The sequence below is a fragment of the Salarias fasciatus genome, chromosome 4 (assembly GCF_902148845.1).
Source record: "Salarias fasciatus chromosome 4, fSalaFa1.1, whole genome shotgun sequence".
NCBI lineage: Eukaryota > Metazoa > Chordata > Actinopteri > Blenniiformes > Blenniidae > Salarias > Salarias fasciatus.
This window is the reverse complement of record NC_043748.1, coordinates 1552944-1697122: the sequence shown is the minus strand read 5'-3', so window position 1 is coordinate 1697122 and position 144179 is coordinate 1552944. Positions and strand designations below refer to the sequence as shown.

Sequence of the window (144179 nt, the reverse complement as noted above, 5' to 3'; positions counted from 1 at the left end):
ATCATGGATTTTGCTCAACTCTGAAAGGTTGAGGGATGACTACGACCTTGAAAGAACAGTTCTTTTTTTGTTTTTTTTAACGATTTCTCCAGGTATGTAGTCATTTTGAACATAATGTCTGACAGGAAACAGACCCTAATGACCCATATTGGTATTTTTTATTGACGTTTCCCAAAGTGAATCAAAAAAGGGTGTAAAGATTTGCAAAGGCCTATTGTCTAAAAAGTCCCACAGTTCAGGAATTATTAAGAAATAATGGGAGCAGGAGGATCTACTAATTTTTAATAAGAGGACTGATGTGACATTAGCATATTTTAGAATATTCTGATTTTTGATAACTGCTGATTGAAAAAAAACTTCTCTTCCAAGGCATTGGTCACTTCCTGACCCGTGCAGAAGAAGCACAATTGCATGTTGCCTGAAAGTCAGCCCTCTATTATAATGCTCTGACGAAAAGAAAAACAAAAAAGTACCAAAATAAAAGCACCGCAACGATGTGAACCATGACTGAGCAAAACATGGAGGCATGATGTCGGCTGTGAAGATAAGATGGTGTTTTCCGCCTCTCGGGAAGAGTCGGTTTTTCCAACAAGACGTTGGATCCTGTGTCGGTGCCTTCGATCTTAAGAGGCTCACATTCCTCACAGTCACACCTTCAACATTTATGACATGATTTTCCATTGTTCAGTCAACGGGGAACAATCGAAGCTGATTCATGCTGATGCCAAGAAACTATTAACTCAATGTAAAATCAACAGAGCTTTGAGGAAACGTTAAGATGTGATGCATGGAGGAGGCCGTCATTCCGTGGAAACAGCTTCATCCAGCTCGGGGGTTTTGGTGACAGGAAGGCAGAAAGTTCTCTATTTGAATAGAAATACGGAAGCTCTTCAATTCCCCTCATAGACAATTAAAGAAACGTGACAAACGCTAAAGGTTAAAACCATTATCATATGTGAGAGATTTCAATCTTCAGATATCTGGATAAACAGTTTTGGTGAGAAACATTTGATTTTTCAAAGACGTCTTGTTGAAATAAGAACAACTTAAACGGCAGGAAAAGAGACAGGAAGTTAAATATATTTGCAGACGAGCGTCTCTGAACAAACAGAAGGAGACGTGAAGTGGACGGAGGTGCAGACAGCAGAGGACTTCGCCGCAGTCAGCTGACAGAAGGAAAATCAATCTAGAAATCACATGATTTAAATCTGCAAATGGCCTTTTAAACTCATAATTCAACATCTGAGAGATCTCCACTGGACTACTACGATTCATCATTTGCTTTTTTTCAGGCATTTGAACTTTCTGAAAATGTTGCTACAAGGCGAAACCTGGAGGACGGTGTCATGTAACTCCTATTTTAAAAACAGTTCCAAGAGTTCCACAAACTCCTGTTTTCATTAAAGAGCCGCTGAAAGAACCTGAGGTCGTCTGGACGGAGGGTGAAAACAAACAGGAAGCTCTTCTTTGGATTATAAAAATATATATTTTTATGATATGGTTTCTGTTCCGACCTGATGAGTGTGAAGCTTTTTAAATGAACCGTCTGTCATGACGGGTTTGATTATTAACTTTAATTCTGTGTGTGATTAAATTTGGCACATAAAGTGCCTTCCTGCCACACTTTCTATAGTCGTTTGTTAGTAAATGTTTGATTTTGTTAAATTATTGATTTTAATCATGCACTCTGCAACACAAGAAAGAAAAAGTTCAAGTTTAAAGTTTACTTTGTCACCATTTTACCAGCTTAACCCACTCTAGACGACACTGGGCTGATTGTGACCCTTGAAAAAACTGACTCCTGTGAAGCAAAACAAAAGGCTCAAGAGTTCTGACATGTGGTCACATGAAGGTTCTAAATATTATTTTAGACAATGTATTTATTTTTGAATATTAAGATAAAATTATAACGAGACAGTCTGTGTGGTAAACCTTTACAATATAGATGGTTGATTTTTTTTTAAAATGTAATTGAATTAAAGAACTTTTCCATTGAGTTCTCACAGACTCCCCTGAGTGTCACTGTGTAACATGAAGACATTTTTATGTCCTTTATCTGATTTATTCATCCAGAACCTGATAAGTGTGTTCTGCCATCTGTACAAACAAAATAACCATGATTCCTTTATTGTGTGTTTGACCTGTGATGACCTGAAGCTGAGAACAGAAGGGCCTGGGAAGAGAAACAGCTCCACCTGGCGGCGGAGACTCAAACTGCTTCGCTACGCCGCAGACTGATGAGATTCCAAACACATTTTCCTGGTAACAGTTTTTATTGTTTTCTCCCTAATCAGTCTTTTTTTTTTTTTTCCATAATCCTTGGACAAAACCAGCCTCGCGAGACGAGTCACGAGCATCAAGAACATAAAAATAGAAAATAGAAGCTACAAATTTTGGTGGCAATAAAAAAAAAAAAAGAGAAGTAACGGGGGGATTATAGTAAAAACAATTAAAATCATACAGGGGTCATAATTAGGTGTGATGTAGTGTTTTGTACATGGATTTTTGTAAACAATAGGCAGAATGAAACAATATGGCAGATAAAGAAGTGGAGGAACCGAAGAGGGTGAACACTGCTTTTTTTCTTTTCTTAAAAAAAACATGACATCTTGACACACAGGAGCATTTCTGCTGCACACGGTTCGTCCCTGGTTCGCTGCGATATGAGGTATATATATCCAGGCTCCCCCCCCCTCGGTGAGGCGGGGCCCCCGTCGTTCGGCGTGGCAGCGTACCTCCACGCCGAGCCGGGCGATTGCTTCCGAAGAGAGAGAAAGAGGCCTCGGGCGCGTTTTAAAGGGCAGAGTGACGATGCTACTGGAAGACAGCGCGCGGGGAAAAAAATACAACTAAAGCACTGACTAGACAATATTCTGCAACCTGAAAAACCTCCTGAGGAGTAGGCACCCAATTTTTCCTTTTTTTTGTTATTTAAATTAAAAGGGGACAATTATTTTTCAATCTAAAAAGGTATACACATGATCCGGGCAGCTCCGGGTGAAGAAAGACTTCATAACTAACACGTTTTTCCTCAATAAGAAAGTAAAACAAGCTGCTAAGTCAGACTAAGAAACTAGGGGTCTGAATTACACTTACATTATCCCGATTAAATACTTCTTTTCTTCTTAATAAAGCCCCCCCCCCCCCCCCCCCCCCCCCCCCCCGCTCAAGCTAAACCCTCCCCGATAAGTAAAGAGAAAACATGAAGGAAAGCCCACAACCCCCCCCCCCCCCACCCCCCCCACCCCCCACGTCTCACACACGCCTGTCAGAACGAGGCCAGCCCACTCCCCCGATGCTTCGGCGGACGCCATCCGGCCGGTACGGAGGAGGAATTAAATTAAATTTAAAAAAAGAAAAAAAAAAAAACAACACAGCGGCTCAAAAGTGCTGATTGGATTCTTTTTAAAGGAATCGGAGGAAGAGGAGGAGGAGGAGGAAGGCTCTCTGCGGCCGTCCCAACAAATGAGCGTCCCTGAAGAAGCTCAAATTCCTCTTCCTCCTCCTCCTCTTCCTCCTCCACCGGCAGAGTGATTTAAACTGTTATCCTACACAATATATATTCTTATAAATATATATAGATATTTAGATATATATATGGCCCTTGTTGAAGCAAACATGAGTTTCACATTGACATGAAAAGTACCATAATCTCTATATAGCCAAGTAGAAAGTGTTCTCAGTGTTCAAGTGAGCTGGCAGCAGTCCGTTTCCGTCACACTCATTCAACAAGTAAGAAATAATTAAAAAAAAAAAAAAAAAAAAAAAAAAAAATTATTTGACGTCTCAAACGTTCACCTCGCTTCACCTCACAAGCTGCACCGTGTCCAATTCTATTCCTGAGTAATACTTTAAAACCTTGTAACAGACATAACGGTTATTTTCCTTTTAGTTTGCTTTTTTTTTTTTTAATTCTGGGCTATTCCCTGCCATCGCGCTTATTTTGTACTAAAAAAAAAAAAAAAAAAAAAAAACCCTCCCAACATGAGTAAAGTTGATTGCTTAAAACACTTCAGCTCATCAGAAGGGAAAAAGCCTTAAAAATGACTTTCAGCTCAATGAACCGTGAAGAAACAGTGAATTACATATTTAAGTTAAAAAAAAAAAATAAAAATAAAACAGTTGCATCTGCAGGAGAGCCTCGCGGCGAGAGGAGTGGGCACAAAGACAGAGCATCGGCATCGTCATCCAAATATAGATGTCACTTAATTAAAAAAATAACAACAATAATAATATTAATTATAATAAAATAGGAGCTACAAAAGATTCAAAGTGAGCGGCGGAGCGTTCCCCGCCGTCCAGGCTCTCATCTGTAGCTTTGGCTTGTTGGAGTTTTGGAGCCTGTGTTCACAGACTCGCTGACATCAGATAACAAACTAGTATACCCTGAGAATTCAGACACCGGCGTCCGTATCCTGTGGTCCAGCTCGCCGCCGGACTCGCCGCCGTACGGCAGGCCCCGGCCGTCCGACTTGAACTGCGAGCCGAAGGCCTGGGCAAAGTTTTCGATCTGGTAGGAGGGCTTGGAGGAGTCCAGGGGGGTCAGGTCCTGCACGGGGGCCAGCGTGTAGACCGCCGGCGGGCCGGGCTTGCAGGGCGGCGGCTCCTTCTGGCCGCTCAGGTCGCACGGGCTGATCTGGTAGGAGGAGGGCGGCGTGGAGGAGTGCTTCTCCAGCTGCTCGGCCAGCTCCTGCGACGGCGTGAGCTGCTGGTGTGCGGAGGCGTCCAGGCCGCTCAGGTGGAAGCCGTGCTGCGGCGAGGAGCCCGTCAGCATGGCGAAGTGGGACTTTGGCACGGAGGAGGGCAGCGAGGGCGAGGCGGCGGCGGCGGCCGGCTGGCCGAAGCCGCACTCCAGCGGGGAGGCGGAGTACGCGCCCTTGTCGGCGTACAGGGAGGCGCTGTAGGGGCCCGGGGCGGCGGGGAAGCCGGCGCCGTGGGTGGTGCGCTCCAGCGTCTGCAGCAGGAAGCGCGAGTACTCGTGCATCATGCCGGTCTTGTCGCCGGACGGGCTGGCGGCGCCGGCCGGCGCGGCGTGCAGCTCCACCTGCTGCTCGCTCAGGTCGAAGTGGCCGTCGGGCTTCTGGGCGTAGTGGTCCAGCAGGCTCTGCAGCACCTCGTCCGGGATCCCCGACCGGTCCAGGCTCAGGGGGGCGTCGCTGTCCAGCACGCCGGCGATGTCGCACCGGATGACGGACGGCTGCGCCGACAGGTGGACGCCCCCGTCGTACTCGCCGCCGCCCGCCGCCTGCAGGTAGCGCCGCTTCTTCACGAACTGCATGGCGTCGTCGTAGTTGCTGCCGCCGTGTCCCGGCTTGGCGCCGTGGCCCTGCATGAGCCCGAGGCCGTCCATGGCCCCGCCCTGCTCCGGCGCGCCCTGCTTGGCCGCCTTGTCCAGACTCTTGCGGTTGGCCTTCTTGAAGGCCATCTTGGGGGCGCGGCCGTGGTGGCCCTGCTGCATGCTGGGCCCCAGCTCGCCGGAGGACGACGCCACGTGGTTCCCCGCCGAGTAGCCGTGGACGCCGAAGCCTTCCGGCGCGCCCCTCGCCGCGCCGCCGTCCCCCTTCCTCCTCCTGCGCTCCCCCCCCTCGCCGGAGGCTTTGGAGCGGCCCCTCTTCCTCGCCGTGCCGCCGGCGGTTCCCTGAGTGACCCCATAGCTGCCGTGGCCCAGGTCTACGCAGCCCAGCTCCAGCAGCCCGGGCTCCAGCTCCTTCTTTATGGCTTCTCCACAGGTTCGCTTGTGCTTCAGCAGTCGGTCTGTTCTAGAAAAATACTGGAGCGCAGAGACGGGGCATGTTGGTTTTCCAGAATAAAGATTTCTTTCAGATCTGGAGGGGAAGGAGGAGGATTTCCACGAACCTGTTGGCAGGTCTCACACCTGTAGGGCTTCTCTCCGCTGTGCGTCCGCTTGTGCCTCTCCATGTGGTACTTCTGAATGAACCGCATGTTGCACTGGTCGCAGCTGAACGGCTTCTCTCCTGCAGCACAGACACAGGCGGTCAGTCCGGCCCCGCCCCCTCCTCAGAGGACGGCCGGGCTGCAGGCCTTCCGCCACTCACCGCTGTGGATCTTCTCGTGCCGCTGGAGGAGGTATTTCTGGATGAAGCTCATGTTGCACTGGCTGCACCTGAACGGTCTTTCACCTGGTGGTCAACAACGAGAGTCAAGTCAAGTCCGGATCGATCAATTCCTAAAAAGGAAAGGCCGCTCTCAAAAACCCAGGCTGCACTGCCGACAGCGGTTTGTTCTCTGAGCGCAGCGGCCACCTGTGTGAATGAGGACGTGTCTGCGGAGGTGATAGGAGCTCCTGAAGGAGGCGCTGCAGTGCTCGCAGATGTGGGGCTTGTTTCCCGGGGAGAGGCTGCCGCCGTCGGCATCCAGCATCATCGACTGCTGCAGGAAGAGAGAGAAAGAAACACGATTTATTACAGTCAAACATCTAATGGACCACAGATATTTTCAAAAAATATATGCATTTTACAAGGAAACTGTGTGGTTAGTACCAAAAATGTACTATGTAGAACGTTTTTAAGGATTAGCTGATTCACTAGGTCTTTAATAACATCCTGTGTGACGGCGTGCTGGAAGGCATCGCATGCAGAACATCAAATGATGTGAACGCAGCAAATACACGAAAAGCAAAAGAGAGTCAAAAACTCGGCAGGTCTAGAAACTCTGCAGCGTTTTATTGGATTTGTGAGTTATTTCCTGAAGGGTTTGTTCGTTTTAACCCATTCAGTCTGAACTGAAGGGGGAAAAAAAAGCTTCAGAAAGGCTAAATATGTTCACATTTTCTCCAAAATACCGGTACACACAAAACACACACTGTCTTGTTGTCTCCTTCAGGATTATAAATATTCAAAAAAAATAAATTGTAAAAATGAATGAGTCGCTGGATCAAATTACGTCCAATGCTGACCCTGGACTTTATGAGCCAAATGACAACAAAACGACAACAAAAGAGAAAAGCAGTGAAACTTTTATACATCTTTAACTGACGAAGGAACTGAAACTTGGATACATTTTAGATTTATTACAGACAAAAGAAATGTTTGATGTTTTGTAGCTAATTGTATCACATAAGAGAAATGATTGAAGCTTGAACATTACGAGCCTGTAAATATGTAACAAAAACAATGTCATCATCTTACTGTACTGTTCGGACGTGACCTTAACCTCACTCTCTGCTTCAAACGGGCTTTGCTGAGGTTGGTTTTAATAAACTGACATTTCAAAAGAGAAATCATTTTTTAGGATTATCACATGAATTCCCTCCCTCTCTCTGATCGGAACACAGATCTATCTCAGTAAGAGACAAACCTTTGCTTCGCTCCTCTTCTTTCTTGGTTTACCCTCCTGTCCGTCACCGTTTGACCTCCGACCTTTCCTCCCAGTGGGCTCCTTTCCTAACTGACTCGGCAGCTGTGGGGATGACAAAGGGGAGAGGCGGAGGGCCGTGAGAGCGGACCGCCGTCAGGAAATCACTTGATTGAAGGTTAAGGGCCTGAGCTAACAAAAAAACTGAACAAAAACCAAAAAAAAAAAAAAAAAAAACTAGCAAGCAAACAAGCTGCTATTTGTTGTGCGCTGCAAACAAACAAAACACGCCGACGGTTGGAGAGTCATTGTGCGGGACGTCGCTGGAGTGGGCGGAGTGACAAAGCGCAACATTTATGGCCCCTTAATGGATTGGAGGCCTGTAATTCACTGCCGGTCCAAAGAAACGCACGAACCAAACCGCGCGGCGCATATCTTCAAGCCAACATCCACAGCGATTACTCTTCCGCGCGGCATTCAAGAGGAGGGTATTAATTCAGGAAAAACGGGCTCCTAATTCCCTCTTTCTTCTCTCTGTTTGCCGTCCCAGCCTGCAGCTTCGCTCTCGGTTTGCCCCTCGCTGCCATATGGAGGCGGACGGGGCAAGTGTGGCTGCACCTGCTGCAAGCTTTGGGGTGAAAAACAGCCGGTGTGGTCAGTTTTTATGAGAGCAGTTTAAAAAAAAACCAACACTGCAATCAGTAGGAAAAGCTGAGAAATGAAACTTGGCACTAAAAAAAAAAAAACCCCAGCTTTAATTCATAAATTAAGAGAGAAATCCATGCAAATGTATTCCAATCAGCAATCAGATTATGTTTCTGAGAAAAGGCGAGATAATAATCAGATTAACCTGCGAAGCGTGCGATCGCTGGTGGATTTTCTCTCATTTACATAAACATGTTGTCGAGGTGAAAACGGCTGAATGAAGCAAATAAGAGCGAGACGAAAAGCAGCATTTCAAAGTTGCGATTTTAAAAGAGTCCAGATGTGTTTAATAGAAACGTTGTCTGCAAATTTCTTTTTGTTTCTTACCGCCGCGGCGCTTCGCCTCCGCGGGACAATAATTGATTCTGTTTTTGCAGCGCGCAGGCCTGATGACCCCAGATGACTGGCCATTGTTCAGGGGAGTGTGGATGTGTATATTTCTATTTGAATGAGCACAAAAGACGTCTGAAATGAAGTGCGAGGCCAAACAAGACAGCTGTGTCCTCGCCAAGACGCTCGCATTCACTCTGAGCCTGCGTGACACCACCCCTGCTTTGCATCTCAGTAGATTTATGCCTCCATAACTACTTTCACACAAACTCCTCGCCCCCCTCCACCCTCCCCGGCTGAACCTCACAGAGGGACTGTTTGGGGACAGAGGATCTGAAATGCATCAGAGTTGAGCTGATCGATATTTGAAACAATGATAGAAAAAACTTGTCAAATAAGAAAAAATAAATAAAATAAAATCACACTGACATTAAATGCATCTGAATCGCAGATGAAGCATGAAGCAGAAAAAAATTAAACCTGACAGCAAACTGTGAGTTTCATCTATTGAAGCAGTGTCAAACACGAGGTCCACGGACCAAAAATCGGCCTGCAAGAAGATCCAATCCGGCCCACCAAATCACTGAGGAAAATATAAACATTTCAAATAAAACTGATTTTTTTTTTTTTTTTCAAATAAATTTCTTAAGTGCGGCAGACACAACACAACACTGAGACCTGAAATGAGCGAACGCTGATGCTGCAATGAAAGCTAGCAGCTAGCATTAGCCTGAGCCATGCTGTCAGGAGTTTGGAAAAACACGCAGAATGCAACAGCTTCACAGGCTTCTTTGTTTACACATTTTGCTGTAGTCTGCACCTGAAGGCGTCACTAAAAGGGGAGATTGTCGTCATTCTCCAACAGAGACATTTTCATCAAGCATCCATGTATAAATTTAAAGGTTATTACGGCTCGACTTCACCGGTCCAGCCCGCTCTAGATGATTCTGCGGTGTGTGTGGGCCCTGAACTAAAACGTGTTTGACAGCCATACCATGGATAATTAAAAAAGCATTCCTTCTTTTCATCGTCTAAGGTGGCGTTTAAAAAGAAATGAAACTGGTGGGACTCTTCAAACCTGAGATGGTGAGAAAAACAACTTAAAAACTCGGTAAAATAAACTCTTTTCTCAAAAAATACTTTTTTTCTCTACTGGTTGTTTACTTGTTTCCTCATTTTGTATTTTAAAGCTTAGCGCTGCTCAAATGTGAGAATGATTCTCTGATTTTGAAAACACTGATGAGGTGATTGTTTTACGAAAACACTTTCCAGAGCGCAGCGTATCAGGAACACGATGCTCTCCGTCTCCACAGAAACAGTTTTCTGAAACGTGTAGCACTGGAAAAGCTCGCTACAGTCAGAGTAAATAGTTTTTCTGCACAGTTTAAACTTTAAGAGCACTTTGCTAATAATGATGAGACACTTTTCCTTCACACAGCGGATATATATAAAAAGAGTTTAACATCCTTGATGTCAACATTCAAGCTTCTTTATTTTTTTAGTTAAGGAGTTATATAAAGAACCATTTCATCTTGAGTGAGCCGTAAATGTGTGCCATAATAAAGGTGACATTTAAATTTTAAAGCTTTTGTTGTTTCTGTGGCACAGTCTACCTGATTTAAATGTCAATAATTTTCACAAAAAACAATTACTACTGAAGATGACTACAATCGCAACATGAAATCTTCTGAGGCGATATACAGCAAGATGTTTATCAAAACACATTATGCATGTTTTTACAAACTCGCCCTGACAGCATGGCTTTGAGGCTAACGCTAGCTTCAGCCTAATGAGACAGCTAGCTTTAAAGGTGCATTAAGGAGTTTTTCAACTTTAAAAATACTTATTTTCCACCATAAATATGTTACACATTTTTAATGATGTGTACAATGTGCCCTGATATTCATTGTAAGCACCTCTAACAGCACTAAACTGTCACTTGAAAGTTGCAGTGCCGGTCCGGCACCAGAATTTTTTTGGGGAGAATTTGAAAGGAATGACGTAATGCACGCTCCGGCTGGCCTGATTTAGTTCGGTTTCGTTTTGTCCGCCATTACTCCGCCAGATGCTTAGTGAGCAACAACTGAGCAGGATCTTCCAGAAAGTAAGAACAGACTGGCTTCTAGCACTGCCACAGCTCCAGCACAGACTCCACCAGGTAAAAGAAACTTAAATCTTACTCAAGCGCTACTAAAAAAGCGAGGAAGGAGTTCCACTCTTCCGTGCACTCAAGCCACAGGCACAAGTTTTTCACTAAGATGCATTACGCCCAAGGCCTGCAGGGGCCGCTGTTTGGCATAAAACGTGCAAACTCCTTAATGCACCTTTAACGGCAGCATCACCGGTGTTTTGTTTTGCTCCTCTTAAGAAATGTGTTCAAAAATTAATTACTACTCTAAAATGTTTACATCTTCCTCTGTGATTTGGCCAGTGGAATTGGAGTTTCTTGCGGGCCGGTTTCGGTCCAGTGGCCTTATGTTTGATACCTCACAGTTCCGTTCCATTCTCTGAATGCGTTGCAAAAAACACCAATGACTGACCTGTCATTCAAACTACAGCATCATCACTGTTTTAGCGTGATTTTCAAAGCGTTGCCGTCTGAACGTGAAACTTCTGGAAATGGAAAAACTACGTTTCCTGAGTGTTTCTGTCCTGTAAACAGGGCCTGGGTTATTCAACAAAGCTGCTTCAGTAAATATCTAATGTTACTGTTAAATTAAATGAACAAGACCACAGAAGCATGATAAAAACTGTGGAGGCGCATCACTATTAATTCTATAATCTATGATGTTAAAAAACTCTCTCGGCACCGTCCTGAAGGGGAATATGACTAATTATCCACATGCAGGTGGCAGCTGAGGCGCTCATTCATCACAGCGCTGGTTAACGGCCCCTCGGCGGTACTCACGCTGCCCATGTTGAGGTCGTGCACCAGCAGGTTCTGGCTGTTACCCACGGTCACCTCCAGCAGCTCGGCGCCCTTCCCGAGACCCCCGCCGTACAGCGGCATGCGATAGTCGTGCTCCGACAGCTTCTCCTGCTTGATGCCCGCCGTGTGAATGTAGTCTCCCACCGGCGCGCAGCCCAGGCCGCCCCCGCCGCCGTGAGCGCCCATGCTGCAGTCGGGCGAGTCGCGCTCCTTCTTCAGGACCATCTCCTGCGGCGGGAGGTCCTGCATGACGGAGTGGGCGGCCAGCCGGGTGAAGCTGGTCACCGGCGGCAGGTGGCTGAACATGATCATGCCCGAGCCGAAGTTGGCGTCCACGCCGCCGTTGGAGCGCAGGAATTCATTCCCGAGTTTGTCTTGGATGAGGCTCATGGTGAAGGGTGGGGTGGGGGAGCTACGGCGTGGCAATCAGTGTCATCCTGCAGGGAAGAGACGGGAAAGCGGATGAGTCAAACCGTAATAATGCAGCACAACAACAACAACACGACCTAAACAAGCACGATTACTGACAATCCATCTGTGAGGACAGACGCGAATAACAGTCCACAGACACCGGCGACGGAGCCAGTTAAGCTGGGTCTTCAGGAATCAGTGTCACGGCCTCTGATCTCACGACCAGGCGCTTAGCGGGATTAAACCGGCGGTTTGTGGGTCAACAAAAGGCTACAGTCTGGAACAATGACGAGCAGAAAGGCGCTGCGCGTACAGCGCGCTAAAGGCTCCCTGCTTGATTACGGCGTGTGTGTGTTTTGGTATGTCGCAGAGCAGGGAGGTCACGGCAACTGCCGCTCCGCACAGACACAACACCAGAGGAGGAATGACAGGATTGGAGCTGTGCGTTAATCTCTTTGATGGGCCTGTCTGGCCCGGTCATCCTATTTGCATGAGCTTATCTGCCAATGAGAGTGCACATAGGCTGCGTTAGAAAGACCGCTGATGTAATTACGGCATGAGCGGCATAAACAAACCCGGTCCTGGAATGGCTGGGAATTACTTCCTCAGACACAAGGTCCCTGAGGAATAATGGAAAGACAAACTCAAAGTCTCCATAAGTGAAGGCTCCAGGTTAGACACGTCCCACTAATGAAGCCTTGACTCTATCCTCTGATTCATCTGATTAGGTTTTACTGTAAGTGTATGACTCAGGATTTAACCGAAAATCAGGATCACTCGCCCCATGCGGTCACGATGAGGTCGAACTGCGTCTGGAAAGGCAGTTTCATCAGAAAAGTATGAATGAATGAACGCAGAAACCTACATGTTTTCATTATCTCAAAGGAGGGCTGCCGATAAATGATGTTCTTACTCCTTTTTTTTAAATCTTGAATGTGTTAGGATCTCTAAAGCTGCCACCAGTCCACTGCAGAGCCTACACACAGACACACACACACGCTGGGTAGTAATCTAAGAAAGTCACACACACTCATGGCTATAGTTATCAATCAACACACCATAGGCTGAAAAAAAACAAATATGCTCAGGGAGGACATGTAAACTCTTAAGCTTAAAAGGCTAAACAGAGGGAAATTATCCTAATTCGTGGTTGCATCCTGGAATGTTCACATGTGCAGCACTGAAAACTGGAGATTCATTCAAACTGTCTGCTTGAAGGCGTCCAGAGAAACCTGCTCTGCAGCTGAACCGGCTGCATGATTGACGTGAATCGGTCATAAATCGCGATGATCCGCTGTGCTGATCATTGTTGCCTCTTGTATTAATAATGAGTGCCCTGAGGCTGCAGCCTCCGAGCAGCAGTAATCACCACACACATCAAACTCTGGGAGGAAAAAAACACACACACACAACACAAGTTCCACCTAAACCTGAAGCGTGCGTGTGTGTTTTTACCAGAAACTGCCACCACGCTGGTTGGAGATTAGCCACGGAGCTAACCATCTGGCTGAGCCCTGCTCCGCTCTCCTCTCCGGGCCCTTCGTCTTCTTCTTTTGTGATGCGGGATCAGCCAATAATTAATAATGGCCACGCAATAACAGCGGCGGCGGCGGCGGCGGTTCTGCCTCTCCAGCACCCAAAAACAACCAACCCGCACACCAAGTGCCTCTTTCCTACTAGTCTGAGTCCCTCATGAAGCGACTGGACACACTTACTTCACTGCATCACATGAGGAAAAAGTTGATATTAAACATTCTGAATGAAGAGTCACACATCGCCACACAGACGCTTCACGACAAAAAGAAGAAAAAAAAACCCTCCTGGCTGAGGGGTATTTAACCGAGAAGCGAAGCGGGATGAAGTTAGAATTCTTCCGCTTCATTTAAAACTCCGGGAGTTGCTGGTTTAATTTCTGGCGGACAGTAAAGTGATGGAGACTCGGACGTGACCCAAAGCAGAACGGCCCGCAGGAACTCCGGGGAACAATGATGCTGCTAGCCGCGGCGGCTAGCCTAGCAGCTAGCGGGAGCGCGGCGCCGCGCGGCGCTCGCGCTTTGTTGTCTGACTGTCCCGTGAGGAGTTCAAACTCCCGGTACCGAGCGACCCGCCGCCGCCCCCCCTCCGCGCCCTCCCCTCCCGGACCCGGCCCGGGACGACCGTCTTACCGGGGCGGGACCATGACCCGCGGCTTCGCCTGGCGTGCTTCACCCTCCGCGGAGCGTTTCAGACATCTAGAGCCGAAACATCGTTCTCCCGCAGCGGCTGCGTTCTTCCATCTTGCCTCGGCGCAGAGCATTCTGGGTCCCGCAGGCGGACGCGTCCTGCACGGCGGGACTCGAACAGGGGGACGGCGGGCCGTGCAGTCACACTGCACGAGAGAGAGAGAGAGAGAGAGAGAGAGAGAGAGAGAGAGAGAGAGAGAGAGAGAGAGAGAGAGAGAGAGAGAGATTGGGACCCAGAAAATTCACACAAAATTTACAAAACATCAGAAAACAACATATTTTCATGCGACCTATTTATGCATATTTTAAAATATTGAAAATGAGATTTGACTGATGAGTCAAGATTAGAAGTTAAAAGATGATTGGGAGTTTTTCAGTTTGAATCAAAATCTTTAATATTAGCTTTAATATAGCTATTCACCCATCATATAGGAAAATGATAAATTTTACATTTACAAAGCAAGGTAATTGAAATGTAGCAGTGGCATAAACAGAAGAATCAATAAAATAAACAAAAAAACCGAAGTAAAGGCAATAAATAAATCAAATGTATTAAGTGAGTGTGTCAGCAGTCCTCAGGCATTCAGGAAGTTTATTTTGCAGGTGAGGAGAAGAGTGCAAAAAAGAATATGGAAAAGGTCAATATAAGCTTTAAAGCATGTGTGAAAGTGACTCCAATTTGCAAAACAAGGGGGGAAAAAAGTCCAAGAATGACACTTGAGATGTTTGAAGGGAAATATTTTTTTTTCAGAGTTAATTAAATTTATTGCCAAAAGAATGTGGAAATAGAAATATAAAACCTACTGTGTTCAAGAATGGCTTGATATACTCAACATGGAAGTTGTAAAACAAATACTACCCATGATAATCTGACAAAAAAAAATGATGAAATCAGATCTTAAGTTAATTATTTAGAAGCTTTTAACCGCACAATGAAATCACATAGAAAATCTTAGAAAATAAACTTACACATAAAGTAAATTGGACTCAGTTAAAACATTTTAAAAATGACATACGAATGCAAAACTGCAGTAAAAGATCTGTTTCTTCATTCTTAGTTCTGTCATCAAGACCTACAAATAAAAAAAAATGTTTTTTTTTTATTTTTTTCTGGCCAGATACACAACAACACTAAAGATTCATGTTCTTCATATTCAAAGCAATTTCTCAGTCATGCTATCCTGCTTTGGAGGAACACGTTCTGGTTCCACAAACATTTTCCAGGTTAGACGATACAGACGAACTTTACCTCTGAGTTTATCATCATTATTACCTCTGTACTTCCTTCCTACACTCTGTTTACAGCGCTTCCTGATCTTTGTCTCTAAAACTGCAGAGTTGAGCTAAAATTATCTCTGGAGCCAAACAGGATTTCAGAAAATGAGGGGTTTTCTCAATTGTTTAAATTAAATCAACTTTTTTTTTTAGCTCACTCGTTGATATATTTGGAAATGGAAAACTTCCACATTTAAAGCCTACATTTTTTCTTTCTTTTTTTTTTTAGAAAACACAGCAAAATGTTGTATGTATGTTGTAAATATCTGAAGAAAGTGTGAAGATGACTTGTAGTTGATTAAAAAAAGTCTGTTAAAAGTCTCAAATTGTCATTGGATATCATCCAAAAAAGATTTTACAGTCTAACTTAATCAGACACTTTCCCTATTAAATCCAATTTAAATACTATGAATATGAAATATGCAAATTTTCATTTTTGAAAAGCACTTTTTGTAGTTTTTCCTATTACGTTGTAAATACTGGAGTTGTCTTTTTTTTTGCAGTTTATTTTTATGAGATTCTGGATACAACCACTAAGAACGTTTGATATATAACATACAATATTACATGATTATCATTAGCATTTCAATAATCTTAGTTTTGATCTCTTTGCACCATGCAGCCACTGTCATGAATAACTTCATTTCAGATGAATGACTTTTATTAGCTTGCCATATTCTGTTATATCTTATCACGTCGCATCATATCTCATCATATCTCTTCTTACTGTGTCTTATCAACTTGTAATCATATGTTATCTCCCCCATAAAGAATTAATCTATACAAACTGGAGGGGTGTTTTTTTTAAACTATGTTCTGGCTTTAAACAGCTAATTTAGTTTTTCTTCTTAAATAATTCTATTTCTACCATCTTAGGAACCTTTTTTTTCATTTCTGAAGTCTCAGTTGAAATTAGAAAGCCTCAGGTTGAACAAAGTGAACAAAGCCGAGGAAAATTCAAAGATCTGAGGCTGATTGTTCTCTGGATAGCAGAGCGAGTCTCAGAGAAGCCTTTTAGAAGCAGGACTCTCAGATCTGCTCCGTGAATGGCTGTGTATACATCTGAAAGCCAATCGGAGTCAGCCACACACACACACACACACACACACACACACACACACACTTCTAATTGGCTTCACTAATGAACCAATTAATTCAGAAAACAGAAGCATAATTGAATCGAGGGCTGTGGGGTAATGCAAAAAGAAGAAGAAAAGGTCAGCGAATGCATTTTTCATGTCCCTGCTCCCTTCATACGTCGGCGATGACGAGCCTCACGACTGACAGTAATATGTTCCTCTTTTCTCGGAGGGTTTAAATATGCATGACGGACCCAGCCTTTCTGAAAATCGCTAATTCCAATTTGAGGATATGGATTAACATCATACCCTGTAATTAAATTAATTACTAATTAACTAATCCAGTGACTGGATCATGTCAATTAGTAGGAGGCTCAATCATGAAGGTGGAAGCTAATTAAGTCTGAGCTGACTTCATTAAAAATGAGGAAGATCTCAACTTTGCAGGCTGGAAATGTCATTAATCACAAAAGGAAACAGTTTTTTTTTTTTTTTTTTTTGGCTTATATTTATATTTAAGTAACAAAATCGACCAATTTCTCGAATGTGACCAATAAATTGAACGACTTTTCTCCTTCAAAGTAACTAAAACTTCTGGATCTCAATTTAGTTACAACAAACTTTACCTGAATAAACTGTAAATAAGATGTGAAATTAATTCAAAGCTGCAAATAACAGAGACTTGATCTGCTTTGTCAATACAATATTTTCTTAGGATTTGCTGCACACCTGTTTTATACGAGTTAAAACAACACTAATGCAAAATAAACAGAAAATATACACTTGTTCATGGAGCAAACGAAAAGTTCTATCATATGAACATCACTGTCATGTTTACTCTCATGTGGTGTCGATTATTTCTAAATATTCTACTAGGATTTACTGCAGCAATTACTAAATCTGTTTCAGAGCATCACTGAGGATTCATGGCCACTTTTTTTCTTCTTAAATTTCCTAGTTGAGCCTTACAGGACTTGAAATGAGTTAGCAGCTGGATATCAGAATATGCAGACAGCGTCAGAGTGAGTTCCAGGGAAACATCTTCTGAGTGAAAGAAGAGAGAGAACCTGCTGTGACTGCGGATTCTGTCATTTTGCCATTTGAATGTCATGCTTTGACTCCTTCGAGGTCGCCCTGAGCTGACGGCTCGACTTTCCACCGGCCGAGTGTCTGGGACGCCGAGGTCAGAGACAGCGGGGCTCCTCGGCCCAGAGAGGACACGGCGAGGGCGTCCGCGGCCTGCATGCAGACCGCCGCCGTGACGGCGGGTCAAACCGTCCCAACATCCCCACCGGGTGCAGTTTTGGTGTATCATGTGACACAGACGGTTATAAATCCTAACAGCTCATTAATAATTCACTGGGTGCTGTCTTTGTTCCCTCCCCCCTCTGTGGCCATCACACACAGTATTTATAGAGGACTGGGTGAAAATGTGGACGGCCATCGTTTTCTAAAAACCTAACCTACAAACCTTTGTACGCCATTGTGTTCAGGATTCAGGTAAAGGACCTGACAAAGTCAGGAAAACACAAATCACAGCAGAATCCAGATGTGAATGTCAGAATTGTTCCTACATATCTGATGATGAAGGCCAAGCAAACGGCGCCCGCTGGAAAGGTGAGGTTTGCTGATTTCCTTGTTCCTGAGAGAAACCCTGACGCCTCGGCGTAACAGATGGCCGTCCGGGCCGTCTGCACTCTAATCCTCAGTCGTCAGGAAGGATCACAGCCACATGTGACTCCACTCCGTTGACGGTTATTAGAAAACCGAGCAGAGGGAGACGTATCAATAGCTGGTGTTTTGCCTGCTACTCCGTCATTTGCGTCTAAGAGTTGCTAAACACTTCATTATGCCTAATATCATAGCACAGAATTTACCAAAATAAACAAATAAGACATAAAATTTCAATTACTATGCTGTTGTGGTGTAGTTCTCATAATAAAGACACGTTTCTGCTTCTGTGACCCATAAAAAAACCTTCTTCTGCTGCGTTTGTGTATCTGCAATGCAAATTTCTCTTGGCCTTTCAAACATCAGATAATTACAGTGCAAATACCACACGGCGGTGTGTTGTCACTTGAAATATCAGTTCTGTCTCCCTCAAAGACAGAAGGCTTAAATAACCCGCCGGGCTGTGCAGTGACTGCATGAATTGTCCTTTATTACACGAAATGTTTTCAGGATGACCTGGAAATGACCCCGGGAACTGGAAGACTCTCACCCTGCGCCTCGTCTCACACGCCTCACCTTCAAGACTGACCTGAGGAAAGATCACTGATGAGGCTGCTCCACTGTTAGGATCTTTAGATTTTCTGCTGGAACTCTTAAAACTATTAGAATTTCAACCAAAGGGTATTTTTGAAGGCGATGTAAAATGTGTCTATGTGCGATAATTGGTCTCAAACTCTCATTTCCATGAGCCACATCTGGATTTCAAACACAAAATAAAATATTTGCAAATAGCAGCAGAAGAGGAAGAAAAACGGATGATGTAATGGACTGATTTAAGATATTTCACATTGAATCAAAGAGCGTAAGAAGAAACACTTGTGATGAGGGGCAATGCTGCAAGGGTGTCTTTGTACCTGAGCAAAAAATTAATTATTCATCAGTTTAACAATAATAGCCCCTCCATGCAGAGAGGGCCTCGTGTGGGAAGATTAAAATGAAAGGGATCCAAGGGCGACCCGTCACCCTTTTAACGGCCGTCCTTGGAGAGGACTGCATGGTCCAGGAAATCCTCCAGTGGAGTGGCCGGGCAGCGTGGAAATCAATAGAAGAGCTCTGGGGGTGGAGAGAGCGGAAGCGCCCATCTGAAGTCAAGTTTGGAGAGGAGAAGCTAAACAGAGAGAAGGGCCGAGGAGGGCAAGTGATAAAAACTGTTTCGGCTGAAGAAAAAAGAAATCAAAGAGTAGGAATAAAACGTGATAGATTTCTGCTTCTGTGGTTTTGTTGTTGCAAACAGTCAGCTCTATTGTTCATTCCACAAATGCATCTTATAAAGTCTGGCATTTCATGTCATTTTCTTTCTTTTTTACAAGAAAAACTAATAGTAAAAACTTAAAAATGAAGCAAATTGAATGCAGATTTTTATTTAGGTTGTAGGACTCGATCCACCAATTTCACCTTTTTTTATTTTGCAGGATTAAAGTGTGAGCTGATACACTCGTTTGAACACAGTTTTGTTGATCACCCATAAGCTGGATGGAAACTGAAGCGACAGAAAACCCATGTGAGCACTGGGGAGAACATGCAAACTCCATACAGAAAATCCCCGGAGTCCTGCCTCCACCTGGGGATGTGATGGGTGTGAAAACTTGATACACCAAATTACATATTAAACACATGAAACATCTCATTTCTAATTAGTTCTTGTTGCTGTTACAGTGTATGTGGCATCATTGGTTTGTTCAAAAATTGCTGTATAAAAAAAAAAAAAAAAGACTTATTGATAGTTCTGTATCAGTAAGTCTACCCTACCCAATGTGGTGGGATTTTATAGTGACAGTTACCTCAGTTTTATCACCTTCAGCAGTCTGGAACAGGACTTTAAAAGTCCAGAAGGCCACCTGCTGCATTACCACTAGAACAGGGGTTTACAACCTGCAGCTCTGCAGCCAAATGCTGCTCTTCAGTTCTCCTGTATCTTAGTACTTCTTAAAATTATATGCCAAACAATTTCCATTCTATGATTAAATATTTATTAATGTTATTTGCATACCTGAATTACTGCATTTACCAACTAGCTCCCCTGGCTAAAATGGTAAAAAAAAGGAATTAACTGCTAAAATTGTTGATTAAAAATCCCATAATCTCCTAAAAAATGTAAGAAAAAAAAAAACCTAACTAAACTAAAAATAAAGCCAAATTGCAGGAAGAAATGTATTCAAATGCTTGAAATGGTCCAGAATGGAAAAAAAAAAAAAAAACTGGTCAAACAATAAAACTGGAGAGTTAAAAATGCTCAAAATTACTCCAAAAGTTAAAACAGCAAACATTTTGTTAAATTGTAGTCATGAATTCTAATAAACTTATGCATAGCAAAACTACATGAATAACTTCATAAGCTGTGTGATCTTTTATGATTAAACATGTTTTGTGGCTGCAGAAGAACCTTAATTTGATCTAAACTGATCGAGACGGCTCATTTGAAGGAAGAGGTCTTCCAGACCACATGTGCTGTCCATCCAGTAGATGGCGCAGTCGAACCTGAAAGAATAAAGTCTCTCCAGCTTCATCACTTTGCATCCAATTCTGATCATCATGCAGGATCAGAGCGACGCGCGGACGATGGAAATATCTGAGGTGGATGGAAATAAATGAACCCACTGATTTACGCGTGTATCAATTAATCAATTAAGTCATTGCTAATTGACCGGAGGAACTGCGCACAAACGAAGAGAAATTGCCCACCTCTCTCTCTCTCTCTCTCTCGCTTTCCGTCTTATGTCGCTCTCTCCTCCTCTTTTCCCTCCCTCTTCTCGCATCCCTTGCGCCTCTCTCTCTCTCTCTCTCTCTTTTTTTTACACACACACACACGCACACACACTCCCACTCCCCTCTCCATCCTCCACAGCCCACCAGGAGCTGAATGGCAGGCAGCTCCTCGGTGCGCATCACGCCAGTCAGTCACAGTGAGTGGAGGGAGGCTGAGCGGAGCGCACAGCCACACCGAGCCATCCTCTGATGCCATGCGAGAGAACTGGAGGAAGAGTGGATTTCTTTTTTATATTAAATAATAAGAACTGTATTTTAAGTCATATATATTTTTTCAAATACATATTTTTTCATCCCTTGAAAGGATTTACTTTGCGCGCTAAAGTGGCCATGGCGCATTTTACGCACTGCCGGTAGCCAGCCTCGGAGGGTCAAACAAGCACAAAACATGGATTAAACTGCTCCGACGTCGTCCGGTAACTCCCGCAGAGCCGACATGGCGGCACTCCGTAGAAAATTTGGCGAAGACTATCAGGTGGTGAACACCAACCGGGCCACCACGTTCTCCGCTCCGGTGAAGAAGAAGCGGCAGCGCTTCGTGGAGAAGAACGGCCGCTGCAACGTGCAGCACGGAAACCTGGGCGGAGAGACCAGCCGGTACCTCTCCGACCTCTTCACCACTTTGGTGGACCTGAAGTGGCGCTGGAACCTGCTCATCTTCATCCTGACCTACACCATCGCGTGGCTGGTCATGGCATCGATGTGGTGGATCATCGCTTACATCCGGGGGGATTTAAACCACGGACACGACTCTTCCTACACCCCGTGCGTGGCCAATGTTTACAACTTCCCCTCGGCTTTTCTCTTCTTCATAGAGACCGAGGCCACCATCGGGTACGGCTACAGGTACATCACGGAGAAATGCCCCGAGGGCATCATCCTCTTCCTGTTCCAGTCGCTGCTGGGCTCCATCGTGGACGCGTTCCTCATCGGCTGCATGTTCATCAAGATGTCCCAGCCGAAGAAACGCGCGGAGACGCTCATGTTCAGCCAGGACGCGGTGATTTCTCAGCGCGACGGCAAACTGTGCCTCATGTTCCGGGTGGGAAACCTGCGCAACAGCCACATGGTGTCCGCGCAGATCAGGTGCAAGCTCATAAAGGTAAGTCTGGGGCTGGAGAGGCTCTGAGCACTGAAACCACGAGGAGTCCGGGTTTAATCACTGCCTTTCATCAATTTACCAGCTGATTCCAACTTCCTGCTGGTGCCTGGGAGTTGCATCAACCCTGTTACATCTCAGCAGTGTGTCACTTTTTCTTTGAAGTGTGAAATATGGGCCAATGCAAATTGCAGAAGCTTAAGGAAAGTATTAAAAAAAAGCACAAAAAAAAAGTCCCTCCACAATGACTGCACTTTTGACTGACAGTTTCAGAATCTTAAACCTCTTTACTTTCATCCGAGCTCAGGAAGAAAAGCAACTTTTTATATAGAAAGTTTGATCCATCCGTCCATCTTTCTCCAAATCAGCAGGATGCTGAAGCTGATGATAAACCACCAGACAGGCAGACAGCAACAGACACACAACCTTTTCTTTTAACTGCAAACATTGAAACTACATTTTAACTGCATTTTATTTAACTTTGTTAAACAAAACAGTATTAACCTGCAGCCTGCTGCATCAAACCACTGGCAGTGAGACTGAAGGCGGCTCCACACCTGTCTGCCTCCAGCATCTGCTCCACCTCGGCTGCTGACACCTGGACACACAGGTGTGTGTGTGTGTGTGTGTGTGTCAGAGAGAGAGCTTTCAGCAGAGAGAGATTCCATTCAGAGGGGGAGGTTGGGTGAATCAGTGGAGAGAGGGGAGCTCCAGACGCACAACTACAGATCACTGGAGTCCGTGAAAGAGCACTTGTGGGAGAGCACGGGAACATAAAAGAGATTTATGGAGATCGTAAAGAAATGCATTATATTCTTTCTTGCTTCAGGGTCTGCGCTTTTGGGTTTTATATTCACAGAGGTTTGAAATGTGTCACCAAAGATTGCAGAGTTTGATTATGGCTGAGAAAAAAAAACAAAAAAACAAAAAGCAAATAATGTACCTATAGCCACAGGTGATGCAGTTGTGAGAGGAATACTGAAGGTGGCTGCTTGGTTCTGTATTGATGGAGAGCTCAGCAGGTTTTTCTGTGTGTGTGTGTGTGTGTGTGTGTGTGTGTGTGTGTGTGTGTGTGTGTGTGGGAAATATGGCTAATGAACTTAACTCTAAAAACAAGCAGCAATGCAGAAAATCGCCACAAACAGCAGCAAGGTCGACCGGCTCCCCCTTTTAATTATCATAATAGACCTCCTTTCAGCCACATCCATGTTCAGTGTGCAAAATGGGCCATAAAGAAGACAAACAGCATTAGCGAGGTGCTTGGAGCTTGTTTATGTCTGCGTTCTCCCCTGCACAGCGGCGGTCAGCTTAATGATGCATGCAGGCAGAGAGGGAGGAAGACTCAGCTCCTCCACGGCCCCACGGGCAGGGAGCACCATCACGCACGTGCACGGCGGGCGGCCCTCCATGCCCATTCCGCCCTGTCCCACATGAGTGTCGCACCTGCAGCTCATTTTCACTTGAGGTGTGCAGGAGCTGAGAGGAAGCAGGGGAGGAAAGAACCAGGATCTGTGCTCCTTTTAAATAAAGCAGCATTGAAACGCAGATGAGGATTGACGCGGATAATTCAAGCTTAGGGAATTTTTTTCCATATATTAAGAGCCACGGTTATTTTACCTTTCCTTTGGGAGTGCAGGGAATACAGTGAGTATAAATTTCAAGGCCTTTCTGCCAACCCCATATCATTTTTACACTCTCCTCTCTGTGAAATACAATAAATACAGCAACCGCTGTGTGCTCCTTCAGAGTCCTCTCTCTCTCTCTCTCTCTCTCTCTCTCTCTCTCTCTCTCTCTCTCGCTCTAGGGCTTTGTGGTCTAACCTTATTCTCTCGCTTCAAAGACTCACTGAGACAGAACACTTACAGCAGCTCTGCCGGAGCAGAAAATACAACAAAAAAAAAAAAAAAAATCTGAAACCAGGTGAGTCACTGCACAGACAAAGGCCTTGTTTAGGATGTGCATACCTTTTGGATATTACGCTGCATATGCACTGGTATAAGAAGAGGGGAAGAGATGTGGAGGAGCCACGTTTGAAGCCGGATGCTGGCAGTGTGCTGCAGTCCCTGCGTGGAAATGTTGGAGGTGCTGTTGAGCTGCAGGCCTCGCTCCGGCGCTGGCCCGTCACAGAAATGCTCACACTTCACAGGAGCCTTTCCTACAGAAGCAGCGCGACATGAGGCAGAGGAAGCTTCAAAACTGACTTATTCAGCAAGCTGCGTGTGAAACAAATGAAACTCAGTTTACTAGAAATCTGATCTAAACTGTGAGAAAATGAAACTGCTGGTGAGTTTGTTGCTGTTTCAGTCCATCGGTCCATTTTCCATATGGGTCAAGACACTGAGCAGGAAGTTATCAGTTCTACACATCTACACTGATGCAGGCTCAGGGAGAACATGCAAACTATAGCAAGCATGGGATTGCTTTAAAAAGAAATCAGTTGTGCACGTATTAAGGCAAAAGCTGTGTGTGTTTATTAAAAAGTCTAATTTAAGAGCATTTTGTTTCACTTTCCTCTGAGTACTGTCTTAAGATGTTTTTCACCTGTTGCCCTGGAAGTGGGTACCTTTTGTCAGTCAAATCAATCATAAATAATTTGAACACAACTGAACACAAGTTAGACACACGCAGCCCAAAACACTTTGAGCCACCAACTCCTAAAAATCAGAATCAGAAAAAAATAAAATAAAAAAGCAGTTTGAACACAGAGTGTTATTAAAATTAGTGAGAATGATTATTACTTTAAAATCAGAATGTTCCTCCCAGCTGTTTAGTTTCTCTAAAAATACTGACAATATGTAGAAAGTCTGATCGTTTTGAAGGCTTTGAAGATTTCACCTTCACCACCGGAGGATGAAATCATGAGCGAGCATGTCGAAGACAAGGACGGTGCGGGAGAAAGTTCTACAATCACATCTGTATTTTCTAGTGTAATCAGAATATTTGCATTTGACAGGTCCAAATGCTGTCAAAGTGATTCCCTCCCTAAATCACTTGGAAAATCAATATATTGATTGCTTAAAATTGGCTCCTGGATCACACCGATTGATTGATCTCCTCCGATTTGAACATCTGAAGACATTGTTTAGACATCTACACATTGTTTGATGGGTTTCTTTGACCTTTCACCTTTGACTCACACCCACGGATAAACAGAACAGAAACAGTTTCTGTCTCAGTTAAAGTCAAAGCTGCTCCCCAGAGAAACAACCTTCCACAGAAAGTTTATAACCATTAGTGTGTTAATGAGTGACATTTAACTGTGAGAAGCTCTGAGAAACAGATGCTTCTTCATCCCGTCGTCTTCACCTGAACTCCTGGTTTTCACAGTCATGCTTTAAAGCTGTGGTTCCTCCAGGAGAGAAGCACTCTGGGAACTCGGGGTTGTTTCATGAAGTCTGCCAGCTAAAACAATCCCAGCAACACACTCGGGATCTGCAGGAGGCCGCAGACAAATCTGTTAAATTGTGTGTCCTGTGCTGCGACATGAGATGGAATTCATCTTCAGCAATGCCCAGAAAACCCGAGAGGGATTTTTTTTTTTTTCCTGCTCGTTGAAGCCGTCGGCACTCACCATGCTGAATCAGACAGGAACCTGCTGTTCGGGGTCAAGGGAGACGACTTCTCACTTTTCCATCAAGCTTCGCTGGGAATGAGATGAAAAAAGAAAAGCTCTCCATGTACTTCTGCAATACTCTGTGCTGCCATGTGAGATGGCTGTGGTGAGGTTAATCAGCGTCTTTACCGTGAGGATCTGTGAGTGTGTGTGTGTGTGTGTGTGTGTGTGTGCAAAACGTCAACAAGCAGTCAATCATGTAGCAAAGTACGTTCATTAAGAATAAACTGACACGGGAGTTGTTAGATGCCTGAATTATGCAATTAATTTTTTCCATTTTCTTGGCAAAAATGTTAAATATGTGATTAATTTGAGGTAGTGGAACTTCCAGCATTGTGGGTCACGCTCAATAAAGTTGCAGCCACTTGTTGATGTTGTTATATCTGGATGGGATGCTGCCGCGCCGGAGCTGTGCTGTGATGGCAGGAGGCAGCAGGAAGACGGTTATAAAGACGGAGCTGTCGTCCAGCGTCTCTGCAGAAGCAGCCGCGACGCAGCCTGGCGCAGAGCGTCCCCGTGGAGCATCAGAAATATGACTGCGGTGTAAGTGCGAGGGTGAGAATTGATCTGAAGTGATGGGAAGTGGAGAGAGGGCTGTAATAACAGAATGGTGATGAGATTCCGTTTTCTTCCCCCCCTAATATTTTCATTGTTCGAGCAATGCCTTGCATCTCGGAGATACACCAGGAAGAGCAATCCTCTTAGCTGTGTATTTCCCCAGAGGATTGCACGGTAGGCTATAAAGTCACAGGGGCTGGAATTGATTTCCATTTTTTTCTAATAAGAAGAGATTCAATTATACTACCTCACTGTTGGGAGACAGTGGAAAACCTTGAAGCACTGCAGTCATTGATCAGCCAGACCCAGAGCCAGGAAGCCTTCAGATCCCAGACTTCTCGGACTCTTCTCTGTCCAATACCCAAATAAATCAGTCTCTCAGTTTGCACAGAGATGGTTTCCATGTGTAGGTGTGCATTCTCAAAAATACACCAGTGCTCTACTCTCGAGCTTCGGTTTCTCACTAAAGCTTTTTCTTCCATGTGCGTTATCTCTGAACGCGCACGTCCAGAAATACAGCATTATTTATCCTGAATAAGCACCGGCAACAATAATGCATGAGGCTTGCAACAGTGTTTTTCCACACAAGTTGGAAAAAAAAAAAAAAAAAAAAAAACCTGGAGGAAGCACAGTCACTACAAAACACAGCTTTGGCCAAGAACATTGCGGAACCATTTCTGGTCACTTCTGCCAAAATCCTACAGCGTCACGGGGGGAAGTAAAACGCTTTCCAAGGATGACAGTGGAACTAGAGGACGAAGTACACAAGAAACATTAGCGGATTTAATCTTTCGAGCAGCATCTAATGCAATCTGATTTGTTATGTTGGTGGAGCCGAAGCTTCCGCAGTGACTGGATCTGGCAGATCTTCTCTTTCTGACACATTTGTGTCGCTGTGGGCGAGAGAGTGCATGGTTTTATCCCTCTGCAATGGGCTTATGGGGAAGTGTAGTGAACACACGGCGGTGGTCCGGGACCAGCCGTCCATTCATCCGTCCCTGCAGTTTGCATGCCAGGCCAAGAGTTGGCACTGTTGGTTGTTTTTGTAATGAAACCAGTCACACATGCTCAGAGAGCAAAACTCCATAAACATGGGAAATGGCGAGTGCAGGGATTTCTGTGGACAGATGAAACAGTTGGATTTTCTATTACTGTCCATCTCGTAAATGGTGCCTGGATCGAGGAGCTTGAGACATTTTCCGTGTTCGGTTTTGTTGATTTTGTTATGAAGACCATTACCAAAGCTCAGTAGCTTCCGTAACACAATCCTTTAATCTGTCATTTTTGTGTTGTTTTTTGGCGTCTTTATATGTGTTTTCATCCGTGAAGATGGAGACTCTCGCACTCTGAGCAAGCATTTTTAGCTCTGTCCGCTCTGGGAGCCGGTTGAAAAAATACAGTTCCTGCCTGTTGACAATGCTGGCTTTATATGGACTGAATACCAATTAAAATAAAAGCTGTTTCCCTGTGGACAGAGCCGAACAGTCATTCTTTCTATTCAGTGTCCTCCCGGGAGTTCTGCACTTGAGTTTCTTGTACAATACAATAGTCCTGGCCAGAACCAAGACGTGTTATTATTGTTCTCTAAACCTCAAGAAAATGAAAGCAGTTCTCGGTTCTTTGAGAGTATCTATCCAATTTAAGGCTGGAACCAGCGGGTGCAGACAAAGAGCAAGAAGATATAATGTTACCAGCAACATCTAATGCTGCCTGATTTGTTCTGTTGGTGGAGGGAGAGCGTCCACAGTGACCGTATCTGCTGGTCTTCAGTTTCACTTCATCCTATAATGATGCTGCTGCACCGTAGATAAGTAAAGTTGTAGTTCGAGTGGAGGAGCGCTGCAGACCAGGGTAAGCAAGGAGTTAATCCATCCACCTTCTTACTTTCCAAATCGGGTCACGGTGGCACAAAGGAGAGCAGAATAACATAAATATCTCGGTGCTACAATCTCTCCAAGGCTTCCTCGGCTATGCTGAGGCTCTTGTTCCGGCCACAGATACCTGGTGAACATTTAATGAAGGCTGAGGATGCCGTCTCTGCTTGGCTCCAACTCTGCTCCCCAGGAACTAGCAGAAGGGTTTGTTCTGTTCTTTAACTTATGGCTTCAGGAAATCTGTATTGGCTTTTCGGTTTATGAAAGAGGAATAAACATGGAAACACAACAGACTAATAACAAGAAAGAGTTTTTCTAAAGCTGAACATTTTTCTTCTTGTCAGATTTGTTGGTATTAAGACATTGTCACCAAATTACGATGCTGAGAATCACATACTTTCTGCACTACTTTTATAATCAAACAAGTATTTATCTTAGCATGCAGCTGACAGAAGTGAAAAAAGATTCAAAAGTGCTTTTACAGCCTTGAACACAACCATAAGTCAAAAGTGCAGTCGTGAGTCGGTTGGTCTGACCGCTCTGAAGCCATGATTTGATTGCACCAGTTCATCTCACTCAGGTGCAATATCAGCCCACCTCTGCTTTCAGAATCTAGTGAGTAGGCCGAGAGGGTATCTGGCAGCGTTGGACTGGCTTGTCAGTCGATCTGATTGCCTCCCGGCTCCTTCAAACACCCCCCCCCCCTCCACTGCGCTGATTGATGGGGGTCTGGCCGAGCGGAGTTGAGTAGGAAGATCAGGCCACTTTAGGTCCAATCAATGTTCTTTATCACCTGTCTTCACCCATGAGCATCATTCACACTGCTGAAATGTTCCTTTTGTGAGGGCGGGGGGGGGGGGGGGCGGACACACCCTGTTGCCCTCCTGATGATAATGAGCAGCTGGAGATCGAATCGGCCGGCGAGCAATCAGACGGGATGGGTGGAATTTTCAAATCATAACGTGTTGTCGAGGACGGCGCCGTTTTGGTAACAACAATGTAGAAAAATGAATTAAGCGATTCTGTCCCTGTCTGCTTATGTCAGAGTTCGGGGAGAAAATCCATTTGATGGAACTGTGTGTCAGATTTCAGGAAGGAAAAAAAACAAAACAAAACCAGCAGAAAAGCTGAGCTATCTCTGTATCTTTGGGAAAGAGCGCCAGCGGGCGCCGTGTAAGGAGCTTTGCTTGTCACCGGTGGTATACAGTCATCCATCTTCTTAATCTTAAGCGACAAAGACAGAAAGTGAAAAGTAGAATTTCCCTAAGCTAGCATGAAGATAACCCTCATGGAGTAACGATGCCAAACTGCATTCGGTGGCCCGTGAGCACCTGACAAGTGAACAATGCCCCGCCGACATGAAAGTGGCTGCGCGACACGAAGCCGGAGGAGCTCCGCATTGATATTCACAGCGGATAGAAATAGAAGGCTGGGTTTTCTGGCAATGCAAAGCCTGTTTACTCACACTTCATTCACACATCGCGTTTGGGAGGGAGAAACTAGCAGGCAATATCACGGGGAGGTCAGGATGAAGTCAGGCTCCGACTAGCAGCTGCAGCACAGGGGGAGGCCTGGACGGCCCGTTCCACGGCCTGCCTGCGCCGAAAAATGATTTATGAATGAAACTCAGCGAGTTTGCACTGTTCACATACAAAAAATATATTTCTGGTTGTGACGATGTCTGGCGGGGCTCTGACGGGTCAAATATGGGTGGAAGAGTGTGTGATTGTACGTTCAAAAAGCAAGAGAGCACATCTGCTCAGTGTTACAACCGCTTTAATTCTTGTTCCAAACAGAAAAGTCTCATCAGTGTCCGGTTTATCGCCGGTCAATGACACGGTTTGGGCCACGTTGAAAAGCCCAGAGTGGAAAACCGTCTTTGTGAGAGTGATGTGTTGATTATTTTAGGATTTACAACGAGAACAAAAGATCTCGAAATGGCTAAAAAAAAAAAAAAAACCTCTTAAAGAGAAGCGAGTGAGACGGTTGGAGATCGCTCCGACGCGGTGTGTGCGGGAGGAAGAGAGTGTGTTTGCATGTGTAGGTGGTTGGTTGAAGCATGACACATCCAAATAATCGGTTGGAGGTAAAAAAAAAAAGACATGCACCAAGAGAAAGAGAGATATAGAAAATAATATTTGGTATCACTTTTTCAAGCAGAGAGCAGCTTTTTGAATCAATGTTATTAAAATTGCAAAAAGAACAAAATATAAATCAGCAGCATGACATTTCAGTGCAGGATGTGACAAAATCACTCAACATGCAACAAAATCAGCGTTTGAGACTAAACAACATGGCTAATTGGGGAAAATGTGAAGAGAAAAGCTGAACAGATTGATCATACAAAATAAGACAGGAAAGGAGAAAACACATCCAGGACCTCGACGCCGGGGCCTCCAACGTCATCTGGGCAATTAAATGCTTCCGCACCAGTTAACACTCTGTGGGCAAGACCTGTCCAAACACGGCTGCCTCAAACGTCCGCTGCCGGATCTTCTAGAAATCAATGTGAAGCGCTGAGTCTGCAGCCACGGCAAACAAGACGCCGGCAGATTATCAGGAGGGACGAGACGGTGAGAGGAAAGCCTCTCCGCACCTCTACAGGAAAAATGGATTTATTTTACCGAATCATGGTACAACAGAGAAGGGGAAACGCAGGACCAGGACTCTGTGTTATGACCTCGGTTTGTTTTCTGCTGAACCTCAGTTTGGGTTTCACACTCTACAGTAGCTTAAGCAGGACCGCTTTCTCCACACTCCACTCCAAATCTCTTCACAAGCCAGACAGGCCTGACAGCGCAGCGTTAAACTTGTCTGTCATCTATAATTCACTTGGTTTTGATCTGTTTATTCTCGTCGTTGTTTTTGAGACCGATGAGGATCGGTCCCTCCACAATCAAAACTCCATTCTTGGTTTGATTTTAAGACATGTGAAACGAAAGCTTTAAAGCAATTAATAATGTTGATTGTTATTTTGTGTTTTTGAAAGCCTTCAGTGTAATTCACCAGCAAGTTTGAGCTCCTTTCATCAGATGTTCCGAAAGTGACATTTCTTCACCAGCTAATTTCGTTAAAGTCATAATCCTGAATAAACACATTCAAATGATTACAAGACGGTTTCAAAATTATCGCTAAGTTAACTAAAAAGAGCAGTGAGACCCCATTTACTCAGAGTTTTCATGTGAAATTGAGAAACTTTCATTGTGTTTTGAGAATCTGCTCACATGACAACGTTGCTCAGACCTACTGAAAACTCAACTTTTAAAAATCACTCCCAAGGTGGAGCTTTTTGGAAATCTCCATGTAAGCAGCTACTATTCCTCAAAGCTCATTAGAAAGGGATGTTTTCACAGTCCTCGGTGTCTTTTGCACAGTTTGGGAACAAATGGAGGCTACAGACTGGTCCTAAGCTCCCATAACAAACCATTGTAATGAGTGTTTTAACTGCTATTTAATGGAGCTCCACGAACTTAATTAGGTAGAAGATAATATTTAAACACTTCTAGGAATTCATATTTATGCAGATATTTATTTACTGTGCCTTCTTAATGGAATATGGTGTTCATTTTATGTAAGCATAATAAAGTTTCTTGGGATTTGTTCCCAGTCACATCTCACTGATATCCTCCAGCCCTGAGAGGATGAGAGGGAACCAGGTGGTGTAATGGTTTGGGTTGGATGTTTGTGTCTCTCATATCAATAACAGGCGACTCTTAATGCTTGCTTATATGTCTGAAGTCTCTTGCCTTGATGAAAAACCGAAATATTTATATGACAAGATAAGATCTGACTCCCTGTAAATCCTAGAAGCAAATTATTTCAGACAAAAGGAGAAGGAGAAAGATCCACACGGGTCTAATCCTCTCTCTTCTGTCCGTCGCAGTCCCGTCAGACTCCAGAGGGCGAGTTCCTGCCTCTGGACCAGTGCGAGCTGGACGTGGGCTTCGGCACGGGCGCGGACCAGCTCTTCCTCGTGTCCCCGCTGACCATCTGCCATGAAATCAATCCCAAGAGCCCCTTCTTCGACCTGTCCCAGCGCTCCCTGATGAACGAGCAGTTCGAGATCGTGGTTATCCTGGAGGGCATCGTGGAGACCACCGGTGAGGAATTTATTTGTCTTTGTGCCTTTTTCTCCGATTCCTCTTCCCCCGACTCACTTTGCACACACCCAATCTAAATGTAAATTCTTCTATTAATATTGGCACACATGGCATTCCGAGTTTAATAGACACTTATAATCTCTCCCCGGTAAAATCTCATTTCCTCACTTGCCTGGTTTAGCATTTTTGAAGAAGGTGCCGGCCGGAAAAAGTGAGCATGAGAACAGTACATGACAAAAACACACTGATTGAATTATGAGGGATATTATATTACTGCAGAATCGGTTTACACCCACTCTATGCATAATAAAAGCCTGTGGTCATAGATGCGTGTGTCACTTTGATGAATGACCCGGGGTTTGAGCAGAAGTTCCGCTCCATTTTTCAAACGGTAGCGGACAGCAGACGTAATTCTTTGCCTGTGAAGAGCCACCGCTGTAAACTCCAGGTAGCCACGCTGCAGCGCTCCCAGCAACAATACGGCTCTCTCTGGTGTATATTTACCAGAAAGTCCCTGAAAGTCCAATACAAATAAATCCATATCCCTCATTTCTTTGCTCTGCCTCCATTCATCCACCACAGCGCTAACTCTGGAGAAACCAAAGCGATGAATAGGCTTAAAGCACCACAGAGGGATCAGCGGAGAGGCAGAGACGGCAGGCAGGCATCATGGTCTGTGCTCTGGTGATAATGCCATTAAATCAGGCTGCAGCCAGAAGTTTAGTGTTGCGCCTCTGTGGCACCGAGCAGAGGAGGGGAAACCCTCCCAGTGTCACCTTCAATAGCCCGACGTATCCTGTCATCCTCGCGCTGACACACAGCCCATTTACACAAACGCATTAGCGGTGATCCCTGCACATCCAGCTGCAGCTGACACAGCTGCTCAGCTTGTTGATTCTCTCTCCAGCTAATCCCAGTTCTGATCCAACGAGACCTGACTTGCTTTCTCGTCTTTGCCACAGTGGGACCGAGCTGCATGCAAACAGCAGGATATAGTCAGCATGTTGACGTTTCTCTATTGAGAGACAATCATACAGAAAGTTCAGCTCAAATCAGGTTTTAACGTATTCGAAGTCCAAAGCAAGCAGAGTTGAACACCCCGAAGGCAGTCCATCAAACAAAGGTGTCAGATCAGGTAAATCCAAGCCCCGGGGGAGGGGCAGAGGAGGAGGCCGGTCCAAGGCTTGAAACAAGATTGTGCACAAGAAAATTGACCCGACAAACCACTATCAACATTAAAACCACGATGGAGACACTAGAATTCTGTCACACCTCCCATATCAAGTTTAGACAGGTTGATAACTTCACAAATAATTACTTCTCTCTTATCATCTTATCTCAATCTGACATTTATGTCAATTTGCCGAGCATCTGATGTTACCTTTCATTCAAACACTGTCTTGTCTGGACTAAAAGTCACATCTATCAAGTGTTATGAGAAGGAAAACAGACAATATTTGCACTGTGGTTTTATACCCAGATGTAACTGCAGCTGCTATTCTAGAACATTCTGTGAGTTTGATCCTCTTTTGGCAGCATTTTCTTCTTCATTCCAGTAATAGTTTCTCGGTTTTTCTCCAATCCCTCACAAGTTTCTCAAATCCTTTCTGCTGCTATGTTTCCATTTTCTGCTACATATGTACATTTTTATTTTTACTTTAAAATCTGCTGTCTTGCCTTTTCTTTTTAATGGAATTTCACTTGTGTTGTCAGGAAAATACAGTCACAAGCTTCAGAGCTTTGATCACAGGATTCTGTTACATCTCATGAGCCCAGCTGTTCGGTTTTTGTGTATTTTGATATATAAATCCAGTGGTATGATCATCCATTAAAACTAAATCAAAGGTGTGATTTATATTCTGGAAAATATAGTAATGAATTTTTTCCTCCACTTTTATGCTTTCTTAGCTGATAATGTTCTTTTTTTGGGGGGGAAATTTCCAAAGAAAAATTGATCAAATTAAATATATAAACATAATCTTACATTGATATTTGTGGGCAGACAAGTGATGTATTATATATTGCTCAGGCAAAGACCACTTTGGTTAGATCTATACTTAATTTCTAACCAGCTATAAAGTATTCAGTAAATATTCAACTGCACAAGTATTACATACTCCTTAAAATGTACCCATTCAGTTTGACAAAATGAATCCATCTCTGGGTTGCATACTTTCACCGATATGCAGATGACACACACTTCTCTGTGAGTGTGTTTGTCTTGAAATTCTTGTCAAGCAGCAGTCTTTGGATTCAAACTGAGCCTAACATAAAGAACAGATCATCATAATGCACTCTGAAAACAGATCCACTGAAGGCTGCTGCCAGATGTTTTACATAAACTCTTCTTCAGGGACGCCCCGTTTGCTGTCTGCCAAGTGTTGCATAGTCACGCTGAGGGATTTTGTTTTTTTTATGCAAGATGCGGTACACATTAAGCAGCTGGTTGAATACCCATGTGATGCCTCCTGAATGATAAAACTGAACTGGCATGCCTGTCAGGCACTGAAGCCACAAACTCCGACTGCGCTTGTGTTGCTGTTGTCTTACGCATCTCCAGTCAGCAGAATACCGTCATTCCTCTGGTGGGAGGGAAGAACAGCAGATTAATCTTCATCATAATTAAAGCCAAGCCTCCGGGCCAACTGGGAATATAAAAATGACCTTTTCTGCAATGTAGGACTGTTGAAGATTTTTCATGGATAAAGATGAGCAGTGAGCTCTGAATAACATCAGGCTGTGACATAACACTGCACAGAGGGACAGGACCACACTCCTACTCTTCAGCTAACTGCGGTGTTTAACACAACAGCTCAGGTTAAAGCAGAGACACCGAATCAGGAAAAAATAGAGGATTTATCGATCTCAGAATGTTTCTAACAAGCGTCCAAATATCACAGATAAATATCAGATGTAGAATTGTGAATACAGTTGTGTTAAACAAGCGGACCTCCAGTCATCACCAAGAAAGGAAAATATTTCAATCACCATGAAATAACAAAAGATCATCTTCCAGATGACTAGAGAGTTACAAGGGTTCGCCACCAACACAATGGGTCACAACAGAGAAACGTGAAGCCAGGACCCTTTGTGCCGGCCATCGATATGTCGATGCTGGAGCTCGGTGATTGTACAGGCAATTATCACAATCAACACAAAGGACAAGCGTCTCTCACCTTTCACCTACGCTAAGGGCAGAAAACTGCTCTGATTCCACCTCAAACCAACTTGCTGCTGCTCAGATCAGCAGTTCTCTTTAAAAATCGACACGGCTTATTGACAGTTTTCCTCACAAGAGAACAATCCACTTGAACATGATTCAGAGACTATTATAAACCCTAACCAGACTTGGACAAGTATACAACCTTTCTTTTGAAGACCTTGGAGAGTTGTTCAGATCTTGGCAATATGACAAAGAGACACTTAAACAGTCATAAGGAGAGTCGATTCTAAATGTCAGAGGTTTAAATAAGAAAGGCTCCAGCTGTCACTTTCTTATCTGGTTCCAATCTTTAACAGGATGCTTTGACCATGTAGGATTATCGGGCTTCTGTTCCAAATCGTTTAAAACACATGAATGAGATTCTGCTTATAGATGAACTTCTAACATGCTCTGTGACATACAACTTCTGAAAATGTCTGCATTGCTCACAGTTGTGTTTGTTTTTCAACACAGAAAGAGCTGAAAATCAACTCATCGTTTAGTAGTGGAGAGACATTTCCTCAGCTGGCTCTCCATCACTTCTAACTGCTGACTTTATTTTAAGATATTTGTTATTTTTATTTTTAGCTTGCTAAACATTCTGAGTTACTTGTTATTGTGCTCCATTATTTTTGAGGACTTCTTCCACCAGTTGTCCAACCATCAGTTTGTGCTTGTGGCAGTTTAGCACTGCATCCAGTCACTGTGGTTAATTTACTGGTGTTAAATGGATTTTTCAACTCCTCTTAATAGTTTTTCAGATCATGATTTACAGTCTGTCTTACATTTGTCATTCACATTAATAATAAAGAATCTCCAAACCTCTGGCATCAGTCGTTCTCTCTTGTCCACTTGACACTGGTATCGGTGCATCATTAGACATTTTATGGCTGTACCTTTGTTGTGACAATATAAAGAGCTCCATGGAGGAACTGTGACTGTTTTCATGAACCAGGAAATACATTAACCTCATGTTGGCTCGGTGCCATTTTCAAATTTCAGATGTGACTAAATTAAATTGGGCGACGCTGCAGGAAGTAGCATGAAGAGAAGAGATAATGGGAAGGAAGGCTGCCCTTTCACATCCCTCCTTATCTGCCAATAATTGTTTTTCTTGGATCACTGTGCAATGGCGGTTATTAACATTATTGCCGCTCTCTTGCAGGTATGACATGCCAGGCGCGGACGTCGTACACCGAGGACGAGGTTTTATGGGGCCATCGTTTCCTGCCGGTGATGTCTCTGGAGGAAGGTTTCTTCAGGGTGGACTACTCTCAGTTCCACAGCACATTCGAGGTACCGACGCCTCCGTACAGCGTCAAGGAGCACGAGGAGAAGAACTCGCTGCCCTCGCCGCTGTCCACCCCCACGCCTGCACTGACTGAAAGCCGCGGCTCCCGGCGAGACCGGGTGTTTTCCGTGGACTGCATCAACACTTCGGAGGAGAGGGGCCGCCAGGGGGTGACCGGGGGCCGCCTGCCCAGCAAGCTGCAGAGGATGAGCTCGTCCGGGAAGGAGGACCTGCAGAGGAAGGTGCTCCTGCTGAGCTCCCAGCACTCGGAGAAGGCGTGCAGCACCGGGGACCTCCCCCTGAAGCTGCAGCGCCTCAGCTCCTCGCCCAGCCCCGAGGCCGCCAACCGCCTGCAGCTCAAGTCCCTCAAGGTGGGCTTCGAACCCATGACCCAGTCCACCGGAGACCTGTACCAGCACAGCCTGCCGCCCACGCCCTCCCCGGCGCCGCTCCCCATGCACAGCCCGCTGCTCTCGGCCGGGGGCCGGCTGGAGGACAACCTGCCGCCAAAGCTACGCAAGATGAACGCCGACCGCTGAAAGTCGGGCAGACGGACTCCGAGAGAGGGGGAGAATATCAAGTGAGGGTTTACTGACAGTCTATTGATTTGTTTGCTTTTTTTTCCTCCCCTGCAAGACAAGAAAGGAAAAAAAAAAACTTTACTGGAATTACTGTGATTTGTGTTTCATAGCAGAGGCAGCCATGCAGGCTTTGTAACACACAAACTCCATTCTTCATGGTTTTCTGCCGGAGCTGTGCATGTATACACCAACTCCGCTGTTTCATGTAAGCACCTCTACACTTATTGGTTCATCTTAGTTTTAACAAAAAAGTATAAATTATATTATAATTATAATAAATGCTCTCTTTGATCTTTCTTCTCGTGTTTTTACTGTTTCCAAATCCTCAAAAATATAATCATCTTCGGGAACTCGTTCACAATATTAGTGCAGCAGTGTTACCACATGTCAATAGAGTGATCCACCTGTGCATGGCGGGGTAGTTTCAATAGCCGGTTGTTAATGCCCTCATTTTATCTCTTTGGTTGGAGACACAATATGTGCAGGAACATTCCCATAACTCCTGGATGGCGGATAGAGGAAGGAGCGTTCGGAGATAATGAGAGCCACTGCTGCGCTGACAGAAATATGAACAGTGTTTACCGGAGAACGGAGGCTGATTAAAGTCAAGTCATTTTTCAGTGAGTGCAGTCACCGAGGTGTCACATCCAATAAACACCACCAAACAATTCATTTCTCAGTTTCCTGTTCCATATGAGTCTCTGCAGATGACTGAAGTCTCTGTGATTTCTTTTATCGGGGTTATTTTATTTTGCATCTGTCACATTTGGTCTGCGGTTGAATCAACAGCAGGTGAAAGAGAAGATTTATAAACCGTTTCTGACTCAAGCTAAACTACGAGCAGGTACGAGACAAAAGAGATTGAAACTAAGAAGTTATGTTAAGTTTAGTTACTGTACTGATGAAATTCTTCCATTTTCATCCTTTACTTGAGTATTTATGAGGATTTTTTTACTTGAACTCCTCACATTTAAACATAAATAACTTGTTTGAACTACAGTTAATGGAAAACACCAACGACCTTCACAACAGACGATGGAAACTAGACAGATGATCTGAGAGTCCTTAATGCTACTTCATTCATCTTCACATTAAAGACTTTCTCTGTGAAAGCACAGTTAATTCTTTATTTAGTGGTTAAACTCGATGTGCAGGTTCCGTGGAGGTTTGAGAAGAGTGCACTTGTCCTTTACATGTCCCTCCTTCAGGTTAATTTCTCTTACAGAAGGGTGGAGAACATTTCCTCTGTTTAATGATTAAAACCACTTCAACTGCACCAAACATGTCAAATACTTATTTCAAGGTACAGACGAACCGACACACACACACACACAACTGGAAAATCAAACTTACAGCAATTTTTACGACCCATCGTTGTCTTTTGGCTGCTTTAATTCGTTTGTTACATTAATTGTATTAAAAGAAAATTTAAAAAAGTCATGTCAATTTCTGCTTTTATGACAACTAATTTTGCTTACAATAAATACTCCTGTAATACTTTTTTACCATGACTGAAGGTGACATTTTTCTTTTCACGTCTGCAGTTGGATCATATTCAGTATGTTTCAAAATCTTCACTTTCTTACTTTCGTTTGATGCAGTTTGTGCCGCCACTCGCCCTCCTTACACAGGTTTCTATATTTTAGGTGAAGAAAGTGAGGAAATTGGCCACTTTTGACAGATGTACCACACTTGGTGTCTGCCTCCGCGGTGTCGGCAGGAGTAACGTCGGCTCACCTCCAAGGCGACTGCAGCAGCAGCGCCAAGACAGAAAATCAATGGAAGAGGAAGATTTGGTGACTCCAGCTGCACGCTCACAAAGAAGCCCCTCCCACCTCCAATATTACAAATCCACGGCTCTGACCACCCACTCGGCTTCATCCTCTATTTCTCTCTATCACGGAGCTGCATGCTGACACTCACTACATGCAACGCAAAATAATGAGCACAAATGAAATCAACAGTGACGCCTGACATGATGAAAGAGCAGAAAATACTCAAAGTCTCGAAGAGAGCAGCTCATTCTTTTCACTCCTATTAATTATTATTTCCATTACCACAGCCACAGTTTCATAATTGGTAAAGCTGATTTAGTCAGGCTATTACACATTTACAGCCTGTGCTGCATTAAATTATCAGGTTTTCGCTGACTGTCAACCACCCATTGAGCCATTATTCCAGAAAGCAGAGTTCTGAAACATTGCTTCACTGTTTATGTGTGACATTCAAGAAAATTGCGCCGTTGAGAGCTGGAGCAACATGCGTGCAACGTGTTGCCGGATGCTGGATGATCGCTTTAAGATGACTCTTTAAAGATCAAAGCAGTGCATCATGGTCTGCAGAAAAAAACGAGAGGAAAGAAGTGAAATCACATGAAGCGGGGATAAGAGCAAATGTTTTCCTGCTTTTTGTCTGCACAAGTAGACCTGATGTAAGAAATATTGATTCAAAGCAACACTACACAAGCTTTTTTTTTTTTTTTCATATAATAAAGTAAAATCGTGGAGTGTATTGACTTGAGGTCGGTAGGATCGCGTCTCTTTCACTGACACAAAGCACTATCTAGCAGGTGTGGTGGCTCACATCAATAGCTGGCATTTTCAGTGGAGCCGAGTAGATTTGAATGTGATATAAATAGTGCTGGGTGTTCTACATGTGGACTTCACCAAAAAGCATTCAAGATCTTCACAAATGTGGTGCTTAATTTCTTCCAAAAACATACTAAAAGGATGTTTTTTGCAAGAAACTCAGCACCCGATCGACTGATCCTGCGTGAAGTATGCTGAATTGAGCATTCAGGCAACTGCTTTGCTCCTTTCAGTTGGATGTGTTTTACTTGTGATTTACAAAGAATAACTCCACGAGGGTTTTGCATGATTTCGACCCTGTTTATGGCAGGACAATCAGCCATAGACAGTATGTTGGTTAGCTTGTGGCTACAATATAAATGTGGAGTTGGATGCATTAGTGGAGGAAGCCCTCAAAAATATTGAGGTTTTACAGCAACAAAAAAAGGCTTCTCAAAGATAAAAGGTCACAAAATCAAAAGTACTATAAAAAAGTCTGCAAATAAAACTCATGGTGAGCCAGCTGAGGAAATGCCTCACCTTGTCTGTAGAATATCTAACAAATCACACCACATGCTGCACCTTAATCTGTTTGTACAAAATCCTCGATGTAGTTTGTCTGGTTTGGAACAGATGCCCAATACTCAGCATTAATTAAGACAAACATGCTAAATGGACAGTGAGTATTATTCCATGTGTCTCAATCCCCAAAGTTGACAGATCAGCTTCCTCATGTTGCCACGTTTGGCTTGCAGTTAGTTTTCTAGGCGACAATGAGAAGAATGACAATGAAGTAGTCGTGGGGAATTTTTTTCTTTGTTTGCTTCCTTTGAAAAAGTTGCCTCATTTTGAATTGACAAGTTAGCGAAAAAGGATGTTTTCCCGAAGGCTGCAGTGCTGATGTTGCTGAAAATGTGGTTAGTAAACTCGCCTCGCAGCGGCAGCACCGCTGGTTTGATTCCCAGCTCAGGGCTCTCCTGTTGGGACCGCAGCGTGTTCTTCCTGTGTGTTCACCACAGCCTCCCACAGCCCATACACTCACTCTGGCTGGGTTAATTGGTGTGAGTGTGTGTCCCTCTGTGTTTTCAACCTGCCGTTGCCGTTCGCTCAGCCTGCGATGGTCGAAGGCGCCCGCGGCTAGAGAAAATGGATTGACCTGAAGATTAAAGTCCAAATGTTTGATTTGGAGAGAAAACTTTCGAAAATGCTTTGAGAGCTACCGCTGAAAGTCATTCTGATGCTCTCATCGACCCGAGCGCCATTGTTTATGGTGACTTACGGCTGTCTGCCAGTACTCCCAGTCAGCTCCTGTCTGAGGTGTTTCCAGACGGCCCAGGCCTCCGCTCTAACGACCCCAACACGTCTCGGCAGGGTAAAAATAACCCGAACATGAATACTTAATAACATGACAAGGCACGAAGAGGCTCATTAGAAGCCATCTTGAACCCACACACACACACACACACACACACACACACACACACACACACACACACACACACACACACACACACACACACACACACACACACACACACACACACATATTGCCCTCAAACCCATACCGGGGATGTCAGTTCAGAAACGAGCGAGTTGGAGAAGTTTCTAAACGGTGGAGGACGTCAATCTGATCTCCGCGGAAGGAGACAAAGAACACAGAGTCAGTTCTTTGCTGTCACACGGATTCGGTTTGGGGCTGTTGTGACGTATAGTTCACTCATTTAGAATCCACAGTGAGCCATTACTTTGTGCGGCGACGCACCGACTGGGAAACAACGGCTAATTAAGCCACTTGCGGTGTCTAAACGGGAAATGTGCTTGACTGAGCCACCTTACTGACACAAACACACACACACACACACACACACACACACGCACAAAGATAATCATGCAGCTCAAGGCACATGAACACACAAACAGACGCAGCAGCCATCAATGAAAATAAATGCACTATCGGTGGTGGAGATATTAAGCATCTCATCTTTTGGCGCCATGATTTACCCTCCTCGAGGGTAAATCATGGCGCCAAAAGGTGAGATGTAACCCTGTGGGGATCTTGGGGTGGATAAAGACACAAAATAACATCTTTCTGAGAAGCATTTTAATTTCAACTTGCCTGCTTTATAATGGAGATAACCAAGATGGATATGCTTTGGAAAGTAATGAATGGTAAATGCATTGATTTTTTTTTTTTTTTTCTTCCATTGCATGCATTACCATAATACTGGCCTGTAGGGTGTGTATGTGTGTGTGTGTGTGTGTGTGTGTGTGTGTGTGTGTGTGTGTGTGTGTGTGTGTGTGTGTGTGTGTGTGTGTGTGTGTGTGGGGAATGTGTAAATATTGGCTCTTTTAAGCTACTGTTCCTGGTTCATGTGGAGGCGTAGAGCGAGCGTTCCTCCGGGGACCTTCCCTCTCACTGCTCCGCTCAAAGCGCCGGGCCAAAGATCGCAGGACCGATCGATGCCCCGTCTCGCTCCTGCAACCCAACCCCGCGACCTGCCACGCGGCCCGGCGCTCGGAGGCAGCGGGGGGGGGGGGGGGGGGGGGGGGGGGGGGGGGGGGGGGGGTCAATCACTCAGAGAGGGACTGGAAGACGGCAGCGCTCCATCCAGAGTAAGAAGTTTTTGTGAGAACCGAGCACAATGACCTCATGTACCTTCACGAGAAATCAATAGCTTCTGAGCTCTGTTCATCAAGCGGCTCACACACACACACACACACACACACACACACACACACACACACAATCTCCAAACACACACCATTTTCTTTCATCTTTCAGTATGTCCCACACAGGACTTTGCCAGCTGTTCTGTCTCAGGTAGATAATCTTTTTGCAAAAGCTCATCCTGAATGTGTGTTACTATTTGAGAGAAAACAGAAACCATCCAGGCTGGCATGCTGCGAGCCATGAAACCTGCGAAGCCAAACATCCAATCTGTTTTCAGATGTTTTCGGGACAAACGTCAGCTCGAGGGGCCGAGCGGCTGCCTCCACTGCAGCGCTACCTGAGCTGGGGCGAATTCATTTAATGGAGGTTGAGGCCGGGCAACGGAGCTGAAATCAATATCATGACATCGATAAAAGGATTTCTGTTTTTTTGAGACGGGGGGCCGTCATGGGAAACCCTACAGAAGAGTCGTGTAGTGTGCATCAATTTGAGAATCAAAGCCACTTTCACACATCAATTCCAAAAGAAGCAGCTGTAAAATCTCTTTCTTCACCTCAGAATATTGTTTTTCTGTCATTTACAGACGACCGACACACTTTCTAAACACTAAATTCATCCATTTTTGAGGTGAATGGCTGAACTGAAGGTGTGACAGCTTGGCTTTTCACTGAGTTAATCTTCATTTCTCTCTGTGGAGTCTGCATGTTCTTCCTTTGCATGCGAAAGTTCCCGTATTTGTCACTAAACCTCCTTTCTCAGTCCAAACCCTTCACATTTAGAGGCTCCAAAACGTTTTGCGCCTCTCGTTGTTTTAGAAATGACGCTTCCAAGGCCAGTAACCTGGACAGACACACACTTTCTGATTCTAGCAGCCAGTCGCTCATCATGCATTCAGACGACAATTCGCCGATCATATTAAGTGAGTCAAATTTATTTTGGGAGCTGATCAATTCAAAATAATGGGCGTCATTTACTGAATCCATCACATTAAATTACTGCATAATTACATCCACTTCATGTTTGTTTTTGTTTGTGTGAAAAAATGTGGACTTTTTCTGCTGAAATGAGTCATCGCTGTTGTCAAACTCACTTCAGTTCAGACACCGTTTAAAACCCAGTTTCCTCTCGATCAGGTCGGACTGAGAAAATACTGACATGATAACCTTTTTTGTATTTGCTCCAAAACCAAATAATCGTCTTAGAACATTATCATGTCAACACACGTGCATTAAAAATCAACATTTAATAATTTATTTTACAGTGTAGTTTTCAACCCACATGAAAGTGTCCAGAAAATAGACGGTCTCATTAAAAGTCAAATGAAATACGTTGAAAACTTCACTCTAATTATTCTAGAATTCACCCAATATGAAGCACAGATAAAATCCAAAACAACCCAGAGGATGAAAAGGCAGTCATAACATCTGATCCCTGTTGGGGGTCACACACACCGGCGGGTGTATTTCACACAACACCTCTTCTGTGCATGGTTTCTAAAACAAAGATTACGAGCGCGAGAGTTGAAACGTGGGATTTAAATTCCACAGCAAATGCTTGAGGTGTGTTGATTAATTAAAGTTCAGGCCTCCGGCAGCATAAAGCCTTTCATAAAACCACAATTAGCCGGCGCACAATAACCCGGACCTGACGACGCCGTTAACCTCTCGCTTGTTTTTATTTCAGCGTCCCGCAAGACTGAGCGAGTCATAATGAGACACTGGAACAGAAACCAAACCGGGATGCACCGATGGAGTTACTCGCCGTGCTCCGTGTTCATTCGTCGGAGCTTCACGCGCCTGTCATCAGATCCGCGCGCTGCTACGCAATCGTCCCGTTACACTGAACTCTCAGTGGCGTTCATAAATTAAAACCTGACAGGCTCTAACCTGCAAACACGAGTAACGGCGTCTCTCCATGCTCCATTTATCTATTTACTCCCCTCTCCTCCGTATCTTTTCGTTTCTCCCTTTCCCTTCTTTTTTCTTAACGGCTGCGTTCTCCTGGATACATTGTGCTTGATAAGCACTTTCTCCCCTCCCGGACAAATCGCTTGTCTGACGCTACCTCTTCTGTGAAATTGTACTTGTCACATGCAGGCGCGAGCGCCAACGAAATATGATCGCGCCACACACTCCTCCAGACCCCAACCCCTCGCCACCCGTTTCCCTTGTTTCCCCACTTTTTCAATTACTTCCTTCCCGGCTCCTCAGTGGAGAGGAAGAAAAGAAAAAAGAATTTTTGCCCAGACATGATTTGAAATCCATCTCCAGATGTCGGAAAGTCTTTTACTTATTAATCAGGCTCTTTCGCAGAAATTTTAATCACAGTCTTCCTGGAATGTACTATATTGTCTGTGCGTGTGTGTGTGTGCATGTGTGTGTGTGTGTGTGTGTGTGCATGTGTGTGTGTGTGTGTGTGTGTGTGTGCACACACAAGGGGGAGGCGTGACAGTGATCTGGGCAGTGAGTGAAGGCCAAGAGAATAAAAAGAGACTCCATCATTACACGCAGACGATCCATCGCTCCTCCGTTAGGAAGAAGAAAATGACCCTTATCACCCTGCCGCCCCTATAATTGGGTTTTAGGTGAGGGGTGGGGGTTGGGGTGGGGGAAGGGGTGGGGGTGGGGGATTTCTCCCAACCTATAGCCCCGCTGCCTCCCGCTCCTCCAGGGCTCCGCCGGCGACAATAACCCCCCCCGTCATACACGAGCGGCCGGATACTGTAGCCACAACGCCGCCTGACGCTCGGAGAGTAATGAAGTTCATTCTACTGATGTCGTCGGTTTATGTATGAGGCCAATTTTCTCTGCACCGAAGTGGAATGAGTCTGTGAAACTAAAAAGGAAAGAAATGAAGGAGTCATTTGTCATTCGGACTTTCTGATTGCTATTTGTCCTTTTTAATAAATATTTGCATGTGAGGTTTGGTTAATCACTTCTATTAAAATAATACAAGTCTGCTACTGTATGTGATCATTGTTGGGATTTATAGGCAATTATGAGCGTTTGAAAAACTGAAATGTCTTCACATATAGTCTGTAAAAGTAGTAAAAGTTACACTTTCTGTAGCTGTAGCTTATTTTGATGAAATGTGACAAATTTAGCAAACCTTCAAATTCAGTACTTTTTAATCAACTGTTGTATAAAATCATGCAGGACCTTCCAAAAGGTGTCTGACTATTACAAAGCTCATCCACATGAGAAAATCTTCACATTGAGGCCACATCAACACATTTCCAAGTGAAAATGGAAAACTTTCCTAGTGTTTTGGCTTTCTGTTTACATGACGATGCTCAGAGATTCTAAAACTGAAAGTTTTAGAAAACAGCTGCAGTGTGGAAATGGGGAAAACACAACTTTTCAGAAATGCAAAAATGTACATGCACAACACGGTTGAAGTAAAGACTTCTTCTGCAGATGGATGATAACGATAATGTTGACTCCCAGTCCAGATTCTCCTGGGGGGTATTGCACAAAACCAGGATAACGGTTTTCCTGGACGAAGTTAGCCTCAAGTCGGTTGAACAAAAAGCTGGTCAAGTTCATCCCGGACAAGTCACCATGGTGATTTATTCTCTGCAGCTAGCCTGCTCCACAGCAGGCTAACTACCAGGATGAAGCCAGGTTTACACTTGCATGATTCTGTGGCACGCATTGCCACGAATCGAGTCGCAAACCACTCGTAAAGTGGCGTGAAGTGTGCGTAAACCCGTCGGGACTGCGTGCCATGTCGGGGCGAGAATTTTGAAATGTTCAAAATTTTGGTCTTGACAAAATATCGCGAACAGGCCGTGAACTATGCACCAACTGTCCGTGAACTCCCCGTGAACGCGTCGGGTCAATGCAGGAGATGCGTGCCAGTCGTGGCCACCGGTGAATACCCGGAAAAGGGCCCCATGCAGGGGATTTTCGACACACTGTCGTTGCAGCATCAAGTGTAGCGCCTTTAATTTGTCATTGAAATTGACTGATGTCCACGGCCGCCTTAACCAAAGGGCTAGCAGGGGCTGGAGCCCATCGGCCCACCACTGTCAAGGGCCTATCAGCATTAAGGAAAAAAAAAAAACAATTTGTTAATATTAACGTCAATCACTTCACAGCGGCCCGGGGGCGCCGCCCCCTCTATGTGCTCCTGCAGGAGGGCCTATCAGATGTCATCATGACAAATTAGAGCCAGTCCAGGTGGTGCAGAGAAACATGGTCTTATGACGTACGCTCATCAGAGTTCATTTGTGAACGTTCAGCAGATGGCGGTAGTGCAACCATTTGGGATGCAAGCTGCCAGAAAACACCAAGGAAGAAGAAGAAGAGGAAGAGTTCATTTATGAAAAGTTTTTGATGGTGCTTAGGACTAGCGAGACACAAACATGTCGGGAAGAAAAAAGTTTGAGAGCAGTGCCCAAAAAAGAAAGGCTCAAAAGGAGCGTCAGCGTCGTGACCAGCAACTTAGGAGCCAAATTCCCAAATTAACGGGATTTTTTTACATCGAAAGCAAGCTCAACAAGAAGTGAACCCGCCACGACCGCCGCGCAAAGCAGATCTGCGAGTACAAGCAGTGAACGGTCCTTCGCCACCGGAGCACCAGAGGCCTCTGACACAGCAGGAGAAGCCGCCAGCGGTAGTGAAGAGGAGTTTGTTGGTTCTAAGTCCGACGATGAGGAGTCGCTGTTGGAGGAGACGTCACTGCCTCCGCCCTCTTCACCGCAGCCTTCAACCAGCTGTACAGCCCCGATATCACGGCAACGCCCAGGTGAACCAGAGGGGAACCCGGACCCATCCGGGCCAGACCAGTCAGAGGCAGAGACGGAGGAGGAGGAGGAGGAGGAAAGCGGTTCTTTGGAGCTAGCAGAAGGAAGAGGAGACGTGGACGCCGACCCTTTCAACACAGACCCAGCGCGATGGGGACAGCCTGATGTTGTGTCAGAAAAGGTGCGTTCGTATTGGGCTAAAATGGGACCTGAAAGTTGCCAAAACAGAGACGCTGACGCGTCTGATTCAGAGCGCCAATTCAAAAACCAGAGATGTTTTTTTTTTTTCCAAAAGCTACTTCATGTGTAAATTATCAAACGGGGAGACGGTACATAGAGAGTGGCTATGCCACTCACCACAAAGTGGACGCGTATTTTGCTTTTCATGCAAACTGTTTGGGGGGGTCAAACAAGTCTGCCTTTTCCAGTGCAGGATTTTCTGACTGAAAGCATGCAAGAGCAAGGATAAACGAGCATGAAAACTGTCAGATTCACAGGATGGCCATGATTGCTTATATTAATGCATCAGCTGAAAGTGGAGTGGTAGATTCCGAGTTAAAAAAGCAATTTAATCAGGAATGTAAATACTGGACGGAAGCTCTGCAAAGAGTCGCTGCTGTTGTGAAATTTTTGTCAGAACGGGGACTAGCTTTCCGAGGGAGCAGCCACAGATTTGGTCAGGTCAACAGTGGTACTTATTTGGGGTGTCTCGAACTTACAAGTCAATTAGACCACTTTCTGAAGATTCATATTGAGAAATTTGGCAATGTTGGAAGCGGAACGCCCTCATATTTATCACTTAACATTTGCGAGGAGTTTATTGAATTGATGGGCAAAAAAGTCCTGGAAGAGATTGTTGCCCATGTCAAACTTGCAAAACACTTTTCAATCAGTGTTGGCTCGACCCCGGACATTTCTCACATTGATCAACTGACGTTTATACTCAGATACGTGTCTCCAGAGGGTTGCATTGAGGAGCGTTTCTTGAAATTTCTGCCAATAGAGAGTCACACTGGTGAAAGTCTGTTTCAGTGTGTGTCAACTGTTCTGGAAGAGTTGGGAATCGACATGAAAAACTGCAGGGGACAATGCTACGACAATGCTAGCAACATGGCTGGAACATACAAAGGGGTGCAGGCGCGTGTGAAGGAAGTCAACCCACTCGCTGAGTGGGTACCATGTGCAGCACAACACACTCAACCTTGTGGGTGTGAATACTGTCAACTGTTGTGAAGAAACTGAGCAATTTTTTAGCTTTTGCTCAAACCTTGTTTAAATTTGCTTCTAAAAGCACTTCCAGGTGGCAGACTATAAAGGCTGGGTTGCAACCCAGTGAAAGCAATCGTATAGACACTTTAAAATCACTGTCAGATACAAGATGGTCTGCACATGCAGATGCAACAAAAGCACTGTGCCAAAACTATGCTAACATTCAGGCTTCCTTGAAACAAATTGAGTACTAGAGAAGAGGCCAGGGCACTGCACAACAAAATGGACAGACTTGAAATAGCGATTATGTGCAATGTGTGGAACACCATTTTGCAGCGCTTCAACAATGTAAGCACTGCTCTTCGAGCTGTCAATCTTGACCGTATCAATGCAGTGGGCTTAGTCAAATCATTGCGGGACTATGTATCAGGGCTCAGAGACCACTTTGAAACATTTGAGACAGCTGGAAAAAACATGTCCCCCACTGTGTCCTCTGACTACAGAGCAGACACTCAGCGTCAAAGAAAAAGAAAGAGGAGATGACGAGACGCAGGAGCCTGACACACAGATTCCTGGACAACAAAGATTCCGTACATTTGTTTACTTCACCATCATTGACCGCCTTGTGGCAGAACTAGACCGCAGATATAAAGCATATGATGGCTTAAGTGAAATGTTTGGGTTCTTGTGCAACTTAGACAGCATATCTTCTGCAAACCTTCATTCTGCCGCAACACATCTCTATAAGAAATACAAAACTGATCTGTCTGAAGATTCTATTGATGAGGTGGTCCATTTTAAACACTTCATTACAACACTGTCAACCAGCAGCAGCACCTCTGTGTCAGATCTACTAAAAACCATTAGAAAGCGACAACTTCAGTCAGTCTTTCCCAATGTTGACATTGCTCTACGGATATACCTAACTTTGCCTGTGACCAATGCTGCTGGGGAGCGCTCCTTCTCAAAACTTTCTTTAGTAAACTCCCGCTTAAGATCAGGCATGCACCAAGAGAGACTTACCTGTCTCTCACTCATGTCCCTTGAAAGTGACATCCGTTGTGGCTTAGACTTTACTGACATAATCAAAGATTTCTCAACCAGAAAGTCCAGAAGAAAGCACTTTTAACAATTTGTGATGGTGACCTGTGTATTATTTCACCACTATTACAGTCAATATTTGCCGTTATTGAATGTTTGAAGTATTTCAGTGCATTATATTTCTACAGTAAGTGATTGTTTGTGAATTCTATGCTAATAATGCAAGGCACCTTTAAGTTTTGTGCTGCTAATCTGTATTATTTTACTATCATTGTTATAAATACTGGCAAACTGTTTTTGAATGTTTAAAGAATTTCAGTGCACTTTTTTGACTAGCTTTTAAGTTCTATTCTAATTTTATTATTTATGCAGTAGTCGTTATAGACAGTTCCGTTTTATTAAAATTGTGTGCATTAAAGAATCATAAGAGTTTGGAAAACAATGTACTGAGAGATGTTCTTTAAAATATATTTGCTTTGGGTGTTTTGCATGGGTCAGGGTTAGGGTTAGGGCTAGGCCTGGTGGTGCCGGCACTGCTAAGGGGGGCCTATAATTCTGGGTTAGCCCGGGGCCTATGGATAGGTTAAGGCGGCACTGCTGTTGTCAGCCGTCCGTCGGGGCCCCCTTCAGCTCGCGGCCCCCTTCAGCTCGGGGCCCTGGGCAGCGCCTTTTCTGCTGCTCTTCAACACAGAGCAGCTGCCAGGTTCAGGTATCTTCTCTTCTCTGCAGTGATGGTGTCTCTGGCATTCAGCATGTTGTCTGTTCCACAGCAAATCCAAAAATGACCCGGGGTTGGGGAAGCCCCCTTTCTGTCCGTGAACTAGTCGTGAACAGTGTGGAAGCCTGCCGGTTCGTGACTCGAACTTGCAACGCCTTGCCACGACAACATCGTGGCAAAAAGTTGTGCAAGTGTAAACCTGGCTTAAGATTAATCCTGCGCTGGCTCTGCTGTCTGTAATGTGAGAAATGAGCATGGTTTACAGCATGTCCATGCTTTTTCTATACATTACATTATTTAATCATCCTGCACCCAAATCTTACAACTGTAGTCATTTTATTTGCTGGTTGACTTTAGTGTTATTTATTTGCACAGATTATATGAAGACAAACATAACTTTTAACACAGACATTTAAGAATCCTCTTTATTAATACAAGTCCTACAATGAAAGGTTTAAAATTATTATAAAGAAAATGGGAAAAAAACAGACCTTACTGAAATTGGTACTAAACCAAACTGACGTGAAAAAAACCCCCTAAAGCTACAGAACGAGAAAAGAGGAGAAACAAAGGAAAAATAAATATATCACACCACTGCAATGGACTACAGTATAACAGATATATCATTTTGTCTTAACTGTCTCCTGAAAATAGGAAAATCATCCTATTTTAGGACTCCACCTTTAGGAGTGAAAGGATCCCACATCATTCTGACGCCACTTTTTTACTCAGACAATCTTTCTATCTATTCATTTGGTCTCATTATTGTCAGTCCTAGGGTTATATTGCAATACTAATCACGCGATGGACTGAAGTACCTATGTAGGCTCCTCGGTCCTAAAACACAGCACCAGACCACTCGAAGCCACGCCCTAACTGTACCGCAGATGGTCTGTGTAACATTGAGCTTCCTGGCAAGTGGGAATTTCCTGTATTCTGCTGGGAATGCAGAGAACCTCAATAAAGGAACCATTTGCCACGCAGTTAGATGCGTTTGCCTGGTCCTGCAGTCACTAATCCACATCTTCGTCACCTTTCCTGGCCGCAGAAGACTGCTCTACATCAAGGAGGACTTCCACAAGATTGCAGGTAACATCAGTTTCAGCTTGCAAATATGGATTCCAATTCAGTCAGTTCCAGCTGGATACTTTTTTGTGTTACAGCTTTTCCAAACGTTGATTGGTGCAGTGGACTGCTCCCACATTAGAATTCAACATGAGGGAGATTATATCAACAGGAAATCTATCCACAGCATCAATGTTCAGGTAAGATTAATTTGTAGGGAGTCAGACCTATATAGATTCTTCAATTTTGTACCTATAGGATCTGGAAAAGGTTACATTTCACCTTTTCAGCTCATCTGTGATGCTAACTGCCTTGTTAGCAATCTGGAGGCGAAGTGGCCTGATTCAGTCCACGACTCCACGCATTACATTTGTAAGCACCTTGGATATTATGAGTGTGTAACTATATAGATTAAGAAGTTATGCATTTTATTATTAGGTGAATTCTCTGGAGTGCTGCTGGGTGACAAAGGCTGTTCCTGCGAGTCATTTCTCCTGACTCCTCTTGCTGACCCCCAAAGCCCACAGCAGCAGGCCTACAACCACTCACACAGCAGGACAAGGGCTCACATTGAGATGACCTTTGGCCTTCTGAAATCACGATTTCAGTGCCTGCACCACCAGAGGGTTTCCCCACCCAGAGCATCGTTGCAGCATGCACAGTGCTGCACAACACAGCAGGTTTACGCAAGGAGAGGCCCCGCCTCCAGTGGCTGCTGAAGTCTGGGAAAATGCTCCCGTCTACCCGGACAACATTGCTGGCCGAGTAGTCACAGAGCAGCATATTGCCAATTTTTTTTTAAATAGCCTGTGCTGAATTTTGAATAAACGACCTTGTGTGGTACTTTTTGCTGTGTATGTGCATTTTGTATAGCATTGGTAGTACGCTATGTAGTCATTAATAATGTAGTCATTAACTGTTCGATACCAAAACAACAAATAGCGCCACATTGTAGCCTGGCAGACTAACTGCATCGTTTGCAGAGTTTCTTCCTTTTCCATTTCAAAAGATGACTTTTTTTGGCATTTATAAAACATTATTGTCTATAAATGCTAAACTTTTCTGAAGCAAAAATGACAAAAAGATGCATTTTCACTTGAAAAATCATGCAAACAGAGCCTCAGTGACGATACAGGTAAAGTCGTAGCGAACAAACAGCTGCAGGCTTAGATTTCGCTTTAAATCAACATTACCAGTTACATCTCACAGAGGAATACAGCAAACTGCTTTCTCTTTATCATTTCACCCTCCACAGGTTTCTGAGTTCGGTAAAATCCAAATCTCTGTCAATATGGACAAGAGGAAAGCTCACAGAGAATTTATTTAGTTTGTTAACTGCTGCCGTGGTATCAGACAATGGAATTCTTGTTTTCCTGTCTATACTGAAGGTCGATGGGTCAAATGAACTCACCGTTCTTCAAAAATCAACCAGTTCTTTGTTCTTCGTTCTCCCTCACCTGCTGATGCTTCTTTCTATATGACTCATGTTTATTGTGGTAAATGAAGATCAATCAGGAGCTAAATGTAAAACTAGATTTCTCTGGCGGCCTTCATGGCAGGAGGAGGTTTTAATTAATTTTTGGTCATATTCATCCAGAGTCCACAGCGGCGAGTTTAAAGACGAGACACGGAGGATGGAGGCAGAGAGACGAGCTGTCCAGTAAAACAGTAAATTGGGAAGCTGCACTTGTTCGTCGGCTGCTGACTGACAGGAGGGAAACTTGGACTGCATGGTGGGAGATCCTGACGCCAGAAAACCTCCACAGATGAAAGTGATCCAGGACCCAGAGCACTGAAAAACACCGCTGACCTGCAGATGGTGTTCTACATTCTCACTCAGACCAGGCAGAAGTCGCTGTCAGTTTTTACCAGTCTTCACTAATCTAGAGCAAAACTTTTTACGTAAAGTAAAGCAGCGGCTTTGGGTTTCTGATGGGTTTTTTTTGGGGAGTATAACATTTTGTGCAACTAAAAGGAAACCAGCTGTCTTTTCTGCAACCATAATATCACAATATGTGTTTTTATATGTACACTGATGTGCAACTAAAATAAACCTAATTATCCTGACTTGGTGCTGCATATGTTCCTGTCTGCGACTCAGCAAATCATGATAATTGAGGTACAATTAGCATGAGGGATAATACAGAAAGTTTGACTACTTCAGATTTTTAATTCAATTGTGAGGCTTTGTGCCTTTAAATTAGGTGTAATTGGCACCAATGCGGAGCAGCAGAATTTTTATTTGGCAGTCATACCGGCAACCGGTGGTAATTTTCTTGATGGAAGCCGTGTTTCACTTTGATGAACAACATTTATACCGGTGGGGAAAAAAAAGAAAAAAAAATCCTCTCATCTCACAAAGTGAATCATCCTACCTTCCAACTAGACAGCTGCTGCTGAAATTTAGGAGTATGTGTTCAGCGAACAAGTTTCCAACCAAGCAAAGCGATTTGCACACCAAAAAACAGGAATCTTCCGGAGCCGTGGCGGGTCTGGCACCCGGTACTTTATTTAACTGTACTTTATTTAACCAGAGTTGAAGGTTCAGCCTGTGTTTGGATAGCATGGTGTCTGCAGAGTGAAAAAAAGAAGCAGAAGAACCAAATTACCTGAAAATTACATGAATGGTTCCATGTTATTCTTTCTGGTAGAGATTTAGGTATCGGAATACTGCATTTGTTGAATCGTGTGTTTGATTATTTTTAAGTAATGTCCATCCATCCATTTTCTACCGCTTTTTTTTTTTTTTAAGTAATGTAATCTCACTTAACTCCCTTTGTCAACTTAAACCAGACACTAAATATGAGTATTTGCTGAGAGTTTTCTAATGAAATGTTAATATATTCCAGACTGTGATACAATCAACTTCATGATAAGAGAAACCATTTTAATGTAAATTATGTCAACTGGATCAAACATGGAAAAATGAGTTTGTGTTAACCAAGCTCACAAAAAAAAAAAAAAGGTGAAATAAAAAGATTTAAGGATAATTCTGTGTATCTTGCTTCAAAAGCTACATGGCTCAGTTTGACAAAAAGTAGTAAATGGAATAACAATACCAAGGTTAAATGGATTTAGGCCTCATTTAATACAACAATGTTTTCAAGTGGTCCGTTTCCATGGAAATGTGGAAAATACAACTTATGGACAACATTGAAACTCCGTTGCCATGGAAACAGTGGAGAACACAACTTTCCTGAAACACTGTGCCTGAACGCCACACCAGTAGTAGCTCGTTCTTCTGCACAAGGACAAGAAGATGGACAGTAACAACAGCAGCCTCCAGAGTGTCATTAGTCTGAGCCCAGATTCTCCTGGAATTCAGCTGTTTCATAGTTGAGTCGTCTGAAATAGTGCAGCTTTGTCATCTGTCCATACAAATGCCCTTCGAATGTCGTCTGACCTGCTGGGACACATGGAGAGGACAGGTCAGGACAGAGACGGGTTCAACACTGCATTCAATCAAATAAACGAACACATAAAAAATACAGTTTCCAGTAATTTCTTCCCGGGTAAACGGGGCCTAAAACCCCCAGATTTGAACAGTCCTGCTTGTGTCTGACGCCACTCATACAAAATGCTTGCAAATCAAAAACCCGACCCATTTGCATTAGCATGCAATTTAGCACACAGTATAGCCTACACAACATCTAAGAAAATCTGACTCTAACTCTTAAATTAGTGATAACACCACTTTCTCTGGAAGCTGCTTTTGGTTAATAAATCTGTCCACGGCGCTGCTGTCTTACTTCACCGAATCACTAATCGTCCGAGCTGAGTTCTGGTCCTAAAGCTCCGGATATCACGATACACGTAGCCGAAATGAGCCCGACGTTCCCTCTCGTCCCTCTGCTACCTCGCCTTTGATATGTAAAACCTGCCCCCCTGTCCGCCTGCCCGCTCGACCCTCTGCGCACCGGTCGCACAGCTTGCGCCTAATCTCCATCTCCAACGCGTTTTAAACGCGGCCAAACGCGGCCACGCCGCCTCACAAAGGAAGAATGCACACTCTGTTTGAACATCTGCCTGTCTGTCAGCCTGCCAGCTCGCCTGTTAAAGCCGGCCCAGACATTTCTCAACGGCAGATTAATTAAACCGCGCCGGCCCTCTTCAAAGCGGGCCCCGCCGGATCGGGACCGCTGGCAAACACGCACACACGGCCGAGGCCGATTGTGTTGCTCCGCAAACAAACGGCTAAAGGTCTCAGCGTGGCTCAAATGAAGTGCTTGTCAGATCATCCAACAGTGCATGAAGCCGCCGGTCGGGCGCTGGAATCAGGGGCATCCGGTCCTTTTTGTAACCTTTAAGCAGGGGTTGTACACAAGTGTGCGCTATTATCCCAATTTGTCTGATTCACCACTCCGAGCTGCTAAAATACCAGGATTTGTTGAGCTCTATGACCAACCAATCCCCCGTTAAATCATTCATTCAGTCTCTCCCGGATCGGTCATTTGCCTCTTGCTGGCACTCACGGCATTTCCAGAGCTGTTTCACATTCAGGAGGCGCAGGCCGAGCTTGCAGAAAGATAGTTTACCTACAATAACAGATGATTTGTGAATGATAGCTTCGACAGTTTCTGAAGAGCAAATGTTTTTCAGCTCAACAAGAGAAAAGGAGCTGCGATGGCATTCATAAATGTCAAAAAGATGTGTGATAAATAAGGTGAAAGCATTTGCATTACAGCAGAATCTCTGTGGGTTGGAGCTGTGATTTAATTCAGGAATTTGAAAAGGTTTTCGAACACGCTGGCGTTTGGTCTCCTGTTACCGCTGTTCAATTCCTTGTTGGAGATTTTTTACTGTTATTGATCTGGTTTCTTAATTGTATCATAAAAAATCTTAACTTTAGCGTGATTAGCATTTTGACAAGTTATTGACAATGCTAATTCCTAAAAGCTGGATTCTAATTGCATTACTGAATGAAGTCTTTAGAAGTCACTTGCACATTTCTACTTTAGGCTTTAACCAAAATCAGAAATATTTACTGTAAAGTCCAAGACATACAACGATGTCGACTAGAGATGGGTACTGTTCACATTTTAATTGATACTGTACTAATACACCTGGAAATTGGTACTGATATTCAACAGTACCAATTTTCATTGCTTTTGTGTGTGTGAGGCTAGCATGTCAACGGTACAGAGCGCAGGAGTTGTAGCCATAGATTTGAATCTGTGCACTCCTCAGTCTTGAGAAAACTCTTGTGCTTAAACAGGTGCTTCGTAACATTACAGCAGAAGGATTTGTATTTTAAGAAGTGGAGGCATACTTTTGAGTGCTTTTGAGTCACACTTGCTTTGTTGACATGTTGCTGCTGATGCCATTACGCTCGAGTGTGTGCAATGCTGTGTTCAGGTCCAACACAGAAAATCTCCAACTCATCCACTCCCTCACGGTTGCAAGGATGCGTTTAGGTACCGAAACATGGTGCCGTTCGATTTTATCTGAATCAGTACTCGGTAGTACCAACAGAACTGGGTCACTACATGTAAATGGATCGGTGCAGCAGCTTCAGTGATGCGGTCGTTGTATCGGTCCGTTGTGGTGAAGAGGGAGCTGAGCCGGGAGGTGAAGCTCTCAATTTACCGGTCAATCTTCGCTCCTACCCTCACCTATGGTCATGAGTTCTTGGTCATGACCGAAAGGACAAGATCCCGGATACAAGCGGCCGAAATGAGCTTCCTCCGTAGGGTGGCTGGGCGCTCCCTTAGAGATAGGGCGAGGAGCTCAGTCACCAGGGAGGAGCTTGCAGTAGAGCCGCTACTCCTCCACATACAGAGGAGCCAGCCAAGGAGGCTCAGGCATCTGTTCAGGATGTCGAGGTGTCCCATGGGGAGGAGACCCCGGGGAAGACCCAGGACACGCTGGAGAGACTATGCCTCTTGGCTGGCCTGGAAAGGCCTTGGCATCCTCTCAGAAGAGCTACAGTGTCTACGAACAAGGACATCTGGGCATCCCTGCTTAGACTGCTGCCCCTGCAGCCCGGTCCTGGATAAGTGGTTGAAAAATGGCTGGATGGATGGACCTATAAAAGTGTCGAATTCGGTACCCATCCCATCATCATTGTCTCCAACCCTGCTCCTGGAGAGCCCTATCCAGCATGTTTTAGTTCTCACTCTGCTTCAGCACACCTGCTTTCATTGACAGGCTCATTACTTACCTTTGCTCAGTTCTTGGTGAGGACAGAATCATTAGATTCAGCCGTGTCTCTCAGTTTAACTGTCTTAGTACCAAGTCTTTAGAAATCAGGCCCTACGTGCCACTAGTACTTCTCCAACCTTAAAATGTACAACAGAGCGATTCTTGCCTGGTTTTGTTCAATAATGCATGGAGATGGACTCCCAGCGTCTCCTGCAAAATTAAATACAATGCATTGTTTGTCGCTGCCTTCAGCAAATATCTGCTGTTTCTGGGAGACAAATGGGTGCAGAACAGTTGGGCACAAAGTTAAAAAATCCATTGGGGGTCATTGAAAGGAAAACTAAGACAGTAGACAGAAAATTCTCATCTCTGTTGACTTGAGATTTCACTTCGGCTTGTTTGTCGAAATCAATAAATAAAGACTGATGAAAAAACTTCTACTCAATGTTGATTTGTACAACTCAACACCTGTAGTGAATGTTGTTGCTAAGCTCCTTGTTAGAGAGATGATAGTCAAACAAGGATCATGGATTGATCAGGGAATGCAGAAAGATAAAATTCAACCCGTTTCCATGACCAAACCCCTGGTTTCCTCAGATTCAGTAGTTTCAGTCGTGCTCATTCTTTGAAAAGAACACCAGACAGAGAGTCGGCGCCTGAATAGGCGGAAAGAGCATTGACATTTTTTAAAAGCAGGCTCAAGACCCACTTTTTTAATTTGGCTTTTAGACCGTCTGTCTGTGGGCGAAGGGCAGGCCTCTGTTTCTACCATGTCAAGCACTTTGAGCTGAATCTCACGGTATGAAAAGTACCTGGTGAATAAAGGTCGGGGGTTAATTGACCATGTTGGCAGGAGAAGTTGGAGGATAACTCGCTATCAAACTGAAAGAGACTGCAGAAACCTCTGCAGGACCGTCTCCTTTCAGCTCACCCTCGCTGTGACTCGACCTTTTGTGACTCGTGTTTGTTACACGCCGATGTGACGCTCGGGCAGGAAGAGGCCGTCCAACAGGAGACAGTTTCTTCTCTGATGCTCTCTTTCTTTTGACACTGCCGAGAAAATGTGTCACGAGAACATCTGCCAGCCCAGTGACACACATCCTGTCGTCAGGTACTCTTTAATTATCCTGTGCTTGCTTGTTTTTCTCCCGCATCGTGTTGTGGGGACGGATGTCAAACGGGGCGCCGTGCATCAAACTCTGTTTCCATCTACATGAGCACTTTTATGTTTTGTCTCTTCGCTGTCTGACACAGTTTATAATGAAGAAACAATATTCGCTGAGCGTGGTGCAGATCCCTGCAGGGACATTTACCCTCTTACTTTTTATGAGCGCCAGCACTATGAATGAAATGTGCTCATATAAAATCTGTTACCCAAGCAAAGGGATCGGGTTTTATTTCACACTCGCGTCAATAATTTCACATCTCCAAAACAATCCTAGCAGTAGTTTTTTTTTTTTTTTTTTTGATGAACAGTTAGAAAATGAAACAATTTGACAAAAGAAAACAAAAAGTTTATTAGTTTTCTTTGCTGGAACTGGACAGGTGTGGAAACAAGTCTGTCTCTTTATGGATGTAAGAGATAAATCCTCCAACTGCACTTCTGTAAATGCTCGAGTCAACACCGAACACTGAATATTCAGAGATAACTGATGGAGAATCACTGCAGTCACAGACCTAATCAGCAGCTCCATCAGTGTTGGCGTGGCTCGGCCCCGCTTCCGTCTGCTCCCCATTTTGTTTCAACCTCATTTGACAGCCGTGCATAAATTACGGTTATCTGCAATTCATTTGCAACTGCATGTATATGCTCTGCAGCAACCCGATTACAGCTACAAGCATAATGAGCAAATGCAATTTACAAGATGTTTTTAGAGAAACACGTCTTTAATCAGGGTTAAGGTCAGAGGTCGTTCTGCTGTGGTTTTGGTTGTAAATAGCTTCTGCAGTGAATTATCAATTCTGATACTAACAGTTTAAAACACCGGCTGCCAGAGCATTGAGGTAAGAGGTGTCAGTGTTTGGGTAAGTTGACTTTTAAAAAAGAAATTTCTGGAAAGACTCAAAGGAAGGGTACCAAGCTGTGGAGACGATGAGGACAAACTGACAGGGGACAGGAAACTAGGAACGCACAAGAACCTTCTCTAAAATCTGGAACAAAACTGGAGAACCGGAGAGCGATTAATTCTCCTTCTGCATGCTTGTGAAAGTGTCGGTGTCGAGCTTCACTGTAATGAAACGGATCAGAGGAAATCTGGAAGAACGGACTTGTTTTGACTGAAGAGTCACCCGATGGCGCATCAGTAACACACACACAGTCTTCCAAAATGCTGAATTTTTCCTTTCTCACACTTCATCAGGCTCACAAAAATACTTTTTTTTTTTTTGGAATGTATTCAAAAAGAAGCAAATTTTCTATGCTTCGGGTTAAACGAGATTTATTGACAGCGATGTGAAAGCTGAGTTGGAGATGAAAGAGAAAACACTGTCAGTGATTGTAACGGTTCCTGATTAAATCCCGGAGCTGCCCAAAGCAAAGTGAGACAAAGTGGGAGTGAATACTGACTCAGTCTGATCTCCCCTCCTGTTAGCTCCTCTTCTACCAGAGAAAATTACTTTTTTGTCTCAAAAGAGAAGGTAGAAGCATACGGACGGGGTCCGACCGCCATGTCCACACATGTAGCCTTCTGATTATTTTTAGTATTTCACACAGGCAGGAAAACTCAGCGGCAGACAGACAGATGGCTCTCCAGATGATTCAGACGTGGCCGATGTTGAGCAACAGGGACACAAACACTCCCTCCACCCGCACACACACCTGCCCCGGCACATAATGAGCCTCCGGAAGAACAACACCCAGAAGCCCAGACTGGGAAAAGCGAAACAAACTTTCCCCGAACAGTTGAATACGAATGAAATCCGGATAAATAAACCAATATGAGAATAAATAAGTGATGAAGATGCAGTCTGGAGCACGGTGGATGAGATGCAGTGTGTGCTGAGAAAGCCGATTCTCTCCCCTCCAGAGCAGAATCTGTTCCCGTCTGGCTGGTGGAGGCAGTTCAGAGAGAGATGTGACGGCAGAACGTGTGACGGAGCTCCTGCGGCTTTGTAATGTCGCTGCGTTCGTCTCAAGCGTCTCTTCAAATGAAGAAAAAGACTGAGAATTTGTAAACAATATAAATAAAAGTGGTGAACAAAAAAAATGTCATTCTATTTTGCAGCTTTTTTGTAATTTGTGAAGTCGTCACTATTGTGATTTGAGTTGAAAAATTTGCATAAAATTTGTGTTATTCTAAAAATATAATATAATGAGTTTTTAAATAATAGTGACACATGAGTAGAACATCCAGTTTTTGCAGTTGTTGAAGCATTGACGGATCACTTTCAGCACCTCCTCAAGCTTCAGGGTAGTCAGAATGGATTTATGTATATTAAGTTTAATCTTTGCCTCTGCCACGCTGACAATCTCTAATTCCTGGTAACTAATTAATAATGAATAACTACGACTGCTGTCAGCTCACATTTGTCCAAGTTAATTGTTGCTGGTGAGTTTTGTTTGCAACGTTTTCTATGCTTCTTTGAGCACAGGCCGAGATTTCAGTACAGATAGAAGAGGTGAAACAGAGATTCAGAAAGTTCTTTGCTTTTGTAAAATAAAAGAAAAAGTGAAAACAAAATCTGTCGCAGTTAGAAATTGGGGTCAATTTACACCAAATTTACAGAAAAAACAAAGTGTCTTGGAAAGCATAATGAAGGAGTACTGATGGAAAAAAAAGGAATAATTAGATATCTCCATTTTTATGAAACTTAATTTAAGGCACAGAAAAAGAAGCTCTCCCTCAGAGTTAATAGACCCACCTGATGGTGACTGATTCTGAACATCGCACAAAGTTTATTCACAGCATTCATTCACAGCATCTATAAAACACATTTATTTCAATTCAGTTGTATTCATAGAACCAAATACAGCAACTCAAGGTACTGTTACAAAGAAAAACATAATTCCGCATGAGGACACAGCAGAGAGGAAAAACTCCCTTTAGACAGGAAGAAACCTGCAGAACCAGACTCAGACGAGACTTTCTGCTTGTGTGTTTGGGTTTAGAGAACAGAAAGAGTGAAAATAAACATCAAGGAAAGAGGTTTAAGGTTTTAAAGCATGTCAAGTTCATGTCAAGTTTAAATGATAAATTATACATAACCCTGATTTTTGCAACGTAAAAAAATGTAGTGTAAAAATATACAGTATCATTCAGAAAGTGAACTTCCCCTTTTAAAAATGTATTTATTTGCATTACAAAAGTCATGTATAACTTGTGGCAGTGCAACTGCATGATGGTCATCAGCTACTTAGCATTCATGCTAAAAGTAACGGTGTTCCTGCTCTGTGTTACTTTATATTGTTATTCTCAACACAAAGTTTTGGTCCTCAGATGTCTTCACATTTTCAAAGTTCCTCATGCATATTTTAAAATGAACATTTAACGCATGAGCACATCTGTTGCGTTATCAGAATTAAGGAAAAGCACATGCAATGATCAGTAGAATTAAAAGGAAAACATTTTAATTTTATTGTCAGGATTTTGATTTTATCCCTGATCCCATTTCTCTTTAATGACTTTTCGAGAATCTCTTATTTAGCAGCTAAAATCTTGGTGCTGTGCCTCCTTTCTTTCTGAATATGAAGGTAATTTTGAACATATGTGGAGAAACAAACAAAACAAAACAGAAACCAAGCAATTAGTGAAAAGAGAAAGGCGTGTCGGCAGAGTCGGATGGTGATTCCTCTGGACGTGGAACCGCGAGCGTCTCCTTCCACACATCCTCTGTGAATAATGAAACACTGGTTACATCAGCTTTAAAGACGAGGCGGGACGCTCGGCTCTCCTCACATCTCATCACATCAGCTCACCTTCATACCTTCGCCCGACACCGAGCGCCGATGAGACGTGAGAAAACTCCCAAGAGAGGAAGGGACTTTGCTTCCAAGTCACGCTGCAGACATTTTCTGATCAATTAACTTAAAACCTTCACCGAAACGTAAATGAGGACGATGACTTAATCATTGTTTTAACGTGTAAAACTGCAGAGGAAACTGAATACAGTGAAAAGTCACTTCTTGACATTACACTGCCGCACTGGATATTTCACTTGCATCAGTTTCCATTTCTTATGACGACGATGATGCACCAGGCAAAGTGTTTCCATCAAGTCGTTCTGAGGCAGTTTTTTAATCAGAAGCTTCATCTCAGATAACAAGCTCTCCCTGCGCCGCCGCCGCTGCTGCTGCTCACGGTACCAGTCTGATTAAAGCAAACAAACTATTCATTTACTTGCATTTCTCTTTTTTCAAGAGATGTGATTTGGCAGGGTCCTTCCTCTGGGAAATGAAGCCAAGAGCAGCGTTCGAGTCGCTGACAAGGCGCCTCCACTGCAAACCCGGAGCCGACTCCGAGTGATTCTGACAGGCCTGTGCGGAGCGAGGCAAAAACCACAGGTCTCCTGCATTTAGCCCTGTCAAACACAGTTAGCGCGCCGCGCGCCGACACCTTCCCCCGGTGCTGACTGTATCAGCCGTCGCTTGTTTACCGCCTTGGAGGTGGAAGCCGCCCGGACACAGCAGTGCGAGGACTAATTAATGTGATACACTGTCATCTTCTGCTTTCTGCTCCACGCAAACATCGTTTAGCGCCGACGCAGCAGACTGCTTAGCTTTAAAGGTCCGGAGTGTCGCGCACGGTCTGCTTCCCTCGAGAACAAAGGGGGGGGGGAACAATGAGCCCCGCTGAGAAATAATAAATCATGTGCATGTACAAACCCTCTCAGGCATGCAACATTCATGACCTCGGCATTCATTAAAGTTTGACACATACAAATGAGGGGATGTGAAGCACCGAGGCGCCTCTCGCAACTTAAGACTGTGTAACGAGGCAACGAGGAAGAGGAAACTTTGAGAAAGGCATGAATGTGAAGAGGTGGTGTAGTGGATGGCGTTCATCTGAGTCCCTGCTCCCTACCTGAACCAGGGTTTGAATCCGTCAGAACAGGAGAAGAGGACTTACAGTCTAAATCCATGACAATAATGTTTAAAATAACCTTGGTTTTTACAAGATAGATTTTAGAAACAGAGCTGCTGAGGATATGAGCGCTGCTTATGATCAAACATAACAGTTCCCACAGTTTTGTTTTTTATTTTCTCGCATTGTACAGCATGACCTACCACAGTTTGTTTTTGTTTTCTAAAGGCTTTTGGTGAACTCATTTCTTGGAGCAATAATACGGCACCTTTGATGACTTCTTTTGGAAAGAGTTGAAGTAGAAAATGTCTCCATCTGGAATCTAATTTAAGGTCACACTTCACAGCTCCTGAGGGATATCTGCATCAGCCTCAGCGCTTCCACTTCCACACAGTAACAACAATGAAATCCACTTTCATTTGACTTCATCTGGTCTTTTTCTGGTGTGTGTGCATGTGAGTGTGCACTTTTCTGTGTCAGGGCACGGAAACCGAGGACAAGAAACGAAGATCTCCTTCATCATGAAATCCCTTATATACTAAAGGCAACAGGAGACGAGAATCACGCAATCAGGCACAGGTGAAAGACATCAGGACAAGGAACAGCGATCAAACACGAGGAAGGTAAAGCAAGGAGCCTGAAACACGACTCCGAGTGAGAATCTCTTAAAAATAAACACAACACAAGACAAGCATGAGCTGCATGAGAGCATGACACACTCGCTGCACCGGTGACAATCCCTCACCTGACTGATCTCATCCTGATGTGACGACCGGAATTATGTCTGCATGCTTTCACTCTGGCAGACATGAGACTGTTACAGTCATCTATTATTCATACAGTATCTTTACTACAGATATTCTCTCAACTTCAAGCTGTTTAAAGCTTGCAGCTCCAAAATTAATTTCATTTGATCTTCCTTGCAGTTTATTTTTTTCTGAGTTAATCTTTAAGAGCCTTAATTCCAGTGTGTATAGTGATCGTAAAGATCATTCACCGACCTTGTTTACAACGAGTGCATTGATGAATAGCATCTGCGAAGAGCAAAGTATTATGGGATTGATCCACTGATTTGATTTTCTTTGTGCATATAAACACAGTCAGTTATCATCAGTGTAAACGAGACGATCTGATTCCACAGGAAATCAATTCGAGTGACCAAAAAGTGACGACCACCGTCTCACCACCTCACCGCTACTGACAGTTTAATTTGATGTGTTCATGTTTCATCTTTACTTGAATTTATGAACTTATTTCATTGCTCTCGCTCCTGATAGATGTGCGCGTTTGTTAATGTAAACAGCTTGAATTGCATTGCTGCTGATTTATCCCACACAGACACAGCAGCCTGGCCGTGTCTCCGCTCCCTTGTTCTATCATTTCATCCTGACAGTAGATCATCGGAGATAATTTGATTTGGAAACGTACTGTGCCTGGAGGAGACTCGTGCACGATCCCCGTGGGGCTTTCTGCTTTCTCCATCTCCCTCGCACTGTGAAGCATGTGAGCAAATTCATTTCTGAAACATAATGTCATGTATACAAAACAAATGGCAATAGGGCTGGAGATTATTCACCTTAAACCATCTCCACACACACACACACACACACACACACACACACACACACACACACATACACACACACTCAGGCCGATAAAAAGGTAGGGCAGGGTTTGGTTTCCAGGTCACATATAAACCCCCCGTAGTGAAGAGACACACTGATGGCTGGAAATAAGCTGAAAACCAAAACATCTCCGAGCCAGGCAGGATGAGCGGCGTTTAAAATATAAATAGGTTTTCCTGTCTGTGATCAAATTTTATTAGACGCCATTCGGCAGCCGGCCCAAAGTGCAGCATGATTGGTGCTGCACTTCGGTGCTGATGAAACATTAAAGGAGCTGTAATGTCTGTTTTTATAATAACTTTTTACTTTATAGTGCAAGGTGAACCCGGAGAAAGCCGGGTTTTATAGCAGCCATCAGTTCCTTTTCTTGGCCATGTGACACCCATGTGAGCTCGGAGCCCACTGCGCTCCTGTCCCAGCTGTCTGTTTCTACTGCTGCTCATTTCGGTGGGAAACGCTTGAGGTGTTTGCAGGTTCCTAACCTTTGATCAAAAGGACAAAATTTAGTCACGTATCTCCATGTTCATATGTTGGAAAAATGCATTTCAAGCACCATTTATCAATAATGATAAAAGGGAAAACACATCATTTGAAAAATTTTGCATTCAAAAACACTGTTGTGTAGACAATGTGTCACACATTCTGCTGTTTGAAGGCTTGATATTTAACTTATTTCACTAAGATTCCTCTTATTTGGAGGAGGAGCAGAACAATATCAAGCAAACTCGGTCCTTGCTGCTTCTCACTCTGGTCAGACGTTCATAAACAAAGTGATGAAACTTATTCTTGGGCAGGAAGAACATGAGAAGTCCTCTAACGAAGCCCCTGGCCCAGAGCTGAACCTGCAGTTAAAGAGTGCCAAACCGTCCATCGCCACGCCACGAGCACTGTTGACACGGGAACCCTTACTTTAACGGATTTCACTTGCTGCATTTCACTTTTTATTTTCAACCATCTGCAGTCTCAGCATGCGGAAACTAATCAGTCAGATCCAAACACCAGTGGTGAGATTAACAGAGATGAACCTCACTCCACTGAGAAGCATCTGCTACAACATCTATTTTACAGACCGGCAACGTTCAAAAAGCTCCAGCAGACAGTTGAGGAGAAGAAAAGAGTGAATTCCACGCGCAGACGACGCTATGGTCTCGATCCATTGGCTCGTCTGGTGAAGATAGGCGAGCACGGAGCGGCGGCGGGGAGGAGGAGGAAGGAGCTCGTCACACGAAGCAGAGCGACGTCGCCTGTGGGAAATTCACAGCAGGTCAAAAACACCAAACTCATCTAAGCATGAGTGTCAAGCGGCTCATGGCAGATGCACCAACAAGATAAATATTTATCAGAATATGCTTCGCTCTGTTTCACCAAGGTGTAAAGACACGCTATGCTTTATTCATGAAAACATCGGCTCCCAGTAGTAGTCGTATAAGTACCGCTTTATGGAAGTGCAGCAAACAGAAACTAGATTATTCCGTCTGTTGTTTGATCAGGATTAGACACACTTTAACCCTCCGAAGGTTTAAATTTAAATCACACTGTACCTCTTTTCGAACGCCGTGCTCATTTCACACAACTTCAGTGGAGTCAGAAGCGACTGATGCAAACATGCATTTGGGTCGATGCTCGGGGGTGACGGGTCTGATGTGATCACACATACGTGTTGTGAGTGTGTGTGAGTGTGTGCGTGTGTGTGTGTGGGTACACCCGGGAGAAGCTCAAGTCTTTCACATCTCCAGTTCCCAAACTGGAGCAGAGCAGCTGGGAAGCATCATCACACACACACACTCGAGCTGAAGTCAGGCAGTGTGTGAAGGCCACCCATCACTCAGAGAAACCCCTGGGCTCTGGCCTGGAAACCGAAAGGACATCTGACTTCAGCTTGTACTGCAGCAATCAGGTGAAACCCTTTATTTCTATCACAGTTTCATCTCAAAACGGGGAAACAAATCTGCTAACTTTGTGGTTATCTCTCGTTTCAGTCGACCTCTCAAAGAAAAGATGCTCCGCTCTGTTATTCAGTCTGAGAGGAAGCAAATATTTACCTCCAAGTCCTGGAGAAAAGCTGTGAAGATTGAATCATTGTTCTCACCGCAGGAATCGGAGGCCTGTTGCCCAAAAACTGGCCTGACTCACAACACGGTCTGCTGTGATGTGCAGCTGTTGCATCCCGGTTAACGCCTCCATACAGCCTCCGAAAACACATCGCATTCTAATGTGAGCCCTGAAACCCAAAACAGATGAAAGACTGCGTCGTGGGACTTGGAGCTGTTGTCAGAGTCACAGCGCATCGTGACTCTGTGGACCGAAGAGTCAAATATCACAGGATTTAAAGTCAGAGCTGAATAAAGTGCTGTCACGGTGGATGCTGTGAAGTAAATAAGATCTGATCAAAAGCATCAGCTGTCTACTGGAAATAAGAGCTTTGTGGGAATAAAACGGGCTCAAATAGGAAGCTGATTTACTGATGCGACGCACAGAGGATTGTCGGGAAAATAACACACTGATACTATGTGTTTGATAACTTCCTGCACCAACATGTCCAACTTCCTGTTTGTGTGTGACGTCTTTTCTTGTTATTCTTAGTTGATCGTTTGTAAAATGCACATGAACGTAAAGGGAGATGTGTTTGTGCAAGCATGCAATTCAGCGCGCTTCGCCTTTGTAAATTAGGCCCATCGCGTTTCTCTTCTGTACCAAATCTAACGTCCCATCCATCATGCACACACACACACACACACACACACACACACCACCACCACCACATCGTATGTTTCGTTCTTCGACTCTCCAAACCTGCAGCTCTGAGAACTGAAGTTCTGCTTAACTGTATTTTGTGTTTTCTTCTCCTCTGCCAGCCGAGTAAACAGACTGTTTCATAGCGATTTGTTTCAATATAAGCAGACTAAAGCTGAAACAAGGAGCACTGTGGAAATAACCGGCCTGGCAGCTTTTCTGTCTGTTTACTCCGACTGAAAGCAAAGTGAATTTCATGATGAAGGTATAATGAAAGGCTTTTTTTTGTGTTTTTTCTCTCTTTTTACTGGTCTGGAAGAATCTTCTCTCATTGTCCTCTGGCTCTTTGTTCGTGCAGTTTGCATTCAGCTGATAAGTTGAGCAGAAGGAGAGTGAAAACAAAGTTGTGTGCCAGTTTCAAAAGCTTTGTTTTAGCTCAGTGTGTAAAACAAAAAAAAAAAAACAAAAAAAAAATACTAGTGCTAGTTTTTGTATTGTTACATCGAGACGCTCATACCCACATTCAAATGCTAATTGAAGGCACACACACACACCCACACACACACACACACTCCCAGCTCATCCCCGTCCGTCACAAATTCCCGGGACATCATTTTAAATGACGCCTGACAAGAAACCGGCAACCAAAGCGACTGAAGAGGCAGGGATATGAATAAATCCCACACATCTGCTTCAATCAGTCGCTTCCTGTCTGCGGGAGACGGAAGCTAATGGACGGAGTTAATGTAGCCGGTTGCCCTCGACGCGTCTGTGTAGGAGTCAAGTGATGCCCTCGCTCCTTCGCTCACGGCTCTTCCTGTCAGGAGCCTCCGGACGACCCGGTACGCAGTGTGTGCGAGTCCAGCCGCCGACCGCCACAAGGCGCCGGGGTCTGACCTGACAGCCAATAATAACAGAGAGGCCGCGACCCTTCTGAACCCCGCCGCCCGGCGAGGGAAGGAGAAGCGATGCTGAGCGATTTGCTGCCGAGATGACCGGACGGGGTGGAAATAAGAAGCACTGCAACCCGGTATTTCCCTGTTGACTGACACGGTAATGGAGCTTGTATGTTTGTGGAGTGTCTGCGACGGATAAGTGGCTTCAACCTCCTGAACCGAGCTGCACTGTTTTCATTAGAGGCAGAATCACACCTGCTGACCGCTGCCAAACACATTTCAGTCAGTGAAAAACAGATTCAGCATGTTTTTTTATACAAACAGGACTGATTGATGGTCCTCCACAGTGCCTGCCCATACATACAATGGAAACAGTGACAGGTAAGACTACACTATTTACTGACAATCCATCCATAGTATTTGCTCATTGTCACATGATTTTCCTTGAAAGGTCGAGAGGTCATCAGAGGACAAACAAGTTGAGACGTTTCTATGCTTTGTTTTACGTATAAGAAACCTCGAGGTGCTTCTTTAACGCTTCCACAGCTCACGTCTCAAGTTGAATTCTGCATCAGAGAGAAGTGAGTTACTTGTTTGGAAAGTCCCTCTTCATTGTTTATGGCGTTCGCACGGCAGTAACAAACAAGCAACATGGCCGCCTCCAGCAGAGCCTCGTTATTGTCGCCATCAGAATCCAGAAAACAGACAAATAAGCTCAATATCTAACACATCAGCCAAGAGGGGATGAAATGAGGCTCAGGAGATTCAGTTTTTCTCATAAATTTGCTTCTGTGTAGCTTGATACTCACAAATAAATGTTGTTGTTTTTTTAAGTGACAGCAGAGATGGCTGTAGTTTATACTTTTTAGGAACAAGTTTCATAAAAATCTAACTGAAACCTGCTCCTGATAACTCTCCCGTTTTTCCAAAAACACATTGAGCTAATTCCCACTTCCTGGAATCTCCTTGTTCACTCCATGAAAACAAACTCGATGAAAAATTTCTATTCTATTAAAACCAATGAACATTTAAAACACATTTGATGCCTTTGCAGTGTAGAAATTTTAATTATCTATTACGGCAGTGCAAAATGGATGAAGTAATGAAGAAGGTCCTCTTTGCATGCATTGATCCATGAAGCAGTAACTGTAAATAACCAGCTTCGTATTCTTCCTGTCAGTGTGTTCATGTCTATATGATTACTTCATCAGATTTCACTATAATGCATGTAAATGCTCCATGACACAAAGGATATAGTTATTATTGCCCTCGCTTTTCGAATCCACACTTTACATTTACATAATTATCAGTCATGACTTGAGGACAGAAGGCAACAAATAGAGTTCATCCATATTCATCCAACAAATGGAGCTCTTTAAATAATACATCTTGAACAGATAGCGCAAAAATAATAGATGAGGGAAAACAGAATGTAACAAAATGCAGATATATGACGGCAGACGATTCCTGCTGAATCGCCAGGTTTTGATCCGAGGGGCCCCTCGAGGGCCACTCGGACCACTGGATGGACCCTCTCCTGGACGGCAGGAGTGAAAACAGCCCAGAAGTGTCCCATCGGGCGCATTCCGGTTAAATAAAGGTTTTTAAAAAGGCACTTTCACACACTGCTGCATCAACGTGATTCATGGTAATTAAGGCTGATGCGGCAGCGTTTCTGCAAACAACGTCCATTAGACTCTAAGTGAAACGCTTCGTCCGCATTCCTATAGCAACGCACAGTCAACGACTTCAAACACCATCAATGCATTACATTTTCTACCTGGAATACATTTTCTTTCTCATTTTTTTCCACCCACTAGGATAAGATTCTCAATAACAGATACTACTTATTATTTCGAAGTTGTGGAAAGCTTTGTGCTGGATGCGCTCGTCATACGGGCCTGAAAGACCCACCGTGTGTTCAAATCGAACAGCAAATGTCAGCCTACCTGTAGGCCCTGCCTGGTGCAAAGCCGGGCACTCTGGGGGTGAACTGACTGCCTGACTGTGAGATTTCTCCGACACGCCGTGTGGGATTTGTAAGATTATGATCTGTCCGTCCAGATGGACGCTCTCAGCGGGAGCTGTCGAGGCACATTGTCCTCCTCGGCCGCGGGGATCAGCGGCATCATATGGTGGAAAAGTCTGTCCACTCCTGACCTCTCTGACGACTCGTATCTTAGCGCCCCGGCTCCTTTGAGCACGGCACTCCCACGCTCGGGGATCAGCTGTCGACGTGCTGGACGGTGACAGCTCAGTAATATGTGTGAGCGCTCTTAAAAGCAATCTGCCTCCCTCTGAGTCAACAAGTGACACCGCCGCTGTCAAAAGCACAACATAGCTTCCCTATCAGACAGCTCTGACCAGAGCTCTTTGCACCGGCCTGCAAATGAGATGATAAGGCTGTTTCACACACGCACACACACACACACACACACACACACACACACACACACACACACACGTATGCACACACACAAGCTGAAACACTGAAACTGCCTGGTCAGTTGACATTTGGGGCGGGCGGCTTCCTCTTTCCCCCGTTCTGTCTTGGTTCGGACAAAACAGCCATTTGAAATGAAGCCGTTTGAAAGTGTCAGTTCTGTCAACAGACTCTGACTGAAATGAACTCGCGTGTGGATTTCTTCCCTCTGCTCCTCTAACCACAGCTACGAGGCCTGATCATCCTGCTCTGGAGCGTAGAAGCACTTATCCTTCCTCTTGTGTTAGCTTTCTTACTATGTCTTACATTAACGCCTCAGTTGTGACCCGTGTCTTCAATCATGTATAAAATAACCCAAAAACCTCTATTCATCATCTAGTTTGTTTCTCTCCTCCTGGCTACCTTGTCAAGGTTTCTTATTCATGAAAAATTTGGTTTTAAAATTTTATGATGCCCCCTTGGACCTTTGTTTTGACAGCAAACCCCTCGTTTCCAGTGTATTGGGGTGAGCGTTATTAGAGTTAGGCTGGTTAATGTTGTATGCTATAAGTGGAGATGTGTTGTCTGTAAATCAGAGCTGGTTGTTCGCTGTTGGTGGATTATTTATATATACTAAACTATCCACAAAGCTGCCCTCGGAGCTAGAATGCTGTGGGAAGTACGGTGCACTGAGCCCTGTCCTCTAATGTCTGAATGTTATTCCCTTTAGTCCGTTCATTGCTTTTCACCTGCTGTCCCCCCCTTCGAGGGGGAGTCTTCTCCAGTTTCAGTTGCTGACTCCACTATTACGAGGGCCTACGAACAAGCTCCGTCCGGACCGGGAGGACACTCCTGTCGGTCCTGCCCGTGGACTGGCTTCGGTTCTACTTCTGGGATCCGTGGTTCTTGTGCTGGACCGTCCAACGGACTGTCCTCAACATTGTCCTAGGCTTTACTTCTTGTTGTCTCATGCTAGCTGTTGCCAAAGCTGTCCGTCCCTGGGAGAGGGATCCCTCCATACTGTGGTTCTCCCCAAGATTTCTTCTTTTCCCACTGGGTTTTTGGAGTTTTTTCTTGCCGGATGTGAGGGTCTAAGGCGGTGGTTGCTTCGTTTTGTCTCGTTACTGTGAATTTGACATATTAACATTATGCTTATTCACTGTTTTTATTTTTACCAACCAATGTAACATCTTGAAGCCCTCTGAGGCAACTGTTGTTGTGATACTGGGCTATACAAAAATAAATTGATTGATTGATTGATTGATATTTCAGATTTGTCATAGTTGGCTTTGCAATCGGTTAAATAACTGGGTCTAACAACACGGAGGTCATAATTTCCACCAGTTCATTTTATAATTTACTAAAATTGATTATTAAATTCTGTTCAGTTTAAATAGAAGTTACCTACAAAGCCAAAGAGTTTAAAAAAAAAAATAAAATGTTGCAATACAGACCTGTTTATTCTTTGTAAAGTGTAGATGAGAATTTTAAGAATTTCTGGTTGAAAATGTTTGGGAGCCACTGGTTTCAGGAATCTGATATTGGAAATAAAAACTGATGGCAGGTGTGTCAACGCTCTCATCTGTTCGCCTCCTGCTGTGGCTCAAAATGAAGCAGGAGGCGCTCAGGAGCAGGAGAGACACTCTGAAGGGCCCAACTGAGCAACACCTTTGGGCCCCAAGGAGCAGAAGCCTTTCTCTGTGTCACCCGGGCAAGTGGAGGCCTGGTTAGACTCCTGTAGCTGATAGAGCTGCTGCTGCAGCAGGCGTCTTCAGTAGAACAGCGAAGATTCCCCTTCCAGCTGCAAGTCATTGGTAATTTCTTACCTTATGAAGAGAGAAAGCTCACTTCATTGATCCCCTCGGGGGGGATTTTCTCTCTGCATTTAACCCTTCCTGTTCATAGTTCACCATGCTAAAGTTAACCATGCTCCATAGATATCACTGATCGAACCTCTGATGGAGCTCTGATCAGACTCCAGCCTTGTTTACATGAAAAAGACCTACGGCAAGAATTGTCGGTGTTTCATCAAAGGTACATCAAATTTGACTCATATTTCATTATTTGCAAATGATTTGCCAAATGTGCACATTTGAAATCTAATTGTTTTAGTGCCCCGTATCCTCCAGTGGAATATCGTGAATATATCTACATACAGTGTTTTTCTACACTGCAAAACCTGACAAGCTCACTGAAATCCCATTGTTTTGGGTAACAGATTACACAAGAATTTTGAAGTTGAGATAACTCAAAGATTACTACAAATTTTTTTTTTAGTTTTGTAAACTTTTCAAAGTTTTCATAACATCATTTTAAAATTCTTGAGTGATCTGTTACACAAAAGGGTTTGAGTTTGGTGAGCTTGTCAAGGTTTACAGTGAATTCATGACTGTGAAGGATGCCGTTTTCATCAAATGTAAGAAATCAATTCAATCATGTGCATAGCTTACAATATTTATTTATTCTTTTTTTTTACTATCAGACATAATTATTATATTTTCTTACTTTTCCAGTGCCATTATTTCAGCCCTTTGTTGTTCTTTTTTTGACATTTTTTTCATAGATTTTCTGTTCTTTTTTATTTTTACCACATAAACCAGGATTGTCCCAGTATTTCTATTAATAAGATGACAAGGATAATAACAAAGAAGCAATTTTCTGCTCCCTAAAAGCCAGAAAACAGGATGTACAACAGAATTATTACTGAAGGAGACATTTTCGAGGCTTGGAGGACAGATGTGATACGAGAGAGGGGCTGCAAATAAATCCAATTCAAGAGAGTATTTTTCCAGCTTTGTCACTGCTATATGCCCCCACATTAGATTGTCATACTCTTAAAGGGAAAAAGAAAAGCAAATTTACTTAGTGTTTAATGGACTCTTTAAAGTGTTTTTTTCATTACTGGATTATAATGAAAAGAGCACTTTTGCAGGAAGCTGAAGAGACCAGGTAAATCTGTTTGAATCAGGGCTGATGTGACTTTGTTTTCTTTAATGTTTGACATCTTCTCCATAAAAACATGTTATTTTCTCTCTCTTCCTTTCTTTTTCTACCTCTGTTCTTTCTGTGTTTGTGACAATGAGAGAGCCTGCTTCGCACCAGATGACTCCCAAAGACAAGCGTCTCCACGGACGCCGAGGCCTCTGGCGAGCAATACCCCGTCTTTCCAATTCACAGCTCCCGGTGAAGTGAGGAAAAGTAAGTGGAAAGACAAGCGGCGCATCCCCACAGCGATCCCGGGGAGCCAGGGTGTGTGTGTGTGTGTGTGTGGGTGTGTGTGTAGCTTTCCTCTTGTCCTGGCGTTGGAGGACATGTTGGATGTGCGTGCCGTGCACTTAACGTTCCTCCCCGGACAGCGAGGCTCACGCGGCACTCAGCGGGACGCTGGGACTTCACACGTTTGTCAAGTAGAAAACGCGGCGTGAAGGAGGTGGCGGGAGACGGACGGGCAGATGCAACCGCGCAACGCCGCGAACGAGAGTGTTGTTCTGCACCGACAAATCTTTAATTAGACGCAAAAAGGTCAGCCTGGCGCTCTTTAGCCTGTCGGTGATGCCCCGGGTGACGGCTGGGGGGGTGGGGGGGGGGGGGGGGGGGGGGGGTATTACCGGCAGGCCAGCTGCCCCGGAGGCGTCCGTCTGGGTCAGCTTACCCCCGGGATCAGCGGGTCTGAAAAGGATGGGCGCACTGAGAATTCAAAACCGTGTGAACTCCGTTGGCGCTCAGCTGTAAAGCACGGTGATTATGACAGAGGTCTTTAAACGCCCCGTGAGTATAATCATGATATAACATGAAACTGACAGAAAGGGTCACACACAGACCTTGCTTTTTTTGCTAATTTACCAGGCAGTGGGATGAACCTGAGAAGAATCCATGACAGTGTTCATCATCTAAAGAAAACCCTAAACTGTCCGTGTGATTTCATTGTGCTCTGAATGAATTATGCATCACATTCGATTCCCTTCGAGAGCGCCGACCCTCGCAGATGCTGCATTAGCATACAAGCCGTGAACAATCAGGAAGGCCATCGAGAAGGAGGACAGGTCAACCGCTTTCCCTTGTTCCGCTTCCAGGTCTGGCGTCCGCCCGCCGCTCCTCGGCGAAGCGGTTCCTCGCCCCGACGTGGCGCCGCGCCACGCCGTTCGGCACGCCGGCCAGGAGCTCCGGGAGCGAGGATGTGGGGCACAAAATCAATTTCCTTTGTAGCCTCAGCAGGACCGGCTGCTCCCCTGGACCAAATAAAATTTAATCCTGCCATGACTCTTCAATTAAAGCAAACTCTAAGAAAGTACATTACTCCCCGTGCCGTCCCTCTATCCCTTTCAAAAGGAGATTAGCCCAGGAAATGACTTCTTGACAATAATAGAAATATTATTAGAAAAGGAGGTGAGAGACGATTGAGGGCATTTTGCTCTTTTCTCCGGCTGCCAGCAGGCGAGCTGCCCGTCACAGAGAAGACCGGCTTTCAAAGCTGAAAAGATGTTTTGAATTAATTCTCTGCGTGTGTGGTTACTGGCTTAATCTCATTAAGGAACAATAGCGGGGTTGCCTCGTCTCAGCCAGGTGAATCTTAGAACATCATTATTCCGCCGCAAGGGAAGCGCAGAAAGAGGGTTGGAATTAAAAAGCCACGGGCCAAGTATGAAAAATACCGTCTCGGCACTTCAATAAACAAAATGTATGAGGTGGGAAATGAGACCTATTTATTCTTTGTAAAGTGTCTCCAGAGATGGAAAACACATAATTTCAAGGGGAAGTTAGCGCGGGAGTGACAGCGTGGAGAGGAGAGGAGGTGTAAATGAAAACCTGTCAGTCAGGTAGAAGCCCCCCTGCCGAATCCTCCTGCAGCCAGAGATGGCGCCGCTCAACCCCTGACCCCCTTCCGCACGGGCGCCGAGACGCGGCGCCGCCCGGCCGGATGATGAAAGGAGGGAGATGACAGCTCTCTGATGACTTCTGCTGTCACGCAGCTCCCTCAGCGCCGCGGTGGAGAGGAGGAGAGGACGGCCTGCTGAACACGGCGCTGGAGGGGAAAGGACGGCCGGCTTCAGAGGGTGGACATTCAGGGAAATGGAAACTGCTTGACAGAAAGGTTGGAAATGTTCCCCTCTCGAAAACCAGCAAGGGAACTTCTCAGATTGAAAAAAATGCAAAAATGCACCGACTGCGAAACCTCTGAGTTGAATTAAAGTTATTGTTATATAATAAAAGTGCTGCTGTCCTTGTTAGTGGTTCTAACAAGCTCAGCGTTTCCCGCCCCTGTCAGGAGGGATATTGTGTTTTTCCACTGTACACAGATGTGCAGAGCTCCGAGGCACAGCGTGAATGAGTAATCCTCTTCTTGACCTTACACACCTCCCCCTGTTTGAACAGCCCCACCTCGCTGCCTCTGGTAAATGTTGGCATTAGCATTTTGGCATTTCCACTATTTGTTCTTTTCTCTCTCCCTTCTTTTCGCATGCTTGTTTCCTGTTGTTGTGTTTCAGCTGCAGAGCGTTGGAGGAAAAAAAAAATCATTGTGATGTGCATTTTTTTTCTTCTCACGCCTAAAAATCTCTCACTGTCATGAATTCAGGAGACGTGTGACCCACGTGGGCAGAGGAGGGGGGGCAAGAGGGCAGAAATCACAAGACGTCAAGAACGTCCTCGGTGGATATTCTCAATATGCTGCCTGCCCTTTCAAGGGGGTCAAAAGCTCACTTTTCACTGATCTCATTACAGTCAGTGGCATTTCATTAGCCAGGATCTATCATAAAGCACCATTATCTCTCCATCTGATAGAGTCTGCTCTTCACAGCCTCCCAGGCCCGCGATAAATGATGGCTAATCTAATCCTGGAGCTCTGGGAGTCCAAAGTAAGAAGAGGAGAGGGGGAAAAAAATGGCTGAAGACAAAAGAAGGGAAAGTAAAAGAACTTTTTTTAGCCATCCTAACGCCATCCTGACTGTTGCTGATCTTAATTGCCAAAATATTAAACCGCTGCTCAATGCGTCTTAGCTGCTGTCTGGACAAGACTTTACAGGTTAATGCTGCTCAGTCAATCCCATTTCATCCTTAATTATACGTTACTCTGTAGCCTGCGTGATTAATGTGAGTCTGGATGGTTTATTCTCACCTTCAAAGCCGCTTTCATTCCAAACTAAAAGCTACTCGATAAATTCATCCCGGGAGACGTCCTCTGCAGTCTAAGCAGCGGGCTGCGGACGGTGGGGGGGGGGGCTCCATGTAGGTGTGTTTGACCTCCTCACCCCTCCGTGTGAGTGGGAGGCATGCGAACAGTCAAGCTACCACCAGCAATTAACTCGATTACACCAGAGTGTGCCAGAGCATTATGTTATAGGCTTTAATTACCGGCGGGAGACTGACCCCGGCCTCCTAATTCACGGCTCCTTGAAGCGACGCAGGTTTGATGTATTGATGTCGCGGCAGTGAGCCTTCAGAGCGTTGGCGTCGGCGTCGGCGCCTCGCCTTCTTGCGTCCTTATAATTCATGGTTAAAAACTGCACAAAGGAAAGAAGGAAAGAAAAAAAAATAAGGCATACATGAATTCCTGGAGTCTCTGCAGAGGTTTTGTGTGTAATTTCCAGCGCTGCTGGGTTGTTGTGAGTTCTGCCACGCGGGTTGAAGAGGCTCTCAGCTGCCGGCTGTCAGCGCAGTGACAGCCAGTCTGCGAAAGCTTTTGAAGTGTGAAGCACCAAAGCTTTGTTATACTGGATCGCGTCTAAACGTGGCTGCTGATTGTCATGTCGCCGCTTAATTATTGACAAAACTGCAGGATGGAAAGTAACCTTGAACACCAACCTGGAGCCCATAATAAGGACGTTTATAAAACTGGACAGAAGATTCAGAACCGGTGGAAGAGCAGAGAAGAAAGCCAGGTTTGTCTTGTCAGGTTCAGGTTGTCGTTCATAGTTCCAGGGTTGTGCTTCCCTGTGTGTAACTAACGTTTTCAGTACTCTTAGGGCTCAATCAGATTTTGGTGTGTGAAGATGCTCATGTGGTGTCTGGTCGACTAACAGCAATCACCGAAGTCTGATAGAAAAACAAAACAACATTGTTGATTCAGTTTTTTTGCCAAGAATATCAAACATGTGTTTCAGATTATGCAAAATATCTTCTGAATTTATGACAATGCAACAGTGATTGTACCTGCTTCCCATGCGAGATGCTGCCATTACTGTGATGAGAGGCATATCTTCAGCTGGCCTTCCTAGACTTTTATTTGTGGACTTTACATGAGACTTTATTTTCTTTGGTGCCCATTCCTTGATCTTGGTCTTGTTTCTGTTATTTTTTCCTCACTTCTTTGACATTGCAGCAGAGTATCTTCCACATTTCCTCTTTTTATTCTACCATGAATATATTTTATTTGCCATATTAAACTGATATGTATTTAAATTTGTTTCTACTAGGCATTTAGTGTGAGGGGGTTCAGTGCTGTAGTTACTTCAGTGCATACTAAGGTACCTTTTATGCAACGTTTCAAGTGAAAACTTCAATTTTGTATTCTTGTTTCAGAAAAGTTTCACATTTGCATTTAACAATTTGAAAACAGCATCATCAGAAACAATGCAGTGGGCATGCCAGGCCACTAGTGGGTGCTGTTGTTAAGTTGTTATTATTGTTCATCTACTCGCACATGTGCAGAGAAGCTATTTACTACGGCCTTGGTTTGTAAACATGGGAGCAGCGTTTCTTCCGTCTATACGGAGACGTTTCCAGAAAGCTGCGTTTTCATGTAAATACATCCCAAAATCCAACAAAAGTTTTGGATTTTCACTTGAAAATGTCATTTGGATGGAGATTAAAGCAGCAGCAATAAACTATTTTTAATTGATTAATATTATGCCTCGTGTGTGCCACTCATGGCTGTAAGATAATTAATAACAAATTGCACACAAACCAAAAGTGGAATCTATTGCATGAACATTTAAATAAGGACATTCATTCATACAGTTGACTGAAAAGGCAGCATCAAGTAATTGCTTGCAAACAGCATCAATCACAACAGAATTCATCTAGATAGACAGTGAAATCTTAACCAAACTGCAGCATTAAGGGAGTGATGTGGCTGATGATGGAACGATTAGCCTTTAAAATGAGCTAAAAACACCCTAATAAAAAGTGGGCATGAGTTTGTGCGTATTAATTATGATTACATTAGGGTAAAAGGCAAAATAGAGAAAAGCTCTTTGTGCATCTCTCTGCCTAATAGAATAGATAATGAGGACTTAATAGGATTTTACAGGCGGTGCGTGGATACCCATAATTCCCATAATCCTGGTGCCCAATAAGATGAGACGCTGTTAACCATCAGCGTGGAAGTTGCTTCACGGTCTCTTTCAACCCACTCGCCACCACCAGACCTGGATGTTAATCCCTGAGTGAAATCAGCCTGACTGAGAGTAACAGGAAGAGAACACGGCGTGATTAAAGGAGAACGTCTGGCTGGCGTGAATCTTTTTAATCTCCTTGGTTTTTTAAATCTTCCCATGTCTTTACCAGGAGTCAGCAGACACAGACTTTATGAATCACATTAATCTCAGATTACTGACCTGGGTTGAATTTTATTTGTTGAGCTAATAATGTGAGGAAACAAAGGATATCAAACTTTTCGCCGTCCCTCATTACAAGTCAGGAACACAGTCCGTTAAATAACACATGGCTGGACTCGGTGCTCATTAGTTTGTTTGGGAGGCCGTCTGAAGTTCGTACGTATCTCTGTTTGTCTCTGCATGATAATTAGAAACTGTAAAACACATCTGCAGCCTTCAGTAAGTCCTGGAAAAGTTGTTTCAGAAGTCGTTCCTCAGTGTGATTCAGCCTAAAGAAGAAAAAGGAGCTTCATCAGTGTGTTTCTTTACCTTCCTAGTTCTCATTATTGGTGACAAATCGGACTGAAGAGCTAAAATACCACAGAGTATTTTTTATGCTCCCAGACCCTTTTAAAACTAATTCCTCTGTACTTGTTCTACTTATACATAAACTTGTGTTTTGTATTTTTAATTTGGTCATTAAATATAGAATTTACTGAGCTGTGGTGATGGTGTGAAGTCACATTCTGTGGCTTTGCAGTGTACAGAATACCCAGTTTGAAAGTGATGCTGTAGTCTGAAGTGAAGCAGAGCTCTGAGCTGCCTCTCGTTTCCTCACTGTTTAACCAGAAATACACAAATTCAATCATAGAACTCATATAAATATTTCAAAAGATTATCCTAAAATGTCAAATTTCTCTTCAGACTGTATGATTTTTACATGCTTTGTTCAGAAGTGCATTACATTCACAAGAAAAACTAAACACTTCCGTATTAAGGTGATAATTATCTCGTAATTACAGGGGAAAAAAACTATAAAAAAGCAACGGGGCTTTGTTTTTCTGAATTAATGAGACAATTAGCTTGTAGTTATGAAAAATAAAAAAATTGGCCTCCAGACCAGATGTCTTCAAACTAAGTGGTTGTTGCCACAAAACAGTGAAATTTCAATGTTTACATTTCAAGGACAGCGTTGTCATGACAACTGTAATGAGTTTTTAATTCATCGATTTATTTATAGCGAAGCTTGTGAGGACGGGCTGTTGCTAATGAAAAGTAATAAGTGTTATAGAAAAACATCCATGGGCATATGGAGCTGAAACACACACTGGTGAATCACGTTAATTACGATAAACATACAAGCATTATTCAGCTGACTGAACACACCATACCTGAGTGTGGTCTCTGCTGGAACCTGAGTGGATTTCCAATTTAGGTAACAATGATGGAAGCATAATAACAATATTTCACCATGCATGGGCATTTCATGACATTTATTATTAGTATAAATGACAAAAAACGACATATTTCAAAGCCATATTAAATGTTTTACCCCACAACTCTTGATTTTATGGATGATTCATTTCAATTACATATGTTGTTCCTGGAGGTATAACAGTCGAACTAAAGGCAAATTCAAAGGGAAAAGCTGAACCATATAAAGCGTGTATCCACACATGTATACACACACAAATACTCAGGAGTCACTGTTAAAGTTTCCACTTACTGTATGTCTTTGGATTGAAAGGAAGGAAGCATTCACAAATAAAATGTGCAAACTGGACACAGAAAAGGTCTTACAGACCATCATCAGTTCATCATAGTATTAATGGAAATGATTAGAATCATTCATGGCTCTCTGAAGCTAAAAAAAACTAGAAAAAAAGTTTTACAAAACATGGATGGATGGCATGCTTTTTAACCTTAACTATGATATTTATTGTGTGTGTATAACCTTACCATATTTTTTTACATTGCATTGATTCCATTGAATTCCTGGGTTTTATTTTGCACTTTTCCAGGTTTTTACATTTCCAGTCTCTCTACAGAGTCTCTCTACATCTCTAGATTGCAGCTTTAAAGCCATCAAATTCTAATACAACAGTTAGGAACATAAAACAGATAACTCAAACTGTTAAGAAGACACACAGCCTTTCTTTTCTGAGCTCTTCTCTATAATTCCCTTTAATGATGAAACACTCTTGCGTATAACCATAAATCTTGTGAATGTGACGTTCTGTTGGTTGAGAGTTGCGTCACATTACCCGACAGTCTGGGGTCTGAAACACGGAGAGACATCAAACGTAACGCGGCGCTAAAGAGGAGAACCTACGTGCTTCGGTTTAGGACTGGACGGCGAGCTTCAAAGCGACACGTTACGGCTTCCCACAGCGAAACACGGAGAAGGAAACCCGCCGTTCCCCTCAGCCGAATCCGGCCCGAGCCACGTCCCAGCATGCTTTGCGTTCCAGTCGGCGGAGCCTCGCCGCGGCGCTCCACTCGTCCCCTGATTGGCAATTAGAGCCTCCTGACGCCTCGTCGCCTCCGGCGGGAGCCGGGAGGAGATGACAGAGGCGTTTGGGTGATTAGGTCTCGTCCTTCAGACGTGGGCCGGCCTGTTGTGTATCTAACCTCATCACTGCCGTATTAGCATCTGGAGGCGAGCGGCGCCAAGCCACAGGTGAAGCTAATGACGGAAAAGACTCTTCCCACCGGGAGCGTGATTAGCTGAGGGCCTGGGCGGCATTATTACTTACTGGGAGACAAGATGAATAAAACATAAAGTGTCAACCTGTGGTAATGAGAGATGGGATTCTGGTTTTACAGAAAGCACACAGCAGACCGGGCCGGATTCAGGGAGAACAAGCATGCAGACGTCAGGATAATCGGAGACAACAAATGCGTGTTTACTGAGCAAATCTGTTCAGGTGGCTTCGAATCCAGCAGACGGAAGTCAGGTGGTGGAGTGGAACGTTCATCCCCGCTTCAGGCCGTCGGCGAGGAGGAGATTATGTAAAACATGAGACCAGTGAGATTTATTGAACGACGCGGATTTGTCGGGCGACGTCTGGTTTTGATCACCTGTGAGGAGGAGTCCCACTTTATGGCTCCTTGTTCGTCTCTGCAAAACAGTTTTACACATTTATCAAACACAAACGCTGAATGTGGAAATGATCTGTCACAAAGTCTAACTTTAAGATACAGCACAAAAAAGATCTCTGCAGACTGAAGCCGAAATGAGTCGGCTGCGTAAATTATTCCAAACATGATAAAAAGCATCGTCTCTGCCGAAGAACATTAGTGCTAATGTGCTGAAATCAGATGAAATCATGAAGAAGTCATATTTTAATGAAATTAGTGTAAGAGGGACAGACACTGAAGCAATGCATCTTTGGAGGAGTCTGATTTATTGATTAAAGGTTATATTAAACATCATTTCGACAGTGAGGCTCGTGAAGCATTTCTAGTCTTCTGAACATTTGGCCGACGCTGCTAAAATGCATGTTTCTACTTCAGGTTTGTGTCTACCAGTCTTTTTCTCAGCACTGTGGAGGTTATTTAAGCGGCACTGTTGAAGGGAACGTGGCTGATTTAATGAACTATTTGACTTTTTCTGCTGCGCCAACTTAACTTGTTGGAGTTGATTTGTGAGACGAACACACCGGGGTTCGGATCGGCTTGATAAACGGCTTTACAGTTCAAACACCAAGCACTGTCTCAGCTTCTCTGTGCTCCTGCTCCTCCATAACACATGATGATTGCTCTTATTTATATTTAATCTTTAATCATTCATATCTTATTCGTAGATGAAGCTCCACCATACTGTCAGTAGTGTTTTCCCTACCACAGACACATTCACCAGAGGTTACTGGTTTGTTCATCCAGGATCTTGCGGTCTGATTTGAGATATGAACCAGTTTGAGCTCAGTTTTCTGTTATTTGCAGCATTTTCATGAAATCTTTCACATGCATTTGCAGGGAAAAAAACAAATTCTGCAATGTTGCAACAAGTCCAAATTGTTTCAGCTCACTTGTTTTCCTAAAAGTAGAGAAACCGTTTTACAAATTTTGCAGACTCATTTGTCTCCTAATAAATGAAAGGATTTACAATCAGTCACAATATGACAATTTCAACCACGTTTCAAGCTCGACAAATATGAACATTTTCTCATTGGCTGGAGAAATGCAGTGAGAATTTGTATTTCAGCTAAGTTGCTTTAATTTGTTGCAATTTTATCTCTTTGCAAAAGGTTTAATTAATATACCGTGATAATTGGCTGGAGTGGTTTCCCCAAAACTGCAACAAGTAAGAACAAGACTAAACAAAATGCCTTTTATCTCCATTTTTGCAGAGACCTACATAAAGAAATGAAGTGCTTTATCTAAATCTGTGCATGTGAAGTAGAAAGGAGGACAAAAGACACAGAAAAACATGAAATACCACTGACAATCTAAAGAGGTAAAAAAAAAAAAAAAAGTGTTTTCATTAAACCAACACTTCCTTTAAATCATTTTATCTCAGCATATAAAAATAAGGGATAATCATTGAAAAGGCTTCCTCCTGACCCCCTGACCCTGACTTCTTCCCTGCTGCTGTATGGCCTCTGCAGCTCTCTAGCTCCCCCCGGTGGAAGACCCACTCCTCTTTCTTCAAGCCACTGCTCTAAAACATCCGTGGCGCCACTAACTCGCTTAAAAATAATAGAAGAAAAGTACAAGGGTGACAAATCTGTATTACTTCCCGGTATATTATTGTCGTATTTCCCACCGCCACATCAAGATATATTGCGCCGCTGCAATATAAAATTACATCCACAGAGATAACAGATTTTCTGCACATCGCTCACCTCCAGCAGTGGCAGGAATCCCATTCAGTGGTCCGGCGGCGGTGATTCATGCAGAGTGATGCATCGTGGGCAGTGTCATCTATCACCGGATGTGTTGGTGGGCAGCGTGGAAGAGGCTGCGCTGATAAATGGAGGTGAGAGGAAACGGCGCGATGAGGACTGGAGATGTGACGAAGGAAAGAAGCCACTAAACGTCGCTGACCGGGAGGCTTCTGCACCAGTCCCACGTTTCTTTGCGTTCACGGGAAACGTTGAGCTGTGGGCTTCAGACCGACTGCACGCTCCCGTACTTTTCCAGCTCAATCTTTGACCTCATTTGGTTCACGTGTTCACACACACTCACACACACACACACACACACAAACACTGACAAGGCAAATATATAACGAAGCCCATTCTGCTCCGCTCCCCCGCCATATGGAGTGGAGCACACCCCCGAGGACAGAGCCGCTCAACTCTTTGGGCAATGAACCTCCAGTGCAACATTCCGCACTGAGCCTCATCACTGTTGTCAAGTCCAGCTTCCTTTTATGGCCGCACTGGACTCCACGCTCACACAAACCCCAGCAGCCCATCGCTGCCGTCCATAGTAGCCATCCACTAGCCTTACCTTCATGGCTAATTGCACACAACATAACGCACACACACATATATGGACACACACACTGCACTGCAGCAGAGGTAAACATGGGTAATAAATTCATGCAGGAAGGCGGGGGATGCTGTAACGACTACAATCAGCTTTTGTTTCCACAGAAGATGAAGTGGATTCCAGGAATTGTGCAGAGCGCAGCGGTTGCATGGAGGAGACACTTATTAGGCTTCCTGCGGGACTGGAAAACCATCAGATTCAGTGAAAAACAGTGAACTGGTTGAAATAAAAATTTGGCTTTAAAAAAAAAAAAAAAAAAAAAAACAGACTATCATCCTTCCTCACGATGGCTTTTGCTCTAAACTTAAGTCCGGGGCTCGGGGACAGTTCTTGAACTTAAGAATGAAAAGTCCCCCAACATGAGGAAATGTGTTTCTTCCTTGACTCCAAAACACTGAGGTCAGTCAGCTTTTTCCCACATGAAGACTGTTTAGTCCAAATATCGTTTCGCCATGACTGATGATCATTTGAAGTGTGCTTGAGGCCGACTGTCAGCAGCTACGTTTCAGACGATTCATCCGTCGCTGGTTCCATTCTGTGCAAGTCACTGAGGTCGCGTAAGGTCATATCAAAAAATGTAAATAGATGTATTTATTGTACAATAGGGGTTAATACAGTAATGCTTCAATGATATATACATTATAGATTTTCAAGCATTTTTATAACAATATTGGGAAAAAAGAAGTAATTTTTTTATTCTTTTGTGCCTAAAATGACCCGTTTGTGGCTTTAACTTGATTATTCTGCCTGCTCCGGTTTTTTCCATGTGTCTGTGGATCAGTGGAAGTGTGTGAGAAATGAACAGAAATCAGAATCAGTCGCTCCGTTCTAACAGTCAAATTCGGTTTACAAAAACGCAATGTCATTTTTCTCTCTTTCAGAACTCATTTCCCTTTTTCATTACTATTTATAAATACATCGTCTGTGGCACCAGTAGCCTGAAATGACTTAGAACTCCAGTTCCTAAAATGTTGAATTTGAATAAAACAAAAACGCTTGATTTTAAATTTATTGAGCCACACATAGTTTATGTGTATGTGTGTGTATATGTGTGTGTGTGTGTAACCGGAGCTGTGAAAGACAGGCGCAAATGAAAGACATGGATACAGATAGGAGGTGAGAAGAACGGCAGGGCCAGGCAGAGGGCAGCGATCCGCCGTCACATCCCTCAGGATGTGTGACAGGATGTGTGGACAGATTATTAGCGGACGTCACGGCGAGGACTCGGCCCTGCGCTGACACGTTATCTCAATGAGCCAATTAGAAGTCCGGTTTCGGCGGCCGACGGGGGGGGCAGGAGGCCGGCGGACCCGCACCGCTCCACTACGGCCCTGCTGGAACGGGAAGGAGGCGAGTTGTGATTGCAACAATCAGCACCGGCAAGAAGAAATTCAAATTCCGTCCGAGCACTTCTATGAGCTTTCAGAGCAATTCTCCCGACTGACTGCGGCTGGAGTGACGGCCGGCGGAAAGGCTCCACTGGTCATTTCCATCTGAATCATTTTCTCTGCTAAAATGCCTGAATTTGCTAAATCAGATTCTTTAGTCTCTCATTGTTATTTCCAATAAACACATGGAAATGCTGCTTTTTCATGGCAGCAGGCTCAAAGACTGTCCTCTATCAAATGTTGCTGATGAATAGTGAACGCTAATCATTAGCCGCCAATGAAAAGAGGATTTTTTTTTTCTTTTATCCTCTAACTTTTCTGCCTTTTGTTGACAGGAATCACTGCTTTCTTTCTTTTTTTCCCCACACTTGACACATTCAAATGAAAGTCTGCAGGGTCTGTCGTTCATGCTTGTCAAAGTTGTCATTGCTCCGTGAGACAGACCTGCTTTTCATTTCTGGTGCACTAAATATGTGACTTCATTCAAAAGCTTTAGTATATTGTGTAACCTCACTGCATGTGCATCTTAACTATTTCACTTCTTCAGTGATTTCAAAGATAAAACATTGATTATTTATTTTAGACACACTCTGAATGCACTCTGCCAAACCTCCTTTGTCAAACACAAAATCCAGTACTTCTTTGTGTGGTTCTTCAAAATGTTCAAGCTATTTTTTTTTTTTTTTTTAAAGAAACTATCACCTTATGGCAACAAGTTAAATATGACAAAGGGCAACATCAACCACTTACGCATGAAATCAATACTTGAGCTTGTTATGCAAACAAACGGGAATCAGGAGTTCAATTATTTTCATCAAGAAAAAATCAATAACTTGAGAAGAAAGCACAAAGGTCAACATTGTTTCACTGTGTGTTTTATTTTAACTGCCACACAACAATCAGCAATCAGCCAGCGTTTAGTCGGGATCTGTTGAATAGTGACATGCAGATCAAAACAGAATATCGATCGCTGTGATACTGACTGTGTCTGTATTTTCACAATTTATTCTACTATTAGTTAAAAATTCTATTTTTTTTTTTTTTTTTATTACAGAAGAAACTTTGGGAGATTCTGCTTTCTTGTGAGATTTAAAGGAATACTCCACCCAAAAAACGATTTGGCCTCATTTTCTACTCACCCTCATGCTGAGGAACATTCTGGAGCACTTTTTTGATGTCTCAAATGCAGCTGGAGAACTTGGGGGATTTTCGTTGTCAACAAACAGGGACCGACAGAGCCCGAAAGAAAAAACGGTCCATAAAGTCCACAAAACGTGCCCATTTTCCTTCATACTTCTCGTCCGCTGTAATCCAAGTGTCCTGAACAGGTAACGTCCATAATTAATTCTTAACAAGGTCATTTAGTACATTTTAAGAGCCCAAACAGGGCGCTCTCATACAGCTCCATTGCACGTCTGCGCGCGCAGCCTGAACTACGGAAGCCGCGCCAGACCAAACCAGACGCTTGCGCGCTTTCAGCGGCTACTTTTCTAAATTGCAAGCATAGAAGAAGAAGTTCCGCTGTTTATATTCTGCTGTGAGTGACCGAGCTGTGGACAATCACAAAAGTGATTGGCTACTGTTTTAAAGCTTTGAATTCGGTGTCCTGCTGAAAGTGCGCAAGCGTCTGGCTTGGTCTGCCGCGGCTTCCGTAGTTCAGGCTGCGTGCGCAGATGTGCACTGGGGAAGTACAAGAGAGCACTGTTTAGGCTGTTTAGGTGAGTAGTGTTGAGACTAAATTTGCAATGGAAAAAGAATGATTGAAACCTCTAAGTCTCAGCACAGATTCTTTTATTCGATTAAAGAAGAAGATCAGTCAGCGAAGAAGGCCTAATGCTAGCAATCAACTCAAAATACAGGACGCCCCGGACCCCCGCCCTGCGATTACTGATCTCAGTCAGAAACCCAGCCGAAATGGTGCTGACCGGTTACGTTCAAGGGATTTTATTCCCTGTGTTTGCTCAGTTTGGGAGGGGTGCTTTCCCCCACCTCTTTCTTGGATTTTATGACCAGGGCAGACAAATACCAAACCTCCTTCCCAGTTCACTGTGGCACCGATAATGTCTTGTCTTATCATGACAGGCCGTTCCACAAGTTGAGATGTTTAGACTTCTTCCTCCCTTAAAGCACTTAGGAAATAATAAATGTAATGTCTGTTAATCCTCTGACCGGATCTTCTCCAAGGCTGTGGTATAACATAGTTTATGGCTCACTCAAAGGTTAAACTAAAATGACCTTTCAAACATGCAGTTACAAAATACAAAAACAGAATAATAAAATCACAGCTCAGTCACACAAATGGAACAGAAATATACAACAGTAGAAAATGAGGCCAAATCGTTTTTTGGGTGGAGTATTCCTTTAAGGATAAACCTAAACTGCACTTTAACCTTTACAAGTAAAGTTACTGTGACCTTCTGTAAAAGTTTGAATGCACATTTCCATCTGCTCCATCTTTCAGTACAGAGATGCTCCAAGTGTCACATCAGTCCAGAGGAAACAGTTTATCTCAGTACGGTCTGTGTGCTTTTACTTAAATGTAATACTTTCACGGTTTATTGTCACTGTTGTGTGAATTTTTTTTTCTTTTTCTTTAAATTTCACTCGAAAGCCAAAAATCCTAAACTTTTTGTGAGCTGTGGAACATTAAGTGAATGGATGGAGTGAGCAGATCCTACAAGCACAAAATGAAACTGGAAGAGTTGAATGCATGAAAATTAATTAACGCATTGGAGGTTTACAGCAATTAAATGTAAATTTAGCAACAAAATGAGAGTAAAATGCAATGTTGGATGTGATCTGTCATAACGGCAAAGCTGAAGGTACAACACAGAAAATATCTCTGAACAAAGTCCACAAGCAAAAGTCACGGTGAGCCAGCTGCAGAAATGACTCCTCTCAATAAACTGCATCGATAGTTCATAGCTTAAGTTTATCTCAGAAACTGATTTCATACAATATACAAATATATTATGGACAAACGTACCTGTGGTCCCAGAATTCACCTTCTCACCTTCTCAATCAAGCACACCCAAAGACATTTTCCATTATTATAATGCAATAAGCAAGGGTTTAGGGAATTTCACTTCTCATTCCAACAAGCGAGCCTCATATCTGAGCAGTTGGATGACTTTGCTTTGGAATAAATCCACTGGGCCACACTGAGTCCAGCAGGGTTGGGAGTCAGGCCGTCTCATGGGCTCACATTTCAACAGAAAAAAATCCAAAATCTTGTGAAACCCTTCCAAGCTGCTGTAGTTGTAAAAGGCAGCCAATTCGGCATTAAAGTACTTATTTTAACATTTTGTCCATATAACATAAAGCTCAGCCATTTTCCCTGTTACATGCATGGTTTTACTTTAGATTTTACAGTTTATTTAAATAAATGATATTCCTACTTATTCTGTATTCATCATTGATGATTCCCAAAAGCTGAAAAGTTACGATTACAGAAAGAACATACTGCAATTCAGACACCTGGGTAATGACTTAGCTACATGTGAAGCAGTTACAGTATATATCCACAAATGCAGGAACATCCATGATGCACGTGCACGTGAACACATGAGCATGCATGCAGGTACACGTGAATGACAGTTCTGTACCTCTTGTGAAAGTCACATTGTGTATTGATCTCAAAGACACGCAAATACGGACTCCAGGGAAAGAGATGAACATTTATGCTTGTGCTGAATAATGAGCCAGCTGTTAAACCTTTAAAACACATCTTTACTGAAGGAATATTAGTGATTTGTTGCCTTTTAACAAAACTATGTGTTACAAGACTGGCTCAAGGTTGTAGAAAATGAGAACAACAAAGTGTTTTTTGTTTGTTTTCTTTACATAAAGAATTTAACCCTATATCATCGTGTTCTTTCAGCTGTTGTCCACTTCCTCCTCGCATACCTCGGAGGAGTCAGTGTATGTGGTGTGATGCACGGTGAAAGTCGGCTTCCAGCCCTGGAAGATATACAACCATTGTGAGCTTTGGTTGTGCGACCAGAGCGGGAGAAAAATCCTTCTAATTGCATCTTTGACATGTCTGAGTACACTCGTACACTTGTTTGTCCTTTGACTGTACAAAAGGTTTGGTATATGTTCTCCTGGAAGTATCCGTCTGACACTGATCTGGCTGAAAGGTCATCCTGCTCCCACATGTCGGCCCATTACCCACAATTCCTTTGTAGCTACTTGTCAACACCATGTAAGAAAACTAAGGCTGTGTTCGAAACCGCGTACTTACCTACTACTCATACTAACTTATTGAGTATGCAGTGTGTTTACACTAGCAGTATGCGATTTTGAGTAGGCGAGAAGTTCGCGGATGCATACTGCATTCGCTAGAAATGTTGAGTAGACATCGTGAGTTCTCTACTCATACTGAAATTACCCAAGATGCAACGCGACGGACATTTGAATAAACTTTATTCAGTTCACAATGACTGTTTCTTAATGATGTACATTTAGCAAGCTGAGTATGGTTCTAGATATATTTTTCCCTCCAATTTTTGTGCTCGTAGGTATGTTATGTTACCAGATTTCTGATTGGATTTACATTGATTAAAAATATATATTAAAAAAAAAACACATCTGACAACAAGTCCATGTTGAAAGCGACCATGATGTACCGAAGACGGCGAGCCGATCTTTGTTGAAGAGCCGAAAAAACTCTCCATCGGTAAAGCATCATAATTGGCATCATAACTGGTCCGTTAACGGGACACCGGTCCAAACGGCGATGTTAAACGAGGTATATTGCTGAAATATTGACTTCTTGTTTTCAAAGTAAAAGCACAGATTTATCACTGAGGTTTTTTTGCATGAGAAATGGAAAGGGGGGGTTTATTTTGGTGAAAATAACCGGAAGTGCGTTGCTCACGACGGCTGGCTTGAATTTCGTCGAATTCGTCCGAACAAAATCATAAACGACTGGTATTCGGACAGATAAACGACACACTCGGGCTCTAAACCACCACTTTGTCGCCTAATTTACAAAAAAATCTCGATGAAGTTCTACATTTGAAGAGTTTAGAGCTAAAGTGAAATCAACTTTAGCAGGTCGATTGCTGCTCAGGGAGGAGTGCAATGCATTGTGGGTTATTATGTAGTATGCTGTAATGTAAACGCTTTGCATACTGTCTGATGGACTGAGTAAGCAGGATGCAGGATGGATAGTATGAGTATGGAAGGATGTAGTAGGCAGTATGCGGTTTTGAACACAGCCTAAGACTCCAGAGAGGAGAAAGGTCCTGGAAGGCAGGTAAAAAGATAGATATTAGCAAACTTCTTTAAAAAAATTACTGTTCTCAACTAAACACAAACCAAGTCCAATGAAAAACTAAAGAAGGTTGAAGTAAATTAAATAAAGGTGACGAATGTCCCGGGAATGGATCGTTGCTCCAAGCGTCCACCTTCAGCCAACCTGACAACAAAGATTAAAACTAAATAAAAGGTGACGATTGGTTGGGTACATAATTTGTCAAACTGTACACAACACAAAACCCAGCGTCAACAACCTGTTTTCCATTATGATGCAGCCTGAGTATGCCAGCACGTTAGCTTTAGCTTAGCAGTAGTTAAAATCAACACAGATTAGAGCTTTAAATCTAAAAACCCGTATTGAGAGATCATCTAAACTATCACTTTAGAGAGAAAAGAAAACTCATACAAGGTCAAATCTTTTACTACTTCTACTTCTTTTCCCAACTGAAGTCACTGGAAGACAAAACAGACAACAAAACTCCAGAACAGCACAAGATATCGTCATTGGTTTGGACCGATTGCCTGCTTTACCTGATGCCATCTTTCAGATAAAATCCCCTCTTCTTGATCAATTTCAGATTTTATTTGAGAACAGTTTTATGGACAAACATGTGAAGGCGAGAATGTTCCAGTAACAATTACTGTTCATGTCCTCATTGACACTTCAAGGAGAACGGTTGGAAGAAAAAGAACTGTTAAATTCAAAGTAATGAGCAGCACCAACATCCTTCTGGAATTTGCCCTCGATCGTTGAAAACAGAACTAAAGACCGTGGAGCACACGTGGCAGTGCTGCTCACTTCACAAAGCTTCTATTTTCACCGTGCAGATGGACACTTGGGAATAATGGGAACATTTCACTCTGGAGGCCGTCTGCAGAGACTCAGCTGCAGCAGAAGTTTATCACCTTCACCTGGAAACGCCATGTACATAATCATGTTCTTAGGCACATTTTACTGTGTGTGACGTTCATGAGAACTCCTCACATATGAGACATGCTTTTGAATTTGCAGTAAAACGCCGTTCCACTCCCACCCTGAAGTCATCGAGGTAACTCATTCTGAACCGTCGTGCTCTCAACAGCAGCCTGATGACAGGTTATATGTGGAAAAAGGTGACCGCTCGTCAGATTCACCTCGTTCATAAAAGAGGAGACGGAGATCATTACCTTTAATTTAATGGAAATTATAGCAATTGAGTTTCGTGCAATTGTGGGATCTAATAAAAAAAAAAAAGAATTTTTAAATGTGCAGCGTTTCCAGTGACGCTGTGGTCTGTTCGTTTTGCAGCGCAGGGGCAGAGTGGGTTTTTTTCCTGCTTCGCTGTGACTATGAATTGAAAAAAATGTCCAGCATATCTGCTCTGATATTTCGAGGGATGTGCTGAGGATGCTGGCGTCGGTCCCACCGGGAATCATAAAGGGGAAAAAGCCGATCGGGGTCACGATCGGGGCAACACGAGCAAAACACACAAAGTGAGACGCTGCCGGACATGGAAAGAATCCATAATGTTAGCATAAAACCCAAACAGCCTGTTTGCTAATTCCACACCAACGCGGCCCTGATTTAATAGCCTGTTACTGATGGGAGCCGCTTCCTCATGTTCAGAACACACAGTGATTATGATTTCAGCACAGAGGCAGCGGAAGAGGGGAATTTAGGCCGACAGAAGATGGAACATTAAGCAGCAGGTATTTTGACTGAAAGGACTCCTAACATGCATAAATAAAGATTTACACGCAAGTTGATGTGTTACTGTCCTAATTCTCCCCTCTGGCGGTGGATTGTTTTGATAGCTGGCATATTAAACAGAATGGAAATGAAAACTGCATGAAAAGGGATTGATTGTTCATATTTATTTGTTTTTACACCGTGTTCAGTGAAGCATGGGCCGGCCCGCTTCCGTGCACGGTTCACCGGTCAGCGTCGGAATAGGGGCTCGGCTAATTGAATTGCAGTGTTGTGTGCTGTAACAGATCTTAATCAGACGGGAGCTTCGGCACGAGGACGGCGGTCCGCGCATCTCCGGGTCTGACGTCTGACCGCCTGGGAGAACAATAACAGCCGAGCTGGTACGCCGGCGAGGCCATGAAACGCCACCGCGCGCTTGGCTCTCTTAGCTTTATACAATGTGCTTCTGACATATTTGCAATTTAAATGCTGCCAATCAGCGTCGGAGGGGTTACGCAGACCCTCTGTAATCAAGAGGAGCCGCCATCGAAGAATGACAGAAGTGTGAGCGTGATGCTCAGGGGCCACTTCAGGGCTATTTTAGCAAAAAGCGCCCTCATAGGTCAAACCGTAAGGAGCCTCAAGCTAAGGGCTAATGCCTGAGCATGCATGTGCATCTGTGTGCTTGAAAGCCTGAGAGTGAATTACACATGAAAGAGACCGTTTTTAGCAATGCGTGGAATAAATATTCTCATCCTGTGCTGAGCTCCCTTTGCTGATGCAAATCGAAAAGGCTTCTTCGAAAATCAATACAAGCTGATGTTTTTAGCTGTATGAAGAAAATGTAGTGATAATCAACTCAGGGTGTTTGTTTGTGAAAATAAATCAAATTTCAGTGACCGACACGGTGCCAGGCCATCCTGGACCATTTTCTAATGCAGCTGCTCTCGGTTTAGACTGCTGGAGGAACTAAAGCGAGCGTCTTCTCTTTCTCGCTCACCATACTGGGACGTTTTCACTGATCTGATCTGTGTCATCTTTGCTTTTGTTGCTTGATGCTGTCATATGAGGACCTCCAGCGTTCACTGGAACAGTTCGCCGCAGAGTGTGAAGCGATTTGGATGCGAAAGAGCGCCTCCAAACCTGAGTCCATGGTTCTCTCATGGAAAAGGATGGCGTGCCTTCTCCAGGTGGGGGGAGTTGAAGTATCCCAGGGTCTCATTCACGAGTGATGGAGGAGGAGATTAAATGGGTTTTTAATGTCAGTTCATTGTTAATCTTTGGACCTGGAAGTTGATGATCTGGGCTTCATTCCCCCGTCACATCTGCAGGGACCAGATTAGCTTTGCCTTCTGTGGCAGTTCATCTGTTTTCTTGTCTCTTTCTGTCTTTATCCGCCCCCACATCACCTGTGGACCGTCGGGTCTCTCTCTTTAAAAAATAAAATCATGTTCGAGGTGCTGTATCAATGAAATTAAAGTGAATTATTACATGGCAAGCGTCCTGGCTCTTGCCTTCGCAGAATGAAGATTTTGCACCAGGATCATTTGCAAGCTTCTCCTATAGTGTCTGATTTTTTTTTTTTTTTTTCCACAGATTCTTTTCTCAACCTAGAAAATGCGAGACAAGCTTGTGATGAAATGAATAGGTCACTCTAACCTGCCGGTCGCTGTGTTTTATGATCCCTGCAGATCGCTGAATGTCAGCTGGTACAGACTGACGGTGCGCTGAGGAGCAGCGTACAGACAGATTCAGCTGTCACAACAGTGGTGTAAAAACTTCTACAAATCCTGAGATAAAATGCATGAGGTATGGGACTCCGTTAGCCATTGTGAGAAATGCTACGGCTTTCTCCAAATTCTTCTCCATTTTCCCAGGAGAGCAGGAGAACATCCATCTGCACTAGATGGATTTCATTCAATCTTGGGCTCCCTGCTGCTGATCCAGAGGAGGCATCGCAGCTGGAACACCATTACTCTGCTTTTATCACCAAACTCTGGCTCACTCTGCGGCCACAGCCTCCTCTCTGAAAGCACAGCCGCTCCTATCTATCCATCTCTGGCGAGATTTCAAATTGCCTGGCCAATCTGTCTTAGACTGGGTGTAAATAGTATTCACCATGCGGCTCCAGTGAGAGAGCAGTGCGAAAAAAAAAAAAAAAAAAAAAAATCCCTGACAATAACAAAACACCCGCTGCGTTAGCGATGCTGATGAGAGGAGCGGGAGCATTCAGTCGCCGAGCGTGACGGGTCCCGGCTCTACGGAGCCTGCATTCTCGCTGAGGCCTTTTGAATGCAAACATCAAAACAAACCTTTTGTCCTGCTGAATCTCCAAATGAAACGTGAGACGTGTTTGCTGAGGAGGTGGAGAGCTCCCTGGCGAGGGAGGGGCTCCATATGCTCTGCATTTGTTTACCTGGTCATTACAGGCCTCTCCACCCTGTTTGACTACTCTGTTGTATTGGCAGAAGCAGGCATGTGTACACACACACGCACGCACACACACACACACACACACACACACACACACACACGCCTCGTCTTTTTCATCTCTATTGTCACATGAACAGCAGCCACAGGGGAGAGTCGGTCCACAGGAAATTAGGAGTGTGACAAGATAAGGCCCAGCGTTCATCTGATACTGTTCCCTGGCAACCGCTAAAACCAGCGGAGAGTGACACAAAAACACAGCAATGCAGCGTGAGAGAAGGTACGGGCCGGCGTGAGCGTGCGCTGCACCGCGCCGCATTAGCTCTGACCTACCACGTCCAGACAAAGCCGAGAGGCAAGACTCTGTTGTCGCTCGTATACAAGTAACGTTATCCAGCCTGCAGCGCCTCCCGTCTGGCCGCCGAGTCGATATTTCACTATCACTCTTCAAAATGGTGCCAGGGAGATGTGTGAGTGAAATCCTATCTCCCTTTGTGCTTTATGGGTTTCCACACGAGCCGATAAGTGTTATTAAAGCAAGCTGTCCGGGCGAAGAGAGTGGCGAGGAACCTCATATAAGAAAACTTCCACAGTCTGGCGGAAGATAACAAGGAACCATCAAAAACAGAGAAATGAAACCAAACTGATAAAGTTCTGACTGAGCAGCTCAGAAACACAGCCGCAGTTTCACAGGTTTAGGCTTCAGATCCACAGATCTGCAGTACTTCAACACATGTCAGCTAATCCACTGTTTGGTGGAAAAGATAAGATAAATCAATGGAGAACGTTTAAGGTGTTAAAGCAGCTCATGTCATCCTGATCTGAGCTCTGCACCGAGGTGACGGGTCAATTCAGGACTCGTGTGGTGGAATCAGAGGTAAGTCGAAGGGAAATGTTTGCTTAAAGCAGATCATCGTCATGTGAAAAGCAAACAAGCAACCTTGAATTAAACAGCGGGCAATAAAGGGCAAAATGCTGAATGTCTTCAATCAACTCTGAATGAAGAGGCCTTGTATTTGGCGTCACATTCTCCAGAAATGTTAGCGTGCATGTGGCAGTAAAGTGCCACATTGCAAAGCTACTTAAAACCATGTTTTCGGGATTGAGAAAGAATTTGCATCGCTCCAAGCTTCACGGTTTCATCCTCACCACACTCCAGGATAAAGTGAATTTACAGTTTATTCACCATCACGTGCAACAATCACACACTATAGGACAAAACACAAACTAGACAACGTGCATGGAAGATAAATAATGCTGTTGTACGGGGAACTGTCCAAAGATAAGCATCATGGGCTAAAAATTGGTGCCTAAACCTGATCAGTGGATGTGAGAATATTCAACAAATATCCCTTTAGGCTGCTGCTTTCCAGGTTTTAAAAACTCCTACTGTGAAGTTCAGATGCCGTGATATGTTGGTTTTAAAACAAAATCCACTCAGAATCCGTCCAGTTACAGCTTTCTCTGGAGACATTCACCTGTGCAAACACTCAATTTAGGCGAATCATAACACTGCTGCTGTTGCATCAATTTCCTAAAATGCTCTGAAATGATTAGAAATTCCTCCTGTGTGTTCGCCTGACCGCCGCCGACTGGCACTCGTTTCATTCAGCTTTGTACAGAATTAAATGGTATTAGGGTCAGGACGTTTCCGGTGTGGTTTTTTTCCTGCCCCAGTGGTTGAGTTAGCATCTGCTGCAGCATCAGAACAGTAAATCCCTCCAGACAGCGGAGCGTCTCTCCCGTTACATCACAGTGTTTTCTTTATGTGCACGTGTTACAAGCTATAAATAAGCTGTGTTGGCGAGGAGTTTACAGCTGTTCCGGGGGACTTAAAGGAGGCTCAGGTGAGTATTAAACACAGCAATGGGTTTAATGATAGATTTTCAATATACAGGTTAACTGATAATTGTTTGAGCCAAATCTCACAACACTGCAGGATGTCGAGCTGCAGAAATAAAAGCACTCCCTCCTATTTTCCCTTTTTTTTTCACTAAAAGTGGTCCTGAGTGCCTCGATCGGCTGTTCCTGCAGATGAAAGCGAACGCAGCCTCACTCTGAATTGTTCACTTTCTTTTTATGATCGGGCTGCTCACACACACACTCCCGCCTTTGTTCGCTGAAGTCTGGCTCAGGAATACATCCCATCAAAAAGATTATCCAAGCCCATGCAGCGAGCATGCATGGCCCGATTCCCCCGGCGCCGTTCGCAGCCTGGCTATATTCAGTCACACAGACACAGAACAAGGGGAGGGGGCGGCCGCGAAAGGATCAACAAATAAGATTATATTGTGTTGCAAAATAAATCTTTGAAAGTGGTTTAAAGTGTGAAATGATTTTCTTTTCAACCCATGAATGTGAAGAGAAACGGAATGTTAGTTTGTGATAGTTTAGCCAGTGTGCACACGTGGATATAGTCATAAAGGTGCAACAACTGGGCTTAAAACCAGACCGCCGGACAGAGACAGCTTGGTTAGCAAGGTTAGACCATCTAGAAACCCTCTGTACACGTCAATCCTTTTCAAGTATAAAAACAAAACTTCTCCTATTAATAAAAAATAAAAAGAAACATCCATATGAAACTGAATTGATCTTTATTTGGTCCCGGACCGACGCGGTTTCATCATGAAAGCCTCCCTTAATGCATCCTTTAATGTCTTTATCAGCGGCTCCCTTCCTAATTAACACGCCGAACGGTTTCATCCATCTTCTCTAATCTGCCACCATCAACACACTGTCAACATGTTGACCTTTGACCCTCAGCGTGTCGCCCCTCATGTTCTGCTTTCTGCGTCTTCATCATCTTCCAAGGATGTCGTGAAGGACTAGCAGATTCCACGCCTGGCGCTGAAAGAGATCTTTGTCTCCGAACGGAAACACAAAGAGCGACGGCAGATCATCTTGTGCGTGTGTGACGCCGGCAGTCACGCTCAGTGCCTTGCTTTTCTGCCAATTATCAGCCACCCATGCAGAAAAACCACAGTCCAGGAAGGATTGTTCCTTCATGCTCTGCCCCACAGTATTTGCTTGTTGTGTGTCTTCTGCTTTGTATTCGCCCGTCTCTGAATCTCTTCATCCCCCATGAAAACGACACTGCGCTCAGAGCTCACTTTGACTGGGATTAAACATCAGTCGGACATTTTTCACATCATTCTGCACTGCAGCTGAGCTGCTCACAGTTTTCTGAATGAAATCCTCACGTCTCCCCAGATTTGTTTTCTTGGAAGGAGCGCATTAGGGATGATTACTGGGAAAAGTTGCAATCTAAATTGATGGCATATAAAGGCAATTAAGGCTGGAATTGCTGGAAGAGTTGACGGCGTCGGCCCTAAACGCTCCCGCTGTCAAACATTCAGAGTCAGATCTGAGAGCAGCTGCAGCCGGGGCCGATCGTTTTGTCTCAGACGGAGACGTCTCGTTGCATAAGGGACGCTGAAGGTCGCTGCTTTTGTTTGGTTTGAATGTTTGTGATTTTTTTTCCCTCAGTAATTTCTGTCCTTTTTTTCTTAAATGCGTCTCCTTTTCCACTAAGAGCTCCCCCTGCTGCAACTCTAATCAATTCAATTGTTGAAAAGGTCGAACTGTCAAAAGAAAAAAAAAAACTGTTGCAATCTAAGAATGAATGAATGAATGAATGAAGATAATGATAATAACGAGGTTCTGCACAGTTTCTCCTGTGAAATGAGTGACTCCCCACATTAATTGTTGTCCATTCAGCCTCACTTGTTTTAATTTTGATGGCACACATGGGTAAAATGTCCACTACAGCCCATTTTCACAACACCAAACAATACTGTCACTCAAAACCTGACTGAAAACACCAAACGGTTCCTTCTCGCTCTTCATTTTGAAGCAGTAAATCATTGAATGACGTACGAGGGAGGTTTACTTCTAATGGGCATCGGGGATGAGATCTGACCTCTGCAGTAATAGCGTAGGTGGCCGAGTGAATCCGGTTAGCAGCGTTTCTGAGGCTGTGATGGGAGGTGATTGATTGCTCAGCCTCAGGAAGGCGCGGGTCGCAGCGAGCGGCAGCGTGGCGGACCGGGAATGCTTCTGACACGCGTCTGCTTCGGACAGAGTCAGCGATACAAATAAAAACAGTCCAGGGAAAACACACATCTTCCACATGGCTTGAAAAGCTCAGTCAGTCTTCTTCCTGCTTGCTTCTGTACATGTAAAATGAAACTTGTTACATATTTGGGTGTTCTTTTTTCTTTCTGCTTTCATTCATTGATTGCTTAATAAAGCCTCGACCAACCAACCAATCAAATATCTACATCTTTATCAGAAACTTGGTGACTTTACCATCTTAACAACTGAAGATATAGCATTCACAATGAATACAGATAGAATTAAAAAATTCTTATCAGAGTTGCAGTGTTTTATTCCGGACTTTTCCTTTTTGGTTTTCAGAGGTGTTGTGGAGGAGCGGTGTGGGAAATGCGAGCGCAGCCTGGCAGGTAAGGATGGTCACTGTGGGACAATCTGACCTCTTCACCATCTGCTGGCTTGTGAATTCATGTCAGGCTTTTTCCAGGTCATCTGTCCATCCTGGCTTGTGTGTGTGTGTGTGTGTGTGTATGTGTGTGTGCTTTACTGAAATTATTTGAGGTGTACAAAACTTACTCTTAGTAGATCATCTGTGCTGCTGCACTCTACTCTGCAAATAGTTTCCACCACTGGAGCTTTCAACGAGGGTTTTTCTGCACAGGTGGTTCATCACGGAGAACCGATCGAGATATTGATCAGGACTGCTGGGATCAGATCAGGCGATCTCAAAGAGAACTTTCAGTTTCTGTTCACCCTGGATTTGAAAAAAAGACCTGAAGTTCATCAGATTGCTGGACAGATTATAAAAAGTGTGAGAGTGCTCCAGTGGTAAAATGCACTACTCAACTACAGCTTATAACATGATATTGACTCTGTTATGTTACAGGATGCATGTACAAACTTCCATAATTGTGCTTTTTGGGATAGTGACAGATAAACAGTCACTTTTTTTAACCACTAGTTAGACTCTTAATGTATAACCACTTTGTCCAGTTTGAAAAAAAGGGAATTCTGAGCTGGAAAGATAACAGATTTTGAGCAACATTAAAAGAAAAAAGAGTTTCCATCAGTAGGAGCTAAAGGATGCAGTTTCTCACGGAGGGATCCTCAGCGATCCTCTGAAATGTTGAGTGTGCATTGCAGCTAATTCTAATCACCGTGACGCTGGTGACAGGCCCCGTTCGTCTTGCCCGGCTTCAGCCTCTTATAGCACACGGCTCCCGTTCAGCAGGGTGTCGGCTCACCGCCGGGCGCTCCCTCCACCGCACCGTCTCACCAAATCTTCCTGTCGCTCCGCATCACCCATCAGATCTTCCGCTCGGCGTGAAGCCGCTCCTCCGCTCCACACGTCCTGCGACTCTCTCCACCCCCTCTCACCATTCCTTCACTGTTTCACTGCATCCTTTAAAGTAGGAGCCAATCTGCCTCTGTGCAGCTGAGCAAGGCAGTCATTCAGCTCCCGGGCGCGGACGGAGCTCAGGTCTGATATGTGAGGGTCTGTGATCAGCTCCATTGACGGACAGGGAGGAATTGAACGATGGTCCTGCAGCATTTCATTCATCTTTTTGATTTATATCTTGTGTTTTCAGGTCTGCGGGGTACAAAACTATTTTTCTGCTCAGCATACAACCAGTAACATCCAGACGCCGCACCACTCTCAATCAAATCTTAGTTTGAAAGACTGTGTAGAAAAAAGTTTGTTTATCTTTCGCTTGTTGTGCTTGTATAACAATTTCTCTTCTGAGTCGAGTGAGAGACTGATGGAGGCATTTCTCATAGAAAAATGAGACTTAAGCCTCAGATTATATCTGACTTCACAACTTATACCGTGCAAAAATGTTTAATATCAAAAAACACAAAAGTACATAAATGCTGAATATGATCAAATAACTTGAGAAAAGAAACAAGGAAAGATATAAAAGTAATAAAAAAGGAATAAAACTGAATAAGAACAAAATAAAAGCTAAAACGCTGTAATAATGTTTGGAAATAGCCAGAGCTTCTGAAGCTGATGTACATTTCAAACGCTGCGGTTAAGTTAATTTAACTAAATCAGAAAGGAATCCAAAATGAAATCCTTATCCAACCAAGCAATTGTGGATTTCATTCCGTAATTTATTTATTTCATTATTTACAGTTACAGTACTGTAAATCCTTTAAGGTGCTTAAGTCAGAGTCTGATCAAGGTGAGGCTATGAATGAAGGGTAAAATACACCCTGGACAGGTTGATAGGAGTGGAAAGTCATAGTGGTCAGTTAATCTTAACTAATTTTGCGGGAAGAAATCTGAGTACCAGAGGAAAATGTTCACAGAGAGAGAGAGAGAGAGAGAGAGAACATGCAAACTCCACCTGATGATAAAATAACTGCTTTTTGGTAAGCAAAGTGCACAAAATCAGCAAAAATACTTTTTATTTCCAAGAAATTCAAGTCTAAAGTTACTACATTATTGCCTTTACTCATTGAAAAAAATGCCAAGATTATAACATTGGCAGGTATTACTATTTTTATCTGTTCAAACCAGGTATGGACTGATATGTGGTGTCAAAGCTAAAAACTCACTGAAAAGCAACATAAATACACAAAACTACTGTCTTTAAGCAAAAAAAAACCCCTAACACTCAGCAGTGAATACGTTTGGATGTTTACATGTTTCGACATAAACGGTGTCAAAACAAGAACAACAAAAAAAGATCAGGTTGTTTTTTTCCAATAAGGTCAACAAATGGAAAGCAACAGACATTCTCTCAAAGTTTAGAAGAAAATCTTGGCATTCTAATTCCATCAACAGTTTTTATCCTGATCAAACAGCTAATAAATAGCTATAATAAAAAATAGCTTCTCTGGCTGACATGCACAGACAGGAGGAGGAAATCCCAGAGGGACTCTGAAGAAGAAAGAAACAACAACACTTCAGAATCTGAAAAATCAGGTCAGGCTTCACAGATGACAAAGGGTTGGTGACCCCCAGTGGGTCAGTCCCATCACGCCGTGGATGAAAGAGCACACCTGCAGAGGAAGGAGTCAAGGTTAGGCTGCGTTCACTCTCACATCAGAGAGCAGTACTATAACAGCTGATACTGCGAGTGGAGCACAAACAGCCTGGACAAGGATGCTCTCCGCTCTCACTTTCACTGCCGACATCTGCTATTGAGTCCTGTGGTTTATCGGATTTTACCACAGCAGGATGAATGATGAACTGAAGCGCTTGGTGTAGGGTATCAAGTTTAGTTTAAAAAAAAAATCCTGTAAAGCAGAAAAAAGCTCATCTAATGAAGCTTATGAAACAATAGTCTACTCCAAATTTAAAGCCTATGGGGCAAAACCAAAAAAAGATTTCACAGGAAACACTGATTTTTTTTTATTTTAAAGACATTTATTAAAAGTAGAGGACACAGCATATCACTGAGACCTGAGCTGAGATATCAGCCATACTACCATGAAGGCGAACCACCTTGCTGCTGTCAGACGATCCTCAAAGCGTTTTGGAGGTTTCACTGTACTTTGCACCTGACGACTTTATGTTGTGACCGCGGTAATGTTTTGTTGTAATTGTGTGTTTGCTTTTAAAAATGTACACATTTTAATCCAGCATAGTCTTCATAATAAAGAAAGAACAAGTTTAAAGTTACTGAAAAAAGTTCAACAAGGACATGGTGGGCTAAAAGCTGGAGCTGTCCGTGGTGCTGAAACTCAGACTGAAGTTCAAGTTCAACATGTTTTTCATGTTGTTGGGGTTTTCTCTGAAGTAAATCAATGTTTTATATTTTAATACAATGGTTTTATGTTTTTTCCTGTTTAGCAATATGAGAAAGAGAACTTTAAATTAATTAATTTATCTTTTTTGGTGATGAGAGACTTTTGAACTCATTTCTATCCTGATGCCAGGCCTGCACTCAAACACAATTTAGTTAGCTAAATGTTTAAAACATATAACTTTATAAATATTACAAAAATAAAGAAGCAAAAACAGCCAAAAGTGATTTTTAATCAAATATGACGTTAAAATGTCCATATATACTAGGTTGCATATCAGCTCGAGATCAGACTTTGTGCTCCTGGATCAAGAGGGAACATCTTTGGTAGGACTGGAAATTACAGTCTAATTATGTGTTTGATTTCCTGACAGTGCAAGATGACACAGCTATAATGTATTCCTGCAAATGGGAACTCGAGAAATTACCAGATGGCAAAGTTCCCACTTCTAAGTTTGTAGTTTTCTCATGGAAACAGTCATTTTTATCACTTAGACGAGCCAACACAGCTGAACAGACATGTGTGAGGTGAATTCCTTCTGTTGAGTCCACATCCATTCCTATTTTCTCCATTCTGGTCCAAACACTGAACCAGCTGGTAGCAAGTACCATGTCTGAATGATAAATGAGCACGAGGACATGGGAACACAGTTTTTTTGTTACCATTTCATGAAATGCCTAAGAAATTGTAAAACATCTTTGGTTATTTTGCAGAAATGTTCCTCAAAAATGACTGAACCTCCATCCTATGAGGCGTTCACTGAACACGCCGTGAAAACATTTCAGTTCTTATACATTAAGTGTATCATAAAGTTCAGGTAAATATCAATCAGGCAAGACTGAGTTTGGCTCCAGTTTGAACGTGGTGGTTAATATTTTTTCTTTCTCACATTCAATCTCAGTTAAAACTCATGGAGCGAGTCCCAGAGAGCGGGTGCACATCCTGGCACTGCTGCCTTATGTAATAACTATCACCATTTTTTTTTCTTCAGGTTTTCACAATTCTCAAGCAAATGTTTCCACTGATGTTATCTGACTGTGTGCAGGATGTACACACACACACACACACACACACACACACACACACACACACACACACACACACACACACACACACACTCTTCTGTATTAGTGGTGTTAAAGTGCAAAGAACATCTGCATGTCCATATGCGCACACACACTCCTTCACTCCGTGCTCGCTCGCTCCACCAGTCACGTGTCGCCTGCCTTCATGCGACCCTTGACCTCAGCATTAGTATGTGAAAGTCACTACGTTTAGCATGTCCAGGGGCGGGCAGTCAGACAGGCTGTCGCCTCTCATCAGCCGCTGTACATCTGTGATTCAGCAGCTGGATGCAGAACCGGGGGGCGCGGAGCGGAGGAGGGGGGGAAGACGAGCCGGATGTTGGGTAACGCTTCCCTCCCACCGGCCCCGGAGTCACGCACTTCCTCAGCGTGGCAGCGAAAGGATGACGAGCAGACGGGAAGTCACAGGTTAACAGGGAGCGAGGGCTCAGATTTAAAGCGAGGGCTCCGTCACCTCCCCGTCGGACCCTGTTGACTTTTCCAAATCAGGAAGTTGCCCGGTCGCAGTCTGATTCTGCACCGCTGTCATCACAACACCTTTGGAGGCTACAGCGAAGTGTGTGTGTGTGTGTGTTTGTGTGTGTGTGTGTGTGAGTGTGTGAGTGTGTGTGGCTCTTGTGGTAGTAACTCCGGGCTCTGTGATTAAACCCTTTCCTCATCGCTCCCCTCGGTTTGACAAGGTTTCACGCTGACATCTGAGGTCCTGTGAGCCATACACAAGCCAGACTGGAGATTTCACTCTCTGAATGGATGCAAGTCTACAGTCTGAGAAGTTTTCTCTCTGCAGGAGAAAGTCACTGACGATGGCTTCACACACACACCCCTAAAAAACAGTGTTTTCTTCAAAGGTTCTATTTATTTTGGATTCTGTGAATCTCGGCTTGTCAGCGGGTTGCTGATCACAGCCAGCCAAACAGGTACAACCTTCCTACTGACTGGGAAAGAGATGACACATTCCTCTGGCTGTTTCTCATATGCAGCATAAATATAACAGCTACTCGGTTATGAAATGTGGCTTCCGCTCACTTTTTTCCTTTTTTTTGCTTCTCTCTGATTTGTGATGCATGGAGAGCTCTGCCCTGCTTCCTTTGGCCTGGAGATACAATGAGCTGTAGATGAAGTGAATACTCCACTATTCATTAATGTATCAATCAATGCTAAATTACAAGCATTTGGATGATCACCCCCCTCTGCGGATTATTTTCTAAATTTCTCTGATTGGAGCTCATTTTTGTTTCTTTAATCCTGAGTGATCAAGTCTGGATTAAAACTTTTTAAATCCTCAGCAAATGGCGTTGTTTTTTTCATTTCCTTTCAAAGTGCACTTTACTGAACATTCATAGTCCCAGTTCCTGCTTATTTCTTTGAAAAATGTTGGCGTTGCACAAGTGATAACTGTTTAATCAAACAATAACTTTTTCCTCAGTTAGGACCATTTAAATGGGCGTGAATACATGAAGGTTTGTTATTGCAGTTCTGCCGTGGCTCATTAGCTGAGCTGATCACGCTGCGCGGTCAGTCTGATGGCTTGACCACTCATTAAGTTGAGCTGACGTTACATCGGTTCGATGCTCTGTAGTCTGGATGTTCCTCAGTGTGATGTGCGAAAGTAACAAGTGTACGGAACAGAACAAGACAGCAGCTCTGCAGCTCTTCAACAGTTTCTATATAAGGAGCAGCAAAGTCATTGAATGGGAAGAAATAATTACTGTGTAACTGGTCTGACAACAGTAAATAGTGTTTTCACATTCCACATTTTCTGCAGGGACGACTGGTATAAATGGGCTAGCAGAGCTGAGCCCTCCCAGCACGAAAAGACAGCTAATACAAAAAATATGAGAAAATTATTTTTTAAATAACTTACAAAAGATTGTTTTTAGGTTAGATAAAACCAAAGGTAGCAACAGCACCAATCAGCCAAAAGGAAAACACAAAATATCTCCAAATTGGCTGATTTTTTACAGCTCAGCAGATACATTCATTTAGTTCTTGTAAGTGATTGACAGGTGTCATGTCCCGCCCCCCGTGGTTTACTGAGCATTTTGGGCTAACTTCAGTTAGCCCACAGGAAACTGACTTTTGACCAACAGCAGTGAGTTAACGCAGCGGGGCTGCTATTGGTGCCAGAGTTGCGAAGGGGGGAGAAAAAGTTCAGCTATGGCGGCGTCAGCATGAACCAGGTGGATTATTTGCTTTGGATAATCCAATTATTTGGACCGATTGAATGCACTTGCCATGCTGTCTATCGAGACGGACTTCATCAAAAAATTACCAGACTTCAGCGACATGGTGATTAACCCGTTTGCGTCCCAGAAAGACGTCGATGTGAGCTTCTTTTCAAATAAGGTAGGCCCATGTCGACCTGTTGAAGGACTGTGACGCCTTGTTTTTGCTGAGGTTATCTGTTGCACTGAAGGCGTGTTTGGCTACATGTCACCAAGCAGTTGAAGCAGGCTATCTGTGGGCAGTCATTGAAGTTGGGTTCGAACACGTCTGTAGTGCGTAAATGTGACAGAGAGAGAAAGAGAGAGAGAGAGAGAGAGAGAGTAGATGTAGAACAAAAAAGTAGTGTACCTGTAATTGATGTAACTGTGTATCATAGGTGATGTTGCTTTTGCAACTCTGTTTACTATTTAATCTGTATTATGCAAGCATTTGTTAGCCTCCCCAACAAATTTCACCACCAGCCGCCACTGATTTTCTAGATTATAAATAAAATCTTTTCTGTTAGGTGGTCATGTGGCTTCTATTAAGAAACAATTACAGATAGGAAATTTAAAGTTATATACCGTCTGAGGCCACTAGATGTCACTGTACGGCAACAGAATTGTGCTACAATGCCACAGAAAACCTTCCAACCCTGTTTGGAATCAGGTGAAATGTCACCTAAAAACATCTAGACAGCAAGATTTAAAGTAAAATTTTAAATGGAAAACAGCTTTTCAGAGCATCTCGGCTCCTGGCGTAACTGGGACAAACTAACACAAGGCAGAATTTTGAATGTGAGAAAAGTGTTGATGCGGCAAATCAACAGAATCAAGACAGCAATCATAACGACAATCTGGAGCTCAGCGGTGAAATTTAACAACATGGAAGTCGAGTCTGAGAGACACTGTTTAATATCCAAGAGCAGGTAGATGTTTGAGAAAGACCTTTAAATTATTTAAACCAGCTTTTTTTGTTACAGTTGTCAATAAAAAGTGAATGTGTTCTTTCATATCTTGGAATCTGACACACACACACACACACACACACACACACACACCATGACCGTGTGACGCCTGTGGGATCGGCTCAGAGCAGATAATGGAGAAAGCACTCATGAGACCTGGAGTTAGAAAAGTCATACTTCTCAGCAAAGTTCAGCTGCAGCGGGTTTAAACGAAAGTCCACTTTTGTCTGAGCGATAAGTCGCTCTGCTGGAGCTGGAATCTTTTCTGAAGACTCTGAAAAACCCCTGGAGAAGGAGCAACAATGAACTGTTAGCGAGTCGTGTCAAGAAGCAGATTTTATCCATTTTGTATAACGTCTCAGTAACATTAAACCACATGTGCAAAGCTACACGTCACAGCTTCATTCTCTTCTGTTCAAACTCAGCTGATTTTAATACAATTATGAAAAAGAGAGGCGAAGTAAAAAGTGCCGTCATAATGACAAATTGTTGCTCGGCTCTGCAGCTCCCCACGGCTCTATTTCCGCTGATTGCAGTTCAGTTCTTCTCTTTTCATGGCTGCACCTTAACTGTTTTTTTTTTTTTTTTTTTTTTTTTTTTTAACTAATTGAGGCCTGAGGAGATCTTACCTCACATTCCTTTTGATCACATTTGTTTGGCGCTCAGCAGCTCCTGGATCTGAGGTTTCGCGGGACAGAAGACCAGCTTCCTGTCTTGTTTCTCTCGTTTTCAACTCTCCTTCTACTGAATCAAATCCACTTCTGTCGCTGACCGCGGCCGGTCTGACACGCCCCGCATTTGTTTGCTGTCCTTAAATTACTTTTCATTGACGTCCAGCGTCTTTTCTGATCTTGTCAGCAGACAACCATGAGAGTGAATTAATAATAGCTACAATTTATGTTTAGGAAAAAGAAAATTCAGAAAGAAAAACACGGCGCGTACGTCGAAGGTCAAAACGATCATTTCTTTCAATTAAAAAGCTTTTAAGCAGCGTGAGCACCAGATAGGAAAATGACCAATATGAGCGCTGTGTCAATGGAAATCTAGCAAAGTGGATTATGAAAGAAAATGAGTAATTCCATTAAAATTTAACCTCAAATAACCTGATCACAAAGAGACATCTCCTAGGTTTTTTTATTTAAAAACCACATCTGACATTGCAGTAATAGCTCGGCCTTTGCACAGCAGCAACTCGTCTCAACGTGTTTCCATTAATCTCCAAAATAAGCTCCTTATTGCTGAGGTCAGCCGTCTGAGCGGAGGGGGGGGGGTCCTTCTGTTTCCATGTAAGACACTCTCACCCCGGGTGGATGTTCTCCCACTGATCATCTCTGTCTCCCTCTCTCCCCTGCTGCTTTAATTATTGCAGCCCTGAGGATTATCTGTGTGGTAGTTGTGGAAAATTTACGCTCAGCGGGGAATTCCAGCGACATGAGACCCTGGCAGTGAGTTCCTGAAATCAGTCCCGTGTAGACGTGCGGGTTCGTCCTCGTTCCGAGCCGCAGTGTCGTCAACTTTGTAAAAGTGTGACTCACCACCTGAAGCACACAGGAGTCAAACATCCGACTCCATCAGACGTCTGCAGGCATTAGCCGGCTCGTGCACGTGAGGCCGTGTGCGAGGCGAGGAAGCCCCACATGTCAGGCCCGTTTGAAGATGCTCCTTGTTCTCTGCAAAGCCACATGAAAGAGTCCCTGTAACACACACACTCGCAGATTTAGACACTCAGCGCTGAGCGCGGCTGCGGCTCATCCAGCATTAGCATAAGTACGACCGAAGGCGGACATGTTTCATCTGCGCGTCTCAATGCGAGGGGACTCGGCCGCCTCCGAGTCGACCTGAGCCACGTCTCTCTCTCACACCGGCTGCAGAGCGAGGTGAGGCTCAGAGGAAGATGTGTAATAATGAGTTGACAAAGACAGAGGACTGGAAGCGCTTCAGACTCCAGCAGGGTGTGTTCTGGCTCCTTTTCATATCACTGAGGAAACAGTGTGGGGTTCACTTGCATGCACTGAATTAAAAAATAAATAAATAGCATCATATCAGTGCAAAGCCCTGAAATGAAGAACATCAAGTGTTTTTAATTCGAATAGAAACAAAATTAATGAAGGTTGAGATAAGAAAATCAAAGCGATGAAAGAGTTTATGTGCCAGTTTCCAACAAAAGTCCCAGTTCCTCTAAACTGGCTGTTTAATTGAGTTTGCTTCAGCTGCTCCTTTGATCATTATTCCATCAAAGCAGGAGAATCAGGCAGGATGGTATCAGCTGGGCGGAGGGAAAGTGCCGCTCCGGAGGATTTAACGTTCTATCAGTCATGCAAGCGAAACACAGAGAGACGCCACAACGTAGTTTAAAAGTTGGACTAATATTTTGAGTAAAAGTCAAACATGAGCTTTGTGTGTACGTCAGTCTCATTAAGTCTTGAGACGACTGTGGAGGGACTGAAAGCAGCGACTGCATGGGTGGACAGATGGACAGATCGTCATGTTAACCTCAGATCATGCTTGTCTCTCTCACACACACGTCATGTTTGAATGCCTTGAAGTGAAGATCGAGTTGACATGTTCATCTCCCGGACACTTGACCTGACCCTGAACTTGACCTGACCCTGACCACAGCATGACATGATCATCAAACATTGTCTTCACCTCAGAATGTTCATCTAGCCTGATGGGTGCATTGAGAATCCTCGACAATCAAATTTAAAGAATATAAATACATCTAAATAAAAATATGAATGTAAATAGATTCAATGTATTTAATAAAAAATTGAAAATAAATTCAATATGCACCAAAATTTCACTCCTCTCTTTGGGTAAAACAACTCAGTTACTCAACAATTCCTCATAGCGCCAAAGATACTAATTGAAAAAGACTTTTCGATTTCACCAGGTCAGTGTGGGTCGGTGCAGTGACTGAAATCATTTCCTGTCTCATACCTGAACCTGGGTTTGAATCTGTCTCCTCAGTCTGTCCTCTCCTTCTCCTAACCCCAACCCAAACAGAACGTCTCCTCTGAGTCTGGTTCTGCTGATTTATTCCTGTTAAAACAGAATCTTTCTTTTCCACGGTCTCTCCTGCTTTCACATGCAGATTTCTTGGGGTTCTCTCTGAAACAACTGTGCTGTATTTGGCACTATACAAAACTGAATTGAATTTATTAGAATCTAAGCTAATTCCCAGCTGCAAATTCCTGAACTTTCACATGATTGGAGCCAGTATGAAGGTTGTTTTGTTTTGTTTTTTTCCAGTCTGTTGGGTTTAAGCATTTTGGTTTTTTTCAGTCAGAAACTACAAATGAATGTGTTCATCACTCTTTGACCCAACAAGGAGATTAGTGCACACTGAAACACAAAACATGATAAACTCAACTCTCTAATAAATACCTGTGTATTCGATCCAATCCCCAAAACCTCAGACCGAACACACGCCTGTCTCGTATTGCGTCTTTGTTCTGTCTTTTACCTTCTTTTCAGACTTTCTTCACCTTTTAAAATATATATTTCCTTTTGCCCCGGAACTCGCTCGCTCTTTCTATTTGAGCCTGATGAAATGCGTCACCGGAGAATCAAGCCTTTTGTCGCTGAGTGGAGGGTCTGCTGAGGTGAAGGGAGCCGATCCCCTCATGCAGCGAGGGGCAGGCGGGGCCGAGGCGCTGACAGGATCACTGCCTGCTAATGTTATGTAATCCAATTTAGCCAAACAACAGTCTGTTATGTCACTGACAGCAAACAACAAGCGCAAAGTGTCATTTTATAGACAGTAATTGGCTGTAAACACTCAAACAATAGGTGCAAATAACTGAAAAAAAAAAGCTTTTATTTCTTTGGATGATCATTAAAGTTCTGATACATGAGTCCCAATTTTTTTTGGAACCACATTCAGATGAAAGTTTAATAAATCCCCTGAGGAAGCTGAGCCACAGCAGAGGAAAATCACGGCGCAGAGGAAAATATATGGTGTAAATAAGATTTGAGCGAATTGGGGGAAAGGAGTGAAAATGAAAATGCAATCTGAATCACAGCACGAACTAAAATAGCATCAGTAGGACACGAAGGGACACAAAGAAAAATAAACTTTCAGATGAAATATAGAAGTTTTTTTCAAACCGGGACAAAAAAAAGAGAAGATATTTGAAATTGGCTGCAGCTGGACGTGAGCAGAAAATGAATGGTCCGTAACAAAAGAGGCGAGAAAACACATTAAGCAAAACAGATGAAGTGTGGTGATTTCAAAAAGTAAACAGTGAATAAATTGGTGTGAAAATGATTGAATGTCGGAGAGAAATATCTGATGTGCTGATGACGTGAGAATTACGGTATTTTTCCAGCTTTTCTTTTATTACTTTTAAGGGTCTGAATCTGCAGTTTGGGACCTGTAGAGACATTCTACTTACTTTCGGAATTTTTTTGTCATTTTTTTATTCGAGTCCTCAGGCAGCTCTTTGGGTGAAACGCACAACAGGGAACAAAATTTAAAAAAAACAAACAAAAAAAAAACAATAATAATAATAGGAAAAATGCAAAAAAATAATAAAAAAATAAAAATTAGCTAAACATTTAAGGCAAATGTGTGTATAATAATAATAATGATAATAATAATAATAATAATAATAATAATAATAATAATAATAATAATAATGAAAAATATCTTAACAGATTAAAAAAAAAAAAACACAGACACACAAACTACTAATAATAAAGTTTAGTTACAGTCGTTTCCTTCACAGAGAAATCCTGAATCTCCAGACACCAAAAGAAGTGGACTGGAAATATTCTGTCTTGTTGAACTGGATGAGCTGAAAATATCTTCCACATTCATTTACAAAGTGAACGGTGATCCAGTAGACCCAGGGCCCAACACAACAGCAAAACTCACAACAGTGGGACAGCATGTTGCTGCTGGGGGACAACACTTCCTGATGGAACCACAGTCCATCAGGAAATACTGGATCAAAGACGGACTATTTTGATTCAGTGAGAGTTTAATGAAATGGGACACTGTACGTTTGGTTACATGAACGTAATCTTTCCAAGCAGCTGACTGGAGCTGAAGCAGCATCATTACAATTAAATACACACAAAGTCCTTCCTCCACTACAGGTGAAGGAAAGCAGACATGATTTTAAACTTTAACTTCAGTTCCTCTGTTACATTCAGACACGTTTAGGGAACAATCTTGATTTGTATTTTAAAAAAGCTGAGTTTTGTCTCCTCTACCTCTCTCTTTTCTCAGAAAAAAGCCCCAACAGTTGGAATAAAAGTGTGTTTCATCAAAAGACTGAACAGTGAGTCTGTTTACCCAGCTCTCTTAAAAACACGTTCTGGGTTCATTCTGGCAGCCTGTTATATAACGTTCCCTTTCTCTCCCGTGAGCCTTGGTACTTCTACATGATTTCAAACATTTCTGGATGGTTATGGTTTTATATCCCTCAAAAGTTCAAGTCGGGAATGTAAAAACCTCAGAATCATAAAAAACTAATGATCAGTGTCTTTAAAGTGGTGATGTAGTCCGGCCATTTTCATGCCTCCTCTCCCACTTCCGTCTGGCTGTGTAGATTTCAGGCAGACTCTTGACTGACGGGCTGCTTTGCGGTCGTGGCACTAGTCAATGTCAAAGTGAGCTTTATTGTCAATTCTGCTGTACAGACAAGACACGCAGTGGAATCGAAATTCTGCCTCAGTTGCCCCCCTACGGCGCAGAAATGGATCCGCCGGAATAAAAAATACAGAATTCAGACAAAATATCACCCAAGGTAGAAGAGAAAATAAGAAAAAGACAACATAGGAACACAGAATATGCAATATATGGGAAAATATACAATTGAAGTGTGCAATATATACTACAGTATGACAGTATAGAAATACAGTGCAACATGCAGTGTGTGTGTGTATCTGTGTGTGTGTGTGTGTGTGTGTGTGTGTGTGCGTTCTTGTATTTCTATCCTTGTCGGGGCCAAATGTCCCCACAAGGATAGCAAAACGTGAAACGACGTGCCTTGTGGGGACCTTTTTCCGGTCCTAAGTAGGAGAAACAGTGTTTTCTTGACCATGTTGTTGTTACTGAAAAAAGTAAAAGTGCAAAAACATTTCTTTAGGGTTAGGCTGTGTTGTGGTGTGGGTTAGGGTTAGGGTAAGGGTCAGGGTTAGGGGCTAGACATGAATGGGAGTCAATGGACGGTCCCCACAAGGATAGAAATACAAGACTGTGTGTGTGTGTGTGTGTGTGTGTGTGTGTGTGTGTGTGTGTGTGTGTGTGTGTGTGTGTGTGTGTGTGTGTGTGTGTGTGCGTGCACATGCTTTTACAAGAAGCAAAAGGCCGCTCGCTTCATAACAACATACATCCAAAGTCCCCAAATTCGGAAGCACATCTGGCTGGACGAGGTCAGACGGCCCCGGAGCATCAGCTGGTCAGAACATCTGCTGAGCCGCGTCGCGGTGTGTGAAGAACGTCTCATCTGATCACGCGAAGAAGACATAAAGAAACAAATGATTTCATTATCGCGCTGGTGGGAAGCAAATGGATCACATCCTGTAAATGAGGAGCGGAAGGTGAGAAGGAGGCGTTGTGTACTCTGGGATTTGCAGATTAATGCTGCTGAATCACCCGGCGTGTTTTTTTTTATAACAGACTTAATGAAGTCCAGGGAGGATAAAGACACGACAGACGGCGGTCTGAACGGCGATCGCCCGTCTTTGAATGATTGATTGTGCTGAAGTCCCTTCGCTGGTGTCCTGACGTGTGTGGATGCGTTGCCATGGTTACCAGATGGTTCATATTGAAAAGTTAAACAGCAGAGGGATTGTAAAACTTTCGCAAAGTGCTTCTCTGACTGAAGAAGGAAACAACGAGAGCATCACATCACAGGTGTGTATCGGAGTGTATCCAACACCGCTTTTACAGCTGCAGTCACTCAGTTAGAGGTTAGAATGGGTGGTACTTTTTTATTCTCGTCGAATATTGCTGTATGTTTTTGGATGATGCTAAATCCATTAAATTCTCAAGCAAGGTGCTTTTATTTTTGTGTTACTTTTTGTTTTTCCCACTCTGAAAGGAGCAGCTCTCTAATTTCACTATATAATGTAGAATGATGACACTGGCTTCTCTATTCTATTCTATTCTATTTATTTTTTGCCAAACATATTACCACAACAGCTTAAAGTATAATAGCTGTCAAAAATGTCATATTTTTTTTAGAAATTTGATGAAGCCTATAATGGAACAGTTTACTAACAGAGTGAAATAATATGATTTGTTTTTTATAACTCTTTCTAAATTAATTTTAAGTGTTGTACCTAAATAATACCTAAACTGGGTGGCATTTCATGCCAATAAAAGGCGGCTACAAAGTAAGTAGTTATGTTGACTGATCAGAAGATGCAGGGATTTTTGGATTAGCGTCGACCTTTGCTGTTTTAGACCGAACTGCCATCTTGTGTTTTCAGTTAATTCGCCTCAGGTAAGTGTGCATTATGGAAAATCGTTAATTCAAATATGTAAATTGCAGTCTTTATCCACTCTTTCATTGAGACAGATCTGTAATAAGAGCAATAAAGAAGCTTTTTAGCTCCACAGACTCAGAATCCACCTCTCGGCTCTGAGTTTGAGCCACAGAAAGGTCACTCGATTGCAACACGAGAAGGTCACATTAACTTTATTACCATCACTTATGGTTTTCTACAAGTCACAGCACAGCAACTTGATGTTTTAGGATTTGCATTGGTAGAATACATATTTGAACAATAATAACAGTTGTGGGGCTTGTTGGTCATGATAGTTGAAGGAAACATTTGGATTGAATCTTTCTTACTAGAAGCACAAAAGCACACAGGTACATGAGCTGGATCTCCCTCGTGTTCTTGCCGTTACGCGGATTGACAGCTCTGGATCAAGAGGACCTGACTGGCAGCTCCGAACCCTCTTCAAGAAGTTCAATGTAATTAAATCTTTTCTCTCCTGCTCTCGTCCTGCGTGGTGTTGACAGCTAGAGTCCTTGGCCAAACGTGCATCTGTCCTGACGAGACGATAAAACATCAGCTGAGACAGAAAAGCATCTCCTGGGATTATCTTCCAGATCAGTCTAGAACGCTGACAGCAGGTCACACCCACAGCTAAAACTCAAAAATACAATTTTACACTCTATCTTCAACATTTAGCAGAGAGCAACTAAGTTTCTGGACTTTTTTTTGTCATTTTTATCATTTATTTATTGAAATAACTTACCAGTGTTACCCAGAAGATGATCATATTTAGAGCCGCTCATAAACACAAACATGAACTGATGCACCGATGATAAATCAGAATTCTGGAGGCCAGGTGACAAAATGTCAGAAAAGTTCAACCTCCTCAGACTTTAAAAATGATTAAAGGGCCACTTCAAACATTAAAACTGATAATTCCACGTGGTTTCTAATAGTGACGAAAAGCCTGAGTGCATATTTAGGAACGAAATCACTCCTGAGTTTCTTCAATACACGTTGCGGTGCTTCATAGACTGGATCTATTAAACATGTTGAACAAACCAGCGGTGTTTTTTTATTTGTTGAGTTTGAGAAAGTGTAAGAAAATATAAAATAACTGCATCATCCACATAAAGTAACATCCTGCAGTGGTTTCAGTGTTGTTGTCAGCAACAGTTTTATATTTTCAGTGTTGGATTATCAGATTCTTTTCTTTTCTCACAGTTCAAATTAACTGAAGTCTTATTGAAAGTCTTTTTCTACTTGAATGCCTTTAATTGAAATATCTGTCCTGTATTTACTGTATAAATCATCTGTCATAACTGAGTTTTTTCAGGATGGAAATGTGTCTCCTTCACATGCACAATAAATTCGGCTGTAATTATGTGTATTAATAAAAGACAATCAACACCAGGACCCTTTGAAAACAACTAGACCACACTACCTGAAGGAACCACAGCTTCATTTAATGTGATAAGCCAACAGTAAAAGCAACTTGAGCTCGAGTGTGAACCGACTTCCTCCCATCACTGAAAGTTATGGCCCTTTGTCTGCCTCGCCGGCGCCACGCTGACACCAGCCAACACAGAGATTATCCATTCACAGCGGGACGGCAGAGGAAAAGGTCAGCAACTATGATTAGTTTATCACACTTCTCTGCCAGAGCACCTGCCGCCGATGAGCCTGAGCGCTCCGGTCCGTCCACAGTCAGCGATTCCACGCTGCTCCTCATCTACTGTTACAGCCTCACCGGATCGCTCCCTCGTCTGCAGTAAATACACCAAATGTCAAATTTGAAGCAAATGGATGGCAAAAGGCTATCAGGGATTTCAGCGCGGCTCTGAAAGCTCGATGACGTCCCCGTTTGAACACGCATGGAAGAAATCATTCTGGCTCAAGGTAGCACAATTAGCTCTCCAGTGTTTATGCAAGCGTCCTTTGAAAGCGCCGTCCTCTCTGGAGCGCCTCTCTATCTCTGTCTAGTAGAGCTTTTTTTTTTATTTATTTATTTTTTTTTCTCTTTGGTGAGTCAGCCAGCACAGAAGGCCAGACATCAATACTTGATCTGCGTCCAAGGCGGCCCGCAGCTACCCAGCTCCACCAGCTGGTCGGGGCAGCTTCGTTGTGGCAGGACGGGGGAGACGGAAGCAGGAAGCGATCCGCGGTGCACAGTCAGCCTCGGGGCGCAGCGAGGGGGCACGAGAGGGATCCAGCCTGAAATATCCCCAAAAAAGAGAAAAATGACAAGAAAAAGAAAAAAAAAAAAACATGCTACCCATCAAGCAGCTGAGGGAGGTGTCCATGTGCTCCTTGTTTGTCGAGTCCCGGGGGTCCAGAATGTGTGAAATCCCTTGTGAGACGACATGAGGCGGGCCAGCATCTGCCACGCAAACTTACTCCCTCCATCTTTCTTTTTTTTTTTTTTTTTTTTTTTTTTTTTTTCCTTCTTCTGGGTCCAGCCTCAGCGGCGTTCAGGCCCTCAGAGACGGATCCGTCTGCAGCCAAAAACCCAACAATGAGGAGGGCTCCCATTCTCATGCTAATCACTACAGAGCAAATATAAACCCACGCTGAAATATTACATCACGAACAGAGTTCATCCTCATCCATCAGTGCCAGGATGAAGAATCGCCGGCGAGAGCAGAGATCAGAGCCCAGCAGGTTTACAGCAGTTGAGGCGCAGATAAATTTTAATTTGGAAAGCGATCCAACAGCGAGCCCTCCCGAACAATAAAAAGCTGCAAATTACAGCTTTTTACATGGTTGTTGGAATCAGTGGAGGAAGACGCACGAAATCGAGAATATTAGACAATATGGATAAATAACTCCTCTGTGGAGGATTACGGCAGCTTTCTTTATAAGATCAGTCATAATGTTAAACCAGTGATTTAAGGTCAAGGTCTGCTTTTTAGCTCAAACTAAATATTTTAATAACGCAGCAGATTTCAGAGAAAAAAAAAATCTGAGAGAAAGTCCTGAAAAAAACTTGACAACAACCCTTGTAGTTATCGCTCAGTCCCTTCTGCCTCTGGGAGAAATGAAACCTCGTTTTTAATTTATTCATTTATTTTTTGGAGTAAATTTCTCAAATGCTGCATTTTCATGAGTTTTTTTTTTCAAGAGGTTGGGCAAAATTGGCAAGAAATGTAAGATTTTTTAAATGTTTTTTTTTTTTTGTTCTGTTTTTCAAATGGCTGCTGTACTTCATCAGTCAATAAGCAGACAGCATTTACTGTTTTTCTTCTCTTCCTTAGTTTGATTTATTACACTTCAAAACAGTTCAGCTTCAGTAGTGTTGGAATGATCATTGAGACTCAACATGTGACTGCAGCAGAAGATGAAAAACTCCATATTCTGGAAATGGAAAACAGGACAGGAAAGAAAAAAAAAACAGGGCTTGTTATTTGTTGCTGTCCAAAATTGAGCAATGAGATCATTTTCTGCTCCTTCTGGTGCAAAGATATCTGTCCGGTGAGGACTCCTGCCCCCGCTACACCTGAATACAAACGAGTCGCCCTCCGCTGTGAGTGTCAAACATACGGGAACTGCTTTGCTGATTTTTTTTTTTTTTTTTTTTTTTTTTGCCAATAGGAACATTTCTCCAGCTGTTATGAAAACTGAAAAGATGTGGTGACGTTTGAAATAATGCCGGAGAGGTGATGATTCAATCCAGCCAAGCATTACAGAATTTTGCAGGTGAGCTTTCAGACAATAAATCCCAGTCGATGTTCCAATTTTATCAAAAAGTAAATGGAAGAAAGTAGCGCATGAATATGTGGCAAAACATGTAAAGAAGCCTCAAACTTCACTTGAAGTCGTTCTGTTGATTTGGCCTTTGGAGTATGATGAATGAATGTTGCAGAGAAAGACAAGTCAGTCAAACGTTGCATAATAAGCTTCCAAAAGCTTCTGAAAAGTTACTTGAGTAAACCTCCTTTCATTGTGTGCTGTCGCAGATAGTGAAGTTGTCTGGCACGTGGCTTTATGGGATGTGTTACAAAATCAATACGCCACAGTCTGAAGCTGTTTGAATTCATTTCAGCAGTTTATTTGACCATTTCATTTTCTTTTTCCATTTTCTGAATTCTGTATTAAAGCGGCCATATTTTGGTAATAAATTCACGAGAATGTCTAATTTTATTGCTTTCGGATTAAAATAAAGCATGTATTTAAATGAACTGGCACTTTGCACAGAAAACTAAAATACTTTGTTGTGTGAGACAATTTCTGTTTATTTTTTTAATGTCTTGATACAACGTATGAGAATCGACTGAGAAATCTTGAATATACAATAGAGGGTCTGTCAAGATTCAGACTCAGGAGCAGACAGAGACACAGCTGATCAGTGTCCAAAGAATGTTTTATTTACAGAATACCGCATGTAGCGGATCCTCGTCACATTTGAAACACTCTGTGCTGATTGTTTTGGCGGCATCCGGCGGAAGCGAGCAGAGATATGACGCTGAAATGTTGAAGAGCGACATGAACACTTTGGAAGAGGAAGCTGGAGGGCGTTAAAGCAGAGAGGCTCTGATAAAACTGAGCGCGAGTCTCCAAACTCCTGTGAAATGTTAACAGCTGCTGGTGAAACACGCAGTCACACACCTGAACACTGAACATACTGTATATACAGTGCATCTGATAGGTTCAGCTATATGTACACACAGCATCACATACTGAAGTATACCCTGTAATGCCACCAGCTTGAAAAGAAACTAGAAGCAGTGTGAACGACTCGGCACGCCGTCTGTTTTCTGAAGAGGAGAATCGAAGCTGCACTGGAGCGACTAACATCACCCAAACGTCTGACTGCCGTCCTCCGTAGCGTTCAGTGCTGCAGCAAAAGGTAAAAAAGTCGAGGCGGGGCTGTCGACTGGATGCTAGGATATGCCGATAGGAAAGTGCCGTTTAGGTATTCCTGAAAGGAAAAACAGAAACAGATCGAGCCTGACAGAAACTAGAGCTGCTCCCAGAAGTCCGCAAATCCACCAGCAGGTCGACGGAATCGCCGTTTTAAAGGCTGAGGTGTGTTTTTGGGGAGAAGTGGAAGGAGTTGGACAAAACACATTCAGGAGTGTGTTTGGGGCTCCTCATCCTGGCCGGGGTCTACAGGTCGAAGGATGAATCGACAGCCAGTCTGTGGGATGCAGAGACAGGCAGGGCCAGGTTTTGAGCCACAACGTCTCTGGAGACTTTTCACATTTTCTCCAGAGTAATCCGATTTGATAATCCAAAGACAAGGGCTGGTAGACAGGAGAGACAACCTGGGAGCTCTGAGGACAGCGTGGGACAAGTGGGTCGAACCACCTCCACTACTCTATAACCCAGACCCTCATGTCACAGCGGAGGAAAGGCTGGAGGCATTCAGAGGTCACTGCCCTTTTAGGCAATACATGTCTTCCAAAACACCTAAATATGGGATAAAAAAACGGGGCAGCATGTGATGCAAACACCACTGAACATGCAGGTTTACACTGGAAATCCAATTGAAGGAGACCCAGAGAAGAATCAGGGAAAAATTCAAATGTTATGTTTCAATGTCATCTAAAATTATTGCTTTATTTGTTGGTCTTTGGAAAGCAGTGAAGTGGTGAAACAAATATAAAAATGCTTGAATATGTATTTTTTCAGAAAAAAAATGAGTGAATTATCCTAAGAGAGGCAAAAAACACCATTGCACTAAATATTGATAGAATAGCTAGTAATTGAGTTAATAATGACAGACTAACAATGATTTTTAGGATTTCTTTGGTTTTGGACATCTTTTGGATAGATAAACATGCACCTGGGTCAAACTGACCCAGGAACATCATTGCTGTTCCGAAAAAATGAGCATAATAGGAGGGTTAAAGTCATTCATTTTTTTTCGTAATTTTACACTTTTCTGTTTTCTCTTTATGAAGATAATTTTCTCCTTTTTGAAGCTTCATTCAACACTTTAACTCCTCTCATCGGTCAAATCTGAGTCATTTCTTTCATTTCTTCGTCTTAAAGTTTGCTCACTTCTTAAGTTTTGATGAACACTTGAACTGCTTTCAATACTAATTATATGTATGTATTATACATTTATTTTAATTATATAAGTTTTACTTCAAATTGATAAGGACAATATTAGAGATAAGAAAGAGAAATTGAACTGGTCTTCACAAAACAGCGAATGTATAATTGGGAAAAAAATAAAATATATTTTTACAGTGTGTAATTATTCAGACCACATCAGACAGGCTTGGAATTTAAGCATGGTTTAATTTTTGATTTTCAGTTTAAAATCAGTACATTTTATCTGGTTGATGAAATGTCATTTTCTCTCATAGAAGATGAAAAAATATTTAGAAATGTGTGAAAAAAATGACTAAGATGCAACAAGAAAATCCAGTCAGTTGGAGTAACTTCAAAAAGAATTGTGGGAATGAAGTCAGAATTCTGAGAGATGTTCATGGAGCCCGTTCAGGTTTAAAAGGTACTACTTGGGCATTTGTAGGCTTCTTTTCTTGAACTCTAAAATGTTCATGTTTTTTATTTATTTGTATCATATGATTACTGTCCAGTTTTTATGATACAAGAATGATTAATGATACAATATATTTAATTTTTTTAAGCTTCTTTCATCGCTCAGACTTTTACTTTCAATTTGTAACCATTTTATTCCTAATTAGAACAAATTAATCCTCTTTATTCGTCCTCTTCATGTAACAATAATACAGAAACACTCGTTTCAGACTGATTTTCTACTCACCACTTGTTTGGTTTTTCAGCTACATTCACACTTTAACCATTTAAATTGCTGTTAACTTCCTATGACAATAACCCAGACTCTTTCTTTCTCCCTTTACTGCCCAGACCGGTCAATACTTGAGCTCCTTTTATTTATTGTTTGTTTATTTATTGTTTATCTTATTATTGTTTCTCAGTGTTTCATTGAACGTCTGCTCATCCTGGACTTCATGTGTCTGTGACACAGAAAGAGAGCGGCCGATATCTCAAGTTTGTCCTTCAGTCCTTTAGCCGGGAGGCAGCAGTGAACCTGGATGTGTGTGTATAACGCAACAACAACCACGACTCGCTGCTGTGTTCAGGGGTTGTAGTTCCCACCTGTGCGCAGGTGGAGGAAGGTGGAGAGAACAAAAAGCCAACCCACATGCAGATCGGCGTTTACAGCCCGGCTTTGTGTCTCATCTCCCGTCCGGCCCGAGCAGCAGCGTGCCAAAGTTCAGGGTTCACAGCTCGGGACAATAGGAGGAAGAAGACACTGAACTAGATGCTGTGGAGCCGCTTCGGCCTCGGCTCACAGGGCGACTGTCGCACCGAGACAAGAGGAGGCTAAATCTGAGTTGCGCTGGAAGGCGCAGCACAGCAGGAGGTGAGCGCCACACAGATTTATCAATCATTATTAGAAATGCTCCTGCAATGGTTCACCGCCAGGTTAACTTTCAACTGTGTCAAAAGTCACTGTGTCCTGTCGGGATGTGGACGCCATGACGGCTCTGTGCAATACTTAATCCACTAATTCTGTATTTTCATACAAATTCATTCAACTCTTCATATTTCCAGAAGATCTGAAGGTAGTCCTAGTTTCAAGGTGAACTGCAGTCAGTATACACTTTGTTCTTCCTTGATTTTGCAATTTTGACACAATAATACACAACATAACAGTAATAAAGACTACTGTGTGATAAAAGGGAAATCAGATTATCAGTGGAAAATTCAACTCTCAGGGTTGGACGATGTCTTTTCCTGTCAGAACTTCTTGTTATTTAATTACTGATTAGTGATCAGGATTTTTTATTTTTTTTTAAACACAATTTAGAACAGAATTCCCTGTGAGTGTAATGGAAATGAACCAAATGGAGAAAATACGCTTCAGTGTTATAATAAACACTAATAATAAAGTATCTGAAAAACACTGGATGGATTATTTGGCACGAGACAGAGCAGGTGTGGAGTTGGTCAAGCTGTTTGAGGGTGGAGGAACCTCCTCCCGAAGACCCTCGATTAGATCGTCTCTGTAATATCCAGCTCATGAGATCAGTTTAGAAGAAGGAAACACTGTCCAAATGGCGACCTTCACATTTACTTGAATGCATTTTATTGAAACAATGTTTTTTTTATTATAAACTTGCTACTGAGACTTTCATATTAAAATTAACAGCTTGGTGAGGAATTCTAAACCTATTCCTGGTCAGATTTTAAGCTTGTGTGCATCATTCAAACGAAGGTCCAACGCTCCTCCTCCTCCTCCTCTTGCTCCGTCAGCTCGTCTGCGGCTGAAGCCGAAGCCAAACCTCCGTTCATTCATCTTCCTCTGACTAGGAGCAGCGTGGCAGGCAGGAAATCGGCGGTCCTGAGGAGGATCGTCAACAAGGACGGCCACAACAACGTGCGCATCGACAACGTGGAGGGCATGGTGAAGCTGTACCTGCACGACATCTGGACCACGGCGGTGGACATGAAGTGGCGCTACAAGCTCACCCTGTTCGCCTCCACCTTCATCATGACCTGGTTCATCTTCGGGGTCATCTTCTACTTCATCGGCATGGGGAACGGCGACTTCGAGCCGGGCCTGAGCTCCAACCACACGCCCTGCGTTCTGAACGTGGAGACGCTGACGGTGGTCTTCCTCTTCTCGCTGGAATCTCAGACCGCCATCGGCTACGGCTTCCGCTGCATCTCCGAGGAGTGCCCGCTGGCCATCTTCACCCCAGTGGCCCAGCTCGTCATCACCGGCCTGGCCGAGATCTTCGTCACCGGCGCCTTCCTGGTCAAGCTGGCGCGGCCCAAGAAGCGGGCGGAGACCATCAAGTTCAGCCAGTCGGCGGTGGTGTGCCGGCGCCGGGGCCAGCTGTGCCTGATGCTGAGGGTGGCCAACATGAGTTAGAGCCTGCTCATCCAGTGCCAGCTGACGGGGAAGCTGTTCCAGTCCAACGTGACGGAGGAGGAGAGCTCGGTGGACTTCCACATGGACTCCAGCGGCGAGAGCCCGTTCCTCATCCTGCCCCTCACCTTCTACCACATCCTGGACGAGCGCAGCCCCCTGTCCGGCCTGACGGCGGAGAACCTGCTCACCCGCGACTTCGAGCTGCTCGTCACCCTCAACGCCGCCATGGAGTCCACGGCGGCCACGTGTCAGAGCTGCACCTCCTACGTCCTGCAGGAGCTCCTGTGAGGCTACGAGTTCAAGCCGGCGCTGTTCAGCACGCCCAGCGGCCGCTACGTGGCCAACTTCAAGTTCTTCGACAAAGTGCAGGCGAGCAACGACCCGGCGTTCGTCAGCAACAACACGGAGAAGCTGAAACTGGAGGACTACAAGAAGGAGTAAACTGTTTATCAGGAAGGCAATGAAATGTTTTTTAGGTAGCAAAGAGACTGAATAGAAAACGTAAAATACAGGAGAAATTCGTAGCAGCTTGACCAGTGAAATGTGATTTGTAGTTGAAAGGGATATATAAGATAAAGTGATCTAAAACTACAAAACAGCGTCAGTGGAGTTCACAGAACAGCATCCCGTTGGACGTTTCTCTGCAGAAGAAGACATAGATGTGAAAGAGAATGTATTTAATGGGTTCAGCAACTTTAATCATTGCAAAAACCACAAAAATGTACACACCTTTACCACAAAATGTCACGTCCTGTGCCCCTGCACCCATGTGGGGGCGCTTGGGTCCTGTTTTGTGTTGGTTTGCCCTCATGCTCTCCTGCCTGGTCACCTGCCTGCTCCTCTTGTTCTCAGTCTGGTCTGTCTCGTTATATCCCTAATGTGCTCCACCTGTCCTGCCCCCCGATTTAAGTCCTGCTCTCCTGGTGCGTCTTGTCGGCTCCTTGTGCGTCTGTCTTCCTGCGTCCGTGTCCCTGCCTGCACCTCAGCTCTGTTTGCCTTTTCAAGAGTTCCTGACCTCCTGAGTTTTCGGAATAAAAGACCCTTTCCAACCGTGCCTGCTGCCTGCACCCTTCCACCCTGCACCCATGACACAAAAATGTGTGAGAATTAGAAAAGTTTAGGCTAATCCACCAGAGTTCACGTCTTAAATTTAAATCTCTGCATTTGTGTTTTTTTCTACCTTGAAATAAAAACCCAGTTACAGTCTGATCCAGTCATTTCAGTTGATACCTGTTTCAGAATGTTGATCATCCTATCATTAAACGTGAAATCAATAATTCATGCGTATCTGTGAATTGGCTTGTGGACTCTTGAAAAATACACGAATGAAAAGTTAACTGAATTTACCAAATGTCACAATACAGATTGTGCTTCTTGCCTTTCAATAAACTGAAGTGATTTAAGCTCCTTGATCACGCAGGAGGTTTTGAATGAATGGGTTTGCTCTGTGCTCACACAGATTAAAAGCAGAAGCCTCTTCAAGGACAAAACTCGTTCCTCCAGCAGCTCGGCTGTTCAGGCTTTCAGGGTTTGTTATGGAAACATGGTGGAGCGACCAGCAAACTGGAGACGAGTGTTTCTGATCCAAACAACATCTCATCTTTTTCTGTCAGAGACAATAAACTACATTTAGCAATAATTCTGTTGTTATTTTTGATATGGAACAACTTTTCTTTGTTGCTTGTCTATCAGCAGCTAGACATCCGATATTTGCTCTGATGGACTGGAGCGACACACACATTCTCACTGTAATTAACGAACGGGTGCAGGAAGCTTTTGGTTTTGTCTGTCAGACTGTACAACTCTACTGTATACGTAGAATATGAGCAACAACCCTGGACAAAATATCCTGCAGTCTTGGTCAATTTATAATGTTCTATTTTTTTATTCTTTTTCCTCAATGCACACATACACGCAGACACACACACACACACACACACACACACACGCACACACATTGTGACATAAACTCCATTCTTCTTCTTTTCCAGCGTCGCTGTTCCTTAATAAAAGACACTCTTTTTTAACCTATTTGTGCCTGTTTTTCTTCTAATTTTTTGGGGGGTTTAATTGAATTGTGCCTAGAAATTGTCTCTTTTTTTTTTGGTTTGGTTTAACCTCAATATGCCTGGAATGTAGCCCTCTTTTTTTTCTTTTCTATCCTAAATTTGTTCTGAATTTCTTCTTCTTTCCCTCTGTCTTCTTTTTCTCCGTCCCCACTTTCCTTTCCATTGTTTTCATTTCCAAATTTCTGTCCAGCTGAGCGAAGTGGATAGAAATCACTTCTTCCAGCTCTTCCGGCTCTTCCCGCTGCAACAGCTGAACAGATTCCTCCACCAGGTCCACCGGCTCGACTTTTTAACTGACTCCACCGGCTGAACCAGCTCTACTGTCTCTACCGGCTCTTCTGTCTCCACCGGCTCTTCTGTCTCCACCGGCTTTTCTGTCTCTACCGGCTCTTCTGTCTCCACCGGCTCTTCTGTCTCCACCGGCTCTTCTGTCTCCACCGGCTCTTCTGTCTCCACCGGCTCTTCTATCTCCACCGGCTTTTCTGTCTCTACCGGCTCTACTGTCTCTACCGGCTCTTCTGTCTCCACCGGCCCTTCTGTCTCCACCGGCTCTTCTGTCTCCACCGGCTCTTCTGTCTCCACCGGCTCTTCTGTCTCCACCGGCTTTTCTGTCTCTACCGGCTCTTCTGTCTCCACCGGCTCTTCTGTCTCCACCGGCTCTTCTGTCTCTACCGGCTCTTCTGTCTCTACCGGCTCTTCTGTCTCCACCGGCTCTACTGTCTCTACCAGCTCTTCTGTCTCCACCGGCTCTTCTGTCTCCACCGGCTCTTCTGTCTCCACCGGCTCTTCTATCTCCACCGGCTTTTCTGTCTCTACCGGCTCTACTGTCTCTACCGGCTCTTCTGTCTCCACCGGCCCTTCTGTCTCCACCGGCTTTTCTGTCTCCACCGGCTCTTCTGTCTCCACCGGCTCTTCTGTCTCCGCCGGCTCTTCTGTCTCTACCGGCTCTTCTGTCTCCACCGGCTCTTCTGTCTCCACCGGCTCGTCTGTCTCCACCGGCTTTTCTGTCTCTACCGGCTCTACTGTCTCTACCGGCTCTTCAGTCTCCACCGGCTCTTCTGTCTCCACAGGCTTTTCTGTCTCTACCGGCTCTACTGTCTCCACCGGCTCTTCTGTCTCGACCGGCTCTTCTGTCTCCACCGGCTCTTCTGTCTCCACCGGCTTTTCTGTCTCTACCGGGTCTTCTGTCTCCACCGGCTCTTCTGTCTCCACCGGCTCGTCTGTCTCCACCGGCTTTTCTGTCTCCACCGGCTCTTCTGTCTCTACCGGCTCTTCAGTCTCCACCGGCTCTTCTGTCTCCACCGGCTTTTCTGTCTCCACCGGCTCTTCTGTCTCTACCGGCTCTTCAGTCTCCACCGGCTCTTCTGTCTCCACAGGCTTTTCTGTCTCTACCGGCTCTACTGTCTCCACCGGCTCTTCTGTCTCTACCGGCTCTTCAGTCTCCACCGGCTCTTCTGTCTCTACCGGCTCTTCAGTCTCCACCGGCTCTTCTGTCTCCACCGGCTCTACTGTCTCCACCGGCTTTTCTGTCTCTACCGGCTCTACTGTCTCCACCGGCTCTTCTGTCTCTACCGGCTCTTCTGTCTCCACCGGCTTTTCTGTCTCCACAGGCTCTACCGGTTCCAGTGGCACCACTGGTTCTGCAGGCTCCACCTGTGGTGGTGTTACCAATGGCTGTACTGGTTCCACTGATTTGACAGGCTCCACCAGTTCCACAAGCTCCACCGGCTGAGCCACTTTCCCTGTCAACAGAATATGTAGAGTAACACTACTGAGTTTGAGGGTTTCTACACACTGTTTTAAATAACAATCAGCAAGTCAAGCTGCTCTGATCTGCTCTGATTTTGAGGAAACAATCAAATTGAAACTTGTGTTTGCGTCACGCAGGTTTGGTATCGAACACCGTCAGCTCACCTGGCTTTACCATGTGTCGCCCCATCGCTTTTTTCGCTCTGGCCTCTCGTCGTCTCTGCACGTGTTCTGCTTCAACAAAAGAAAGAAATCAAGGAAGAAATACGTTTTACATACAATCTGAGACAGAAAAAAAAAAGATTTTTCTTCCATGATGAGTTTCCTTAGCTCAGGAGGAGACCTTACCAGAGTCACCAGCGAAAGACCACCCACGGCATCCCTGAGCCCACAACCCCAGACCTTGTGGGTGCAGCCGGATGGTTTCATCCACGGGGTCGGGTTTGGGGACGGCGGCCTGGGAGACTCTTGATTCTGCAAGAGATCAATCGAGGAAAAGCCTCATTATCACCATTCAGATGCAGCAGCACATCTCAAAAAAAGACAGAGTCTAATTAATTTCAATTCATGCGAAGAAAACTGACAGCCAGTATTAAGCCATGTGTTCTGTTTCAACAAAAGAGAGAAATCGATTAGGAGACTTTACTAGAGTCGCCAGCTACAGTCGGTTTGACGGACTCCGCCGGTTCAACGGCCTCGACCAGCTCCAGAGGCACCACTGGTCGTGCAGGCTCCTCCGGCTCCTCTGGCTCCACCAGCTGAGCCACTTTCCCTGTCAACAGAAAATGTAGAGTCACAGCAGTGAGTCTGAGGGGTTTTATACACTGTTTAAAATAACAATCAGCAAATCAAGCTGCTCTGATCTGCTCTGATTCTGAGGAAACAATCAATTTAAAACGTGTGTTTGCGTCATGCAGGTTTGGTAGGAACATCTTCAGCTCACCTGGCTCCACCCTGTGTCGCCCCATCGCTGCTGTCGCTCTGGCCTCCCTTCGTCTCTGCACGTGTTCTGATTCAACAAAAGAGAGAAATCAAGGAAGAAATAAATTTTACATACAATTTGAGAGAAAAAAAAAAGGTTTTCTTCCATGATGAGTTTCCTTAGCTCAGGAGGAGACCTTACCAGAGTCGCCAGCGAGAGACCACCCACGACATCCCTGAGCCCACAACCCCAGACCTTGTGGGTGCAGCCGGATGGTTTCATCCACGGGGTCGGGTTTGGGGACGGCGGCCTGGGAAACTCTTGATTCTGCAAGAGATCAATCAAGGATAAGCCTCATTATCACCATTCAGATGCAGCAGCACATCTCAAAAAAAGACAGAAATTAATTAATTTCACTTAATGCGATTAAAATGACAGCCCTAATTAAACCATGGGTTCTGATTCAACAAAAGAGAGAAATCGAGGAGGAGACTTTACCAGAGTCACCAGCTGGAGTCGGTTCGACGGACTCCGCCGGTTCAACGGCCTCGACCAGCTCCAGAGGCACCACTGGATCTGCAGGCTCCTCCGGCTCCTCTGGCTCCACCAGCTGAGCCACTTTCCCTGTCAACAGAAAATGTAGAGTCACAGTCGTGAGTTTGGGGGGTTTTATACACTGTTTAAAATAACAATCAGCAAATCAAGCTGCTCTGATCTGCTCGGATTCTGAGGAAATCAATTTAAAACGTGTGTTTGCGTCATGCAGGTTTGGTAGGAACATCTTCAGCTCACCTGGCTCCACCCTGTGTCGCTCCGTCGCTGATGTCGCTCTGGCCTCTCGTCGTCTCTGCACGTGTTCTGATTCAACAAAAGAGAGAAATCAAGGAAGAAATACATTTTACATACAATTTGAGAGAAAAAAAAAAGGTTTTCTTCCATGATGAGTTTCCTTAGCTCAGGAGGAGACCTTACCAGAGTCGCCAGCGAGAGACCACCCACGACATCCCTGAGCCCACAACCCCAGACCTTGTGGGTGCAGCCGGATGGTTTCATCCACTGGGTCGGGTTTGGGGACGGCGGCCTGGGAGACTCTTGATTCTGCAAGAGATCAATCGAGGAAAAGCCTCATTATCACCATTCAGATGCAGCAGCACATCTCAAAAAAAGACAGAGTCTAATTAATTTCAATTCATGCGACAAAAACTGACAGCCTCGGGCTGGACAAATTTTCCATCGCAAAATATACCGCGATATATTTTTATTCAATAACGGTCATATGAGTTTTAAACACATTTCCGATATTTACATATAGTGCAGTCCAGTATGCGTTTCACAATCTTAATTGCTATTCAAGCCGAACAGAAAGCGCCACAAGAGAGTGATCACGCGCTCAGCATTCACACCACAGCTGGCCGTCCTCAGCTCATGCTACAAGCTGAGCTCCACCGCGGTAAGTTTGAGCTCCAAAATGAGAACTCGTGATGGAAACGCGACTGAAAAAGCTTCCACAAGCTAGTTTGTGGCCACGAAATAATAAATCGTGGCCACGAATTAGGTCATTCACTGAACAGTCCACTAAAGTTGGCACAATATTGACAGATACAGACTTTCAGTCTCAATAACTCTTTAAAAAAACGTCAGTAACATACAAAGGGCGCCTCCTTCCCACCTTTGTCAGGTGAACTACATGCTACAAGCTTATTTTTATTAAAAGTATCTGTCTTTCAAGCATTGATTACTATGAGCAGGCGGTAGTGCTGCTGGATTACAGTTTTTCACAATTGCTAAAACACATTTCTTGAAACCTCCATCCATTTTCTCAAAACCTTAAACACAAATCCAAAAATCCACACTACATTCACAAAAACCTCAGACATTTCTGTCAAAATCGAATTATCGCCTCAAAACCAGTTCTCTTGTGATCAAAACCACACTATGCGTTCAGATCTTACACACAGCAAGTAAAAACATGTTCACCTCAGATCGTTCATTAGACTCTACATGAAATAACTGAGGACACAGCAGCAGTCCACACTTTTAAACCTACTGGGTTATTTTCCCAACCCATTTCCTGGGTAGCCCTAGATTTTGTGCAGATTGGGTCACTTTTACCCCAAATTAGATGAATTGTGTTGACCCAGCAGAGTGAGTTGATGATTTGAACAAAATCACCATTTTGAACACTCCTGCAGCTCCTTCTCCTTCTTGCATCTGGAGACTTCTGACAACAAACGCAACAGAAAACTGGAGTCCTGTGTTCTCACAGAAGATTACTGAAATGGCTAAGAAGGAAAAGATATAGTATGAGACATCCCTCTCCCTATGGATGTGTGGCTGTGGCTTAGTGGGTAGAGTGGTGATCTTGTAGTTGTGAGGTTGTTAGTTCAAATCTTTTCCTCTACATGTCAATGAACTGCACTGAACCCCAGCTGGCTTCCAGTGGAGGGTTTGACAGCCTTGCATGGCAGAGGGCACATGTTTCTGAATTCTAAGGGTTTACATTTTTACAGTAAAGTAACCTTCCCAGACCCGCTGATCAATCCTGACCCAGCATCAGGGTCAAATCTTCAGCCCAAACAGCTGGGTAGAAATAACCCAGCATTGGCTCGGTCCCTTTTGGGCCCAGCGCTGGGTCAGCAATTCCACTCAATGTGGGTTATTTTTACAGTAACCAGCAGTTTTCAGAGTGTGTAGTGCACAGAAAATTTTTATTTTACGTATTTGAAATGCATTTAGAAAAAAAAACCCATCTAAGTCAAAGTGATATCTAAATTGACCGTCATAACAAAAAATAAATACAAAAAAAACAAAACAAAAGCACACTACTGCATGGTCCCGGTCCTGGAGATTCAGTCTCCAGCATCTTGTCTTTGTGCACACTTGGTCTGATCACATCATTAGAAATATGTGTGTTCAGTTTTGAGTTGTCGTGTGTAAAAGATGACAGCTGTGTTGGAGTTGTGTTCACATTTTGCTGCCAGTGAGTACAATTTTGCAAAAATGTTGTGAAATGTGTTTAGTGACTGAGAATGTGTCTAAGGTTTTGCAAAAAAGAGCAGATCGGTTTTGAAAATTGAGCATAGGACCTGAACAGTGTTTAAGTTTTTGCCAAAAGAGTGTTTGATTCGAAAAATGAGTTTAGGCCACTGAGAGTTTGGTTCAGGTAATGGGGTTTAGTGTTTTAGCAATTGTGAAAAACTGTAAGAGACTGTGTACAATTTACAAGATGCTGCAACAGTGAAGAGAAATTCCACAAAAAAAGTAAGAAAAAACAGTAGAGGGATTCACTGCAGTGTCACCATAATCACTACAACCTTAAATAATTCTGTACTTCTGAGAACTTTTATTTTTCTTCCTGGTAAGAACCTTTCTTTAAATCTATAATAAAACTATGTTGTAGTATAAAATTTAAAGCTATTAATATTGAAAAGGTGAGTGTATGGCAGTTAGTTCAATTCCCTGTCCCAGTAATATTTATGTTTGTTGTTGCTCACTCATTTTTCTGTTTATTGTAGTAATTCTGAGCACTTTTATTTTTCTTCCTGGTTGAAGCACCTTTGTTTGAATCTATGACAATAACATAACTGTATTTAAGTGTAAAGTTAAAACTATTTATATTGAAAAAGGTTAACCTTACGTTTATTTGACAGTGATTTCATATTTCTGAAATAAAAGGTAAACATTTAATTTACTGTCATTTTTTTTTTTATTTTATACTGGAGGAGCTGCCTGGATAAATAATTTCTAGTTTTACAGGTCGTACATTATGTGCATGATTCTTAACAGTTTTTCTGAGGCTTTTGTATTATTTATATCGATATCGGAATTATATCGTATTGACCGAAATTAAGACCTACATCATGATAAAATTTTTGGCCATATCGTTCAGCCCTATGACAGCCCTAATTAAACCATGTGTTCTGATTCAACAAAAGAGAGAAATCGAGGAGGAGACTTTACCAGAGTCACCAGCTAGAGTCGGTTCGACGGACTCCGCCGGTTCAACGGCCTCGACCAGCTCCAGAGGCACCACTGGTCCTGCAGGCTCCTCCGGCTCCTCTGGCTCCACCAGCTGAGCCACTTTCCCTGTCAACAGAAAATGTAGAGTCACAGTCGTGAGTTTGGGCAGTTTTATACACTGTTTAAAATAACAATCAGCAAATCAAGCTGCTCTGATCTGCTCGGATTCTGAGGAAATCAATTTAAAATGTGTGTTTGCGTCATGCAGGTTTGGTAGGAACATCGTCAGCTCACCTGGCTCCACCCTGTGTCGCTCCGTCGCTGCTGTCGCTCTGGCCTCTCGTCGTCTCTGCACGTGTTCTGATTCAACAAAAGACAGAAATCAAGGAAGAAATACATTTTACATACAATTTGAGAGGAAAAAAAAGGGTTTTCTTCCATGATGAGTTTCCTTAGCTCAGGAGGAGACCTTACCAGAGTCGCCAGCGAGAGACCACCCACGACATCCCTGAGCCCATAACCCCAGACCTTGTGGGTGCAGGTGGATGGTTTCATCCACGGGGTCGGGTTTGGGGACGGCGGCCTGGGAGACTCTTGATTCTGCAAGAGATCAATCAAGGAAAAGCCTCATTATCACCATTCAGATGCAGCAGCACATCTCAAAAAAGACAGAAACTAATTAATTTCAATTAATGCGATTGAAACTGACAGCCCGAATTAAAGCATGTGTTCTATTCATTTATGTGTTTATTTATTTGACAAGGATATTACACAATAAATGTATTGCACAGACCAGATATAGCTAGAAGCTAATTTTCATCTTCTGATTCAATAAAAGTGAGAAATCAAGAGGAAAATGGTGGCAACTCGCTGGAAATCTCCTCATGAACTCTCTATCCGCACCTGGACTCTTTCATTTCTGGACGTCGTATACATGGAACTCTCTACAGCTCGTGTTAATGGAGCCTCGAAGAGGAAAACTTTTTACTCTTTGCTTGGGATCGCTGAATTCTTGAAACGAATATTGCTTTTGCTCTAACTCTCCTCTACCCTGACTCAAAGATGTTCTTCATCATTCATACCTGTACCTCACCGGATGTGTCAACTAGTTGTCTGTCCTTGTGTTTGTTTGTCCTCTGTGTTTTATGTCTACCCCCTCCCGGTATCCTATATCCATGTTTGTTTGTTTGTTTTTTCTTCTCACTCGTTGTTTGTTCATATTTGCGCTATGTTCATTGGCGTGTTCTGTGCCTTGGGCATTTTGTGACCATGTAATTATACGTATGCAGTTTTTTCTAATAAAATAAAATATTTGATCACAAAAATAAGAGAAACATCGAGGAGAGCTTACCAGAGATGCCAGCTGGAGTCCATCCACGGCATCCCTGTGCCCATGACCCTAGACCCTGTGGTCGAAGTTGGACATCCTCATCCAAACTTTTCTGCAGAGGGAAAACAGAGAGATGAATATGCATTCTGTAGTCTGGAAGAAATGTGACACTCAGAAAAAGAGTGCCGGTCTAGTTTCTTCACAGACTCGATAAAGCAGTTCTAAATTGTGTTTGTAAGAACTGAATGCTCTTGTCTTACCCGTGGCCTGTAGGCCTGGTCAGCCTGGGTGGAACTCAGGTTCCGGAGAAATGATTTCTCCATAATCGTTGGAGGAAAGTCTTGAAAAGACATGGAAAATCACCAAAACTACGCTGCTCGACTCGCTGGACTCGCTAGACGGACAGAATGAACCCTTCGATCAGAGGACCTCAGGAAGCTCTCATCTTCTGATGACTTCAACAGTCTCGTTGTCATGGAGACACCCAGCTGTTCTGCGCATGCTCCGTGCTGGGTAGCACCATAGATTTATACCAATTGTAAAAGTTCTTATATGCAGTCTATTAGTGTGTGCGTGTGTGTGCATGCGCATATCTAAATATGCTTTCACTCACCAAAGCTGCGGACTCACTTTAAAGAAAGGCGCCCGGCGGTTCTTTTTTTAAATAACGACCTTCATCCATTTTGACTTCCGATAGTTAGCCTTAGCTTTAGCGTCTCCCTCTATCTGCCAATCACTAATCAGGCCCGTATTACTGGCTGAGATCAGGACCCGCCTACATCGGCAGCAGCCAATCAGCTCTCAGTTTGGAAATGACGCTGCAGTCTGAGCCCCACTTGTCAACATAAAATAAATAAATAAAAAAAAATAAAAATTGCTGTTTGTTGTTGTGGAATTTTTGGTGGAAAGAACCAAACATGACGAGTCCAGGTGTTGACGCTGCTCAAGGAGGATTTATTCAGGGTTGCAGAGGAAGCACACACAAACCAGCTGATGAGGAGGAACCACTGAAAGAGCTGTTTTTGTTTTGGTTTTTTTCAGTTTACTTTGGAGGGTTTAAAATAAGCTGAAAATTCCTGAGCTCTTTCGTGTCATTTTAAAACAAATACCATGCAGGTTAACAGTTAAAAAAATAAATAAATAAATAGATTGCCTTGCAAATACAGGTTGTCTGATTTCTTTAACCCTGAATAATCATCCTCAGGGTTTTCCTCAAACCTGTCATCTGACCCTGCACGCAGCTGGCAGTCTTGGGAATATCAGTTTTCTCACACAGGCCTGAATCACATGCATTGCAGCATTATCCAGGAAACGGTTGACAGGTAGATCTTCTGGCCACTGCTCAACGACTGAAGACAGAAAAATAGAAATTTATTTTGACAAACTTCCAGAGGTGGAAAGAGTTCTGAAAATTTAGTAGTGAAGTGCAAATACTGCTACACTGATTAATGTTTCTAGATAAACTGCTCAGAGTATTATTTCTTTTAACCAATGGACGCTTTGCTGTGTTGTCAGTAGCAGCCATCTTATTTGATTCATCTCATATGCTACGTTGAAAGCCTTTTCTCAGATGAACAATGGGAAAACTCTGCCAAGACAGTTTGTCTTGTGACCAAATGTTAATATAATCAGGAATTTATTTTTACTAAATGAATTCCCCCTTTTAAAAACATTCATTGTTTTGCTTTAGTTTGGTTTTTTTAAATCAATATAATTTCTAGATTATTTAAATTTTTAGATTGCAGAGTGAAGCCCTCCCAGGGAATCAATCACATCAAAACCCCTTCTCCTTGGTTAAAAACCTGCTTATTTTTCCTGAACTCCCTGATCTTCCTCCATATGAACAAACTCTTCTCTCGCTCTCTGTCGGCCTCTCTCTCTCGCAGTGCATGCTGGGAGTGACTGGTAGACAGTGATGGAGGACACTCATAGTGATTTTAATAATGAGGCTGAGTGGAGGAGGGAGTGGAATTTACTTCATGCCAATAAAACTCTTCTCATCAGGCCAGTTCGTGTCCACCGCTGCTCAAACATTCCACTGCTGTTCCAGCTAAACGCATTTCAGATGGACAGAAGGAGTCTGAAACACTCGGCTTGTATTTGGTTTTATTGAAGAAGAGAGATATGATCGCCTTTTTTTAAGGCACCTCCAAAATCTACAACAAAAGCTGAACCATTTATTTATTCAGAATACAAAAATACACATCTCAGTGACTCCAAATCGTAATAAAAAGTTAAACATGAATTCTAACCATAAAAAGGCACAGAAAACAGTCACTTAGTAGTCATAAAAATGATCAACTACTTTATCAAAAATCATCCAGAGAGTAATACAGGTGACGACCGTAACATTCCATTCCAAATGTGAGAACACAAAACGCGTCATATCATTTAGCCTTTGGCAATAAATATGCAAATATTTGTTTATACCCACATATATATCCTTAAAAATGAAAACTGTGCCATTGTAAACGTAGTGTAAACAAATCAAACTCACTTTTCTCCCATGGTTTCAGGACTACATGCCAGCTAGCCTGTCTTCTTAAAGGCCGTTGCATGGGTTCTCCCGGGGTTCTGGAGGACCAGGCAGTTTGCAGCATCATGTACAGTCCACTGAAAAGACACGGCGAGGGGGGGGAGGCGGCCAAACACACCCAGACGGTTTACACACACACACACACACACACACACACACACACACACACACACACACACACACACACACACACACACACACACACACACACACACACACACACACACACACAGTTCGTATTTCTAACCTTGTGGGGACCTCCCATTGACTCCCATTCATGTCTAATTCCTAACCCTGACCCTTACACTAACCCTAACCCACACCACAACAAAGACTAACCCTGAAGAAATGGTTTTGCACTTTTCCTTTTTTCAGTAACAACAACATGGCCAAGAAAACACTGTTTGTCCTCATTAGGACCGGAAAAAGGTCCCCACAAGGCACGTCGTTCCAGGTTTTCCTATCCTTGTGGGGACATTTGGCCCCCACAAGGATAGAAATACGAGTACACACACACACACACACACACACACACACACACACACACGCTCAGTCTTGTATTTCTATCCTTGTGGGGACCGTCCATTGACTCCCATTCATGTCTAGCCCCTAACCCTGACCCTTACCCTAACCCTAACCCACACCACAACAAAGCCTAACCCTAAAGAAATGTTTTTGCACTTTTACTTTTTTCAGTAACAACAACATGGTCAAGAAAACACTGTTTCTCCTACTTAGGACCGGAAAAAGGTCCCCACAAGGCACGTCGTTCCACGTTTTGCTATCCTTGTGGGGACATTTGGCCCCGACAAGGATAGAAATACAAGAACACACACACACACACACACACACACACACACACACACACACTGAGGAGCGGCAGCTCGGTCACCATTCAAGCACAAACCAGCACGAAGAGACGGAGACAGAACCAGAGTCTGAAATGTTCAGTCTGATCTGACGAGAGTAAAACACCTTCAGTCAGGAGCAACGAATCAGGAAACGTCTTCTGATTGACAGACTGTCCATTTCTGAGAACCAAGAGAGGAAAATCCCGTTTACACGACGACGATTCAGGTGACAACGAAAAGTTTTAGCTTATTTGTTTCAGTAAGGTTTGATGTTTACACGGAGACGCTGAAAACGACGTGGTTAGCCGTCAGCATCTCCGCCCAAACGTTGCCACAAAGTGTTGTTTTTCCTCGTTCCCATGCAGACAGACCATTTTCGAAAAGTTGGACTTTGGGAGCAGCTGTCAAAAAAGGTCCGTTGCACCCAGGCGCCAACCTCCGCTCATAAATCATGAAGATAATGCGGAAGTGCAAAAAACTGTAATTCCAGAGAAATTCCAGCAGGGGGCGATGATGCTGGTTTCAAAAAGAGCCCCGGTCTCATTGGAGCCCATTCAAAAATGCCGATTTTCAGAGTGCAAATAAACATATAAAGCGCCCAGTTTCAGAACATATTTTGGTCTCTATCACTAGTTTCTATCACCGTGTTGGTGTGATGCCCACCAGTGTGTGCCCACTTGTGTGAATATATTTTTGTGTTTATTTGAGTTTTGCCCTTTGATGTTTTTGTAATATTTTGTGAAGAAGACTTATAAAAGGTATGATCTGTGAAATCGAAATGTAGTCGCAGCACTCCAACCAGTAGGAGGCACTGTGAGCCTGTGGTATCCGTCACCTCACCCTCCGGTTCACTCTCATAACTACATGATCCGGAGAAGGAGAAGCCACGGCTCCCGTGTCATCACTTCTACTTTATCATTTCAGGTATGAAACATGCCCATAAACCAATGAAAGTGTCCAGAAAACTCACAAATGTTTTGAGTTTGGTTTTGGCGAAATGCAATTGACTCAGATGATCAGTAAAGCTCTTAATTTTGTGTCTTGAGACCACATGGCAGTCAGAAGTGGCAAAGATGGCGGCGTGGCACGCAAATACAGTTAAAAGATATCTTTATATTTCTTCGTATGGGCAACACGTCTCATTTCTGTTGATGAAAGAATGCTTTTGTGATTTATTTGGCTCCATGACATGATTTCATCAAGTTTAATCGGTTAGTATCTAAAGGAACTGTCAAAAAGAGGTTAAATAGTAAAATGTTCATTAAAAGAAGTAAATTCATGTTGTTGTAAAGATTATCTGGTTAAAAGTCTGAAAGTTGTGTCTATTTACATGATTCAGTTTTGCAAAAATCCATGAATATACTTTACAGTATTTAGTGGGATGCATATCAAGTGCATGTGTTGCCATGGCTTTATGTGATGTGGATTTTGGATGAATGACTTTGAAAGATGTGAAAGATTTGTTTATTTTTTGCAAAAGACCTGGTGTAAGAAACACATGTTTTGTGAACTTTTAAATATGTCTTCAGAGATAAAAAGAAACAGTGATTTGCTGGTTACCTTTGAAAATGGACAATGCGAATGAACAGTAAATAGCATGATGTGTTTAATAAAGATAACTACATGATCCGGAGAAGGAGAAGCCACGGCTCCCGTGTCATCACTTCTACTTTATCATTTCAGCAACATATAACTGGCCACGGGAGCCGCAGCCTGGTACCCGTAACATTGGCTTCACCACACTCTGATTTTCACATAAATCATCTGTTGATTTTATATTACAAGTTAAAGTTTTGCATAAATCGCCCTATCACAGCGCCTCCTCTGTCCCCGTGATGCCGTCACGTGACGGACTGGACCAATCACATTTACATCCGGTTTCAAATATTCAATGTGGAGACGTCCTGCTGGACTCGCTTGTGGTCTTCAGAACGGTGGTTGAGAACTATATGGGTGACATCACGAAAGGTCTGTCCATTTATTTACTGTCTATGGTTGCACCGTTGTGGGGAGTTTTTGCGTTTTCACTTTCACTTGCGTTTTCGGTGTAAACGGGGTCTGAAACCGACGTGAGGCCGGAGTTCCAGTCAGGGGTGACTGGATTCTAGACTCTTCCAGCAGGTATTTACTGACCGACCAGCCGATGGATTTCTTTTATTTTATTCTTTTTATTTTCAATAAAACAGATGTGTGTCTTCATAGTGGAGAATGTGGATCTTGATCAGCTGATCGGTGGTTCCTTCAGGTCTGGGGTCAGAACCGGGACTATATTTTGGGGGATTTAGTTTGAGGGGGCACAACATTTATTTGAGGGGGCCAGGCCCCCTCTTTCCCCTGCGTAGACCCGGCCTTGCTGTGGTCTGAGCCAGCTTTATAGAGAGAGAGAGAGAGGCCCCATCCACACGAAGACAAAACGCTCATAGTTCCAAAAATGTTTGCCCGTAAAGACGGAGTTGATTCAATATTTATGACCGTCCACATGACTGTTTTCAAAACAGCCGAAACGTTGCAATAACATGTCAGGCCGTTAGGTGGCGCTTCATTGACAACCGCTGGAAATACGTGGCAATATCATGGCGCCTCCGCCTTGTAGCCCTTTGTGATCTTTTTCATGGTCTTTTCAGCATTACATGAAGCATCCTGCTGACCACTTCATGACAAAATATAAAAGGGACAATGATGTGAACTGTTCTTTCTGCGGAAATCCCCCTGAAACAACTCAACACCTCTTTTGGACATGTGATGACTCCAAGATCTTTTGGAAGGATTTCTGTCGCTTTGTACGTAATTAATAATGTATACAAGGACTTTACTATGAGGTAGGAAAATGTGTTTTTTTTTGTTTGTTTGTTTCTTCAGAAAACAGGAAAAGAAGGACGGATTTTTTTTATCATCAATTTACTAATCCGAAAATCAAAATTCTTTACTCATAAATGCAAATACAGCAGGCAGCAGCCGTCATTTACCCACTTCAAAAATGTTGTGCTCTCTTGTATAAAAATGTTAGACTCTGAAAACAAAAAAGGCTGTAAAAACTATCAGTATCTGTGAGAAATGTACACCTTTTTTTTTTTTTAAATTGCAAACACGAACAAACAATACAGATAGACCGAGACATGCAACACGACAAGCCACACAACAGAAAACAGAGAGGAAGCAAAACAAAACAAAAAAACAACAAAAACAAAAAACAAACAAAACAAAAAAAAAAAAAGAAACTAAACAACTAATGAGTAAGCTATTTGGCGTGTATGATATGTGTGTGTGTGTGTGTGCGTGTGTGTGTGGATAACAGAAAAACATATACGGTCCACCCCTTTTTTCCACATATAGATATACATACACATTCATACCCGCATACATACATACAGTCACACATGTGCACAATACATACATATTGTCATGTCCTCCGCCTCAGCCATCACGTAGGAGCAGCATTGCTCTGTTTCTCCTCCTTCCCCCTCCCTTTCTGTTCCTCAGGTGGGCGTGTCTTGGTGCGTGTGGGCAGGAGCGGCTGGCCCAGTGCAATCGGCTGATGAGCCTCACCTGTGGCAGAGTGGCCTGATCACCTACACCTGGTCTTCCCCCTATTTAACCTGGTGGGTGGTGCCACTCAATGCTGGACTGTCTTTTCGCCACAGTTAGTCTCTGTCCAGAGAACACATTCAGCTCCTGGTTTTTTTGATGCCTTTTTGCGCTTTGCTAACTCCACTCTCCCCTTCTCCAGTCTCAGCCAGCCTCTCCAGACCGCTTCCAAGACACACCCTGACCGCCCACCGCTCCGCTCGACGCCTTGTGGGGACCTTCCTCCCCTCTGCTGCTCCACTGCGAACTCTGAAGCTCTTCAGTTGGATTACTCCTGTTGGAGTGGAACTGCTACTCTCAAGATCTCTGTAAATAAACGTCATCCTAACCTGCCTCTGCTTGTTTTCCGTGCCCCATAACACATATACAAACAATTGTAAAGAAAACAACTGCCAAATAATCAAAACATCAATAATAACAGCAACAGAGCTCTGCCACCAAGAACAACCACAATATAACAATAATCACAACAGTGATAACAACAATAGGAACAAGAACAACAATAACAAACAATAAGTATGCTATGTGAGAGTGGTTTGCTGTGGGTCATGATTGCAGAAAGTTAATGAATGTTCTCCAGATGGGGTTGTGGGGGGTATCAGAGGAGTTTGTATTTTCTAGAGAGATGTAGTCAATGAGGAGGTTTTTCCAGTGTGTAATATGTATGGAGTTCCGTGATTTCCAGTTCATGAGGATAGTTTTCTTGGCAACAGCTAGCGCCACAAGAAGTAAACGGTTTTGTGTATGATTAAGTTTTGATGTAGACAGGTCTCCTAATAAACAGAGGGTGGGGGAAAGTGGGATGTGGCAGCCCATGATTTGTGACAGGATGTCTGTAATGTTTTTCCAGAAGTAGTGGACAGGTGTGCAGTGCCAGGTTGCATGAATGTAGGTATCTGTGCAGTTTTCTGTGCAGTGTGAACAGTTATCGGATGATGAGAAGCCCATTTTTTGCATTTTTTGTCCAGTCAGATGTGCTCTATGAATGATTTTGTATTGGATGAGTTGTAGGTTGGCGTTTTTTGTCATGAGGAAAATGTTCTTGCAGATTTGGGGCCAGAAGTCAGCATCAGGAGCAATTGTGAGATCTGTTTGCCATTTTTCTGAAGGTATAGATGATATTGTATCGGTCTGTGAAATTAACTTGGATATTTTAGATAAGAGTTTTTGAAGAGGAGATATTAATGAGGGTAGAAGCTGAAGGGGGGAGGTCTAGGCTGATGTTTCTTTTTTTCATTGCTGATTGGATGGATGATGAAACCTGTAGGTATTGTAAAAACTGTTGGCTCCTGATGCCGAACTTCTGGACCAGAAGCGGGAATGGGACCAGGGTGTTATTGTTGAAGATGTGTTTGAGGTGAGTGATCCCTTTATCTGCCCAGGTGCTTAAGTGTAGCGGTTGTTTATTGCTGGTGAAGTCCGGGTTGTGCCAGACGGGGGTGAAGAGTGAGGGTGCCAGAGTGGAGTCAGTGATGCTGTGAAATTTCCACCAGGCTGTCAGAGCCGATGATATTGTGGGGTTTTTGAAACGGGTGTTTTTTGATAGACTGAGTGAGAAATGGTAAATCTGCTCAATGTATTTCATTACTAACTGTCTGTTCTATGTCTAACCAAGTGTTGTCTGACTGAGTGGGGTGGGTCCATTTGTAGATATACTGAATTGATTTGCTAGTGAATAGTGGTGAAAATTTGGTGCATTGAGTCCGCCTAATGTTTTTGTTTTCTGAAGTGTGGTCAGTTTTATTCTTGGGGGTTTATTTTTTCCAATAGAATTTATTGATGGATGAATCAAGAGAGTTAAACCAGATGAGAGGTGGGTGAGAGGGAATCATTGAAAGGAGATAGTTAATTTTGGGGAGGATTGTCATCTTTATTGTTGCTATTCTGCCTAATAGTGATAGTGGTATGTTCATCCATCGTTGGAGATCATCGTTTATTGTTTTGAGTAATGGAGTGAAATTTAAAGTAATCAACTCTGACAGTCTGGGAGAAATATGGATTCCTAAGTAAGTGATGTGACTTGTGCAGAAGGGGATGGGTGTGGTAAGGGGTGCCACATCCAGACTGCTGGTGTTTAATGGTAGTATGGATGATTTGTTCCAATTTATGGAGTAGTCGGAGAGAGAGGAAAAAGAGTTGATAACTTTTATTACTTCTGACAGTGACGATTGTGGGTTCTGAATGAAGAGTAAAATATCGTCTGCATAGAGGCTGATTTTATGGTGCATGTTGGGAGTTTGGATTCCAGTAATGAGGGGGTTCTGGCGGATGGCTGCTGCTAGGGGTTCAATGAAAATGGTAACAGAGAGGGGGAGAGTGCACATCCTTGCCTGGTCCCCCTGTGAAGAGTGAATTTTTGTGAAGTTTGTCCGTTAGTAATGACTGTGGCTGTAGGTGAAGTGTATAGTGTTCTGACCCAGTTAATAAATGATTCCCCAAAGCCAAATCTGTTGAGGGTATGGATGAGGAATGACCAGTTTACGCTATCGAAGGCTTTTTCTGCATCTAAAGTGGTGATGATGGTTGGATGATTATGTGTGGCTGAGTGGTGCATGATATTGAACAGTCTGCGTGTGTTAATGAATCCTGTTTGGTCTGGATGAATTATGGATGGGATTATTTTTTCTAATCTGTGGGAGAGTGCTTCAGTGATGATCTTTATGTCAACATTGAGGAGTGAAATGGGACGGTAACTTGAAGGCAGGGTGGGATCCTTATTTGGTTTGAGGAGGAGTGAGATGGAGGCTGTTTTCATGTTTGGAGGAAATCTAGAGTTCTGCTGTATTTCAGATAACATGTTCTGGAAAAGTGGGGCCAAGATGTTCCAGAAGTGTTTGTAGAACTCAGCAGGGAAGTCATCGGGTCCAGGAGCTTTATTGTTGGGCATTTTATTGAGGGCAGAGTGTATTTCTTCATTCGTTAGGGGGGAGTCTAGTGTATTTCTTTGTTCAGGGGAAAGGTGGGGTAAGTTAACACTGGTGAGAAATGATGTTATGTCCTCATCCTTTGAGTTGCTGTCTGAGGAGTAAAGGTTTGCATAAAATTCTTTGAATACTTGATTGATTTCATCTGGTGAGTTAGTTGGCCTCCCTGCTGAGTTCTTGATGGTGGGGATAGTGGATTTTTCCTTATTTCTTTTGATTTGATTTGCGAGGTATTTTCCGGATTTGTTATTGTAGTGGAAGTTTTCTTGCCAGAGTCTGTTGATTAAAAAGCTGATTTTCTTATTCAATATTTGGTTAATTTCTAATTTATACTGTCTTAATTTCTTCTCATT

General features: G+C 43.6%; 2 protein-coding genes and 1 pseudogene across 3 annotated transcripts; 2 read left to right on the top strand and 1 right to left on the bottom strand.

Moving 5' to 3' along the window:
• Window positions 1-4127: 4127 nt before the first annotated feature.
• znf281a (zinc finger protein 281a) lies at window positions 4128-13965 on the bottom strand. 2 transcript variants are annotated; one of them, XM_030089841.1, is made up of 7 exons: window positions 13855-13965; window positions 11258-11715; window positions 7318-7419; window positions 6264-6390; window positions 6057-6140; window positions 5857-5975; window positions 4128-5770 (listed from the first exon to the last, which is right to left on the bottom strand). In XM_030089841.1, the coding sequence occupies exons 2-7, from the start codon at window positions 11666-11668 to the stop codon at window positions 4307-4309; spliced, it is 2307 nt and encodes a 768-aa protein (XP_029945701.1). In that variant the 5' UTR covers window positions 11669-11715; window positions 13855-13965; the 3' UTR covers window positions 4128-4306. The 2 variants fall into 2 exon arrangements, with proteins under 2 accessions (XP_029945701.1, XP_029945702.1); XM_030089842.1 differs by having other exon boundaries at window positions 6264-6387.
• Window positions 13966-21051: 7086 nt separating this feature from the next.
• On the top strand, window positions 21052-37218 carry LOC115387385 (G protein-activated inward rectifier potassium channel 1-like). The gene is made up of 3 exons (XM_030090083.1): window positions 21052-21864; window positions 31790-32006; window positions 36374-37218. The coding sequence occupies exons 1-3, from the start codon at window positions 21199-21201 to the stop codon at window positions 37036-37038; spliced, it is 1548 nt and encodes a 515-aa protein (XP_029945943.1). The 5' UTR covers window positions 21052-21198; the 3' UTR covers window positions 37039-37218.
• Window positions 37219-48175: 10957 nt separating this feature from the next.
• LOC115386653 (ATP-sensitive inward rectifier potassium channel 15-like) lies at window positions 48176-124537 on the top strand (annotated as a pseudogene).
• Window positions 124538-144179: the final 19642 nt, after the last annotated feature.

What these genes read in the sequence shown, in the direction of transcription:
- znf281a (XM_030089841.1), bottom strand. Translation starts at nt 11,668, where the DNA reads ATGAGCCTCATCCAAGACAAACTCGGGAATGAATTCCTGCGCTCCAAC. An exon ending in ACACGTCCTCATTCACACAG is followed by an intron (nt 6,141 to 6,263) that starts GTGGCCGCTGCG and finishes GTTGACCACCAG; the next exon opens with GTGAAAGACCGTTCAGGTGC. An exon ending in GGTGTGAGACCTGCCAACAG is followed by an intron (nt 5,771 to 5,856) that starts GTTCGTGGAAAT and finishes TCTGCGCTCCAG; the next exon opens with TATTTTTCTAGAACAGACCG.
- LOC115387385 (XM_030090083.1), top strand. Translation starts at nt 21,199, where the DNA reads ATGGCGGCACTCCGTAGAAAATTTGGCGAAGACTATCAGGTGGTGAAC. An exon ending in TCAGGTGCAAGCTCATAAAG is followed by an intron (nt 21,865 to 31,789) that starts GTAAGTCTGGGG and finishes TGTCCGTCGCAG; the next exon opens with TCCCGTCAGACTCCAGAGGG. An exon ending in GGGCATCGTGGAGACCACCG is followed by an intron (nt 32,007 to 36,373) that starts GTGAGGAATTTA and finishes GCTCTCTTGCAG; the next exon opens with GTATGACATGCCAGGCGCGG.